Source organism: Hemiscyllium ocellatum, chromosome 12 (genome assembly GCF_020745735.1).
Source record: "Hemiscyllium ocellatum isolate sHemOce1 chromosome 12, sHemOce1.pat.X.cur, whole genome shotgun sequence".
NCBI lineage: Eukaryota > Metazoa > Chordata > Chondrichthyes > Orectolobiformes > Hemiscylliidae > Hemiscyllium > Hemiscyllium ocellatum.
In genome coordinates, this window is record NC_083412.1 from 52,103,982 (window position 1) to 52,245,437 (window position 141,456).

The 141,456-nt window shown below is 40.6% G+C and overlaps 1 protein-coding gene across 1 annotated transcript; it reads left to right on the top strand.

The window, feature by feature from the left end:
• Nucleotides 1–1,940: 1,940 nt before the first annotated feature.
• On the top strand, nucleotides 1,941–113,034 carry tspan7b (tetraspanin 7b). Its single transcript, XM_060833047.1, has 8 exons — nucleotides 1,941–2,072; nucleotides 94,135–94,323; nucleotides 97,887–97,961; nucleotides 98,532–98,627; nucleotides 100,661–100,816; nucleotides 105,298–105,381; nucleotides 108,580–108,664; nucleotides 112,188–113,034. Exons 1-7 carry the CDS (start codon nucleotides 1,992–1,994, stop codon nucleotides 108,646–108,648), a joined length of 750 nt encoding a protein of 249 aa, XP_060689030.1. The 5' UTR covers nucleotides 1,941–1,991; the 3' UTR covers nucleotides 108,649–108,664; nucleotides 112,188–113,034.
• The last annotated feature ends 28,422 nt before the right edge of the window (nucleotides 113,035–141,456 follow it).

Consider the following 141,456-nt stretch of genomic DNA (forward strand, 5'->3'; position numbering starts at 1 on the left):
TCCTGAGCAACAAACAACACCCACCCCCGTCTTCTGCATAAAAAGCCGAGATTTTCCTCGCTACCATCGGTTCTGAGGAAGGGTCGCCGGAGCCGAAACGTTAACTCTCGTTTCTCTGCACAGATGCTGCTAGACCTGATGAGCTTTGCTAACAGCTTCTGTTTTTATTTCTGATTTACAGCATTCGCGGTTCTTTCGGTTTTTTTTAAGGAATGTGAACGAACCGTACAGTTGACACGATAACTAGTTGAGGGGATATCCATTGGCAGAGATGTGTGCGGTGTTGTGCCAGGTGGTAGGCACCATAATTTCCATGTGGCAGATTTCCTGCCAAGGGTTTCGGCATTATCTCAACGGAGCCCTGCAAAACCGCGTTCGTGCGCGGCGATGCAGTCTACTGTAAAAACGGATCCGTTTCAGAAATATCGTGAAATCTACATGCTTTTTCCAACCAAGTTCGGTTTCAACCTCCTTGGCTGAGGATGGGAGTTTAATAAGAATGAAGCAAGGTGTCAAGAGGACTGTTGTTCGGGGTTGGGTGGGTGAGGGATTGTTACTGGGGAGCAGAGCTGAGTATACGCAATGGCAAATAAAGAATGCAACCGAAAAATACTGCAGCAACTCTCAGAAATACACACGTGGGGTTAAAATCATGGACACCCCCGCTGACAATATTAAGATTGACTGAGAAAACTGGATTCGACAAATAACTTGTTTTCAGTTGAATTAATGTCTCGGCATTTCGAACATTTATTGTGGGGAAATTAAATCTCAGCCGTCTGCAGGTGAGGGTCTGGGGACAGAGCACGGGAAGGGCTAGCGCAGTCACGGCAACTCGAGCAGCAAAAGGAGATTGAGCAAGACATTGTCGCGACCACCCTGCTTCATTCAGCATTCCCCGGACTCAGACAGTGCACTCACGTCCAGATCCCCAACCAGCATGTGAGCACAAACCCTCAACTTCATCCCGGGGAGTTTCAGGCCAATGTCTGGAAGTTAAAAACATTATTATTGCTGCTACTATTTGGGATTGAGGCACAGAAAGCCCCATTTTGAAAGGTCTTCGGCTACATTTTGAATCACTCCGAAATAAATCATTGCGTAATTTTCTAAACAGTACCTCGGCACATTTAGCAGCATCTTACTTATGTTCTTCTCTTTCGGCGCCCACCCTTCAAATTTTACTTGTACGTATAAAATGGAGTGTAACAAGCCGATGCGAATTCCACTCTCCTTCACTAGCTCACCCCATCACCTTTATTCATTACCAATAAAGGGTATTGAGAAGACATGATCTCTCAGCCATATACAGGTATATATAATTACAGTTGCGATCTTTTCGATTTAATGGTTTGTTTGTAATCGTGTTAATTTTGATTCAAGTTTATTTAGGATTAATTTTGTTTCGGGTAAAATTAAAATCGATCAATACGATTCTCCGACGTCTGCGCCTATCCAGTTTAAGGGAAAGCTGGAATATGAAATGAGGCTGTGTTTGTCAGGATGAGATGAAGGACAGGATACTCCTGTGGTTATAAATCCCAGTTAGTTGGGCGAGAATTGTCTGTTTCTGTGCTGGAAACGCCAGGCAGCAGCATCCCTGCATCATTCACAATTCTAAAGCTGTCAGGGTTGTCGACTCTTTTTCCATTTCCCCATCAGTAAACCAGGCGCAAAATAGAAGCTGCATCTGCACCAACTTTCACTCTCAATTCGCCTAGGCGCGGCTCAAGTGTTTGGTCTCAACGCGGAGCTTATAGCTAGCGTTCTCTCCTCGCTGAGGCCAGCACCTCCACACAGAGGAGCAGCCGCGTGCGCCTTGGAGCTGACGTTTTGGGCATATGGCGGAGCTGACGTCATGAGAGGTGTTGATTGGTCCGGTGACGCAGCGCCGCCGCTGAATAACTCGAGTGCTGCAGTCTCCTGGCGCTGTGGAGGAGGAGGAGGCGGAGGCAAGGCTGGGGCATTGGAGCGTAAACGCATAGATTATTATGGCATCGCGGCGAATGGAGACTAAACCGGTGATAACGTGTCTCAAAACACTCCTCATCATCTACAGCTTCGTTTTCTGGGTAAGAGTGGTAGATTATTTCGCGTTTTTAATTACTAATTACAAGAGGCCAAGAAAGATAGTATTTGTGTTTTGCTTTGTGGACGAGTGCTTGGTACAAAAATAGAAGATTGAAAAGCAAGAATGCTGGAGCCGCTTGTTGGTTTCTTCACGTTTAACCTTGCCCCCCTCTGTCTGTATGTTTAACACTTGACTAGATTTACAAAATATTAGGCAGACAATGGCAAGATTAGAAAATAAACCATGTCTTTAATACTGACGCACTGTCGGGCGAGAACACTGCAGCAAAGATGAGAGATCATCAGTCTCATAGAGAACCTCTCCTCCCGCCCGGCAACTTTGTGCTGTTTAAATGATTCATCCACGGAGTAAAGCGAAGATATTTCGATTTAATGTTTATTGTATACATTAACATTTTCATTGATCGTGGTCAGCCCTGTCCAGGTTCAAGATTCAAAGCAACTTCCAATGGGTTGCCTTCGCATTCTTTTAGATTTATTTATCTCATTTTTTGTATACAAATATATATTCTACAGTTCGCACATTGAATGAAGCAATCCATACTGCCGCATTGTTGAATAAGTCCTGGTGTATTTTTAAATTAATCTTGTCGTGAGATAATTCTCACAGCGACTTATTTGATTGCAGTATTTTCAACCTGCATGCTACATTTGTAGGTAGATAGTTTTAAAGCAACAGACCTAATTTTTTTTTAGATAGTTATTTTATTTCCCTCAAAGCTGCTTTTCACTGGAGAAACGTTTACTTCATTGCTAAGGATTTATCGTAATCCCACTGAATGTCCCCGGAAAACCGATTTTAATCTTAGTTTAAGACCTGAGCATGCAAATAACAGACCAGTGAATGTTAAATATAGCGTGTTATCATTATGCTTAAAGCCTGCAGTGTCTGCGTTCTATCACGATGTGGGAAGTTATCAAAGCGACCCCATCTTTAGTGAATGTTGTATTTTTAGCTGTGCAAAAGCATAATGATTACAGCATTTGTTGGCCATAAGATTGTAACTTTGCGACAGCCAAGTTCAGTAGTTTCCCTATTTCATTGTTAGATTTCACTGATGCTTTTACTCCCAAATTTGCTTACATATAGGGCAGTTGGAAATGCTTCTGAAAGGATTACAGCAGTGAGAGATTTTAGATTTAGATTTCATGCCAATCTGTTTAGTGTCCTACAGCCATGCGTTCATGTGGAAGAAAAGGAATATACATTTAACTCACTGTGTAAACCATTGTTGGAAATTGTGAACGGGACAGATTTGTAAGTTTTCAGGCCCTCTCATTTACACTAACTTTCATTTATATAACACCTTTGAAACAGTAAAAATATCCCAAAGTACTTCATGAGTATATCAGCAAACAAAATTCAACACTGAACTCCGTAACGAGATATTAGGGCCAAAGACTAAAAGCTTGGTCAAACAGGTTGTTTTTTGCAGAATATCAGAAAGATGAAGAGGGAAGTAAAGAAAGACAGAACTGTTTTGGAAGGGAACTCCAGCAATTTGTAATGAGATGAGTACAGTGATGAAAGCTAGGGTTGCACCATACATTATACTTGGAAGACCACAAAAACCTTGGAAGACTGTAGGGCTCGGAGAAGTTACAGACATAGGGAAGGGTGAGGGTGTAGAATTTGAAGACCCAGGATGAGAATTTTACAAATGAGGTGTCATTAGAGTGTGTCAATGTAAGTTAGCAAGCACAGGGTTGTTGGGTGAATGGGAGCTGGTCCTGGTTAGGAGTTAGGTAGCAGACTTCAGGTGAGCTCAAATTTCCAAATCTGCAAGGTGGTAGTTCAACCAGTGGTTCATTAACAGTAGATATTACCAAGGCTTACAGGATATTTTGACAACAGGTGAACTGGTGCAAGGATGTTGACCAAGATTCTTTTGAGGTGCCGGAAAGATAGGTCAGTCACAGTGTGCACATGCTAATGAAAGCTGACTTCAGAGTGAAATGATTTCTGGTAGTATCTTTGACCAGGTTTTTTGAAAATTAAGGTAACTGCTCCTTTCTTATCTCAATGCCAATTTTTGGCTGATTATGTTGTGAAATTCTTGGAAGCTTCTACAATAGCATGTTAAAGGTACTTTAAACATTTATTCACATGATATGGCAATAGCCAGCTAGACCAGCATTTATAACCCATTCCTCATTTCCTTAGAGGAGATAGTGTGATTGTTGACTGATGCAGTCCACTTTTGGAAGAGGAGGGTTGGTGGTGGTAGGAACACCCATGGTGCTGTTAGGAAAGGAGTTTAACTTAATGATAGTGAAGAAATGATAATATTGTTCCAAGTCAGAATGGTGTGTGGCTTGGAGGGAAATTTTCTGGTGTAGGTGTTCCCATGCACCAGCCATCCTCATCCTTGGAGAGGTTGTGGGTTTGGAAGGAGTTGTTGGAGGAGCATTGGTGAGTTGCTGCATTGCATTTTGTAAATGGTACACACTGCTGCCACAGTGCATCGGTGGTGAAGGGAGTGACTGCTAAAGGTGTTGGTCTGGGCACCAGTCAAGCAGACTGCATTGTCCTGGATGGTGTTGAGCTTCATGGTTGTTTTCAGTTTTGCATCTATTCGGGCATATTGGGATTATTCCATTTACACTCCTGAATTGTGTCTTGTAGATGGTGGACAGGCATTGGGTATAAGAACTGGAGGAGACTATTCAATCCACTGAACCTGGTGTGCTATTCAATATGATCATGGTCTTTACACTGTTCATATAACCCTATCTACCAATGGTGATAAGAATTTGATCAAGCTCTACTGTAAACATACTCAAAGACTGAGCTTCCATAGCAACCTGGGATAAAGAATTCCAAATGTTCACAACCACCTGGGTAAAAGACATTTCTCCTCATCTTGGACCTAGGTGGCAAACTCATATTTTTAATTGTGTCAACTGGTTCTAGACTTCACAATCTGGGGAAAGATATTGCCTGCTGCAAAATCTCGAACATCCGACCTCCTCTTGTATCCAAGGTATTTATGTGGTGTTAAGAGTGATACTGTGAAACTGTGGATGGTCAATTTCAGTTTCCGGTCAATGGTAACCCACAGAATATTGAAGACAGGGAAATTCAGTAATGCTAATGCTACTGAATATCAAGGGAGAATGATTGGTATCACTCGAATTGGAGATGATTGTTGCCTAGCGCGTAAGTTATTTGTCATTTATTAGACCAAGTCTGGATATTTTCCAGATCTTGCTGCATATGGGCACAGGCTGTTTCAGTCTCAAGAGTCAAGAATGGTGCTGAATATTGTGCAACTATCTCCAACTCTGACTTTATGATGGAGGGAAGGTTAGGATGGAGGAATTCATGAAGCAGCTGAAGATGGTTGGGCTTAGACTACCCTGTCAAAGTCCTGCAGTGATGTCTTGGAGCTGAGATAAGACTTTACACATAAGAGCATAAGAAATAGGAACAGGAGTAGGCTATTCAGCCCCTCAAACCTGCTGTGCTATTCAATAGGATCGTGACTAATCTGACATTCCTCACATCCAAATTCCTATCCTTTACCCATAACCCCTGATTCCCCTATTGATCAAGAATCTGTCTAGCTCAGTCCTAAATATACATAAGGACTCTGCCTGCAAAGCTGTCTGTGGCAAGGTATTCCAAAGACCCTCATTTTTCTGAGCGAAGAAATTCTTCCCGTCTCACTCTTAACTTGACACCTCTTAATTCTGAGACTATGATCTCTTGTCCTAGACTCTTCCATGAGGGAACACATCTTCTCAGTTTTGACCCAGTAAAGCCCTTAAGAATCCTATAAGTTTCAATGAGATCACCTCTTATTCTTCTAAATTCAAATGGGGAGAGTCCCAACCTGATGACTGGCCTCCAATAATTACAACAATCTTCCTTTTTGCTGGATATCACTTTTATTAGCAAAGAGCTTTTCATATGATTCCCAATCACTCCAGTTTTGCTAAGGCTTATTGATGCCACACTCTGTTAAATGCTGCCTCACCTCAACTCTTTCAATCAAGTTTGAATCAAGGCTTTAATGATATCAGGAGTTGTGTAGCCCAGATAGACCTAAACTGTGTGTCATTGAGCAGATTACTATGCAACTATAAGTTGTTGCTATATTTTGGATACTCTTCATCAAGTTGGACTTTATTATAACTTATAATTCTTTGCTTTCTTCTCCAAAATTGGATACCTTGTATTGATTGCAGTATTTAGAATTAGGAAAGGTTAACATAACAGGTACTATACCTTTTGGTACAATTTCCATGGTGGTCATTTTGTATTCACTGTAGATGCATAATGTTGACTTAATATAATGTTTTCTGACATTCGTCAAGTCCATGAAAGTAGAAGAAATATGACAATAAAGGAGGTGGTGTTCTTGGGGTTGGTTTGATGTGTTTATGAAGCTTGGCATCTGATCAACCTATTTAAGAACGCTGCAGGGATATTGCAATTACCATTCTGTTTATAAAAGCTGAATTAAATCATGAAGGTCTCATAATCAGGATGGTTTCCTACTCAATTAATGGAGATTGTCAATAACTTGACCAAGTAGGAAAGAATTCAATCAATTCTTTTCTAGCTACAATAAAGACATTGTGTAGGTTTTGGAAATTGTTAGTTGGTAAGAGAATCAGTTTTAGCATGCTTAGTTGATCAGCTGTTTCATAAATTACCATATATGTAGTTTAACATCTATAAATAACCCTTTCACATCAGAGTGCAAACCTTCAAATCTGCTTTACAGTTTCCAGATACAGCAGGTTAAAGCTCTTGAACTAATTTCACATTTTGGCAAGGAAAGCATCTGAGTTCAGCCCTAGGAAATTAATTTCATAAGATAATGATCATTGATGAGACTTTTTGTAAAATCAGTAAATACTCAGTTCAAAACCAAAACGTTGTTTTAAATATATAGCAGGTTTTCCTGTCCTTTGCCATTTTATTTATGCCATTATATAGAGCACATGAGCAAAGCATATTACCTGTATCATGTATAAATCATTGGACAATAAGGCGTATGGCATAATTGACAATTCATGCACAAATTGTACTCATTTTCTAAATTGACTTGAATGATTAAATACCTGTTAGATCCCATCTGCATAATAATAAATATGAAATTGTCTATGAGCCAATGCAGACAGGCAGCATGGTAAAATTATATGTTCATTCTTGCATTATAAAATTTTTTTTGATTATAATTTAAGAGCAGAAACCTATTGCAGTTTTATTAATAAAGCTGTAAATTGATTTATCACAAAAATAAGCCCTTCTCATAAGAATGTTTAGCTTGGTTAAAATAACTGAAACTGACTTTTAAAAAATTATACAGAAATATTTGGCAGTTTTTCTGCCTGTTTGACTAATGTAGTGTTTACAGGATACATGAAAATCCACTAGCCACAATACGACATGACCTTCTCTCACTAGTATCCTTACATACAGAGGAGGAAGGTCACCACTTTGAATGGGACAACCCATCCATTCTAGGACAAGCCAAACAGAGACACGCATGAGAATTCCAAGAAGCATGGCATTTCAACTGGAACTCTATCAACAAACACATCGAGTTAGAACCCATCTCCCACTCCTTGAGAAAAAGAACAGGAAATGAAATCACCGCAGGAAATAATGCCGCCACAGGAAATGACATCACCAACCCAAACAAATAAATAGAAAGCAGGAATTATCAACAGTGCTTCACCTGGAGGCCCACTGAAGATGTTACCTAGTAGGGTGACGCAATGTCTGGAAATGTACCTTCCAGCTCAGCGAGCAAACTTACATCCAGAACCTCAACCTGAGCTACAAATCTTCTCATAACTCACTGTTTTAAACCATCTCTAAAGATTGCAAAAAGTTTATTTGCTCTGAGGGAACTTCTGCTTCAAATTTCTCAATCTTCCTTTTGTCTCTGTTTGGGTGGAAACTAGTGGAAACCCCTCATCACTTATAATAAAATAATAAATGAGCATTTGTTTAAGAAGTCTAAAATTGGTGTATAAACAGAGGAAGAATCCTCCCTGATTCTTATTGACTCCAATTTTGCTCGAACTTCTTGATGCCACACTCGGTCAACTGTCATCTTGATGTAGTCACAGTCACCTCACCTCTGGAATTCAGCTCTTTTGTCCATGTTTGAACCAAAGTTGTAATGAGGTCAGGAGCTGAGTGGCCCTGGTGGAACACAAACTGAGCATTAGTGAACAAGTTATTTCATTGTAAATACCACTTGATAGCACTAGTGACAATCCCTTCTATCAATTTACTGCTGATTGAGAGTAGACTGATCAGACAGTAATTGGCTGGGTTGGATTTGCCCTCCCTTTTGGATACATGGGCACTGGTAAACTTTCCACCTTGTTGGTTGCCTGTTGTAATTGTACTGGAACAGCTTGGTTAGGGGCCTGGCTATTTCTGGAGTTCATGTCTTCAGTACTATTTCTGTAATGTTGTAAAGATCCAGAGCCTTTGCAGAATCCAGTTTCTTTAGTTGTTTCTTGTTACCACATGGAGTGCATTGAATTAGCTGAAGACTGGCATCTGTGATGCTGTGGACCTCAGAAGAAGATGCATATGAATCATCAATTCAGAGTTTCTGGCTGAAGAAAGAAGCAAATACTTCACCTTTGTCTTTTATCCTGATGTTCGGGACTTGCCCATCCTGGGAATGGGATATTTGTGGAACCTCCACCTCCTTAGTTGTTTACTTATCCGCTGCAATTCACAACTGGATGTGGCAAGACTGCAGAGATTCAGTCTTCTTAGCTATGTCTATCACTTGCTGTGTAAGCAAGTAGTCTTGTGCCGTAGCTTCACTGGGTTTAGGTTTACCTGGTGCTACTCCTGGCATGCCCTCCTGCACTTCCCATTGAACCGGGATTGATCCCCTTCCTTAATGATAATGATAGTCGGGGAATCCCTAATCTTTATTTCACACAAAGGGCTCGGCAGGGCCAGCAGGTGTTGTGTGTGCGCATTTAGGCATGATGTAGCGTCATAGAGATGTACAGCATGGAAACAGACCCTTTGGTCCAACCCGTCTATGCCGACCAGATGTCCCAACCCAATCTAGTCCCACCGGCCAGCACCCAGCCCATATCTCTCCAAACCATTCCTATTCATAAACCCATCCGGATGCCTTTTAAATGTTACAATTGTTCCAGCCTCCACCACTTCTTGTGGCAGCTCATTCCATACACGTACCACCCTCTGCGTGAAGACGTTGCCTCTTAGGTCTCTTTTATGTCTTTCCCCTCTCACTTTAAACCTATGCCCTCTAGTTCTGGACTCCCCAACCCCAGGGAAAAGACTTCGTCTATTTATCTTATCCATGCCCCTCATGATTTTATAAACTTCGATAAGGTCACCCCTCAGCCTCCGACACTCCAGGGAAAACAACCCCAGCCTGTTCAGCCTCTCCCTGTACTCAAATCCTCTTACCTGGCAACATCCTTGTAAGTCTTTTCTGAACCCTTTCAAGTTTCACAATGTCTTTCTGATAGGAAGGAGACCAGAATTGCACGCCATATTCCAACAATGGCCTAATCAATGTCCTGCACAGCAGCAACATGACCTCCCAACCTCTGTACTCAATACTCTGACCAATAAAGGAAAGCATACCAAATGCCACCTTCACAATCCTATCTACCTGCTACTTCATTTTCAAGGAGCTATGAACCTGCACTCCTAAGACCTCTTTGTTCAGTAACACTCCCTGGGATCTTATCATTAAGTGTATAAGTCTTGCAAAGATTTGCTCTCCCAAAATGCAGCACCTCACATTTATCTAAATTAAACTCCATCTGCCAAGCCTCAGCCCATTGGCCCACCTGATCAAGATCCTGTAGTAATCTGAGGTAACCTTCTTCACTGTCCACTGCATCTCCAATTTTGGTGTCATCTGCAAGCTTACTTACTATACCTCTTAAGCTCACACCCAAATCATTTTTATAAGTGATGAAAAGTAATGGACCCATCACCAATCCTTATTGCACTCCATTGGTTACAGGCCTCCAGTCTGAAAAGTAACACTCCACCAACACCCTCTGTCTTCTACCCCTGAGCCAGTTCTGTATCCAAATTGGTAGTTCTCCCTGTATTCCATGAGATCTAACCTTGCTAATCAGTCTCCCATGGGGCACTTTGTTGAACGCCTTACTGAAGTCCATATAGATCACATCTACCACTCTGCCCTCATCAATCCTCTCTGTTACTTCTTTGAAAAACTAAATCAAGTTTGTGAGACATGATTTCCCATGCATAGAGCCATGTTGACTATCCCTAATTAGTCCTTGCCTTTCCAGATACATATACGTCCTGTTCCTCCGGATTCCCTCCAACAATTTGCCCACCATCAACGTCAGGCTCACTGGTCTATAGTTCCCTGGCTTGTCCTTACCACCTTTCTTAAACAGTGGCACCACGTTAGCCAACGTTTAGTCTTCTGGCACCTCATTTGTGACTATCAATAATACAAATATCTCAGTAAGAGGCCCAGCAATCACTTCCCTAGATTGCCATAGAGTTCTAGGGTACACCTGATCAGACCCTGGGGATTAATCCACTTTTATGTGTTTCAAGACATCCAGCACTTCCTCCTTTGTAACGTGGACACTTTTCAAGATGTCACCATGTATTTCCTTACATTCTATATCTTCCATATCCTTTTCCACACTAAATCCTGATGCAAAATACTCGTTTAGTATCTCCCCCATCTCCTGCGGCTCCCCACAAAGGCGGCCTTGCTGATCTTTGAGGGGCCCTATTCTCTTCCTAGTTACCCTTTTGTCCTTAAAGTATTTGTAAAAACCCTTTGAATTCTACTTAACTCGATTTGCCAAAGCTATCTCATGCCTCCCTTTTTGCCCTCCTGATTTCCCTCTTAAGTATACTCCTACTTCCTTTATACTCTTCTAAGGATTCACTCGATCTATCCTGTCTATACCTGACATATGCTTCCTTCTTTTTCTTAACCAAACCCTGAATTTCTTTAGTCATCCAGCATTCCCTATACCTACCAGCCTTCCCTTTCGCCCTGACAGGAATATACTTTCTCTGGACTCTCGTTATCTCATTTTTGAAGGCTTCCCATTTTCCAACCGTTCCTTTACCTGCGAACATCTGCCTCCAACCAGCTTTCAAAAGTTCTTGCCTAATACCGTCAAAATTGGCCTTTCTCCAATTTAGAACTTCAACTTTTAGATCTGGTCTATCCTTTTCCATCACTATTTGAAAACGAATAGAATTATGATCTCTGGCCCCAAAGTGCTCCCCCACTGACACCTCAGTCACCTGCCCTGCATTATTTCCCAAGAGTAGGTCAAGTTTTGCACCTTCTCTAGTAGGTACATCCACATACTGAATCAGAAAATTGTCTTGTACACACTTAAGAAATTCCTCTCCATCTAAACCTTTAACACTATGGCAGTCCCAGTCTATGTTTGGAAAGTTAACATCCCAGACCATAACCACCCTATTATTCTTACAGATAACTGAAATCTCCTTACAAATGTTTCTCAATTCCCCGCTGACTATTAGGGGGTCTGTAATACAATCCCAATAAGGTGATCATCCCTTTGTTATTTCTCAGTTCCACCCAAATAACTGCCCTGGATGAATTTCCGGGAATATTCTCCCTCAGTACAGTTGTAATGCTATTCCTTATCAAAAACGCCACTCCCCCTCCTCTCTTGCCTTCCTTTTTGTTCTTCCTGTAGCATTTGTATCCTGGAACATTCAGCTGTCAGTCCTGCCCATCTCTGAGCCATGTTTCTGCAATTGCTATGATATTCCCAGTCCCACGTTGCTAACCATGCCCTGAGTTCATCTGCCTTCCTTGTTAGGCCTCTTGAACTGAAATAAATGCAGTTTAATTTCAGTCCTACCTAGTTCTCTGCTTTGTCCCTGCCTGCCCTAACTGTTTGACTCACTTCTGTACCAGTCTCAGATTGATCTCTTTCCTCACTATTTCCCTGCCCCCCCCCCTTACTAGTTTAAATCCTTCCGAGCAGCTCTAGCAAATCTCCCTGCCAATTTATTAGTCCCCCTCCAATTTAGGTGCAATCCGTCCTTCTTGTACAGGTCACTTCTATCCTAAAGAAGCTTCCAATGATCCAAAAATGTGAGTCCTTCTCCCGTACACCAGCTCCTCAGTCATACATTCATCTGCTCTATCCTCCTATTCCTGCCATCACTAGCTCGTAGCATCAAGATTAAACCAGATATTACTACTCTTGAGGACCTCCTTTTTTTAAATTCCTGCCTAATTCTCTGTAATCTCCCTACAGAATCTAAACCTTTTCTCTTCTTATGTCATTGGTTCCGATGTGTACAATGACTTCCTGCTGGCCCTCTCCCCCGTGAGAACATTCTGCGCCCTCTCTGAGACGTCCTTGATCCTGGCACCAGGGAAGCAACACACCATTCTGCTTTTTTGCTGCTGGCCTCAGAAACGTCTGATTGTACCTCGGACTATCCCCTAACACAATCGATTGCTTGGAACCTGACGTACTCCTCGTTGCATTAGAGCGTGTCTCAATACCAAACACTTGGCTGTTCGTGTAACGTTCCCCTAAGAGTCCATCACCCTCTACTTTTTCCAAAACAGCATACTTGTTTGAAGTGGGGATAGCCATAGAAGATTCCTGCACTAACTGCCTATCTCTCTTACCTTTCCTGGAGTTAACCCATCTATGTGACTGTATCTGTGACTTTTCCCCCTTCCTATAACTGCCATCCATCAGACCCCCTTGCTTTCTTAAATTCCTCATTGCCTCTAACTGTCTCTCCAACCAATCCATTTGATCTGATAGGATTCTCAACCAACAGCATTTATTGCAGGTATAATCCTCAGTAACATGTCAACTCTCCCTAAACTCCCATATCCAACAAGAAGAGCATATCACTCTGCTAGAGGCCAGTTTTGCTTCTTCCAATCTACTGACCCAGAAAAGAACACAATCTTATTCCTTTACAAAACACTGCTCCAGGTTAAATTAATACTTATGGCTTATATTTTAAGTTTGATCAAGAGACATACCTCAATAAAACATATAATCAAGAAAGAACCTGCTGTATTCACTACTGCAGACTTATTGTAAGGTCACACTTAAAATATCCACTTGTCTATTTCTGTGCAGTGACCTCTCTCAGACAGGTTCCTCCAAGATCAGTTGTGAATTTCACTGTTTGTTAATTTTCCCAGAATCACTCTGATGTCTAGCCGTACATGAATTCAACAGCAAAGGCAGTAACTGTGCAGTACTACAGTTATATGGAACATACAGCACAGGAAGCAGCCATTTGGCCAAAAGGTTTATGATCCACACAAGAAAATTTATTACCGTACATGTATACAAAGAATTGGCTGGAATGGGCCAAATTTTGCAAGGAAAATATATGTTTGATCAAGGCACACTTGTTAAGCAAACTGTCCAGCAACTTGTAGCAAGGAAGAGCCATCCCATGAATTGCCATTCATTACAAATTGTTGAATTTCTTGTCCAGGAGCCAATATATGTCAGTGAGCATGGGGATGATAGGCTAATAGTACTGGCTTAATCAGTCTGTTGTTCAGGTGACTGATGGATTCATTAGCTGGGAACACAGTTCAGCATAGACAGTGCAAACAATGTCTTCAGATTTCCAATATTTAATTGAGGGACTTTTCTGCAGTCTGATCATTTAGAAACAATGGAGGAGTTGTGGTGATTAGGCGGAGCTTGGTATCATCACTGTCAATGTGAAAACATTTGGATGATTTTGCATTGGGGCAGCGTGTAAATGGGAAATCATCCCAAGGTAGACCTTTGAGAGACACCAAGGGTAACAATGCAGGAGGCAAAAGAGAAGTCGTTATTATCACCACTGTTCGGCTGTGAATAGATAAATAAGAATGGAACTAGTTGAGAGCAGCTGAGGCCCTGGAGGAGTCAGGTATGTAGTCAGCTGTGCAAAAGGCTGTTCACAGGTCAGGAAAGATAAAGGAAGTTAAATTTGTCGCAGTCATATAGAATGTTATTTGTGATTTGAAGAAGAGCAGTTTCAGTACCTTGTTTGAGAATGATCCTGTCGAAAGAAACATTTAACAGTCTTATGACTGAACATTAAGAAGGTTTATTAATATAACTATCCACCAGGCATGATAAGAGAGACAGACATCAGCTCTAGTTCTGTGTGGCCTGATGCCACTCTGGCATAGTTCCTTGCACATGTGTTCAGTAGCTACATTCAGAGTAATGTTATAATTAACTATTTCATACTCTCCCTCCAAGTTATTTTTCTATGACCCATTTAGTGCTGACCATTTAATGTTTAATCATGAATATATAACTTTTCACTCACACTCTTCCCGCCCCCCCCCCCCCCCCCAAACACTATTCACCCGTCTCATGGAGGGTTAGGCTCCATTGTTGTTGTCTGGGAGGATGAATGCAATGATGAATTGAGATAGGCATTTCTCTGTAGACAAAGACATTTCTGGAACTTAATCAAGAATTAGAAATGTTCTGGATCAGGTTCTATCCAAACTTCCTGCCTAGCACCCATAGACTGGAAGGCCAGTTGAAAGATTTCTGCACGTTTTTCTAAGTCTTTTTCCAAATGTTAATCCTGCAGATGGTCATTTCCCTTGAATCACCTCCTGCAAACTAAAAAGATTTTTTGTTCCGTCTCTCAAGACTGTCTTAACATATAAGCATCACTCGTTAATTGCAGGTGCATCTTTTTCTCAATTAAGAGTTAACCAAGATTTTAGAAATTTGAACAGTTTTGTGAATGAAAGAGGATTGTTTTTTAATCTCCAAGCCCTGATTGTGTAGGGTATCTCCAAATAATTGGGATTTTAATTCATTGGTCTTTTTAAGGCAGTTGGACCTTCCAATTATTGTTTAACTTCAGTCCTTTCAAGCTTGTTTTCATGCTCGACCTTCATCTTCGCCAAAGCCCCCTCTATCTTTAGAACCTCTGTAGTTTGATTCTCCTTGTTTTTGCTCAGAGCAGTTTGAGTGCTTCTCTAAGTTTCTGATGTGTTCAGCTGTAGACTGTTGTTGACTTTCTTGTAGAGTAACAATGTGGGGTTTTTGTGGCACAATGGTAGTGTCCCTGTCTCTGAATCAGCAATCCAGGATAAGGTCCCACTTGTTCTGGAGGCATATCATAACATCTCTGAACAATTTGCTTAGACGTTTCTAGAGTAACAATGATAGAATTTTAAATGTGGGCATGATCTCATCTAAACCTAAGCATGTCCTTTCCTTGGATAAAATTTTGTTGTTGTTATTGAACTATTACTTTTTCAAAAAAGAATGTTTCATTTAAAAGCAGATGCTGGAAATCTGAAAAGAATAGCTGAGAATGCTGGAGAAGCTCAGTAGGTCTGGCAGCATCTGCAGAGAGAGAGAAAAACAGAATTAACATTTCAAGTCTGGTATGACTCTGAAGAACTGGTCTCGAAACATGAAGTCAGAATCTTCCATTGTCCTCCATAGCACCTACATCTTGGTCAGTTGAATCTGAGGTGGTCTGAAACATTGTGAAACATTCTTGCTGTAGGTTACTACTTTAGCAAACTGTCTGAAGATGCCCTATCCCCTTGTAAATACTTCTTGACTACTTAGTCGTCTTAATAATGAATAATGAAGAGATTCATTAGTATATTAATAATGTGGACAGAGTCGGAGTCTTTGGGAAGACTCCAGGATAATTCTCTTTATACCAACAAGAAGTCTGATTTTACTTGTGAAGTTCAACCTATCTGGTGAACTGCACTGCTTGGAGATAGTATTGGATCTTTTAATAGATTCACAGATTTGTATTGTGCAGAAAAGGCTTTCCACGTCTTTTGAATGCAAATCTTTCAACGGAGCTTCAGCCTGTGCCCTTACAACATTGCAGTTTTGTGTGACTCTACTTTCATGTTTCCAAATTGGGAATTATCCATGAGCTGATGCAAATTGTTCAAAAAAAAGAGTCCAATGGTTTCGCCTTGCTATCAATTAGGGTGACTAAACTTTGCCTCGTCTATAATGGGGTTTTGTTTTACATTGAAACAGGAGTTGAAAGTTTTAATTACTACTTCATACCTTGCTGTTTCTTCTGCAGTTCCCTGATTATAAAAGAGACATGACTCAGCAACCAATCATGTGCTTCAATGCTTGATCCTACCTTTGTCTGGCTTGGTACAGAGGCCTGAAGCAGTACAGTGTCTGCAAAACTTTTGGCACAATTGTAACCAATGCAAAGTCTGGTCAGGGCTCTAGTTGGTTTGGTTAAGGTGGTCTTTTCCATCTTAAGAGTATTTGAGGTATGTTTATGGGAAGAAAATGTTTGGATGGTCTTCCCTACAGTGTTGTTCATAGCACAGATCTTGTCTTATGTACAGTTATGCCTTTCTGAAACTCCTTCCGTGTGCCGGAGTATACTACTCACTGTGGCTGACTGATTTTTGTGTTTTTTGTTACATATGTTCTACATTGTGGGCCTTCTGTGCTTTATCAGGTTTAGCACTGGTCTTGCATTTCTGTGATTCAGTGCCAGCGTAGGCTTTGAAGTTCATTGTTTGCTGGTCTCTGGAGCTGCCAAGCTTCTCTTCCCTTATTTTCCCTGCTTCTGAATTCAGATTGTTGGGTTGGCTTTGTGATTTACTTGGAATGTTGTGCTGTTACTGGGTTTCTCTGTGGGCTCTTACCTGCCCCTGAACTGTGCCTCTGATAACCACCTGCCACTATGAAGAAAAGTGTAGTCGATAGTCTGAGTAACTAATTTTGTTATTGTACATTTTGTAACATATGGAGAAAGTGAGGACTGCAGATGCTGGAGACCAGAGTTGGAAAAATGTGATGCTGGAAAAACACAGCAGGCCAGGCAGCATCCGAGGAGCAGGAGAATTGACGTTTCAGGCATTAGCCTTTCTTCAGGAATGAGGCTGGTGTGCCAGGTGGGCTGAGATAAAAGGTGGGGGGGGGGGGGGGGGGGGGGGAGGGAAGTTGGGGGAGGGGTGCTGGGAATATGATAGGTGGAAGGAGGTGAGGGTGAGGGTGATAGGCTGGAGAGAGGGTGGGGGCGGAGAGGTCAGGAAAAAGATTGCAGGTCAAGAGGGTGGTGCTGAATCCGGGGGTTGGGACTGAGATAAGGTGGGGGGAGGGGAAATGAGGAAGCTGGAGAAATCTACATTCATCCATCGTGGTTGAAGGGTTCCTAGGTGAAAGATGAGGCACTCTTCCTCCAGGCTTCGTGTGGCCAGGGTCTGGCGATGGAGGAGGCCAAGGACCTGCATGTCCTTGGCGGAGTGGGACGGGAGTTAAAGTGTTCAGCTAGGGGGCGGTTGGGTTGGTTGGTGCGGGTGTCTGGGAGGTGTTCCCTGAAACGTTCCGCAAGTAGGCGGCCTGTCTCCCCAGTGTAGAGGAGGCCACATCGGGTGCAGCGGATGCAGTAAATGATGTGTGTGGAGGTGCAGGTGAATTTGTGGTGGATATGGAAAGATCCCTTGGGGTCTTGGAGGGAAGTAAGGGGGGAGGTGTGGGCGCAAGCTTTGCACTTGCTGTTGCAGGGGAAGGTGCCGGGAGTGGAGGTTGGGTTGGTGAGGGGTGTGGACCTGACGAGGGAGTTGCGAGGGAGTGGTCTCTCTGGAATGCTGATAGGGGTGGGGAGGGAAATATATCCCTGGTGGTGGGGTCTGTTTGGAGGTGGTGGAAATGACGGAGGATGATACGATGTATCCGGAGGTTGGTGGGGTGGAAGGTGAGGATCAGTGGGGCTCTATCCTGGTGGCAATTGGAGGGGCAGGGTTCAAGGGTGGAGATGCGGGAAGTGGAGGAGATGTGGTGGAGAGCATCGTCGACCATGTCGGAGGGGAAATTGCGGCCTTTGAAGAAGGAGGCCATTTGGGTTGTTCGGTAGTGGAATTCGTCCTCCTGGGAGCAGATGCAGCAGAGGCGAAGGAATTGGGAATATGGGATGGCATTTTTACAGGGTGAAGGGTGGGTGGAGGTGTAATCTAGATAGCTGTGGGAGTTGGTCGGTTTATAGTAAATGTCTGTGAATCGGTCATCCGAGATAGAAATGGAGAGGTCTAGGAAGGGGAGGAAGGAGTCTGAGACAGTCCAGGTAAATTTGAGGTCGGGGTGGAAGATCACTTTGTCACGTTGTAACATATGCTTATTAATGTATGCCAAACAAATTTTATTAACATAACAATTTACAAGGCATGGCAAAAGAAGACATACTCTTCAGACTTGGACATAGGCTTTAATTCAATGTGATCTGATGTCCAGTTGCACATATTCATCAGTTATTTTTACAGTAAAGATATCATTGACCTTTTTTTACTACAGTTCATTGGAAGAATTCTTTACATAATTAAATGTTAAAGGCACTACATAATTGCTAATTGTAATGGCATCATTCATTTATCACATCATTAAAAAAAAATTATGCTCATAATTACTCAGCATAACTTTTGACAGAGAGTTTAATGTGCAGAGGTGGAAACCTAATGACCACTAATCATATTCACTTGGATAGAAGGTGACTAATTGCAAGTGTGAAGTTCCACTCTTTCAGATTGTTGGCTATTTAAAGGGATTTTGAAAATTTCATATTTTAATTTTTTACATTTTTGTACTTTTTCTTGCAGATCCCATTTCTCCATTAAACCAGTCTTTTTTTCTCTCTCTCTCTCTCTCTCTCCCAATTTTCTGTGTCTGATTTAAATTGACCCACTCCAATTCTACCTCATTTTCCATTCATCCTCTGCTTATCTCATCTTCCTTTAATCTCATTGGCTACAGAGATACACAGCTTGTCCAATTGTTGACCAAATCTCGAGACATCCTGGTCTGAATCACAGTGAGCCTATGAGGAAGGGTTATTTGACCTGAAACATTAACTCTGATTTCTCTCTGTTGCCAGACCTGTTGAGCTTTTCCTGATTTTGTTTCTGGCTTACAGCATCCATTGTTCTTTCAGTCTTTATTTAAAGCCTGGCCTTTTGTTCCCCTCACTGGGACATTATCAACTCATACTTCCAACAATTAAAAAAACACAGAAACCAATGTATCTAATGAGCAACATGCTGTACTGCAGTGTTTATGGTCAAAAATTATTTTTATGAACAAATATTTACACATAAGTATTAGCTGATTCATTCATTTGAAAGAGATGCAGCTGAGTCAGTAAGTTCTCCCTTTCATAACTGTAGCAAACAAATTGTTGTTTCTCTTAATTGTGCACAAACTAAGTGTCAAGGTGCCACCACTCTTCCTGCAGTCTATGATAAATTCCAACCACAGACTTGACGGTGAGATATAGAGTCATAGAGATGTACAGCATGGAAACAGACTCCTCGGTCCAACCCGTCCATGCTGACCAGATATCCCAACCCAATCTAGTCCCACCTGCCAACATTTTGCCCATATCCCTCCAAACTCTTCCTATTCATATACCCAACCAGATGCCTTTTAAATGTTGCAATTGTACTAGTCTCTACCACTTCCTCTGACAGCCCATTCCACACACGCACCACCCTCTGCATGAAAACGTTGCCCTTAGGTCTCTTTTACATCTTTCCTCTCTCACCCTAAACCTATGCCCTCCAGTTCTGGACTTCCCCCACCCCAGGGAAAAAACTTTGTCTATTTATCCTATCCATCCCCCTCATGATTTTATAAATCTCTATAAGGTCACCTCTCAGCCTCCAAAGCTCCAGAGAAAACAGTCCTAGCCTATTCAATCTCTCCCTACAGCTCAAATTCTCCAACCCTGGAAATACCCATTCAAGTTTCACAACAGCCTTCCGATAGGAAGGAGACCAGAATTGCACACAATATTATTCCAAAAGTGGACTAATCAATATCCTGTACAGCAGCAACACGACCTCCCAACTCCTGTACTCAATACTCTGACCAATAAAGGAAAGCATACCAAATGCCACCTTCACTATCCTATCTACCTTCAACTCCACTTTCAAGGAGCTATGAACCTGCACTCCAAAATCTCTTTGTTCAGCAACACTCCCGAGGACTGTACCATTAAGTGTATAAGTCCTGCTAAGATATGCTTTCTCAAAATGTAGCCCCTCACATTTATCTAAATTACACTCCATCTGTCACTTCTCAGCCCACTGGCCCATCTGATCAAAATCCTGTTGTAATCCAAGGCAACCTTCTTCACTATCCACTACACCTTTGGTGAAGAGTTTTTCTACTTTACCTATTTATCGTTCATGTTTTGGAATGCAGATAAAGAAGTAGGTTTGACACAGCAATTGAACATTGTTAAAATCTGAAAGAGTAATTACACTTCATAGAGCAGGTAAATGGATGTGCTTTTAATCACATGCTGAGCAAAACGATGCTGACAGTGTGGCTAATAGCTATTCATCGAACAAAAATATTTTTTTCCTGAGATCTTTTGAAGTTTAAAAATAATAATAGACTTCCAGTGTAAAAATTGTATTTGAACTTGGTAAATATCTAATACTGACTACAAGCAGACATAACTTGTGCCAAACAACATTTTGTTAATTCTTTCAATAATTATAAACCTTTTTTCTTAATTTTCCCTCCTACTCAAAGGCGTTGAAGGGACATAATAATATAGTCCAAGTGGCTGTTATTCATGTCTGAGCCCTGGCAGTGAATGTTGGTAAGTGTGTAAAATGTGTTGGGTGGAGGATGTGTTCAGTGGAGGCACGATATCACAGATGATTGCAATTCCCTCTTTGCTGGTTTTCTTCATTCACCCATTTTCCGCAGAGGCCACAGGATAAAGGTCACACGCATGCTAGTGATCAGTTTTTTTTAAACTGAAGGTAAGCTTTTCAACTGTGTCAGCCTGACGTGAACTTTTTCAGTGGTATTGGGGGTTTCAGACAATTGAATCATTGAGAAGGGAGCTTGGAGCCTGTCAGAACTAATCTAATGTTACTTTCTCCCATTATTTGACTTAAAGGCAGAAAAGCCTTGAATGAGCAGTAGGCTCCTCAGAGTTTGTCATTGTGTTGTGCAGTATTTTAACACCAGCAGCTTGTTCATCTGGAAGTGGCAATGAGAGACGTGGTGCTTTTAAGAACCAGGCCTCATTTACATGCTAGTGGGGCCAACCTTCTGATTTAGACAATGAGAAATCAATCAGAGTGGCTGTCCCACCAGTAAAAGCAGGCATTTTAGGGCAACAAAGTGATGGGATAGGTGATCCATCACAGTCAGTGATTTGGGAAGGAAGTGAGGTCACCTGAGTTAGAGAGGCCTGGGAAAACATTCCTGCTCTTTCTGCTTCTCCAAAGGAGATGAATAAACTTAACCCAGAGGGCCCTCTCACCTGATGGCCTGCTTCCCATGAATGTAATGGGGACACCATTCCCTCCCCACCCCCCTTGAAAATCTTCCAAATAGCAGCTGCATTGTAATTACACTATCAGGTGTCCTTGTCACCTCTGCAGACTTTGTGTCACCCTCACTACTCACCTTCCCACCTATTCTTGAGTCATACACAAACTCATCATGAATGAGTTGGATGATGAAATGAATACATTCAAGTACTGTATATTGTAAATAATTATGGCATAGCAGTGATCCTTGACCACTCGTTACAGGTTGCTCTTCTGAAAATGCTCACCTTTTCCCAACTCTGCCTTGGATTATTTCAGCAGTCCTCTATTCATGTTAAATTGTCCAACATTGTGTTCTGGAAGAACATTTGACACATCTCTGAAATTAATAACTTTTCTGGCTGAACTGAGAGTAAAGGCCATTCCTACAGATCGTCAGGGCCAGATGAAATTCCATGGGGTTATCATTCCATGGGGTTTCCAGCTCACACTCCTGCACACCTCTTACTGAGTCTGAAATGCTTATTGCAATTGAATGTAGATTTCTGCCTGGTCACATCTTGCCATGAGGTTCTCTCTGTGCAGATTCCTCAATATTCTCATCCTGATGCTTGTAATATGTTGCATAAGCAGTCAAATCAAATCCATCGCACTGCTCATGACACTGTACAGGTAGTCATGTTCATACACTTGCCTGCCATGTTTTATAAGAAGTCAGATCATTATACTGTACTGTGTGAGATTGCTGCTACCATCCAGTTTAATTGTAGGGATGGACAGGACTGGCTTTGTTTAATGCAGTAGATGAAACCCATTTCTCAAAGTCTAACAAGAGTAGGCTGTTGTCTTAAGTAGGATTTAGCCTGTTGCATGTTAGCAACTGGGTACAACTTACTTATGTTTGATTGTCACTGAATCCATAATGGAAACATTAATATGAGATCTTACTCCTCAGAGATCCGAAGCTGTTCTCCTTCCATGAGTCCATTCGACATAATCATTTTGGTTATGCAATCTTCAATATTATTGGGGAGGTAGTGGCGGTGTCGTGGCAATATCACTGAACTAGCAAACCAGAACTCTGACCATAGTTTTGTGGACATAGATCCAAATCAGACCATGGCAGACGATGAGTGACACTTGAATTCAATAAAACTGGGAATAGACAGCTGGACTAAATGATGACCATGTGACCACTGTTGTTTGTGGTTAAAAACTCATCTGATTCAGTAATGCCTTTTTTGGGGGGAATATCTGATATCCTTACTTGGGATGCCTACATGGGACTGACAGCAGTGTTTTTTAAAATAATTCACGGAATGAGGACTTCATTGGCCAGGACAGTATTTATTGCCAATCTCTAATTGCACAGAGGACAATTAAAAGTTAACTACATTGACATGGGTCTGGAGTCACATGGAGACCAAACAGGTAATATCAGCAGGGTTTCCTTCCTTAAAAGATGTTAGTCAACCAGATAGGTTTTTCGGATGATCGATGTGGTTTAATAGTCATCATTAAACTCTTAATTCCAAGCATTGGAATCCAAGTCCCCAGAACATTACCTGAATGTTTGGATTACTAGTCTACTTACAATGTGATTGACCCATAACTGTCCTCTGCATAATTAAGGATGAGCAATAAATGCTGACCCAGCCAGCAACGCCACATCCCATGAACAAATAACAAATAAATTTGTTTAAATTCTTTACAGTACATGTACATGTGATTTAATTTCTCTTCTCTAGCTGAATGGCCTCTATACCATTCTCCAGCTGTGGTCTAATCAGTTCTTTGTATAGCTGTTGCAATATGTCCTCCCTTTTCTATTCTAACCTTCTAGTCCTAAAGGTGAATGCTTTATTAACTTTTTTATGTTTTTATACCTGGTTCAACATTTTCATAATTTGTATGCATGGGATATTACTTGTCTTTGGACCTCCACTGTTACTTTTCATCATTTAAAAATCCTTAATTTAATGGTTTTCTTTGAAATTGTTCTGTGCCAGTTTTGCCCTCTCACTTAATCGAGCACTGTCTCTTTGTAATTTTATGCTCCCATCTGTACCTACTATGCCACCAATCTCTGTTACATTGGCAAACGTGGATAAATGGTTCTGTTATATTATTTAACTTATGAGTAAATGGTCCAGACCATAGTACTGATCCATAGATGTCAATAATGATCAACTCCTGTTTTCCTATGTTCAACCAGTTTCCTATCAAATGTGTATGCTTTACTTTCTTATATCTACTGACCATACTGTCATGACAGTAATGTTGTAGGAAATGACTTGCAGGCATCAACACTTTTGCAACACAGTGTAACATCCACATTCCATCAACATTTATAAATGTGCTTAGCATCAGCTGAAACTGATACTAAGCATTGATATAGTGATCATGCGAACCTATATCCGGAAATGAACTGAAGTTAGAACTGGAGATCAATTGATGAGGCTGGAACTATTTTATTTGACAGCTTGCTCCATGTGGAATTGTTCTTTGAAATAAAGATTGTCAATACACTGTCTCAGAACAAAAGACTTTTGTAGCTTGAGGATGGCTGCCTTGTGTTTTCTCATTGCTGGAGGACACTAGGTACTTGTAAATAGAACAACAATAGAATACAATATGTCAAATAGAACAACACACCAACTAACCAATGATGCAAATGTAGAAGTCAGACAATAATATAGTCCTTATGTTTTTTAAATGTATTTTATGCCATGAAAAATTCAAATTGCTGGTTAATAAAACAGAAACATTAACTTCCAAAATACAAATGTCTAAAAAGTCCTGAAGAGCAAGTTGGAAATACTTAGCTTTGACAAAGGGTCAGTTAGACTCAAAACGTCAGCTCTTTTCTCTCCTTACAGATGCTACCAGACCTGTTGAGATTTTCCAGCATTTTCTCTTTTGGTTGCAAATACTTATGTGGTGCTAATTTCTATCTGCTCTATTTTAATTTTGTTTCAAGTGGATTAATATTTGCAAACTGTATTGATTGCAGATATGCAGTACAAGTATGCAAAAGTGTAAAATGAATTTTAAATATCAATCTTCACTTTGCAACAAAACTCTTTGCGATAATTTGTTTAACAGTGTTCAGTTGCTGTGTTCAATCACTTATTAACAAAAAAAAAGTGAATTTATATCTGTACTGAATGTTCCATTAATAGTTTCCCAGTGTGTGTTCCCAATACTTACAGGCTTTGGCCTGGCATGAATTGACAGTCCCTTGGGTTTCATCTTTTAAATGGAGACCATGTGCAGAAATACATTCTGGGACTGTAGTCTGTTCCTTGCATTTTAATCAACAAGGATGAGCCTGGTTGCCCATGAACTCCATACCAGTCTGTCCAGGAGATGTAAAGCAATGTAATTGCAATCAGGCATTTAAATGCAAGTTCGGGCCTCTCATGTGATCCAGACCTATGAAGGGCAGAAATCTCATGGTCAAAGCAGGCAACATTGCACCTTAGCAGTGGTTGCTACTGATATTTCTTGGAGATCTTTACCAGGGATCATTGCTGGATGCCCATGAAGATAGGTCAATGACATTATGACCTGAAGATGGAGAAAATTATTGATGAACTGGCTGGAGATGCTTAGGCATAGAACACCGCCTCTGAGGAACTCTTGAGAAATTTTTCTTTCAACTGAGATAACAACCAGAACTATATTCTTTTTGAACTGGTTATAACTAGGAGGAGTGGATGTCACCAGGAAGGAGTTGCTGCCAGGGGAGTGGGGTAAAGGGACTTTCTGGAATGGCAAGAGAAAGGCTTTCAGTGGGTATCCACCCACATACCATTGCTGAGTCCCTTCCTCAAGCTTGGAGTGCCTGTAAATGAATCTCACAAACCACCCTCCTCCCTTCCTTTTCCTTATTGGCCAGGGACAGGGTTTCCTGGTGGCATTGGGAACTGTGGAAGGCCCATCGAAGTCTCATGAAAATAGGTGAGTGATATTATGACTTCACGTTTCAAAGACGCAGTTGGAGGCAGTTCAAAAGAGATTGACTGGGCTGTTTCCTGGGAGTTGTAGGCTGAGGAGTTGATCTTCTGAATGGTGGGGCCATTTGAGGGGCCAAATGACTATTTGTGCTCCTATCCTGGCCTTTGTCAAGTTATACTAGTGACTGGACAGGCCACAGTCCAGAATATTTGAGCCATCAGAGCTCTTTAAAAGCCAACGGGAAACGTTTTCTTTTGCAAAAATATAACAGGAATACTTTTCTTTAAAAAAGTGGTTCTCAGGAACTGAAAGCGTAGATAGCACTGCATAACATCATTACTTGACATTTATTTCACTTTATACACACTTACAGCTTTCTACAATTTAAGAATGAATGTTCTTGTATGGGAAAGTTATTCACGATTCTATTGGTGTTTTGCCAAGTGAAGTAGAACATTTTGTGCAATTGTAATTTTCTTCATATTATATAGCATTTCAGAAGAATTTAATAATCCAAGTGGTGCATGGACACTGTTAAATCTGTATATACAAATAAGAATAGAAATAGTAATGTGTTATAGATATGAAGAAATGATTTGAAATAATCACAAGAATATTTTCAAGCAAATTATTCATTTCTATTTAAACCCATTTGGAAAACTGCACCTTGGCAGTTAACTCATTGATTATGTTGATTGCTGGGGTTCAGTCTGCAACAGTTATTTTAATCAACCTGTTCAGACATTTTATAACACATAGCTGATACATGAACCAGGACCTTGTGGTGTAAAGTTAGGGCTGTACCACTGTGCCACAAGACTCTCTAGTTTATAAAGTAAGCTTTCTGACTGTCACTTGCCATTTTATAAGAGTATTACATGCTTCACAGACACTTTGCCATTTATACTGGCTGGCTGGCTGGCTGTTCAGTTGGCAGAGAAATATTAGAATCACATGAAACTACATGATTGGTTAGTTGATTGTATTTTGCTGTTCCTTCTGATTAAACCATGTTGCATTAAATCAGTCATCTTTTTATGGGATGTGTGTGCAATATTTAGTGTGTTTTGTTTTACAAAATGCAGAAAAATAAGCATCCGAATAATTATTTTAGAATATATCTCAACCATTTATGTGTCCAAGTTCACATGTGAAGCCATATAAAAGACCTGAGGCTTAATTGTAGTGACATATAGTGAAGTGACCCAATAGTAATCCCTAGTCCATGTCATAATTAAAACTAAATAATAGCTTGTATACAAATAAAATTAGCCCTCATAACTCATTAAGGTTGCTAGTGGCAACAGGATTTATGCCAACTTTGTCCTCTAAGCAGTGCAAATTGTGTCATACAATAATTGAAAGGGAACGAGAAATGTGTCCAGAATATTAGGGACTGATTTAACATGGTATTGAATAAGAATATATTTTAAGTGCTGTAATTTATTCAATTTCAGAACACTGGGTAAGTGGCATTGCAATTATTATCAATGCTGTTGTGTGATAATTGGCATATAGAAAAGCGATTGAAGAGCTTGGTTTGAATTTTTTCCAGTGCTGATCAACCTTGATTTTAGTTTCTTACCATGACCTGTTCTTTTTTTTTACTGCTGCCATCACAACACAGTTAATTGACACGCATTTTACAATCTATTCCATTTTGCAGTGTCCCTTTTAATTTAGTAATAATAGAATTTCAGTAAATATCAATAGAATATACAGAAGAGGGCATCTGGTATCTTAATGAATCAACTTTAAATTAAGCTTTAAAACACTGAAATTAGTTTTATACTTACTATTGTAATGAATGTCATTAAAGGACAGCTGCTAAGTACAGGTTCTTGGAATTGGAATTCTCACATTTACTAGCAAAACAAAATACACTGAGGTGGAGAAAATTATCAATTTATTTTATGTACATCTGTGCTGCAGTAGATCCTGGATATTAGACACAAACAGATTACTGTACAGTTATTTTGTGAATTGAAATTATGGATTTGCAACTTAGATCAGGTTTAATCGGTATAAACATTTTGTATGCCAAATGGGAGTTTATAGCACAAAATAGCTTTTTGCACAAATGAACAGTATCCAATCTAAATTCTTTGTAAATGCTTGTAGTTCTCTCTGTTTCTTGTTAAAACAATGATACCATTGCAATTAATTCTGCAGTTAATTAATTTATAGCCATGTTCCTTTCAATTCACAACTGTGTGTGTGTGGGTTGGAAAACAACATATTTTGCAATTTTCCATGTATATTCTTGATCATAAAGCTGTTTAAGTTTTTTATCCATTTCATAACTGCTAAAATCATCTGCTAAATGCCTAATAGTTAAACCCATCAATCATCTGAAACATTCACTCCTTCCTCTACTGATGCACCATGTATCAGAGGCACAGCAGCAACTTGCCCAGGCTTCTTAAACCACATTTCCACAGTTGTGACCTCTACCATCTAAAAGGACGAAAGCAATAGGTACATGGGAGCACCACTACCTGCAAGTTTCTCTTCCAGTCACACACCGTTCTGACTTGGAAATGTATCACCACTTCCTCACCTACTGAGTCAAGGTGCCAGAAACTCCTTCTGACCACACTGCTGTATGTACCACATAGAACTGCAGCAATTCAAGAAGGGGCCTCCCTACCATCTTCCAAAGAAAATTAGGCATGAGCAATAAACAATTTCCTAGCCAAGTGACACTGTTACGAATGAACTAAAAGAAAGCTTTACTTTAAAATGTTTTTAAAAATGCTGAGAGCCTGTTCAATGTCAACAAAATGTCGTGCTAGAAGATCTGATTATTCGTTCACTAACAACCATATATTTGTTCTGTGTAATTATTAAATATCAGTTTGAGGTGGGGTTGATTGGGGGGATGGGGGTGTGTGTGAGAGAGTTGTCCATTAGTAGCCAGCCTAACAGCCAGAATTTGTATTTGCTGTATTTGAGCTATATTGCCTCATAGTGGGACTCCCAGTCATCACTCGAGGAGGTTTTGTCCTTGGGAGCTGCCAGGCGAATCTCATTTACTAGCAACTCCATTCCTCCCAGAGGCACTGGAATGACATGGCTGTGACTTGAGGAAGAAGCCCACACAAGATCATGACTACCCTCACAGTGGTAGATTCTGGGGTTTTGGGGTGGGGAAGTCCATGGAAAAAGGGAAGTGTGGAAGGAAGGCTCTGGTGGCATCTTGAGGTGGATGCCCTCAATCCATATGGAGTGCCTCAAAAGAGGTGTGCCATTTATTACCATCTGGATGGCAAGATGTCACTAGTGGGGTTCCATAGGGTTCGGTCCTTGGACCCCAGCTATTTACAATCTACATTAGCAACTTAGATACAGGGATAGAAGGCTCTCTAGCCAAAGTTGTGAGCGACACAGAAATAGGCAGAATGGTAAATTGCAATGAGGAAATAAGAACTTTAAAAAGGAATGTAGCTAGGTTAGGAGAGTGGGCCACAGTGTGGCAGATGGAGTTTAACGTGGACAAGTGCGAGGTCATGCATTTAGGTTGAAAAACTGGAAAGGTGACCTATTATCTTAATAGGGAGAGATTACTGGATGTTCTGGTGTAGAGGGATCTCATTCATGAGTCCCAGAAAACTAGTATACAGATACAGCAGATAATATAGAAAGTGAATAGAATGTTGGCTTTTATACCTATAGGAACAGAATATAAAGGTAAGGAAGCATTGTTGCAACTATACAGGGCATTGGTGAGACCACACCTGGATTATTGTGCAAGTTTTGGTCCCCTTATTTGAGGAAACATATTGGCATTGGAAGCAGTTCAGAGGAGGCTCACTAGGTTGATCCCAGAGATGAGGGGTTTGTCTTATGAAGAGAGATTGAACAGTTTAGGCATATACTCGTTTGAATTTAGAAAAATGAGGGAGATCAAATTGAGGTATTCAAGATGGTAAAAGGTGTGTATAGACTAGACATAGAGTGGATGCTTCCTACCTATTGTGGAGAACTCTAAGACGAGAGGTCATAGTCTCAGAATAAGGAGTAGCAAACTTAAAACAGAGTTGAGGAGAAACTACTACTCCCAAAGAGTTTTGAATCTGCGGAATTTGCTATGCAGCACGGTGGCACAGTGGTTAGCACGGCTGCCTCACAGCGCCAGAGACCCGGGTTCAATTCCTGCCTCAGGCGACTGACTGTATGGAGTTTGCACATTCTCCCTGTGTCTGTGTGGGTTTCCTCCCACAGTCCAAAGATGTGCAGGTCAGGTGAATTGGCCATGCTAAATTGCCCGTAGTGTCAGATGAAGGGGTAAATGTATGGGTGGGTTGCACTTTGGTGGGTAGGTGTGGACTTGTTGGGCTGAAGGACCTGTTTCCACACTGTAACTAATCTTAAAAAAAAGTGCAGTGGATACTGGGACAGTGAGTAAATTTAAGGAGGAGTTAGACAGATTTTTAAAATTGGTGGTGGGTTGAAGGGTTATAGAGAGAAGGCAGCAAAGTGGGGGTGAGGACACATTAGCCATGATCAAATGAGAGAATAGACATGATGGGCTGAATGGCCTAACTCTGTTCCTATATGTTGTGAACTTGTGTACAATTGAACTTTTCATAAGTTGAATTAGCTCATGATTATTTCTTTACATGCGGTAGCTGGGCAACTCTGATGCCTCCCTACCTACAATTGTAGAGCTAAGTTTCCTCGTTGGGACAATAATTGCACATGTATTCCTCTTCTCGATCAGTGTGAAATTTAAATGTTTAATTTCCATCTAAATGCCTATAAACTGTGATCTAGTATGTAGCTATTCCAAATTATGTTCTAAATATTCTAGTTTTTAAAAAAAGTCTGAATTGCATCTATAGTGTTTTGTAAAATATTTACTTACGTCACTATTGATGATCAAATTTCTCAATATTCTAACAGGTAAACTTCATTATTGAAAAAATGTTTTCCATCAAGTTCTGTTATTGAGCAAGCAACTGCTCAATTTAATTTTAATATGACTTGGATTAAATTAAATGTTGATCTTAGATTTCAATTCTATAACTTTAATGACATATTTGTGAAGAGAAGTCAGAGTTAACGTTTTGGTTTCGGTAACACATCCTCAGAATTGCTTTGCCATCAATTTCTGTTTTTCTTTCTGATTTAAAGCTTTCCATTTTTATCTTGTAACTTTAATGTTGTGTATATAGAAGAAATATGAATAGAAGTGGAGCAATCAATCCTGCAAGCCTGATTTGTCTTTCAATAAGATCATGACTATTTATTCTCATTCCAAATTTACATTTCCATCTACCTCTCATTATCCTGGAATTCGCCTAACCAGGACCTAGCCACCTCTGATTTTAAAATATTCATAGACCACTCTTCCACTGTTCTGAGACAAAGAGTTCCAATCACAAAACTCCCTCAGAAAAATCTCCTCATCTCTGTCCTGAAAGTGGTATACTCCTAAATATATCTCCTTGCTCTAGACTCATCCAAAAGAGGAAACATCCTTTCCACATCCACCTTGTCAAGACCATTCAAAACTTATATGCTCCAGTCATCCCTCACTCGTCTAAGTTCCAGTGGAAACAAGTCTATCCTGTCCAATCTATCCTCATAAGATAATCCTCTCATTTTAGATTTTAATATGGAAGACCACTTCTGAATCACTTTCAATACATTTACACCTTTCTTTAAATAAAGAGGAAATCAAAACTGCACATATTATTTGAGGTGTGGGCTCTCCAATTTGTTGACATTATGGTTCATGGCCCTTTATGTGATTTTTTTTTCCCAATGGTGTAGCACAAAAAGATGCCATTCATTACACTAGTCTTTCCTCCATCACAAGGTCAGAAGTGGGGATGCTTGCTGATGATGTTACAACCAAAGTAATATCCTTCCTTTTATATTCTATTTATTTTATAAGAAATGCATCCTATTAGCCTTATTGCTTACATGCCATGCCTACCGATTGAATTTTTTTTATGGTGCTAGAACAATTAGGTTCCTATCCATCTCAGAATTCCACAGGCATTCTCTGCTTAACTAACATCTGCTTTAGCAAGTTGGAAGGTTCATTTTCAGATATTTCATCACCATTCGAGGTAACATCTTCAGTGAGCTTCTGGATAAAGCACTGGTGATGTAACCCACTTTCTATTAATGTCTGAGGTTCCTTGGGTTGATGATATCATTTTCTGTGGTGACATTATTTCCTATGATGATGTCATTTCCTGTTCTTTTTCTCAGGGGGTTGTAAATGGGATCCAAGTCAATGTGTTTGTTGATAGAGTTCTGGTTGGAATGCCACACTTCTAGGAATTCTTATCCATATCTCCGTTTGATGTCCTTCCTCATCCATTTTTAAGGATACTAGTGAGAGTGGGTCATGTTGTTTTGTGGCCAGTTGATGAAGGACACAACTTTAACTGGAACAACACATCCATCCTAGGTCAAGCCAAACAGAGAGTGAACAACTTCTGCCAGTTTTTTTGCCAGCTCACTCAATCTTTCTATATACAATTCTTTGTAAAACATTGAGACCCGAATGGAGTCCCATATGGATTCAACTTGTCACATTCCACCAATCAGACAAAGATCCACAAAGCAGGAATGGACCTTACTCTATTTTCCACAATAGCCTTGGATATCCAAGTACAGTATATCTGCTGACTCCCCTTTATCATAGCAAATTTTTAAAAAAGTTGGTTAAGCTTGATTTCACCTTCATAAAACCAAGCTGACCTTTCTCAGTTGCACTGATTTCTTAGATTTTTTTCTTTCTGTCATTTTTGACCCTCTTACTCTCTTGGCTTGTCTCTATTCTCTACCATATTCTATACCATATATGTCAGTATATAATCCCTTATCTTCTCAATTCCCTTACTTGCCTCATTCAAAATCCAACACTCCTATCTTTGAACAAATCAAAAGATCTTGTCCTAAGTTGTTGTTTTTTTTTGTAGATATTTTTATTGAAATTTAACATTTTTCCAAATTTACAAAAATAAACAAAACTCTCAAATACAAACATTGATGTACAATTAAATCATATATACAATAGTCATAATTTAACAAAGAAAAGAGAAAGAAAGAAAACAAAAAAGAAAAAAAGAAAGAGAAAAAAAAACTCAACTTTCTACTAATCTAACCTATAACTAACCAGAGTGTATACCTAAGTCTCTTACATGCTCGGAATGTATAAACATCAAATATAATAAAACCCGTATTCGCGCAGGATTCCTCTCCCAAGGGGCCCCGGAGCAGCACGGTCTGAAATCTTCACTAAATAAAAGCCCTTGTTAGGATAGCCGAAATATCTGCATTTATATAATTCAAAAAGGGCTGCCATATTTTATAAAATAATTCAGTCTTTCGGTGCACCATATTTGTGAGGGAGTCAAGGGGGATATATTCCATAATTAATCTGTGCCAATTTGAAAGTCCAGGGGGGCCCTCAGCCACCCAGTTCACCAAAATATTTTTCCTTACACAGAAAGAGAGAATAGAAAATAGTCTCTTCCCATGCATATCCAGAGATGAGAGGTTCGAAAAGCCCAAAAGGAGAGATACAGGGTCCACCCTAATTTCCGTTCCTAAAATTTCTGTCAGGGTATTTGCCACTTTAGTCCAGTGTCTGTGGACTTGTCAGAAAATCCGCAGATAATGTACAAGAGTACCCACCTCTATTTTGCATTTAGGACACATTGGAGGTGCTCCTGCCTTAAATTTTGCCAGTCGAGCTGGAGCTATATGGGCCCTATGAAGTATCTTTAGTTGGATAGCCTGAGTTCTGTGACAGATAGCAATTCTTCTAGCATTTTCCCAAATGTCATTCCACATATCCTCAGAGATTTCTAGCCCCAAGTCCTGCTCCCATGTTTTAAGCAGGTCATCCATGTCTCCTGAGACTCCATCATGTAGCAAATGGTATATAGTACTAACGGAGGATGCCCCCGATGGTCGTAAGACATTACGTTCTCTGTCTGATTTATAAAGACTATCTATTAATGTAGTCTTCCTCTGTATATAATCTCGAACTTGGAAGTATCGAAAGAGATCCCCATTAGGTATTCCGAATTTCAGACGCAGCTGCTCAAAGGACATCAGGGTCCCATCTTTAAATAGGTCCCCTAAGCATGAGATGCCCCTGGATCTCCAGAGTTTAAAGGTGGCATCTGTAATCCCCGGTTGGAATCCCCATGCGCCTACTATTGGTGCATGGGGGGATGTTTTATGTGAGTTATCCTCATTTTGCCGCATTATATTCCAGGCCTTAATTGTGTTTAATATTATGGGATTTTTACAGTGGTCTGTAATGATTTTCCTCTTATCTGAAAATAAAAGGTTAATAAGTAGGTATTTTACTTGGGAGGCTTCGATATCCAGCCAAATTGATTGTGGATCAGATGAAACCCAATCAGCTATGTAACTTAGTAGGGAGCTTAACTGATATTCCCTGAAGTCTGGGAAGTCCAGTCCTCCCCTTGCCTGTGGAAGCTGTAGCTTCTTCAGCTTAATAAGGGGCCGTCTATGGTTCCAAATAAAGGAGCCCAACCAGCCATGTAATTTACGTAGGGCTAGCCTTGGCAGCATCAGCGGGAGCATTCTCATAGGATATAAGAGACGGGGCAGAACATTCATTTTAATTAATGCTATTCTCCCTAGCCAGGAAATCGGAAGGTCTCTCCATCGCTGGAGGTCCTGCCTTATCCTTTCCATTAATTGTACAAAATTAGCCCTATACAGCTGATCAAATACTGGCGTGATAAAAATACCTAAATATAAGAAGCCCTCCAGGGACCAACGGAAGGGAAAAGGGGATCCATCCATTAAGTGGGGTATCATAGCCAGACCACCCATTGGCATGGCTTCCGATTTTGAAAAATTAATTTTATAGCCTGAGAATGCACTAAATGTATTAATAACTTGAATTAGACGAGGCACTGACATTAAAGGATTACTGAGGAATAAGAGAACGTCATCTGCATAGAGGGTAATTTTGTGTTTACCTGTACCAATCCTCGGGGCCGTTATATTAGGATCAGTCCGGATGGCTTCTGCTAATGGTTCGATTATCAGTGTAAACAACAATGGTGAGAGAGGACATCCTTGACGGCAGCCCCTACCCACACTGAAGCCATCTGATCTTAACCCATTAGTAATAACAGCTGCTTTGGGGTCATTATACAATGTTGAAACCCATTTGGTAAACACCTGTCCAACACCAAACCTTTCCAATGTGTAAAATAAATATGACCATTCAACCCTATCAAATGCCTTTTCCGCATCCAATGAAATTACTACTCCTGGTATCTTTCCCTGATGACAGGCTTGGATCATATTCAAGACCCTTCTGATATTATTGGATGACCTGCGGCCCTTAATAAATCCCGTCTGGTCCTCCTTTATAATATATGGCAGTACCCTTTCTAGTCTTAGTGCTAACATTTTTGAGAGAATTTTAAAGTCTACATTTAGTAAGGATATTGGTCTGTAAGATGCACAATCTTCTGGGTCTTTTCCTTTTTTGAGGATAAGAGAAATATTTGCTTCTTTCAGCGTGGGCGGGAGACAGACCTGACTATGCGCAAAATTATACATATCCATAAGTGGGTCAACCAATATTCCTGTAAATTCTTTATAGAATTCAGCTTGAAAACCATCCGGGCCCGGTGCTTTTCCGCTCTGAAGTTGCCTAATTGCCTCAAGTATTTCTTGGACTGTTAAAGGGGTATTTAGGGCCGACACCTGTTCCGGAGTCAGGCCCGGGAAGGTCAAATTTTTAAAAAATGACTGCATCCTCCTAATCCTATCTTCACAATCCTGCGATCTATATAGTTCAGAATAAAATTCTTTAAAGGTCGCATTGATCTTTTTATGATCATGAGTCAGGGTACCTGTACTTTCTTTGATGGTCGGAATAGTTTGAGGGGCTTTCTTTTTCTTTGCAAGAAATGCTAAGTATCTACCTGGTTTGTCGCCATATTCATATAATCTTTGTTTCGCAAATAATATTTCCCTTTTAGCCGTTTGAGTAAGCGCGGTGTTTAAAGCTGTCCTAAGAGCTGTAATCCTCTGCAATTTTGTGATAGAAGGTCTATCAGCGTATGCTGTTTCGGCTGCTTTTAGGCGAGCTTCGAGCAGACGCTGTTGCTCTCCCTTCATTTTCCTCTGGGTCGCTGAATAGGAGATGATCAAACCTCGTGCATAAGCTTTGATGGTCTCCCACATCATTGACGGATTGCTAGCCGTACCAGTATTAATTTCTAAAAAAGTTTTAAGTTCTTGGGAGAAGTACTTTAAAAATTTGCTATCTTTTATCAGGAAGGGGTCCATACGCCAATGCCGAGCAGATGTCCCATTGTTCTTTACCTTAGTTTCCATGTATACAGCGGCATGGTCAGAGATTGCTATAGTATCTATTTTACAGGTTGCTATAGAGTTTAGAAAAATCGATGGGGCAAAAAACATATCAACTCTTGTGTGACATTTATGTGGATTAGAGTAGAAAGAAAAATCTCTACCCTGTGGATGGAGACATCTCCATACATCTACCAATCCTAATTCTTTATTCAGGTCCGCCAGTTGTCTAGATCTGGGAGATACTCCAGCGGCACTCTTGGGAATCCTGTCTATTTCCGGATCCATAATACAATTAAAGTCTCCCCCTATAATTGTATGACGGGCACCAAAGGCCATCAGTTTTGAAAAAGCTTACGTTATGAATTTAAAGGGGTGTGCCGGGGGCAGTACACATTTAAGATCCCATATTCCTCTCCATTTATGAGGGCTTTAATCAAAATATATCGTCCAGATTCGTCTTTTATCTGATTTAGAATTTTCAAAGGGAAGTTCTTCCGGACAAGGATAACGACTCCCCTGCTTTTTGAATTAAAAGAGGAAAAAAAGGCCTGATCAAATCCGCCCTGTCGTAATTTTAAGTGTTCTTTATCCGACAGGTGTGTCTCCTGTAGGAGAGCTATATCAACTCTCTCCTTCTTAAGATTTGATAATATTTTCTTCCTTTTAACTGGCGAATTACTCCCCCTGACATTCCAGGTGCACCACTTAACCGACTGTTCAGCCATAATCATCTGGACAGATCCGAGACCCCTCGGGAGGGGAAACCCTATCTAGAACATCCCGAGCATGGAGCATACAAGATTTACAAAAGTAAATACTCTCTGATACACTCAAAACAATATAACAAAAAACTCTTTCTAAGTATAAAAGATATAAAACATTCCGAATTGGAGATTTTCTCCCTTGTTCCCAGGGAGCGTCACTTCCTCTCCCACAGTCCATCTTACCCTCTTCCAACCAGTGCCCCACCCTTGACCCAGGTGTTCCTCAATAAAATGAGGAGAATTCAAATATAATATAAAGCTAGAGTTAACAGTGAACACCCCACCCACACCCACATCTAAATATATTTGGAAATATTAATACCATATATAACTATAAGATTACAATCTCAACATGTAATACTTAAATATAATACCACAAAATAACAGGGGAAAGAAAAACAACCCCGCTCCTAAAAACAGAAGTTAAATAGAATAAGGTAACCACCTCTCCCCATCAACATTAACCAAACGCCCCAACATATATATATATATATATAATATATATACATACACACATAGGGGGAAAGATAAGAAAAGATGAAGGGATGTAAACCAAAATAATGGGAAAGGCAGACCAGCGTCCACAATCTCTTACAGTTTATTTAAGAGAGTCCAAGAATTCCTTAGCCTTCTCCGGTGATCCGAAGTTATATATGGATCCTTCGTGGCTAAGGCGTAGCGTCGCTGGATATCGTAAGGAGTACTGGATATTTAAGTCCCTTAAACGCTTCTTCGCCTCATCGAATGCCTTCCTCTTTCGGACCAAAGCTGGGGAGAAGTCCTGGAACAGCATGATCCTGGATCCTTTGTGGGTCATAGCTTGGGGATCTTTTCCCAGATTTCTTGAGGCTTCCAGGAGCATCTGCCTCTCCCTATAGCTCTGCAGCTGGAACAGGACCGGGCGTGGGCGCTGGGTTGAGCCGGGCCCACGTACTGTGACCCGGTAGGCCCATTCTACCCTTACCTGGCCTGATCCAGCAGGCAGATTTAAAAGTTGTGGCAGCCAATGCTCTAAGAATGCTGTCAGCTGACCTCCCTCTTCCTGCTCGGGCAGGCCCAACAACCGAATATTTTTTCTATGACATCGATTTTCGAGGTCATCAATGTGGTTTTCTAGGTTCTGGACTCGATTCTCGAGAAAACGGATGTGGTCGGCTGTTGATTTTATCCCAGTCTCTGAGGCTGCGGCCTTCGACTCCACCTCTCTGACTCGGCACTCCAATTCCTGAATGTCTCTGCCCTGCTTCTGCAGCTCGGCTGATAGTGCTTCTCTGCTCTGCCGAGACTCATCGATAAAAGCATCAATCTTCGCCTCCCACCTGGCAAACATCTCCTCAAAGCTCATCTTCATTGGTAAATCTCCTGAAGTAGCTGAAGACACCTTTGTTGCAGATGAAGAGGGAGAGGGTGGGGGAGCCGTCCCTGCTTTCTTAGAGCCGCCTGTTCCCTTCCCTTTACTCATTTTCCAGCTAGTATTAGACTATTTAAATGTACTAATAGGTAACTATTTAAGGTTAACAACTATTATAAATGGTTTTGTGAGTGTGGTGGGGGTGGATAGCCCACTTTTCCCAAGTTTTGGGTAGAGCACTGTGGACTCAGTCTTGCTGGGTCGCCGCCATCTTGGATCCCCCCGTCCTAAGTTGTTTAACAGCCTCCTGGTACAAAGAATTTACACCACATTCCTCTTCCTTTATATATCAGTGTCTGTAATTTAGCCTCCAGCTCATAAACTCTGAGCCAAAGCTGCTCAAACTCCAAATGCTTACTGCAGATACTTTTGCCTGGAATCACAATGGTTTCTCGGAGCTCCCATATTCTATGGCCCTGTCCTGTCATCCTTAACAGGTTTTAAATAATTTTGTTACATAATTAATTACTTGTTTATGTTGCTTTTTAATATATTTCGTTAACTTTGCCATTGATGTGTTTGCTCTATGAAATGCCAGAATGGAATAAACTGATTACTGACCAGATAATCACCAAAAAGCTAGCTCCTTGCCCTAGAGTGGAGCAAGAACCTGGTCCTACAGGGTGCGAAGGGTAGGAAAGCAAAAACAAAAGTACTCTTCTGGAGTATTGTTTCCAGTTCTGATTGCCCTGTTTAGGAAGGATATTATTAACCTGAAGAGGGTTCAGAAGAGATTTACCATTATGTTGCCAGGAATGGAGGGCTTGAGTTATAAGGAGAGGCTGGATAAGCTGGGACTTTTTTTGCTGGAGTCTAGGAGGTTGAGAGGAGACCTTATAGAGGCTACAAAGTGAATGGCAGGTGTCTTTTCTCTAGGATGGTGGATTTCAAGACTTGAGGGCAAATGTTTTAAGGTGAGAGGACAAAGATTTAAAAAAGACGAGGGGCAATTGTACAGAATGGTTTATGTGTCAAATGAACTTCCTGAGGAAGTGGTGGATGCGGGTACAATTACAACATATAACAGACTTTTAGGTAAGTACATGAATAAGAACTGTTTGGAAGGATATGGACCCAGCACAGACTGGTGGGACTAGTTTATTTTGGGATTCTGGTTGGCATGTACTGGTTGAACTGAAGGTTTGTTTCCGTGCTGTATGACTATGAAATAACCACCACTTTCTTCCCACTAGAACAAACTCCCTCCTTACTAAACTCAAAGTTTGCACTTAATGATCTTAACTGCATTTGGCTGTAATAAAAAAAAACCCTGTATTTGCAGCTAGCTGATCTGGGCCTAAAGATACTAGATTCAGCCAGTTAGCTTAGCAAATTAACTCCTCAGCTGTCATAGCACAGGGTATTTAGTCTGTCTGAGCAGCGAAAAAGAAAAGAAACTTGCGCATTAGTCTCCAATTTTTCCTAATTGCAGACTAGATTAGGTTGTTTTAAGAACAAAATATAAGAATGAAATTAACTTTAGAATGAAATTAAGTTTAAGCTCCCCACTCACAAAACACTAATTTCCTTCACTGCATTTATTTGCTTCTCATTTCCAAAATCGCAGTGGAGCGATCCAGGAGTTACACTTGGCTTTGAACTGGAAGTGTGAGTTTTGAGTTTATAGATTAATGATCATTTGGATTTGCTTCAGTTTTGACATTCACACTTCTTAGCAGTCAGTGCAGTAGGACAGAGCTCTGTATAGAAGAAAAGCATTGCACCTAAGAGAAACTGAAAAAGAACACTTTTATCACATAACTAAAAGCTTCTTTATGTGCTAATGAATAATAATGTTTGACTAACTGCTAGCATATGTGAAAAGGCTTGTGGATTCTTTGTTTTGCGTTGACAATTAGAATTGAAGGGATATAAGGATAATTAGCTGCTGAACGAGAAAACGCAATGGCAAAATTGGTGTGTTCCCTTTCCAATTTTAATTTTAAATTGAGAATGTACAATAACTTTGGCTGAAATAGCAAAAGCTTCTGACAGTTTCTGGGTTCCTTGTTCTTACAGTTAAAATATATTTTCTGCAAACGCCTTCCTTTCTAATTTGCTTCTGTGAATCAAACAGATACATGCCATATATATGAGAATTCACTTCCACAATAGGTTTGTGGAAGGACTAGTGCCTCAGTAGAACACAAGGAAAGGAAGAAGAAAAGTCTAACAAAATACACCAAAATTTTTCATTTTAGTAAATAATATAGTATTAATAGTCAGAAGACTTGATATAATTGGGTTTTGTGGAGTAAATATTATTTTGCTCATTTTGGTGGGAAGACTAAAAAAGAAGCATTTATCTGGTGGGCAGCATGGTGGCACAGTGGTTAGCACTGCTGCCTCACAGCGCCTGAGACCCCGATTCAATTCCCGACTCAGGCGACTGACTGTGTGGAGTTTGCACGTTCTCCCCGTGTCTGCGTGGGTTTGCTCCGGTTTCCTCCCACAGTCCAAAGATGTGCGGGTCAGGTGAATTGGCCATGCTAAATTGCCCGTAGTGTTAGGTTAAGGGTATGGGTGGGTTGCGCTTCGGCAGGTCGGTGTGGACATGTTGGGCCGAAGAGCCTGTTTCCACAGTGTAAGTAATCTAATCTAATCTAAATGATGAATGATGCAAAGCTGGAAGATTCAGAGGAATCTGGGTGACCAAGTGCACGAATATATTAAAAATTTACAATACAGATGTAGCAATTAAGAAAGCTAGCAGAATATTGCTGGTTATTGTGAGGGGAATTTAGTATAAAAGTAGAGAGTGGTGTTAATCTCCTAATTTAAGTGAAAGTTTACTAGGTCAATACCTAGAATGGACAGTTTGTCTTATGAGGGAAGGTTGGACAGGTGAAACTTGTATCCAGTGGAGTTTAGAAGAGTAAGAGGTGGTTCAAAGTTCCTGAGGGGTCTGCCAGGTTAGATGAGGAGGGGTTATTTCCTGTTGCGAGAGGATCTAGAACCAAAGGTTGTGTTTAATAATAAAAGGTTCCCAATTTAAGACAGAGAAAAGGAGAGATTCTTCTCACCAAGGCATTAAGATTCCCCCTTCTGTACATGTAACATCATAATTATTGGACTTCAAATTTTATAATTAACAAAATTGCTTAGACAGTTTGACTCAGCTATAAACTTGATGTTTTATTGATTTCACTAATTGTCCCTAATATGGATACCTCTATGATTATTTCAAATAACACAAATGTGTTGTTAAAATAAGTAACCCTAATTCAAATATTTTGACAATTAGACAATAAGGGAAGTTCTAGTTCCAGTATAACCCTTCTGCAATTTGACTACGACTCTGAGTTAATTCAACAAAGGCACCATGACTCGTTCACACCTTAGTGAAATGTGGGAACTGTTTCTATCCCAAACCCTTACAAACACAGACCTCCGATCAATGTCATTAAGATTCCCAATGTGGCTGGTGTGTCTAGTTTTTGATTGTTTGCCCAGATCCAGCTGATCAGTCCTAACCCTTCTCCTGACTGCACTAAACTCCCTTCAATTTCATTCTCTTTTTATGATGATTCATTCTGCAATATTACAACTACATCTCCAATTGCCATCTTGCTCAATATCTTGGTGTCTCGCATCATTCTCCCTTTAGCTTATTATATTCCCTTATTAACACAGGACCACAGATGTACTCAGTTCTCACATTATTTCCATTATCAGAAAGTAGTGGGCCCCCACCCTGTGCCAAGGGATCCCTGGCTTCAAAGTTGATGAGCCTGTAATTGTTTTGCACTTGACAGCAATGAATTGTGCTGAATAATGGCTGTTGTCTGGGTCATCTGTTACAGTTGTGGTGTTCTCAGTTTCTTAATGGAGGGAGAGTGTGGTAATTGATGCGTACCATTGAAAATGATCTTAACTGTTTCAGGCAATGGCAGTGACTTTGCACCATCTGTATGGTCATGTTCCCTTTTTTTAATCTCTAACTGTATCAGTTCTATTGCAGTATTTAAATTTTTATCGTTAGTTTGTGGGATGTCACTGTTATGGTCAGCATTTTTTACCCATCCCAATAGTAAGAGTCAATGATATGGATGTGGATGGAGAATTTCCTTCCCTAAAGTTCATTAGTAAACTGCATTTTTTTTGAATGACAATAGGTTGCAAGATGCCATTATAATATCTTTTAATTCCAGACTCTTATTGAATTCAAATTTCAATCTGCCATGGTAAAATTCAAAGCCATGGCCCCAGAACATTAGCCTAGAGTTTGGCATTAATAGCCCAATGACTGTACCACTCAACAACCTCCTCCCCATGTATTAACCCCTTACTGCATCACCCATTTCTGTGTGTTTTGTGCTGAGCGTTGGCTTTTATTTCACAGGACTTATGTTTGTGAGTTTTGGGATTTTTCATATTGTAGAAATTTTTCAGTTGGATGGAATTCTGATTCCAAAAAGGGCTGACTGTCTCCAGAACTCTCGTCCTCAAAAAATGGTAGAAGCAGAACCTTTTGAATATTTGTAAGACAAAGATATTTAGATTCCTTACAAACAAGAAAGTGAAAGGTTATTGGGCTAGGGGTGAATGTGAATTAACTAGATCAACTGTGATCTTATTGAATGGTAGATCAGATTTGAAGGATCAAACTGTATACATCTGCTGCTATTTTGTGTATGTAACTAAGTACCAATACCCTCAAGTATATGAGACAGTCACAATAATCTTTTAACTAGAAACTGGCAGACTAAGTCTGATGAGGTCTCACAGAATCACATGTAATTCTGCACTTGCAGGAAATTTCCCAGCAACACTGGAGTATGAATATGATATTCTTCTTTTCCAGAACCCAGGAAGTCTATCGAACTTGCCTTGTTTTCTAGGGATAGTGTAAGAAATGACAGCATTCAAAGATAAAGTTTGTTTTATTTTGTCTTTTCCTATAGAATAATTTTCAGAATCACAGATGTAGTCCAAGAATCTTAAGAACAAATTTTCCAGTGCAAGGAATAATGTCTGCAAAGGTTTTTGTCAAAAATTTGCAGTCTTTGTATATGAGTTTTCTAAAAAATTGAACCTGTACCTCTGAATTCTTCCACAAGATTCATTTGTTGCTTTTTCCTAGACTGATTAAAAGGTGCAAGAAGCTCAGTGATAATTTGTTGCTGATGACCTTTCTGCTCTCATTCAATAAATATAGCTTCACCATTCAGCCAGATTTGATTATCAAATTATCTTTCCAACAGAAGACAGTGTGAAAGAATATAAGGAGCTGAGACCAATCAAAAGGGCAATCAAAAGCAAGTGGTAACTCCCAATAAACACCTTGCTCTTAATGAATCTGCCCTGGGACAACTAGTCCTTGCAGTACTGTGAAGATGACATTACTAATCCTCCTCTTGTCCATCTACACTGTTTTGAATGGCAAGACCAAGAAAAACTATGAAATCTGGACAGGATTTGAATCTGTGCATAAATAACAGACTACAAGAGTAGATGCTGCACTGAAACTACCTTCAGTAAAATGGGAAATTTCAGGTCTTATAGTCCTTCCAGACCTTGCCATTCAAGGTGGTGTAGAAAGACAATAGTTTGCCAGCTGACCTTCAACCATGTTTATAGTTTTAAATGTTTTCATTCAATAATTTTTGAAAACAAAGAATGTACTTAGAACAAATGCAGAGATGGGATTTAATGAAAATGCAGATAAATTTCTGTGACATGCTGAGCTGTAACTGTGACCTCAGTAGTCATGAGAGGAAGACTCTGATAGGTTAGAAGCTTAGGACCAAAATGCTGCATATATTATTAATAAATACTTTTAAAGAAGCACCTCAATGTCAAGCCAATTTTATTGAAACAGATGGACCCTTATTAAAACTGTAACTGACAACTTCACTGGAAATAAATCTGTGCCATGTGATCAAGAGTCAATTACAAAGAAGCAACTTGAGTATAATTGGCTGCTGAAACTCAGGAAGACACATTGACTTATTCTTGAAAGTAGATTATTTTTGGTATTTTTATTCATAGTCATGTGTCCATCAGCTAAGTGTCTCAATTCCACATATCTTAAATTTTTCACTTAATCTCCTTAACAAATTGGTGTTAAGTTTACTGTCTGTCAACAAATACTCTTCTTATACAGTATGGAATCATTTTACAGTCTCTCTCCCTTCCTGATGAACTAGATGAGATAATTTCCTACTCCGTCTCATTGGTAAACAATGAATCAGAAGCACGGCATTACAAACAGCTGGTTTAATTTATTTTCTCCAGTATATTGAAAATATTTTCCTGATATTGTTAATTTATTTCACAAAATTTCATATGACATGATTTCTGGCTTTGAGTTTGTATGATTTCTTTTATTTTGTGTTAATTTAGTAATTTTAAAACAACTCAATTACAAAGCCATGTGCCATAGGAGAACTCCACTATTATCCAAATTTGAAACACATAGCAGTATCTACATTTTGTAACTGTATGATTAGGTGTGATCAGGTGAACAAACTTTACAAGGATTGTTTTGAATATATTAAGAAATTCTTAGAACCTGCAGTAAAACACACATTTTAGTAATAAATAAAACACTCTTCAGGTTCAGTTTTTTTTAGTCTTCCCAACTGTGTTGACCTTTAAAAATGGTAGGTGGGACCAGAATTTGTTTATTCATGTCTTTGTTACCAACAGATCCTATTCTTGTCCATTGGGAAAAGAAGCAGGGTAAGGTTCACACAGGAGAGAAACTCTAATTCAGTAGCAGCAGCATCTTTTGAACTTAGTGCTCACTTCAAACAGACCCATTGGCAGCGGAACTGGTATTTAATCATAATCTGTAACCTCATTGCCCAATATAGCCACCATGCTACCATGACCATCAAACTAGGAGGGGGAAATCAACTCTGGCTCACTAAAGAGTGCAGGAAGGAGTGTCAAAAGGAGCACCAGACACACCCCTATAAATGAAGGGCTCTGGCCCGAAACGTCGAATTTCCTGTTCCTTGGATGCTGCCTGACCTGCTGTGCTTTAACCAGCAACACATTTTCAGCTCTGATCTCCAGCATCTGCAGACCTCACTTTTTACACCTATAAAAGAGGTGAGATTCAGGACAACTTGCAAGCCAAGCAGCATGTGATCAACAAATCCAAGCAATTTCTACAATGACTGATTGGATCTGCAGTCCATCCACATCCAGTCATGGTTGGTGGTGAAGAATTAAACAGTTGACTGGAGGAGGTGGCTTCACAAAATGTCCTTGTGTTCAATGATAGGCAAGTCCAGCACATCCAGTACAGAAAAAAACGGAAACATTTGCCACAGCCTTCAGGTAAGACCATAGAGTGGATAATTTATCTTTATTTTCTCTTGCAGTCACAAATATCACAACTGCTGGCCCTCAGCCAATATAATTCATTCCATTGCAAAGGCTACAGGCCCAGACCATTCCGGAATGAACCAGACCCCTAGCCAAGCAGTTCCAACATTGCCATCTATCCAGCAATGGGTGAACTGCCAAGGTGTGAAACGTCCACAAAAAGTCAGACAAATCCAATCTGACCAGTTACTTGGCCATCAGTAAAGTTATGGACGGAACATATCCACAATATTTCATTGAATCCTGACAGAGTGAAGCAGGCCATTTAGCCTAATGAGGCCGCACCAGCCCACCAAAAGCATTCCGCCCAGACCCATACCTGTAACCCTGCATTTCCAATGGCTAATCCACCTGACCTGCACACCTTTGGACTGTGGGACGAAACCAGAGCACCTGAAGGAAACCCACACAGACACACAGCTGCCCAAAGGTGGGATTGAACCCAAGTCCCTGGCACTGTGAGGCAGCATGCTAGCCACTGAGCCAGTGTGCCACCCTATTGAGTGGTATTTACTCAGCAATGCCCTGATCATTAACACTCCGCTTGGATTCCACTGGGACCACTTGGTTTTGGACCTATTACGACTTTTGTTTAAACATGGCAAATAGAGCTAATTATTACCCTTGATAATTGGCCAAGTATGGCATCACAGAGCCTTAGTAAAAAAGGGAGTCAATGGAGATCAGGGGTAACTCTCCATGGGTTGGAATCATGTCTGCCACAAATGAAAATGTTTGTGGTTTTTGGAAGTCTGACATCTCAATCTCAGGATATCGATGCTGGAGTTCCTCAGCACAGTGTTTTAGTTGCAGATTCATCTGCTTCATCATAAAGTGGGGATGTTCACTGATCATTTCACAATGATTGGTACCATTCACAACTCCTGAGATGCTGAAGTAATCCATGTCTAAATGTAGCAGGACCTGGACAATATTCTGCTTTGGCAGGCAACATTCATGCCACCCAAGTGCCAGGCAATGACCACCTCTAACAAAAGAGAATCTAACCAGCTCCACTTGAAGTTCAAAGGCATTACCATCACTACCATTCCGGTGTTACTTTTGACAAGAAACTGAAGCGGACAAGCCAAATATATACAAGTTCAGAGGCTGGGAATTCTGCAGCGAGTAACTCGCACCTTGACTCTCCAAAGCCTATTCACCATCTACACGGCCCAAGTCAGAGTGTGATGGGATACTGCCCACTCATCTGGAAGAATTCAGTATGATGTCACAGGAAGATTCCACTTCTCATTTCTATTAATATCCAGATTTCATACAAAATGCTGTCTCTAAACAAACCTAGTCAAGACAAAGAGTGATTCACATACCAACAATTATCTCTCTGCTTACCAAAATACAATATTTCATATTCATAGTACAAGAGAATATCCAGAAATATCCATATCTCTTGCAGAACAAATGTTGGCTTAGCCAGCGAGCCTACATCTTGTGATATCATTTTTTTTTTAAAATGGCTATTGCACAGGTCTTAACCTACAATGTGGGAGTCAAAAATGTTGAGGCTAGGCATAAACCTTCTGTTTAACTGGATGGTTTTTACATTTTCTGCTCCTTAAACTCAAAAAATGACTGACTGCGCAGTCAGAGTTATTTATGATTTTGATTGACTCATCACCTAGCAACAACGTGAACAGTTTCAATTTAGACATTGACATCACCACCTCCCACACACCACTATAATTGCTATTTATTATAAATGTTTGAATTTAAAAAGCTATAATTTCTTCAGCAGGGCTGAATTCACAGTTTGGCTGCATAAAGGGGCTATTGAATATTTAATGGTGAGAGTTTTCCAATATCAAGTCTGTAGTAAAAGCTATATTAGATTTTTATAAGTTTTGTTTTTCACTTCCACTTTACTCCTGAGACTTCCCTGGAGTGGATACTTGGAGAATCATCATTGTGTTGGAACGATGGGTATGTGGGGCAATATATGAAAGGCTGGGAGACATGGATTGGTATGGGAAGCAAAAGCTATCATGCGGACTACCAGGATGTAGAGGTGAAGGCTAAAAGTCTTCAAATTTTCTAAAGCAAGCAGAGCTGAAAATATGTTGCTGGTTAAAGCACAGCAGGTTAGGCAGCATCCAATTTCCTGTTCCTTGGATGCTGCCTAACCTGCTGTGCTTTAACCAGCAACACATTTTCAGCTCTGATCTCCAGCATCTGCAGACCTCACTTTTTACTTAAAGCAAGCAGAGCCAAGTCCCAGAGAACCGAGGTGTGCATTGTAATGGGTTCACCTTGGATTCATCTCTCACTTCTAAACTGTCTGCATATATGTTGAGTTTTGTTATATTTTCTTGCATTTTGGTAGCTAACAAATACACTCTTTTAACTCAAGATGGCTTGGTTGAATTAGTTTTATATAAACATAAATATATTTGACGGGGTATGGGAGAAGATATCCCATAAACCTTGTTGCGACCAAACAAGAGAGGACTGAGCGAAGAAAGAGTGACAATTTATCCCCCCTCATGAGGAGTATTTGGGCGTTAGCCTATCTGAAACTGGAATGAATTGGGGACCAGTTGTAACAATTTTGATAGGTCTTTCAATTTCAAGGAAAATCAAAAACATCTAGGTTTGGTTGCAAATGCAAGTTTATAATATCTCACTTTTGTAGTTCTTGCCGTTTGAGCTTTCAGCGTTGTGCATTAACACTTTGTTCTGGATCAGTGGTGCTGGAAGAGCACAGCAGTTCAGGCAGCATCCAAGGAGCAGCAAAATCGACGTTTCGGGCAAAAACCCTTCATTAACACTTTGTGTCAGGCTCATTTTATGTGCTGGTCACATTTGATATTAAGCTTTATATGTTCTATCAACATATTTTTCTGAATAGATTTGTTTTTTTTATTCCATTATGCTCCAGTTTCCTTTTTAACTACTTATTTATTCTTATTTATGTATAATGCATGGTGCCTGGAATGTCCTTCATGATACCCAACAGTCTAAGGGTTTCCACATTTGTACTGATAACAAGGCTTTCTATTCAGTGGTTTTTCTCTGGTTATTGCTGATTGCATTTGAAAATTATGGATGTCTATCAACTTCAGTAAAATTGGAACACATCTGGATTAATCTTCATTGTGGGATTTACAAAATGAAGAGGGGATACTGTGAGAAGTATTCTGAGAGCTTGAGACTTGTTAATTAAGAAGAATATCTTAGGATGTTCAGTCTTCTTATTACTTTTAATCTGGTGGGATTGTTGTGAGAGAAGATGTTACTGTTTTTTAAAGTACAGTGGGTGGAGGGAGTGCCATTTGACTGCGAGAAGAACCATCTGTACTAATGACATACAAAAATCATCAGAACATTGGATAAGAGAAAATTACTCAATTTCCAATGAGCTGGACATTTCCAGTTGAAATAATAAAACAGCCATTATATGAGAATATATTTGGCACAAATTTTCCAGCTGAATTTCTGCTCCTTTTACATTGGTAGTTTTGATGCAATCCTAGTGGAATTAGCTCAGCTGCAAAAATGACTGAAAATTTTACACATTAGTGAGTTAAACTTAAAACCATTTGTGTTTCTGTTTTCCATGATTTTTTGCTTACTTTGGATTAAGATTAAATTCACCAGGTCAAGCCCTGCCCACATGCTTATCCCAGGTCAACAGTGCAAGCACATCAACTGCTTTACTTTAGGAAAGCTGTTCAAATTGTGTTTATTTTCTTAAGCGCACAAACACAATTTAGAAGTTTATTCATGTGAAAAACTATTTACTGAGGAACTGACTGTACAACAATGAGAGTAAGCAGACAGTTCATTATAGTTCTTAAGTTATTTTCATTTACGTCAGGCTACTCACTGGATACTTACTAAAAATGCATGGGGTGGAACCTTATAGGGGCCTGAACAAAGTGAGCTACAGTGAGATTTGTGACAGAATAAGTCCAGTGAGGCCTGTCTCGACCTCGGAAGCAATTCGCAGCATCTTAAAGTGAGATTGTCGCTAGGGAACAGCAACTTGCCTATTACCAGGGATTATTGTTTGTTAATGACTTTTTAACTGCACAACTCACCTCATTAATATGCAGCTTCCTACCTTGCCATTCCTGCTGAGTAAACTGGAGAATTATTGATGTGGAAGTGAAAGCAGATGCTTAGTGATTTAAGCTGTCTGCTTGCTCAAACCTCCATATTGGACACTGGGCACCAACATCTTGCGGCACACTCCATGCGCAACAGTCACATGCATCCCATCTCCATGGCCAACAGCATGCAATGTGCCAGCTTTTAAGAACCCTCCTGGCATTTCTCCAGTCCACTCACAAGACACTTCTGCAGATCAATACCACACCTTGGACTGCACCAGCAGCCATCGTTGTGAAGCTGCAGCAAGTACACTGTGCACTCAGAGACAGACACCCAGCTCCTGGAATAACTGAACTGAATTAGCTTTATTATCACGCACTCAACTGAGGATAGTGAAAAGTTTATAAGTCATCACTTACACTCCCATCTTAAGTATGGGTTTTTCAGTTATGGATTAGTGTAACAATGTCAGCAACACACGGTGCAACCTTAACTACTGAGCACCTAGGTACAAATCTTACTTACAGAATGGAGAGATGAAGAAATGTTACAGCTATACACCATATAACCATAGGTCAGAAAAACAAGAAGCTAAGTTAAAAGGACGAACATCACAATCCCTCTGCAAGGGCTGTCTGCAGCAGAACAGTGCAGGGAGCCACCACGTGGTCTGGCTGCACCCACACTCCACACTGGGTCACTGCCCCCATTTCGTACCAGGCTGCTGGTGTCTCCACTGTGGGCCACTGGGCGCTAGCATCCTCACTTTGGGGACCGAGAGTCAGAGGCTGAGAGAAGGGAGGGAAGAGGGAGAAAAAAAGAAAAAAGAACGAGCGGAACAGACAAGTTCTTGTTGGAGTGTCCTACTACTGGACTGGACCAGACTGCACCTTCAGCCTGTTCATATGTTGTCAAAGAGCTCATTTCTTCACTCTGAGCCTTTCTGGATTCTCAGCAGCCCTGCCTTTGCTTGACCTTTTGTACTTTGCCCTCTCAGGCGTAGATACCAACCTCTCAGTACTTTTGATTGTGCATTTATGCTAAATGGCAAAGCAATCAGGAAGTTTGTCATTGTCATCAGCAGGTCCCTGTCAAGTAAAGGGAGATGACCTTTGTGCAGGAGCTCCCAGCACAGCAAGAAGATGATACAATTACAGCAGTGAAGAAGGTCATTGACCCTTTTCCTACATTGCTGGGCATTTCTCCAAGCACTGAGACTGCACTGACTGGGCAGTAACCTAAGACTAGGCTGGCATTCCCTTGTGTCATAGTCTCTACTGCCAGTCCAAGGAAAGTGGATGTCCTATCCTGTCCACCAGGAGCTCCCTGGATCGCTACCTGCAAAGCAAGGCACCAGTTTTCCCTTGTCTTACATGTGGGGGGGCAACTGTCAGGGACCATGCATGTCAAGTCCAGACTAACTGTGCTAGTCTAGTGCACAACACTTTTAAAGATGGTACCTGCGCCAGGAATGCCAGTCTGTTCTGGGACATCCTGGCAGTGGTAGGTTGTTCTGAGAGCAATGTGAGGTAAGAGGAAACAAGAATTGGTCAAGGGGGCGCCATTGGGATGGGTATGTTTGAGGCAGGTTTGGTAAGATTCCGAGAGATCTTGCTCAGTCTCAGGAAACTCGATGAAACTAACACTTAACTGAAAGAAGTAAGATTCAGTCCTTAAGTTCTAAAATAAGTCCATCGTTAACTAATACTAACAAAAATGCGGTAGGTAGCAAGAGGTAAATGATCAAGGAATACTTCTAAATGGCAAAGGTAAAATGTTACATTATTTTGTCCAAATGTGCTGATTCATAGGAGATTTTACATCAGAAATTTAAACTGTGTAATTTGTGCTTTTTGTTCACTATGCTCGTTATAACCTCCTTTGCTCAGACCCGTTTATGCCTTTATTAATTCTCTAATTGTTCCTAATTATTTTATTACTGTTTATTAGTATTCTAATTGTAATCTTTATGGAAATAATCTGGGAAATTACAGGCCAGTGAGCCTTGTATCAATGATAGGGAAATTATTGGAGAAGATTCCTGGGGACAGGATTTACTCACATTTGGAATAATGTGGACTTATCAATCATGGGCAGCATGGCTTTGTATGGGGGTGGTTGTGTTTCATAAATGTAATTGAATGTTTTGGGTAAAGAGGGCAGGATGATGGATGTTTTTGATGTGGACTTCAGCAAGGCCTTCGACAAGGTCCTTCACGGCAGACTGATACAGAAAATGAAGTCATGTGGGATCTGCTGGTAAGATGGATACAGAATTGGCTTGGTTTTAGAGGACAGAGTAGCAGTGGAAGGCTGTTTATCAGATTGGAGGTGTGTGACTGTGGTGTTTAGTGCAGGGATCAGTGCTGGGATTTCTATTGTTTATAATATGTATAAATGAAGGAAATGTAGGTGGTTTGATTAGTAAGTTTGTGGACGGCACAAAGACTACTGCAGGTAGTGAGGAGAATTGCTAGATGATAGTGCAGCATATAGATAGGCTGGAAACTTGGGCAGAGAAATGGCAGCTGAAGTTTAATCTGGATAAGTATGAGGTGGTTTTCCTGGACTGACCTGCTGTGCTTTTCCAGCACTACTCAAATCTTGACCCTAATCTCCAGCATCTGCAGTACCCACTTTCGCCTAATTCATCAGATGGACTGTAATGTATAAAAAATTGGCCAGTCATGTTGCAGCTGAGCAGAATTTTAGTTTGGCTGCATTTGGAAAATTGTGTATAGTTAGGGTCTCCACACTACCAGAAGGATGTGGGGGTGTGGAAGCTTTGGACAGGATACAGAAACAGTTTACCAGGATGTTGCCTGGTTTGGAGGATAATAGCTGTGAGGAGTGATTGGACAAACTTGGTTTGTTTTCACTTGAACATTGAAGAATGAGAGATGGACTGAATGGATAGTCAGAACCTTTTTCCCAGGTCAGAAATGTCAATTACTAAGGACATAAGTTTAAAGTAAAAGAGGGTGAGTAAAAAGGGGGTATTTAAAGGAAATGCAAGAGGCAGGTATTTTACACAGAGGGTGGTAAGTGTCTGGAATGCCCTGCCAGACGACATGATGGAGCCTGATTCAATAGCAACATTTAGAACATAGAACATAGAACAATACAGCGGAGAACTGGCCCTTCGGCCCTCAATGTTGCGCCGACCTGTGAACTATTCTCAGCTCGTCCCCCTACATTATCCCATCATCATCTATGTGCTTATCCAAGGATTGCTTAAACCTCCCTAAAGTGTCTGAGTTAACTACAGTGGCAAGTAGGGCATTCCACACCCTTACCACTCTCTGAATAAAGAACCTGCCTCTGACATCTGTCTTAAATCTATCACCCCTCAATTTGTAATTATGCCCCCTCATACAAGCTGATGTCATCATCCTAAGAAAAGGACTTTAACTGTCTACCCTATCTAACCCTCTGGTCATCTTGTATGTCTCCATCAAATCCCCTCTTAGCCTTCATCTTTCCAATGAGAACAGACCCAAGTCCCTCAGCCTTTCCTCTTAAGAGCTTCCCTCCAGACGAAGCAACATCCTGGTAAATCTCCTCTGCATCTTTTCCAATACTTCCACATCCTCCCCGAAATATAACAAAGTATATTTAAGTGGTATCTTGACAGATGTACGAATAGACAGGGAATAGAGGGATATGAATCACGTGGAAGCATAAGGTTTTAGTTTACAAGGTGTCATGTGTCGGTGCAGTTTTGGCGCAGTTCCTGTGCTGTCCTGTTCTTTGTTCTTAATGAGGTACAGTTGTTAAACTCTGAGATAATACAGAGGAATTCAGCAAACATTCAGAAAAAGCAACCAGATCATGTAGTATTTGTCGCCTACACACAGTTTATTTAGTATGCAATAACACTAAGAGCTATTTGTCATTCTTTTATCACCAGTGACTCTGATCGCAACAGACTCCAGATTTGCATTCACTGGTTATATCTGCTGCAGTGAACGTTGAAGAAATGTATTTCATTAATCTGACCGTATCTACAAATTCCTGACCAAACACACACAATCATAACAAGCAGTTTCTTTGAGGTTTTGATTATTCATATTGTGTTAAAGGGTACTGGGGTTCAGAGGGTAAATCCAAATAAAGAAGTGTTCTCATTAGATAGGAAATGTGGAATGTGACCAGAAGACAGCATTTCATTTGAAAGTGCGGTTGAATGACTGTGTATTGAGTCAACGACAACCAATTTGTTCACACAGGCTTGAAAATGAAACCAGCTTCATAATTAACCTATAGTCAGCAAGTAGGATAACGTTTAAGATGAAAAAGGAATGGGGAGGTGAGGGAAATGAAACAAGGTGAAGATTAAGGTTTTATGTATGAAATAAGGAAAGAAATATTAGAGAATTGTACAACAGATTATGCTTTGTGACATTTTATAAACAAAGTTAATTTTTTAATGGCAAATTTTAACATTTTATATTTTTTTGTATTTGCCCATGCTGGAATAACATACTTAGGTTTCTCTGGTAAAAATAGCACTTGAATATATCATTGTTACAAAAAAGTGAATTAGCTGGAAAGAAACAATATACTTGTTTAATGTTGAGGATTTATACAAAATGTACTCAAGTTCATAACTTTTGTCCAAAGTATTATTATCAAAAGATTAGGCAGCTTATATATTTCAAGGAAATGGCAGAAAAAAAAATCAATAATTCTTGTTCAGCAATCCTGTTTGACAGTAATGGTCAATAGCATGTCATTTTGTCATCTGTCTCTATGGTTCCCTGATAGATTAATTTGTAAGGGCAGTAAAAAGGGTCAAGATTTAATGTCTGATCTTTGCCAAGTCAACAGTTGGAATAATAGTGATCTCAGTGTCACTTCACTATGGAGAGGAAAGTTTAGTTGAATAATCAAAAGAACTGTGGATGCTAGAAATCTGAAACAACAGAAATTGCTGGAAAATCTGAGCAGGTCTGGCAACATCTGTGGGGAGATATTAGAGTTCCTGTTGCAGTTCCAAAGACCCTTCAAAACAAAGTTTAGGTGAAGTTACTGATTGTGTTTGCAGTGAAAGAGGACTGGTTCAGCTATGGTGACCATCATAGCACAATAGACCAGTACTCAATATTCCACGATACCACAAAGTATTACCAATGTCATCAGAATGGCTTGGGCCTGTGGAACCATAGCCCTGCAAGAAGACAGCACTTCCAGAAAAAATCAGAAAATTGAAAGGTAAACAAGGTTAGATCTCATGGAACACAGGGAGAACTAGCCATTTGGATACAGAACTGGCTCAAAGGTAGAAGACAACTGGTGGTGGTGGAGGGTTGTTTTTCAGACTGGAGGCCTGTGACCCAGTGGAGTGTCACAAGGATCAGTGCTGGGCCCTCTACTTTTTGTCATTTACATAAATGATTTGAATGCGAGCATAAGAGGTACAATTAGTAAATTTGCAGATGACACCAAAATTGGAGGTGTAGTGGACAGCGAAGAAGGTTACCTCCGATTACAACAGGGTCTTGACCAGATTTGCCAATGGGCTGAGAAGTGGCAGATGGAATTTAATTCAGATAAATGCGAGGTGCTGCATTTTGGGAAAGCAAATCTTAGCAGGACTTATATACTTAATGGTAAGGTCCTAGGGAGTATTGCTGAACAAAGAGACCTTGGAGTGCAGGTTTATAGCTCCTTGAAAGTGGAGTCGCAGGTAGATAGGATAGTGAGGAAGGCGTTTGGTATGCTTTCCTATATTGGTCAGAGTATTGAGTACAGGAGTTGGGAGGTCATGTTGCGGCTGTACAGGACATTGGTTAGGCCACTGTTGGAATATTGCGTGCAATTCTGGTCTGCTTCCTATCGGGAAGATGTTGTGAAACTTGAAAGAGTTCAGAAAAGATTTACAAGGATGTTGCCAGGGTTGGAGGATCTGAGCTACAGGGAGAGGCTGAACAGTTTGGGGCTGTTTTCCCTGGAGCGTCGGAGGCTGAGGGGTGACCTTATAGAGGTTTACAAAATTATGAGGGGCATGGATAGGGTAAATAAACAAAGTCTTTTCCCTGGGGTCGGGGAGTCCAGAACTAGAGGGCATAGATTTAGGGTGAGAGGGGAAAGATATAAAAGAGACCTAAGAGGCAACTTTTTCACGCAGAGGGAGGTAAGTGTATGGAATGAACTGCCAGAGGAAGTGGTGGAGGCTGGTACAATTATAACATTTTAAGAGGCATTTGGATGGGCATATGAATAGGAAGGGTTTGGAGGGATATGGGCCGGGTGCTGGCAGGTGGGATTAGATTGGGTTGGGATATCTGGTCGGCATGGACGGGTTGGATCAAAGGGTCTGTTTCTATGCTGTACATCTCCATGACTCTAAGTAAACTGTACTGGAACAATAATTCAAATTTCCAATAGAATTAGCATTGTGATAGATCGGTAAAATGATTGTAAGTGTCATAGTCAGTGCTATCAAGCAGTGTCTATCTGCTAATAACCTGCTAACTGATGCTCAGTTGGGATTCTGCCAGGTCTGTTCATCTGTCAATCTCATAGAACATAGAACAGTACAGCACAGTACAGGCCCTTCGGCCCATGATGTTGGGCTAAGCATTTGTTTTAATCTAAGATCAACCTAACCTATGCACCCTTCAATTTATTGCCGTTCATGTGCTTGTCTAGCAGTTGCTTAAATGTCCCTAATGTCTCTGACTACTACCACTGCTGGCAGTGCATTCCACGCACCCACCACTCTCTGCATAAAGGATCTACCTCTGACATCTCCCCTATACCTTCCTCCAATCACGTTAAAATTATGGCCCCTCATGGCAGCCCTGGGAAAAGGTCTCTGGCTACTATCTACTCTATCTGTGCCTTTCATTACTTTGTACATCTCTATCAAGTCACCTCCCTTCCTCCTTTTCTCCTGTGTAAAAAGCCCTAACTCACTCAACCTCTCTTCATAAGACATGTCCTCCAATCCAAATAGCATCCTGGTAAATCTCCTCTGCACCCTCTCTAAAGCATTTATATCCTTCCTATAATGAGACGACCAAAACTGGGCATAATATTTCAAGTGTAGTCTAACCAGGTTTTCATAGAACTGCAGCAAAACCTGGCAGCTCTTAAACTCAATCCCCCTGTTAATGAAATCCAAAACACCATATGTTTTCTTAACAACACTATCAATATGGGTGGCAACTTTGAGGAATCAATATATGTGAACCTCCAGATCCCACAGTTCCTCCACACTGCCAAGAATCCTGTCTTCAACTCTGTATTCAGCATTCAAATTCGACCTTCCAAAGTGAATCACTTCGCATTTATCCAGGTTGAACTCCATCTGCCACTTCTCAGTCCAGCTCTGCATCCTGCCAATGGCTTGTTGTAGCCTGCAACAGCCTTCAACATTATCTACAACACCACCAACCTTTGTGCCATTCGTAAACTTACCAAACCACTCTTCTACTTCTTCATCCAAGTCATTTATAAAAACTACAAAGAGCAGACACCCAAGAACAGATCCCTGTGGGACATCACTGGTCACTGACCTCCAGGCAGAATGCTTTCCATCCACTACCGCTCACTGTCTTTTTTCAGCCAGCTAATTCCGTATCCAGACAGCCAAATTCCCCTGTATCCCATACCTTCTAACTTTCTGAATGAACCTACTGTGTGTGTTACTGAAATCCATATACACCACATCCACTGCTTGAATTTCATCAACTTGTCTCACCACATCCTCAAAGAACTCAATAAGGCTTGTGAGGCATGACATTACAACTTGTTTAATTGGAAATAAAGATGACAAATTCTGGATGTGAAGTGAAAGTGACTGTTTTTCATGTGAAGGCAGCATTTGATTGAATGTGGTATCATGGAACTCTAGCGAAATTAATGTTGGTGAGAATCAGCATGAAGTTCTCCATGAGTTGGAGTCATACCTAGCACAGAAAAGGATGATCGTGGTTGTCAGAGAACGATCCTCTTAGTTCCTAGATAAGGCTGTCGGAGTTCCTTAGGGTAGAGTCCGAGGGCAGCCACCTTCAGCTGCTTTACCAATAGCCTTGTCTGCATCATTCGATGAGGAGTGGGAATGATTGCCTAATGTCCAGTTTGGTTTTCAACTCTTCATATTGTAGCCGCACGCAACAAGACCCTGACAGTTTTTGGGGTTTGGATTGATATGTGGCAAGTAACATTCATGCCACACCATTTCCGTGCAATGGCCATCTTGAAAAAGAGAAAATGACAAAGAAAGACTTGCATTTTTATCATGTCTTTAACACCTAGAGATCATCCCAAAGCATTTTACAAAGGAGAGTTTTTTTTAAGCGTATTTACTGTTACTGAGTAACATGACATCTAATTTGCTGACAGGATGCTCCCTCAACTGTTATCGTTACTAGATCATTGAGATGTTGTTTAAGGGAGAAACATTGGACAGTCTACCTGGATAACTCACCTGCTCTTTCTCAAAATAGTAGCACAGGCCACCTTGGAGGTATAAGAACATAAGGAATCGTAGCAGGAATAGACCATTTAGCCCCTCAAGTCTGCCTTACCATTCAACAATATCATGGTTGATCTGCCACAGGCCTCAAATCCCCTTCCATCTGTGTTCACGTTTCTGGGGATAGGCTAGCCACCAATGTCCACTCCAAACCCACTGACCCCCAGTTACCTTGATTGTACATTCTCACACCCTGCTTCCTGTAAAGTCTCTATTTCATTTTTCCAGTTTCTCCACATCCATGAAAAAATTTCCAATGATGCCAACTTCTAAAAGGAGCCATTGGAAATGTCCATCTTCTTTCTCAACCAAGAATTCTTATCACCATGGTTACAGCGCCCTCAGTTGTGTCCGACCCATCTCCCACACTTTGGCCCTCACTGCCTCCCTTCCCTTCCAAAACATCAATAGGGTCCCTATTGTCCTTACCGACCATCCCATCAGTATCCACATACAGAGGATCATTAGCTGCCATTTGTGCCACCTTCTGCGTGTAGGCCACTATCAGACACCTATTTTCCTCCCTTCCCTTGTCATCCTCCTGCAGTGAGAGCTCCCTCTGGGACATCCTGGTCATAAGAATTAGGACTGAAAAATGTGTTGCTGGAAAAGCACAGCAGGTCAGGCAACATCCAAGGAGCAGGAGAATCGGGCATAAGCCCTTCTTCAGGAATGAGGAGGGTGTGCCAAGCAGGCTAAGATAAAAGGTAGGGAGGAGGGACTTGGGGGAGGGGCGTTGAGAATGCAATAGGTGAAAGGAGGCTAAGGTGAGGGTGATAGGCCAGAGAGGTCGGGAAGATGATTGCAGGTCAAAAAGGCGGTGCTGAGTCCGAGGGTTGGGACTGAGATAAGGTGGGGGGAGGGGAAATGAGGAAGCTGGAGAAATCTGCATTCATCCCTTGTAGTTGGAGGGTTCCTAGGCAGGAGATGAGGCGCTCTTCCTCCAGGCGTCATGTTGCCATGGTCTGGTGATGGAGGAGGCCAAGGACCTGCATGTCCTTGGAGTGGGAGGGGGAGTTAAAGTGTTCAGGTACAGGGCGGTTGGGAAGGTTGGTGCGGGTGTCCCAGAGGTGTTCTCTGAAACGTTCCACAAGTAGGCGGCCTGTCTCCCCAATGTAGAGGAGGCCACCTCGGGTGCAATAAATGATGTGTGTGGAGGTGCAGGTGAATTTGTGACGGATATGGAAGGATCCCTTGGGGCCTTGGAGGGAAGTGAGGGGGGAGGTGTGGGTGCAAGTTTTGCATTTCTTGCAGTTGCAAGGGAAGGTGCCATTTTTTCTGCCGACTATCTGGCAGACCATAATTGAGAGCCAAGGTACCAAACACAATGCCTTAGCTCAGTGCTATCTTCAGGGTCAGATGGACGGCACAACAATGAATCATAGAATCCCCACCATGCAGAGAGAGGCCATTCAGCCCATCAAGTCTGCACCAACCCTCCGAAGGACATCTCACTAAAACCCACCCTATCCCTGTAACCCTATATTTATCATGGCTATCCCATCTTTTACCACCTCATCCTCTGCAAGTATTGAACCTTCAAAGCTATGCAATTCACAGATGCTGGCTGCTTCCAAGACACAAGATATGTGAGCTCAGAAATGAAGCTCAGAGCTATAAGACATATCCTGCACATAAAGCAAGCTGGCAAAGTGAGTTCCTAAGTGAAGTCCTCAAAGGATTGAAATGGATTCTGTGTTGATCTGAAACCAGCCACAGTAATGTGGTGAGGTTGCTGGTCTGTTGATGCCACTTTCATTGGATGCAGGGTGGCGAGGGATGCTGTCCAAAGATCATTCAGGGGCATGTTGGTGAAGGAACATAAAATGGAGGCCTGGAAAAGTGAACTGCATCTGCCAGGTGACTGCTCGGACTTTTAAATTGGGAATTGTCACGATCTAATTATTCAGTAAAGAAGGACAGAATTGCAAGCTGCATGGAAATGAGGCAAGTAGTTAACAAGCAATGCATAGAACTAAAAGTCGATAATTGTTAACAAGCTTCAGAACTTGCCATTGAAGATTTAAAGGCAAAATTCAAACTTCTTTAGAACGTCAAGATCTGATTTTTTTTCCATTCTTGTCATATTTTCCCACTTTGCATTGCATTGTTTATGCTCCTCAAAGGTCAGGAAAAGTCCACCTATGAGTTCCTGTGCAGAACCTGACAATTTGGAGCTGGGATAAATCAGGTCATCTGTTAACCTCTCATCAGCAATGGTTAACATCCAGAAGCTATCACACATTCATTATTCTGATGACCTTCATTGATTTGTATTATCACACCTATGATGACTCACTCAAACCCAATTATACATATTGGGAATAAAATAGTGTTTCTCTCACATTCCACTTTTCAAAGTAATCTGGTTTGACAGTAATAGACTTCAGAAGGCTCTGAGGTAGCATTCACAGAGGGTGATCACTCGTATCATGGATAAAAGGGGGTCAGGTTTGAAGAACATTTGCTGATTACTTGGGACTAATGTGAGACACTGGTACAAATTTCTGCTAGAATTCATTTGTACGTGACTGGCATGGGCACTGGCACCTCCACATCATTTGACTTTGACATTCTTAATTTTCTTGATGCAGATTTGTGCTCAAGGGCTTGGAACAAGATGTTGTGTTTTATGTAAAAGGAGGCAGCTGCTTTGGCAAATGTCTTGGTCTAAAAGATGATTTGATTGAAAAAAAATCAGCATCAAAAGAACTAAAGGGTCAAGACAGTTTGAATATCGAAGGAGTTTTTCATTCAGACTTCAAATCAACATTTTTAATATAATTAAAGAATGTTGGAGTTTGAATATATTTCAAACATTACAGTGCAGAGACATTTCTACCTATCCGACAGAAATGAGCATTTATTGATGTATTTAAATATTGTTTCAAGGCCAATTAGTTCGGTTGGTTACAGTGTGATGCACAACACCAACAGCTTCCAGCTGAAGCAGATTTAGAGACTGCCTCCTTGCCCAGCCCCATACTGAAACCACAGCATAACCCACCTTTCTTCTGAAAGGTGACACCTCCAACAGGGAACTTCTTCCTCAGCACAGTGCTGCAGTGTGAGACATGAGTTTACATTTTGATCTCTCTGGGTATTATGGAGTGACAAGTTTCTAACTCCGAGGTGGAAAGCTACCACTGAGTCATAGCTGAGACTTTAAATATATCAGTATAAAGGTATAATTTTAGTCATCTTGAGTTATTGATGATTCATCCACTAGCTAATTAAGTATGATGACAATCAAATCTAAACTATTTGCATTTGGCTAATTATTTTTTATAATCCTTTGTTTATTGAAGATTTTATTAAGTATGTTAAGATAAATAAAATGATTATTTGAAAAGTTAGCTATAGCTATAGCTCATATGGTTTTAGAGCTGACTTAACTATGTTTACATAGGATTCATGAAAATATTTTAAGAAGTAAAACAGAATATTTTTAGTGTAGTTTCTTTTAATTGTCTCCTGCTACTCTTTAATTTCCTTGTACTTAAAAGAATCAATTTGGACTAAGCTGTAATTTGTCAATCCACATCACTCAAATTCATAAATTTGTCAATTTGCATCACTCAAGATGAGATGGTAGGAAAGGCAAAATGTCTGTTTTGAAATTGTTTTTGTCAGTTTCTGTCACACCAGATAAATTTTTCTGTATTTTAAAGGAATGATGTGAAATTATTAATACAAAAACAAGATTTTGCAAATGAGAGAAATGTGAATAAAACATCAAAAATGTTGCATGTACCAACGTAACCATGGAGAAAAACAATATTAATCTTTCTCTCACTATAAATACTGCCCACCCTGCTTAGTATTTCCAGCATAATGTTTTTAAGTTTCTGGTTGTTCTTGTCTGACTAGATGCAGTTGGGCATGTGTTATCTCTTAGAAGGGTTACAATCAAGACCAAATACAAGTGCTGCTAACATTCTCTTTTTCAATATTTGTTTAGTAGATGTGGGCGTCACTGGGTTGGACAACATTTTATTATCTGTCGCGAAATGTCCTTGAGATAGTGATAAGGAGCCATCTTCTTCAATCTCTCTAGTTTTGGTACATGCACAATGCTGTTAGGAAGGGAATTCCAAGATTTTGAGCCACTGACAGTGAAGGAATAGTGAAATTGTTCCATGTTGGGATATGTGGCTTGGAGAGGAACTTGAAGGTGATGGTGCAAAATTACATTCATGAGGGAAGATATACTGAGCAAACTGATAGTGCTGTGGGCTGAAATGTCTCCAAGTCCAAATGGACTTCATTCTAGAATCTTAAAAGAGGTTGCCAATAAGCTAGTGGATGCATTGGTATTAACTTTCCAAACTTCCCTAGCTTCAGGAAATATTCATTTGGAATGTTGGAAATATAATCTCTCTGGTCAAGAATGGAAAGTTGCAGAAATCAGATAACCATAGGCCAAATAGCTTGTTTCCTTGGACAGGTGTTAGATTTGATCATTAAAGACATTATAGCAGCGCATTTAGAATATCGCAAGGTAATCAGGAATGTCAGCATGTCTATGTCATGAACAGCAAATCAGGTTTAATCAATCTATCACAGTTCTTTAAAGAATTAACATGCACTCTGCATAAAAAAGAGCCTGTAATTGTATTTTCCTTGGATTTCCAAAAGCCATTTGATAATTAAAGGTTATTATAAAAAACAAAAGCTGACTTTGTGAGGCATAACATGGATACAAGGTTGGCTGGATGTCTGGAAACAAATAACCCTTATCTGATTGGCAGGATGTGTCACACAGAGTCCTGTAGGGGGTTGTGCTGGGTTTTCATGTTTTCCAACTTAAGATATGGTAGCTTAATTTGTAACAACAGCAGTTTGGGTCGGAAAATATGTTGTGAACATGACTTAAAGAAGTTGTACAAGAATACAGATAGGTTTAGTGAGTGTGCAAAAATTTGGCAGGTAGAATAAAATGTGGGAAAGTGTGAAGTTGCTTACTTTGGCAAGAATAATTTTTTAAAAAAATTATTACTTTAACAAGAGAATGATGTGGAGATGCCAGTGTTAGACTGGGATGAACACTTCACCTGATGAAGGGACAATGCTCCAAAAGCTTGTGATTTCAAATAAACCTGTTGAGCTATAACCTAGTGTCGTTTGACTTCTGAATTGTCCACTGCAGTCCAACACTGGCACCTTCGTATCTTAAGTAAACCTGTTGGGCTATAACCTGGTGTCATGAGAGTAACAGAGAAATTCCAAGGTATTATTGAATTTAGATGTACTGGTTAATGAGTCAGGAATGTTAGGGTTCAAGTACAAAATCAATAAGGCTAATGTGATTCTATTGTTTATTATGATAGGAATTGAACATAAAAGTAAGGGTATTATGCTTCAATTATATAAGGTTAGCAAGACTGCATCTCAAATACTGTGTATAGTTTTGGTCTCCTTACTTAAGGAAGGATATAAATGCATTAATAGTCATTCAGTGAAGGGTTACTATACTGATACCTGGAATGAATGGGTTGCCATATGAGGAAAGATTGGGTAGACTGCACTCGTTTCCACAGGGGTTTAGAAAAGTGAGGGGTCACTTGTTTGAAGTGTATAAGATCCTGAACAGTCCTGACAAAGTGAATTTGGAAAGGATGTTTCCTAGTCCAGAACTAGGAGGCATTATTTTAAAACCAGTGATTACCCTTTCAGGACAGAGATGAAGAGATTGTTTTCTTCTGAAGGCCATGTGACTTTGGAACAGCTCAAGGGCTGAATTACCTACTCCTCTTCCTAGCTGTTATGTTCTTATGAATGTTGCAAACAGATGGCTAGATTCTCACTTGCTGGAGATGATTGATGGCTGGCAGTTGTGTGGTACAGATGTTACTTGCTACTTGTCAGTCTTAACCTGGGTGTTGTCCAGGTCTTGCTGCATTTGGACATGGAGTTAAATTCTGAAGACGTCCAATAAATGGTGCTGAATACTGAGTGATCATCAACGAGCATCTTCACCTCTGACCTTATTGCAGAAAGAAAGTCATTAATGAAACAGTTGAAGATGGTTGGGCCTAGGACAGTACCCCAAAGAACTTTAGAAGGGCTCTTGTGATACAGTAGTGTTAATAATCTGAGAAGAATATAGTCCCACAAGAAAAGCTGACCTGCCTGAATGTGTAAATACCACCTGCTTTTAAATACCTATTGTCAAAAAAAAACAAAATTCCACTGTAGGGATGGGCAGTAAATGTGGTTTTACTGAGGTTTCCACACATCTAAAGCATAAAAGTTCAAACCAATATCATGCCAAGATGTCCCAATTAAAAATAGCCCCATGCAAATATTTAGAATGGTAAAATCTAGCTTTAAAATTGTAACCCATCAGAATCTGCTGCTGAATGAATTAAATAACTTCAAATTGTTTCACAAAAATGAAAATTATTGATTGTTTTTCTCTGTAAGTGAACAAGTTCCTAGGATGCACCAGTAACATTAACTGGCCAATTACTTTTCTTTGTTCACTAACAATATATTTATCTGTTCATTTCTCAAAATTATTTAAAATACAATTGAAATGGTAGTGGTTGTGTTCGTATCTCTGAACCACAAAGCCTGGGTTCAAGTCCCACCTGCTCCTTAGATGTGGAACAGGAGGATTAGAAAATGTCTACCCTGAGGATCGCTTGCAGCGACAGCTTGAGACTGAAATGATTGACCTCCGGCAGCTACACCCATCTTACTTCTCCGCATTATCGTCTTCCACGTTTGTTTTTTTACCATTATTGTATATCTTTAACAGGTGTATTGTTTCTTCTCTCACACTATCTATCTCATCCTACACTCTTTCGCATCCAACCCTCCCATCCTATTATTGCATGCCTTGCTTCAGACCCCGGTATGTTTATATCACAGGTGCAAACTCTCTTTTTTTTAAAAGACGTGTTTATATAAATCTCAATAAAATGAAACATTTGAATATTATTCAATTGTGTTTAAATAATTTTGAGAAATAAGCAGATAAATTTATTGTTAGAGAACAAAAAAAATAATTGACCAGTTAATGCTACAGGTGCGTCATGGGAATTTGTTCATTTACAGCCAAAAGCATCAATAATTTTATTTTTTGTGAAAGCATTTGAAGTTATTTAATTGATTCAGCAGCAGATTCTGATGGGTTACTATTCTAAAATTGGATTTTATCATTCCATATATTTGCATGGGATTATTTGCAATTGGGACTTCTTGGCATGATTTTGTTTTGAACTCTTATGCTTTAGATGTGGGGAAACCTGAAGAACACACACTTACTGTTCATCCCTCGGATGGAATTTTGTTTATTTTTGAGACTAAGTGTGGAGGTGAACTTAAAACTTAAAGTGCAGGTAATACTTCCACTTTGAGGCCGGTTAGATTTTTCCGTGGGATTACATTCTTCTCCGTTTATTAATTATGCATGAACAGGTACAATGCTAAATGTTATGGGTAGACAGGCAAGAAGTTGCAGGGCAAGTGACTGAGGTGTCAGTGGGGCCAGCAACCATAATTCTAGTAGTTTTTAAATAGTGATGGAAAAAGATAGACCAGATCTAAAAGTTATAGTTCTAAATTGAAGAAAGGCCAATTTTGACGTACTAGGCAAGAACTTTCAAACCTGACTGGGGGCAGATGTTTGCCTGTAAAGGGACGGCTGGAAAATGGGAAGCCTTCAGAAATGAGATAATGAGAGTCCAGAGAAAGTATAATCCTGTTAGGGTAAAAGGAAAAGCTGATAGGTACAGAGAATGCTGGATGACTAAAGAAATTGAGGGTTTGGTTAAGAAAAAGAAGGAAGCATATGTCAGATATAGACAGGAGAGATCGAGTGAATCCTTAGAGTATAAAGGCAGTAGGAGTATACTTCAGAGGGAAGTCAGGAGGGCAAAAAGGGGACACGAGATAGCTTTGGTAAATACAGTTAAGGAGAAACCAAATGGTTTTCACAAATAGATTAAGGACAAAAGGGTAACTAGGGAGAGAATAGGGACCCTTGAAGATCAGCAATGCGGCCTATGTGTGGAGCCGCAGGAGATGGGGGAGATACTGAACAAGTATTTTGCATCAGTGTTTACTGTGGAAAAGGACATGGAAGATATAGGGGAATAGATGATGACATTTTGAAAAATGCCCACATGACAGAGGAGAAAGTGCTGGATGTCTTGAAACATACAAAAGTGGATAAATCCCTATGACCTGATCAAGTGTACCCTAGAACTCTGTGGGAAGCTAGGGAAGTGATTGCTGGGCCTCTAGCTGAGATATTTGTATCATCGATAGTCAAAGGTGAGATTTTTTTTTAGATTACTTAGTGTGGAAACAGGCCCTTCGGCCCAACAAGTCCACACCGACCCGCCGAAGCGCAACCCACCCATACATATACCCCTTACCTAACACTACGGGCAATTTAGCATGGCCAATTCACCTAACCCGCACATCTTTGGACTGTGGGAGGAAACCGGAGCACCCGGAGGAAACCCACGCAGACACGGGGAGAACGTGCAAACTCCACACAGTCAGCCGCCTGAGGCGGGAATTGAACCCAGGTCCCTGGCGCTGTGAGGCAGCAGTGCTAACCACTGCGCCACCGTGCCGCCGTGAGGTGCTGGAAGAATAGAGGTTGGCAAATGTGGTGCCACTGTTTAAGAAAGGGGGGTAAGGACAAGCCAGGGAACTATAGCCCAGTAAGCCTGATGTCAGTGGTGGGTAAATTGTTGGAGAGAATCCTGAGGAACAGGATGTGCATGTATTTGGAAAGGCAAGGACTGATTAGGGATAGTCAACATGGCTCTGTGCGTGGGAAATCATGTCTCACAAACTTGATTGAGTTTTTTGAAGAAGTAACAAAGAAGATTGATGAGGGCAGAGTAGTAGACATGATCAAATGGACTTCAGTAAGATGTTCGATAAGGTTCCACATGGGAGACTGATTAGCAAGGTTAGATCTCGTGGAATACAGGGAGAACTAGCCATTTAGATACAGACCTGGCTCAAAGGTAGAAGACAGAGGGTGGTGGTGAAGGTTTATTTTTCAGACTGGAGGCCTGTGACCAGTGGAGTGCCACAAGGATCAGTGCTGGGTCCACTACTTTTCATCATTTATATAAATGATTTGGATGTGAGCTTAAGAGGTATAGTTAGTAAGTTTGCAGATTACTCTAAAATTGGAGGTATAGTGGACAGTGAAGAGGATTACCTCGGATTACAATGAGATGTTGATCAGATGAGCCAATGGACTGAGGAGTGGCACATGGGGTTTAATTTAGATAAATGTGAGGTGTTGCATTTTGAGAAAGCAAATCTTAGCAGGATTTATACACTTAATGGTAAGGTCCTAGGGAGTGTTGCTGAACAAAGAGACCTTGGAGTGCAGGTTCATAGCTCCTTGAAAGTAGAGTCACAGGTAGATAGGATAGTGAGGAAGGAGTTTGGTATGCTTTTCTTTTTTTGGTCAGAGTATTGAGTACAGGAGTTGGGAGGTCATATTGCGGCTATACAAGACATTAGTTAGGCCACTGTTGGAATATTGTGTGCAATTCTGGTCTCCTTCCTATCAGAAGAATGTTGTGAAACATGAAACTGTTCAGAAAATATTTACAAGGATGTTGCCAGGGTTGGAGGATTTGAGCTATAGGGAGAGATTTAATAGGCTAGGGCTGTTTTCCCTGGAGAATCGGAGGCTGAGAGGTGACCTTATCGAGATTTATAAAACCATGAGGGGCATGGATTGGATAAACAGACAAAGTCTTTTCTGTGAGGTAGGGGAGTCCAGAATGAGAGGGCATAGGTTTAGGGTGAGAGGGGAAAGATAAAAAAGAGACCTAAGGGACAACTTTTTCATGCAGAGAATGGTGCGTTTATGGAATGCGCTGCCAGAGGAAGTGGTAGAGGCTAGTGCAATTCTAATATTTAAAAGGCATCTGGATGGGTTTATGAATAGAAAGTATTTGGAGGGATATGGGCTGGGTGCTAACAGGTGGGACTAGATTGGATTGGGTTATCTGGTGGGCATGGACGAGTTGGACTGAAAGGTCTATTTCCAACTCTAAATTACGCATCCAGCAGTGACATTCTGGGTTCCAATAGTGCCACACTTTAGCAGTGCCTGCCTAAAGGTTCTCCTGAAGGTTGTTGAGGAAAGAAAGGGGGTTTCTTTCTGGCTGCAGAGGTCAGTGATCATAGCAGGCTCAAGAGAACCTGGTTTCTGTGGTGCAAAAGGATGGATGATCTGCTGTGCTCTGCCAGGCTATAGACCACTGTCTCCCCAGTGTTTCATGTCACTACGAGTGTGAGTTAGTATTATAAGGTTTCCGCAGCAGAAGACTGTCACATTAAAGATTAGGTGCCAGATATCTCCATGAGATGCCTTGTACACAATCAATGTCTGTCACTTTGTTGCAGCTACCAATGCAGAGCAGTATACAGTTCCATACCTGGGAGTTGTCCAAAACGTAAGGGTAATTCCCTGCATAGTGGGCGCGCACACCTCTGGGAAGTTTTGCTTGTGGTCACACACAGGCTGGCCATGGAGGGAGTGGAATCTGGCTTGGTCAGCAATCTGCTGGATGATGCAACGAGGCTCTGAGCACCAAATATAGGGAGTCATTGGCCCCTTTGTTCAAGAGGGCATCCAGCATTGGTTGCAAGTTGTACAGCTGCTGGCCTAAGTTGGTCAAGCATCTGTCATGGAAGTGCTGATCTCTGCAGAACCATTGGCAATGGTTCTGTTTTCCATTTGAGATCTTGACATAGTCAATTGGCCCCCTAGTTGACCCTTATCAAGCAACTCATGCATTGGGGGAAAGTCTGGCCTCCTTGACATGATGCAGTATGTCCTCCATGATCCATGACTCATCTACCCCTTCCTCATTCTGTCACACGTAAGATCTTTGTAGCCTTCATTTTTATATTGGTTTCCGTGCATGATCTGTGACTCTTACTGGCCTACATTAACTCCATGATACAGCCCTACAAAGCAATGAAATCGAAAGTCTGCATAATAGTTTTGTCCCCATGCATCTAACTTTCAGATACACAGGCGTCTGATATTTCTGCATAACTGTGCGGAATACAGTTCTTCTCCCCACAACACCACACCCACTGCTGGTGAGTCTTAGGTGCCTGTCTTTTCAGAGTGAAGTGAATCATGGAAGATGGCTGTGATGATGGTGTTTATAACTGGAAGAGCCTATTCACCTTTTTTTCTGCAGTGGGTGCTTCCTTCCACCAAAAGGTTTTAGCTGAATGCCTGTGCAGTTGTATTTTTCAGGTTTTTTTCTGTTTTCTACAGTTAGCTGTGTTTGCACTGTGCAGGAACACGTGCAAACAGATTGCTGGACCTTTCATTTGTATGATACATTCTCCACGCAGCATTCTTTTGTTTGTTGAATTAGGAATGAGATGATGGAAGTAAATTTTTCATTTGATCCATTTAGCCTCTTTACACTTGTCCCACAAAGAGGCCTTCTTTCCTCTGGGGTCTCTTCCAACACTGTTCAATCTTCCCCTATGACTATCAGACCTTTCTTCATCTCCCTGGATCCCCAAGCCTGGTCTAAGCCATATACCACCCAATATTCAATTTACCTGCTTCTTTCTCCCTCTCCAACCACCTTATAACCTCACCCTCAGTATTTCGCTCCCAATATTCCTTGACCTCTCTTTGATACTATCTCTGTGATTATCCCCTTAGCATCCAAGTTTCCTTCTTCCAGGCGTGAGACCCTGACCATGACATCCTTCAGATTCCATCCTCTCCCTTTCCTTTCTTCCTAACTCACTTTGATCTGAAGATTTTGTGTTGAAGCCCCTTTTTAAGTTAAGTCCCGCTTGTCTGCCCTGGTTGGATTCACTGGCATCAGCCAGTGTGGCCACCTCTACTGAGCAACCTTGTTAACCCAGTCATGATTCAACCCTGACACCACAAGTTTCTTTTGCACAAAGAAACAGTTTGGTTATGAAGGAGCCAAGTTTGTGGTCATGAAATTGGAAGAAGAAGACCACACCACAGCTACACGCCTCATAAGTATCTAGTCAGGTTTGACAGTTCTTCAGTTTTTTTTTCTCTAACAAGATTGTAACCTGGAACTTATTTCCAGCAGGTGAGGTGACAATGAGTATTCATGACGTGCTAATGAATGCAAAAGAAGGTGAGGAAAGCTGACTCCCCTCAAAGGTTCTGCGAACATAACACCAAAATCTTAAACCATCGTCAGGAAACAGCATTTTTGACTTCACAAGACCTACCTTTGAAAAAAGAATCTTATCTCTGCACCAATATTTACTCAGCATTAGAAAATGTTTCAAACAGCTGGCAATGTATATTGGCGAGTGTAGAAGAAACTACATGATGTATCCATACACTACTAAACAAATGATATTCTTAATTTCTGTCTACAAAGTTCTATTAATTAAATCTTTGGTGTGCTGTGTAACAATAGAGGTAAGGCTACAGCAGACTGTTCAGACATCACATCAGACTCTCCCAATCATGTTCTAATGGCAAGTTGTGTCAATATGTGAGCAGGTCGAGCTCAGCACTGTCGTCATGAGCAAACAGAAGAAAACAGCGCTGGATGCCAGCCAGCCCACACTGAGCCAGCAGCCAGCTTCCAGTCACTGCACTTACACAGACACTTCACTGAAAAGGAGCACCAGATTCTAAACCCACACCTTTTCACTGACATCATGGAGACACAATGAATTGAAGGAAACTCTCACTATGTATTACTACTCTTAGGGAACTGCATTTGGTTGCATTTCATTTCAGATATAGCATGACATTTCTTGGGCTGGTTTAATCATATACCACAGGAAATCTCTCCTCCATCATGCCCCTGTTAATTCCTTAAATAAACAATTATTCACACCCCTTTGACCTTTTATCTTTCGCTCTGCTCCCAAACCTGTCCCTATCCAATGTCCCAGACCTGTATCCCCAATCTCATAACCCCCCAACCCAATAGCTATTTTAAATATAAAGTTTTAGCAAATAAAATGAATGGAATTCATGATAAATCATCTCATGCAGAAGTCGATACTGGGAAAATGCTTTTTGATGGAATTTATACAAGATTCCAGACAGAAGATTTTTTTTCACTCTTGGGTATTGGGCATTGCTGGCTGGGCAGTTTGTCCCTAGTTACCCTTGAAAAGGTAATGCTGAGCAGCCTCCTTGAACCTGCTATAGGTACAGCCACAATGGCCCAATGGAGGAAATTCCAGGATTTTGACTAAGTGGCAGTGAAGGAATGGCATACATTTCCAAGTCAGAATGGTGAGTGGCCTGAAGAGGAACTTGCAGGTGGTGATGTCAACATGTCCCTGCTGCTTTTGATGATGGTGGTGTGGGATTGGAAGGTGCTGTCTAAGGATCTTTGATGATTTCCTCCAGTGTATCTTGTAAATGCTGCATACTGTTGCTACTGATGGAGCAGTGATGGAGGGATTCGATGTTTGTAGTAATGATGCTAGTTAAATGTGCTGCTTTGCCTTGGGTGGGTATCAAGCTTCTTGAGTGTTGATGGAGCTGCACCCATCCAGGCAAGTGAGTATTCTATCGCCCTCCTCACTTGACCCTAGCAGATATTGGACAGGCTTTGGGAGTCAGAAGGTGCGTTAGTCACTGAGGGGTTCCTAGAATCTGTCCTATGTTTGGAGCCTCTGTATTTATACATTAAGTCCAGTTCTCTTCATGGTCAATGGTAACCCTCAGGATGTTGATTGTGAGTGATTCGATGATAGCAATGCCGTTGAATGTCAATTTGTGATGGTTAGATTGTCTCTTATTGGAAATGGTCATAGCATGGTGAATGTTACTTACCACATGTCTGCCCAAGCCTGGAGATTATCTAGGTTTTGCTGCATTTGGACATGGACATTTTCAGTATCTGAGAAGGTTGCTGCCTGGTTTATCCTATATCATGTTAAAGACTTGATACTTAAAAATTATTCTCAGACTGTGGAAATATACTCGGTATGTCCTGTTGTTATGTAAGGCCTTTGAAGAATGCAAGTTTTTTTTCTTGGTAGAAATGATTCATCAGGAATCTCCTCTGATTCATTTTCAAAATTTTTGTTTCCTGGGTATGGCTGGGTACTTTCCTTTTCCACCTGCCTCTGGCAAAGTTGCACTGTGTGTAACACTGAGTATTTCTAACTGCCATCGTATTTGTATTTGCAGTGTACTTGCTTTCTGCTGCCAGTTGCAGAGAACTAATATTTCTCTGTGTGAAATGCTGATTATTTTCTTGCTATGTCTCCACATTGCATGATGACTGATGTCGCTAATATTTCCTGTGGCGACTCGGAATAAACAGGGATTTAAATGTTTAATGAATGCTGATCTTGATAGCCAATTGCTGTGTTGTCTCTATGTGGAGGTTTGAAGGTCAGTTTCCAAGAAATTACATAACCTGATTGAAGCGTAGATTGTGAGGACAGAATTCTCAGAATTACAAGGTAGGAGTTCCTGTGACATCAAATACAAAACTATGACCAACTTGCCTTTCTGTTTATCTAATTAGCACTCAAATGGTTAGGTTACCCATTGAAATGCCCACTTTTACTTTATTATTCATTCATATGATGTAGATATTGATGATATTGCCCATGAAAATGTAGTACTAAGTCATGTTCTTAAATTGCTGCGGTCCTTGAGGTATAAGTACTCCCACAATGTCATCAGGAGTTTGATCCAGCAACACTGAAGGAATAACAATGTATTTCCAAGTCAGAATGTGTGCCTTGAAGGAGAAATTGCAACTAGTGGTATTCGCTTGAATTTGCAGGCTTTGTCCTTCTAGATGATAGAAGCCACCCCCTCTCCGGCCTATCACCCTCACCCTCACCTCCTTCCACCTGTCGTATTCCCAGCACCCCTCCCCTAAATTCCCTCCCCCCAACCTTTTATCCCAGCCTGCTTGGCACACCAGCCTCATTCCTGAACAAGGGCTTATGCCTGAAACGTCGATTCTCCTGCTCCTCGGATGCTGCCTGGCCTGCTGTGTTTTTCCAGCACCACATTTTTCAACTCTGGTACTCCAGCATCTGCAGTCCTCACTTTCTCCTAGTTATGGGTTTGGAATGTACTACTGAAGGAGCCTTGATGATTTTAATGCAGTACATCTTGTAGATGGTACACTTTGACAACACTGTGCATTGGTGGTAAAAGGAATAAATGTTGAGGGTGGTGGTTAGGGTGCCTCTCAGGCAGGTTGCTTTGTCCTGGCTGGTGTTAATCTTCTTCAGTATCTGTTGGAGCTGCAATCATCCAGGCAACTGGATGAGAGTTCTCCTCACATAGTGGTGGGGAGACGAGATGAGTTACTTGCTGCAGAAATCCTAGCCTCTTGTAGCTACAGGATTTATATGGCTGGTTCATAAGGTGCAAACTAAGAGACAAACAAAGAATGACAGTCAAAGCTTTTGCCCATTACTTACAGAAGTCAACTTGGCACCCTAAAATGGCAGAAAAAAACTGCATCATAGTGTATTCTTAAACTGCAGTTTCAATGTTCGACATGTCAAAATCACTTCTGTCCCTTTCAATGTGAAATTGCTGATAGTGATGTGTTAGCCTTCTTGCCATTTTATATGGACAAAAATAATCTGAAATGTAAAATTTCAAATCAAGAGAAATGGTGTGTGGTGAAAAACAAAAGAATATCTTAATTTTGAATTATCAAAAATTGTTTTGTTTTATTCACAAAAGCTTCAAATTACCCACTCTGGCACTTGGTGACCTCAGAAGTACGTATGTAATATGTTGGTGGAGGCAAATCTCATTCCCTGCAATGCTTGCCACGTGACTTCTTTATTCATTCTGATGAGAGAAACAACCAATCATGTCTCAATCCAGAGAGATCTTTAAGATCAGGTTCAGCTACAATTCCTTCTTTGGATTCTATACTAATAATCTTTTATTATTTAATATTTCCAGTTATGTAAAGGATAGTAAAAACAGATGAATCAATATTATTCTGTAACCTTTGTGTTTTTAATGAGTAAATAGATGTCAGTTACAGTTTTTAATTAAACGCTAGCATTCTGGGCAGAAATGTTTTGAAGACTTAAATTTACAATCAGGCTATGCCTGTCTAAAAGTTTACTCTCTGCAAGTAATGTGCTTAGGATTCAATTAGGTGTCGTAATTAGATTATATTTTCATTAATATTTCAAGATCCTTCTTAGTCCACCATTTTCACCAGTAGTTCAAGAATCACAAAACTTTAAGATATAATTGAAAAGTCATCATTTAACAGGCAAATAAGCAGAAGAAACATGACAGTTGTCTGCAGTGAACCCATATCAATGATATAAGCGAAAGTGAGGATTGCAGATGCTGGAGATTAGAGTCGAGAGCATGGTGCTGGAAAAGCGCAGCAGATTAGGCAGCATCTGAGGAGCAGGAGAATCAACATTTTGGGCAAAAGCCCTTCATTAGGAATGAGGTTGTGAGCCAAAGGGGTAGTGAGATAAATGGGAGCGGGTGAGGCTGGGGGGAAGGGAGCTGACAGTGCAATAGGTAAATGGAGGTGGGGGTAATGTGAGAGGAGAACTTTTTCAAGGTAGGCATCCTTGGAAGTGGCTTAACAGTGAGGTTAAAATCAACTAGGAGACAGTGAGGACTGCAGATTAGAGGTGACAGTGTGGTGCTGGAAAAGAACAGCAGGTCAGGCAGCATCCAAGTTGAGAGGAGGAGAACTTCTTCAAGGTAGGCATCTCCTCCTCTCAACTACCTATCACACTTCACCTATCACCTTCTGCCCAGCCCCACCCCCATCCCATTTATCTCACCACTCCTCAGCTCACAGTCTCATTCCTGATTAAGGGCTTTTGCCCGAAACATCAACTCTCCTGCTCCTCTGTCTGACCTGCTGTGCTTTTCCAGCACCACACTCTCTGCCACATATCAATGTATGATGCGTGGTTATTGTAATTCATAGAATCTTAGAATTATTGAATCACTACAGTGTGGAATCAGGCCATTTGGACCAACAAGTCCACACCAACCCTCTGAAGAGTAACCTACCCTACTTCTCTAAATTTCCCCTGACTAATGTACCTCACCTACACATCCCTGAACTCTATGGCTAATTTAGCATGGCTAATTTACCTAAGCTGCACATCTTTGAACTGTGGGAGGAAACCAGGGCACCCAGAGAAAACCTATGCAGATACAGGGAGAACATGCAAATTCCACAGACAGTTTTTTTCATTTTGCAATCATCAGGACAGTTTGTAAGAATACCAAAGCAGAGGGAAGCCATTATTTACATCCATGAGAGAATGATGTTGATTGGCTGGTACGTTGATTCGGATTGGTAGAGTGAATTCCATATAGGATGCACCATTGGTAATGAACATTTAACTGTGAGATTTTGTATAAATTTTAAATAAGACAGATTGACTGATTGGTCAAAGCAACATGATGAGGATCGAGTTAGAGTGCCCAGCATGTCTTGTTGTGTATATTCATTCTTTAATTACACAGAACAGGTGGTATGTATTAATTTTTATAGTTTCCAGTACATGCAGATGCACTACTCTGTGACAATCTGCAACAAACTTTATGAAAATCTTAAATTGGTTGTTAGCATAATTCTTCATGCACTCAATTGTTTAGCAATTACCGCCCGATCACAGAATCCCATCTAATATTACTGCAGCATCAGTCCTTATTTGACATTGCTAGCCTACTTAACAAAGATGCCGCAGACATCTGCAATGTAACTGATTTGATAACAATTTATATGCATAATTGTGAATCAGCATTCATTGAATATATTAACTCTGTAACTTGTATAGTTGCGTTCAGTTTTAAAAACACCAAATATGCCCAAATAGATAGTGTTCCCAGTTCCCTCCTGGACTCAGCTCTCACAAACATCTTTGTTGGCTTTCATGAGAAACTAGTCATCAATCGAATCATACCCAAACTGCCACCCCATGTATGTTTCCAATATATACGTGAAACATTTGCAAAGTTGAATTATTTGAATTTGCAGCTGCATGCTACAATTTCCTTACATGTCTTAATGGCTCTATCCTAAGCACAAATTCACCTCTTTGAAATAATGCTTCACTATTTGTCCACCAGCTTCTAATTTGACAGCACACTATATTCACAGTCCGAGGTGCTTTAATCTGATCAACGAATTTTTAGAACATTATACTGTTGTGTGTAAATCACAAGTTACCTTTTTAATTCAGCTATTTATTCAGAAATTCCACGGACAATCAAGTACTGAAACAATGATTTAAACTTTATTGCATGTAGTACCCAAAATAAGTCCCCTCATGCAAGCAAGTCAAGCATCACAACTCAACTTGGCTATTGCCTGATTAATGGTAGAATCTCGCTACAGTTTCAACCAATAGTATCGTTTCTGATATCCAAGGTTCAATCCCTGTGCAGTGTTGTTCTTTGAAGTTCTGCTGTTGGAGAGTTCTGATATTAGATTCTTATACAATTTCTCATCCTTCGGGTCTATACTGTGACATTATTGATCTTTTTGATTCTTTCTTCCAAAATATTGATTTCTAGAAAACTTGAGTCCGCAGCTTGCTTCTTATCAGAGGTAGCTTCTTTGTTCCTTTTTACATTTGACATTGACTATCTGAAGACACAGCTTCCCTGTGATTAACTTCTTAAATTCTTCTGCGGGGCAATCATTTGTGGCATAAAGCAGCCAGTTATCAAGCAGACATCAAAGTAGTTTTGTTCATGTAGGTTTGACTCCTCCTTCTCCCAAACATGGCTAATTGCTTTCAACTCCTATATATGCCTGTCTTTTTTCCCTTAATAATTTATTGCGGCCGGAGTCATTGCTGCTTCTTTCAATTTGTGAACAGTTATTAAAGGTCTGAAATGTTTAATATTACAATGCCAATTATGATTATGTCCAATGTTGTCAGTGGTGTCTCTGCACACTCTCATATGGAGAATACTGGGGAAGGATTTGTAGCCTGTTGAATAGCATCATGAACACTCTCAGTGCCCAACAAGTCCTTGTGTGGAACATGTACCTGGGATTGTGTCCCAGAGGTATGAATGGTATCATTGCATCACAGAATTCCCAAAGTATTTACAAGTTGTTATTGTGTATTTATTACTTTTTTTTTGTGTAAAGTGACACACATTGATTATCGGTGCCGATATTATGACAAGGGAGGAGCCGTGAGACCTTGAAAGTGAATTGGCTTATTGTTGGGAGCAACACTCTACCTACCCACTTCTACGGAAGGGAGTTCCAAGCAGGAAAGCCCATGGGTCACCTCTCTTAAATGGTCAGTTAAAGCAGGTAACAGTCTCTTACCGCCTTAGCTGCAAGTTAGCTAGCTCCAAGTGGCCTGCCAATATGCAGTTGACACAGCTCATTAAATGGTGCAGGCTTCATGTCATCTTGGAGCATTGGAAGGGGGTCCTTCAATCTGCAATAATTTCAGCATGATCGAGAGCTGAAACATGGAAGAGGAAAGAGACCACCAACAGTCACAATTTCAACTTCAATGGCCTCCCTCTTCCCACAGCCCCTTTCCTTAAAACTGACCCCCAACAACAACAACACCACCAATATTGACCTGTTCCCTGGGTTGCTCATTGATCCTGTGCCTCCAAGGGGTGATGTCTCAGCTGCAGGCATGGCCTGTTGTGCTGCACATGCTTGAGCTGCCAATCTCTAATTGGTCCCCATTTCTAGATAGACAAGAAATCATATCCCATGGCCCTTCAATGGGAATTCTGTTTAAATTACTTGAGTATTTCCTAATCAGTCTATTCAAAGATGTTATTACATGCCTTTGGAGTAGGTGGAACTTGAACCCAGGCCTCCTGACTCAGAGGTAGGGACACTACCACGGCACTATGAGTTATTTTTAAATACTTTAATGGGAGAAGATCCAGTGGATCCTCTGTCTGAGAGTGAGTGCAGGTGTCTCAATGCCTTTTTTAGGCAGTACATGAGACAAACCCATACAATTCCACCTAATGTGTGGCTGCAGCATGTGCTAAGAAGGAAAAGAATATTTAACAAATGACAGAATATGAGGCTATTAAAAGATTAATTGCTTAGTAAGGATATAATAGTTTTATATTTTACCTTTTACATTACAGTAGATGGTGAACTGTTGCATTGAACATGAATCCTTCCTAACCTTCTGACATTGACAGAAGAGACTGTTAGGAAGGCACTGTTTCGAGTGTGTGGCAGATATTTTCCATATACTTGCTTCAAATTCTAGACACTGTAGAAGAAACGATAACAGACCATTTTTTAAACTACTGAATAGACAAGGGGATAAAACAAAGAGCACACAAAAAACATTGCCATTTTTGCATTGATTTCAGCCAAAGTAAAAGATCTATTTGTAGCCATTGAGTAATTGGTAACAGAATTTTCCATCTACTGATAAAGACAATTAACCCTCTTGAAATTCTACCTATGTTTCTGTATTAGTACTGCCCACTTGTACCTACTCTAGTTCAGCAATTCCATGTGACAATAATTTGAATGGTACCAATCTGTTCATTCTCAAGCACTATCTGATTTGAAATTTCATACATAAGTTAGCCTCAAGATGAAGATCATTGTACAGTTTGTAAATCATATCTATTTGGTGCAGCCTGATATCTGTCACTTGCATCCTGACATAGATTTGAGAAATTCAAAATATGAAAATTAGCTCTTTTTAGCAAAACTAAGGATTGCAATTTATTAATAAATATCAGCTGATTAGTATTTAAATATCACTATTTATTTTAATCTTTCATTTATAGACACAATATTTTAGAATGTGAGGAACTTGTGTGTGAGTATAGTCTGGTGTCTCACCAGACTTTAACACAGAATGGTAAGATGTTAGTACACACTGGTACTTTCCTGATCATCTATATCTCTGCCATTATCAGTAGATAAACTGGCATAATTCTTGTGTGTTTAGAAAATCTGTTGCAGTAAAATATTGGCACATATTGACTAATTTAACATGAGAAAGAAATAATTACTTTCTTCCTTCTGCTCCAAATAGAATAGTCCTTCAGCAAAGACCTGGGCTGGTTTGGACCATTGAAAGATGGAAACACATGCCCACAAGCCTTGCTCTCACCTGAACACCAAAAGAGCATTTGGTTTGAATTGACATGTCAGAGGGAAGTGAATTTGCAGCTGACCACAGGACCTTGGGATTATACTAGTTGAAGTTGATGAGGGTTTCTGCACCTCCCATTCACAATTCAATGACCCTGCTGCAAATGTGTGCATTTCAGTCAAAGAAATTGGGTTGGATTTGGTTCTGATGTCACTTGGGGTCAATAGTTTGCTGCCACCATCACCAAACCTCACATGAAGTTTCAATGTACCAGAAGATACACAATCACTACAGAGTCAGCCCTAGAAGAGGTCAGGTCTTCAGGAAAGCTAGGGGTGGGGGGAGCAGAGAAAAAGTCCTTCAAATGGCAAAGATTTTAATGTGGGAATGACACAGAAATGTACCAGTTCTTACAAATGTCAGAATGGAGTTAGTAAACTGCTAGAAATACTTTTGAACATATTGTGGTAAACTGTCTGATTTTGTAATGATGAAAAGCAACTGCACATTAATGACTATGTTAATTCTATTCTAGAATTTGCCATTTATCTTAAAGAAAATTCTGTTTTTCAAAAAATATCACATTATTTCCTGTCCTTAATGATTGTGATAAGAGCTTATCAGCAATCATACAATCTTAGAATAGAATCATCTAATCAAAGTGTGTGGAAAGAGGCCATTTGGCCCATCTAATCTGCACCAACACTCCAAGCATCCCTCCCGGACTCAGCCCCCTACTTATCCCTGTAACTTCACATTTCTCATGGTTAATCTACTTGGCCTACATATCCCAGGACACTAGACAATTTACCATGGCCAATCCAGCTAACTAAAGGTCAAGGAAACAAGGATCATGCAGGGCTCTTGAGTGTTATAAAGTAGCCAGGAAGAATTAAAGAATGGACTTAGGAGAGCTTGAAAGGGGCATAAAAAAGCCTTGGTGGGAGGATTAAGAAAAATCCCAAGGCGTTCTACATTATTGTGAGAAACAAGAGGATGGCCAGAGTGAAGGTAGAGCTGATCAGGGATAGTGGAGGGAACTTGTGCCTGGAGTCACAGGAGGTAGGGGAGGTCCTTAATGAATACTTTGCTTCAGTATTCCCCAGTGAGAGTGACCTTGTCATTTGTGAGGACAGTAAGAAACAGGCTGATATGCTTGAACAGGTTGATGTTAAGACGGAAGATGTGCTGGAAATTTTGAAAAACATGAGGGTAAATAACTTCCCGGGCTAGGTGGGATATACCAAAGGTTACTACAGAAAGTGAGGGCAGAGATTACTCTGCCTTTGGCAATGATCTTTGCATTCTCACTGTCCACTGGAGTAATACCAGATGACGATATTAGAAAGGGAATGGGGATAATCCTGGGAATTACAGACCAGTCAGTTTTACTTCAGTGGTCGGCAAATTATTGGAGAGGCTTCTGAGAGACAGGAATTATGATTATTTGGAAAACCCTAGTTTGATTAGAGGTAGTCAGCATGGCTTTGTGAGGGGCAGGTCTTTTGAGGATGTGACAAAACACATTGAAGGTAGAGCCATGGATGTGGTGTATATGGAATTTAACAGGGTATTTGTTAAGGTTCCCCATGATAGGGTCATTCAGAAAGTAAGGAGCCATGAGATACAGGGACATTTGGCTGTCTGGATACAGAATTAGCTAGCCCATAGCAGACAGAGGGTGGTAATAGATGGAAAGCACTCAGCCTGGAGCTCTGTGACCAGTGGTGTTCTACAGGGTTCTGTTCTGGGATCTCTGCTGTTTGTGATATTTTTATAAATGATTTGGATGAGGAAGTGGAAGAGTGGATGAGTACGTTTTCTGATGACATGAAGGTTGATGGAGTGGTAGATAGTGTGGAGGGCTGTTGTAGGTTGCAACAGGACACTGACAGGACGTAGAGCTGAGCTGAGAAATGGCAGATGGAGTTCAACCTGGAAAAGTGTAAAATGATTCTTTTTGGAAGGTCAAATGTGAATGCAGATGACTGGGTTAAAGGCAGAATTCATGGCAGTGTGAAGGAACAGAGGGATCTTGGGGTCCATGTCCATAGATCCTCAAAGTTGTCACCCAAGCTGATAGGGCTGTTAAGAAGGCGTATGGAGTATTGGCTTTCATTAGGATGGAGATTAAGTTTGAGTTGCGAGATTATGCCTCAGCTCAATCAAGCCTTGGTTAGACCACACTTAGAATATTATGTTCAGTTCTGGTCACGTCATCATAGGAAGGCTGTGGAAGCTTCAGAGATGGTGCAGAGGAGATTCACCAAGATGCTGCTTCGATTCAGGGAAGCGTCATATGAGGAAAGGTTGAGGGAGCTAGGGCTTTCCTCATTTGGAGCAAAAAAGGATGAGAGATCAAAGAAGTAACAAAACGGATTGATGAAAGCAGAGCAGCAGACATGATTGAAATGGACTTCAGTAAGGCAGTCTACAAGGTTCCCATGGTAGACTGGTTAGCAAGATTAGATTGCATGGAATACTGGGAGAACTAGCCATTTGGACACACAACTGGCTCAAAGATAGAAGGCAGAGGGTGGCGGTGGAGGGTTGCCTTTCAGACTGGAGGCCTGTGACCAGTGGTGTGCCACAAGGATCGATGCTGGGTCCACTGCTTTTTGTCATTTACATAAATGATTTGGATGTGAACGTAGGAGGAATAGTTGGTAAGTTTGCAGATGACACCAAAATTGGAGGTGTAGTGGACAGTGAAGATTACCTCAAATTACAACGGGATCTTAATCTGATGGGCCAATGATCTGTGGAGTGGCAGTTGGAGTTGAATTTCGATAAATGTCAGGTGCCGCATTTTTTTTAGATTCCCTACAGTGTGGAAACTGGCCCTTTGGCCTAACAAGTCCACACCAACCCTCCGAAAAGTAACCCACCCAGACTTATTTTCCTACATAATGCACCTAACACTATGGGCAATTTAGCATGGCCAATTCTCCTGGAATGTGGGAGGAAACCGGAGCAGCAAGAGGAAACTGGAGCACCCAGATGAAACCCATGCAGACACAGGGAGAATGTACAAACTCCACACAGACAGTCCCCGAGGCTGGAATTGACCCTGGGACCCTGGCGCTGTGAGGTATCATGCCACCTTTTTGGAAAGGCAAATCAGAGCAGGGTTTACACACTTAATGGTAAGGTCCTAGGGAGTTGCTGAACAGACATCTTGGAGTGCAGGTTCATAGTTCCTTGAAAATGGAGTCCATGTAGATAGGATAGTGAAGAAGGCGTTTGATTTGCTTTCCTTTATTGGTGAGTGTATTGAGTGAGGAGTTGGGAGGTCATGTTGCGGCTGTACAGGACATTGATTAGGCCACTTTTGGAATATTACGTGCAATTCTGGTCTCCTTCTTATCAGAAGGATGTTGTTAAAACTTGAAAGGGTTCAGAAAATATTTACAAGGATTTTGCCGGGCTGAGAGGATTTGAGCTATAGGGAGAGGCTGAACAGGCTGGGGCTGTTTTCCCTAGAGTGTCGGAGGCTGAGGGGTGTCCTTATAGAGGTTTATAAAATTAGAAGGCATGGAGAGGGTAAATAGGCAAAGTCTTTTTCCCTGAGGTGTCCAGAACCAGAGGGCATAGTTTTAGGGTGAACGGGGAAAGATTTAAAAGAGATCTAAGGAGCAACTTTTACATGCAGAAGGTGATGCATATATGAAATGAGCTGCCAGAGGAAATGGTGGAGGCTAATTACAGTATTTAAAAGGTATCTGGATGGGTATACGAATAGTAAGGGGTTAGAGGGATGTGGACCAAGTGCTGTCAAATGGGACTAGATTAGGTTAAAATATCTGATCAGCATGGTAGAGTTGGACCGAAGGGCCTGTTTCTGTGCTGTACATCTTTATGCCTCTATGACTTGGTAGAGGTGTACAAGATGATGAAAGCCATAGATAGAATGGGTAGCCAGAGACTTTTTCCCAGGGTGGAAATATCTAACACAAGGGGGCATAGTTTTAATGTGATTTGAGGAAGATTTTGGGGGAGATGTCAGAGATATGTTCTTTGCACAGAGTGATGGGTGTGTGGAATGCCTTGCCAGCAGTAGTAGTAGAATCAGAGATATTAGGGACATTTAAGAGACTCTTTTGGATAGACACATGGGTGATAGTAAAATGTAGGACATGTAGGTTAGTTTGATCTTAAAGCAGGACAAAAGGCCTGCACATCAAGAGCCGAAAGGCCTGTACTGTGCTGTACTATTCTGTGTCCTATGTTTAACTTGCACATCTTTGGACTGTGGGAGGAAACCAGAACACTCAGCAGAACCCCACGCAAACACTGGGAGAATGTGCAAACTCTGCACAGTTAACCGAGACTGGAATCAAACCCAGGTCCCTAGTGCGGTGAGGCAGCAGTGCTAACCACTGAGTACTACGAGTTGGTACAATGTAGTTTTGTTTGATTTTCAAGTTTTAAAGTTTATAATCTCCAATGTTTATTATATGCAGTAAAGGCGACACTGAAAGGTGAGCTTATTCTACTAGCAGACTTAACAAGTCATTATTACATCAGAATTGCAGGTACACTGAACTTTTGCTGAAATCCAATTCAGTCAGAGATGTTACCTGAGGGTAGGCTTCACAAGTGGGTTCTACACAAAATTCTTGTCCTGTTTAGTGGCTGCTTCCATCATGAAACAACACACCACATATTGTTGCTGCAAGTGAATTCCATCAGATGCAAATAGGACCTCTCCCAGATAAGATGATCCTTCCCGAATTGTTCAGGAAAACAACAGAATATTATCAGAAAACCTCAAGGGGTTAGTTATAATTTGACTTTCATTTTAAAGAGACTATCGCGGATTCTGCATGCTCACTTGAAAAACCAAGTAATTGTAAATCATTGCTTACCACATGGGATTAGTTCATTCTGTACAAGTAGAGAATAATATCTGAATCGGTTGTGAGAAAGTTCATTGTTTTCTCCTGGACTTATTAATAGTGGTGGAACACAAAGTCTTACTAGACCTAACTGTTTGGATGAGGGAATAAGTTTTCTTAAACATTCAAAACTCTAAAGAAATTGACCCTTAATTTAGAGCTCTATTCGTGGTTCTGGAATAAATCAAATAAAGGAAGACCAAGTAACTTTTAATCTCAACTGTAAATTCCTGACATATGTGCAAGCACACTACAGTACACATTTGCTTAATTGCCTTTGTATAAATATTTGATTTTTCTTAGCATTAATTTTTACTTGTGGGATGTTTATTTCTCCCATTTTAGTGTTGCTTGTTCTGGAACCAGAGCCTCTTGCTGTTTTCAGCAGACTCACTGAAATATGCTGCCAAGTGATTTTAACCATGGGGTAATCGCATTATTGTGATTCAATCCTCACCTCACATGCACACATACGCATCCACCTCAGGAGCAGCGAGGATCACTGAATAACAGTATTTTTGGAAGGGCAATCCATTTTATGTGCCCTGCCAATTTTTTAATCTCAAAATGACTGAGGCTTGTTGTAGAACCTCTATCTGGCTAGCTGGAATCAGTTAAAATGATCCTGGTTAGCGGGGCTCATTTAGTTACAAACACATTAATCCCAAAGAAAAGTGGGAAATCTGAAATAAAAGAATCTGAAAATGCTGGAAATATTTTGCAGCAGCTCCAGCAGCATCAATGGAGAGAAAATGGCCACAACCTGAAACGTTACCTCTGCCTCTCTCTTCACAGATGCCATTGGATCCACTGACTACTTCCAACATTTTCTGTTTTTTATTAAATTTGATATCACTTCTGTACGTTCAAATTGGATGTCGAGAAATTACTCTTTTTAAAAGCAACTTAGACTAGAGTTTTAAAACGTATTCTTGGTTTTTGGGATACTTAGTTAATTATACATCAAAAATTCACTGATTTGCTTGTTTTAAATACAAGTCATAGAATCATAGAGATGTACAGCATAGAAACAGATCCTTCAGTCCAACTCATCCATGCTGACCAGATAGCCTAAATAAATCTAGTTCCATTTGCAGCACTTGGCCCATATCCCTTTAAACCCTTCCTATTCATATACCCATCCAGGTGCCTTTTAAATATTGTAATTGTTTCAATCTCCACCACTTCCTCATTCCATACATGCACCACCCTCTGCATGAAAACGTTGCCCCTTAGGTCCCTTTTAAATTTTTCCTCTCTCACCTTAAACTTACGCCCTCTAGTTTTTGACTCCCCTTGGTTTTATCCTATCCATGCCATTCTTGATTTTATAAACATTTATAACGTCACCCCTCAGCCTCTGACAATTGGAAAATTGCCCCAGAATTCAGCCTCTCCCTAAAGCTCAAATCTTCCAACCTTGGCAACATCCTTGTAAATCTTTTCTGAACCCTTTCAGATTTCACAACATCCTTCCTACATGAGACCAGAATTGCACAGTTTTCCAAGTGCAAATGTTTACTGTAAATTTGAATTAAGTTCATGCAGGTCATGTAATGTATGGTTTTGAATATCTGCACATTGGACAATAGTGTAATTAAAATCTGAATAAGCCCAGTGCCATACAAGTGACAGAAGCTATCTGTAAGATTCTGGTATGCCAATGTGCTAAAAACACAAAACAGAACTTCGTCAGGAACTAATTGCAGTGGAACAATCTGCAAATGCGCTGCTATTTTGAGAAGCCTGGTTTAAATGGCCTTAAAAGGGGAAATTTCTAAAGACTTCCAAAGAGTAGCTCATAATATTTCTCCACTGTTCTTTCAAGTGACACTTGAACCAGAATAACATCTATCACCAGTGACATGCCACCAATCCAAACTGTTGTGGTTCTGTTTACCGAGCTGGGAATTTGTGTTGCAGACGTTTTGTCCCCTGTCTAGGTGACATGCTCTGTGCTTGGGAGCCTCCTGTGAAGCGCTTCTGTGATCTTTCCTCCAGCATTTGTAGTGGTTTGAATCTGCCGCTTCCGGTTGTCAGTTCCAGCTGTCCGCTGCAGTGGTCGGTATATTGGGTCCAAGTCGATGTGCTTATTGATCGAATCTGTGGATAAGTGCCATGCCTCTAGGAATTCCCTGGCTGTTCTGTTTGGCTTGTCCTATAATAGTAGTGCTGTCCCAGTCAAATTCATGTTGCTTGTCATCTGCGTGTGTGGCTACTAAGGATAGCTGGTCATGTCGTTTCATAGCTAGTTGGTGTTCATGGATGTGGATCGTTAGCTGTCTTCCTGTTTGTCCTATGTAGTGTTTTGTGCAGTCCTTGCATGGGATTTTGTACACTACATTGGTTTTGCTCATGCTGGGTATCGGGTCCTTCGTTCTGGTGAGTTGTTGTCTGAGAGTGGCTGTTGGTTTGTGTGCTGTTATGAGTCCTAGTGGTCGCAATAGTCTGGCTGTCAGTTCGGAAATGCTCCTGATGTATGTAGCACAAAACACTACATACATCACAAAACAGGAAGACAGCTAACGGTCCGCATCCATGAACACCAACTAGCTACGAAACGACATGACCAGCTATCCTTAGTAGCCACACACTCAGATGACAAGCAACATGAATTCGACTGGGATAGCACTACTATTATAGGAAAAGCCAAACAGAGAACAGCCAGGGAATTCCTAGAGGCATGGCACTCATCCACAGATTCAATCAATAAGCACATCGACCTGGACCCAATATACTGGCCACTGCGGAGGACAGCTGGAACTGACGACCAGAAGCGGCAGAGACAAATCACTATAAATGCTGGAGGAAAGATCACAGAAGCACTTCACAGGAGGCTCCCAAGCACTGAGGATGTCACCTAGACAGGGGACGAAACATCTGCAACACAAATTCCCAGCTCGGCGAACAGAACCACAACAACGAGCACCCGAGCTACAAATCTTCTCTCAAACTTTGAACCAATCCAAACTCTTCCTCCAGTACATCAGGTTGTAACCCTGCAGCTCACAGTGTTACTTTGCTGTCTGAACCTCTGAGTTAGTAGATCATGTACTGTTTCACTTAGTAAAACAGCCTCAGGCATGTAAAATCAGGTGTGTGTGTGTGTGTGTGTGTGTATATATATATATATATATATATATATATATATATATATATATAAATATAATATATATATATATATATATACACATACAGAAAATCAATTTAAACAAATTTTTGACAGACCTCAGATGTATCAGCACAGCTGTGACACTGGTCAGAACAAAATGACAGCATTGCACATTGAGGCAACTTTCTTCATCAAAACACAGCCATATCAGGTTTGGGTGAGTGCAGGAAGGTTGTTGGGGTGGGGGTGGGGCAGGGGGAGCTGTTACAACATGCCATCTTGCTAATGCCGGCAGGTAAGATGCAAAATGACTGTCCCATCTAGAAGCCACTAAGCCAATTAAGAAGCCAACTAAGTTCTTTTTCTGGTTGGTAAGATGTAACTGGTACGGCACCACAGAGGTTACTTCCAAAGTTGAGGGGTTGAGATTAAGCAGTTTAAGCTTTTACTATCTGGAGTTTAGAGAAATAAGAGACTAATTGAGGTATATAACATCCTAATGAGCACTAAAAAAAATCTAGAAAGGATATTTCCTCATGTGAAGCAATCTAGAACGAGTTCTAGTTAAACTAACTAGAACATAGTTTTAGTTTAAGAGGTAGAACATAGAACATAGAAAAATACAGCGCAGTACAGGCCCTTCAGCCCTCGATGTTGCACCGACCGAAGCCTACCTAACCTACACTAGCCCAATAACCTCCATATGCTTATCCAATGCCCTCTTTAAATGACCATAAAGAGGGAGAGTCCACCACTGCTACTGGCAGGGCATTCCATGAACTCACAACCCGCTGAGTAAAGAATCTACCCCTAACATCTGTCCTATACCTACCACCCCTTAATTTAAAGCTGTGTCCCCTAGTAACAGCTGACTCCATTAGCGGAAAAAGGTTCTCACTGTCAACCCTATCTAAACCCCTAATCATCTTGTACACCTCTATCAAATCTCCCCTAAACCTTCTCTTCTCCAATGAGAACAGCCCTAGGTGCCTCAGCCTTTCCTCATACGATCTTCCTACCATGCCAGGCAACATCCTGGTAAACCTCCTCTGCACTCGTTTCAATGCCTCCACATCCTTCATATAGTATGGCGACCAAAACTGCACACAATACTCCAGATGAGGCCGCACCAGAGTCTTATACAACTGCAACATGACCTCAGGACTCCGGAACTCAATTCCTCTACCAATAAAGCCCAGCACAACATATGCCTTCTTTACAGCACTATTTACCTGGGTGGCAATTTTCAGAGATCTGTGTACATGGACACTAAGATCCCTCTGCTCATCCACACTACCAAGTAGCCTACCATTAGCCCAGTAATCCATCTTCTTGTTACTACTACCAAAGTGAATGACTTCACACTTAGCTACATTGAACTCCATTTGCCACCTTTCTGCCCAGCTCTGCAACTTATCTATATCCCGCTGTAACCTGCCACATCCTTCTTCGCTGTCCACAACTCCACCAACTTTCGTGTCATCCGCAAACTTGCTCACCCAGCCTTCAAGCCCCTCCTCTAGGTCATTTATAAAAATGACAAACAGCAATGGTCCCAAAACAGATCCTTGTGGAACACCACTAGTAACTGCACTAGATTTAAATCAGAAATGAGTCGAAATTACTTTTTGCAAAGGGTTGTGAAACTGTGGAGTGCACTAGCCCAGAGTGCAATGGATGCTAGGACACTGAATAAGTTTAAGAAGGAGATAGACAGATCTTTAATTAACAGTAAGTTGAAAGGTTATAGGGAGAGGGTGAAATTCTGTACTTGAGGTCAAGGTGATCTTTTTGAATGGAGGAGCATTCAATAGAATCAAAGGGCCAAATTGCTCACTGTTGCTCCTAATTCTTATGTCCTGACCCACTGTTGCTGGCATTTTACATTAATGGTGCCAGGAAAATCTAGCAGGTGAGGAGACTACCAGCTGAATCCTGGCTGCCTCCCGGCTTCTCTCTAATTCAGGCACTCTTTGGCCAATGGAGGTGTTCCCTCACAACAAATAAAGTTACCTGCCCTCACCAACCCCCTTTCTGGGGCCTTTCTGATTATCTTCAGAGACCATAGACCCCACTTATCAACTTTTAAGAGTGCCACTGTCAATCCATTGCATGCTTTTCTTCTCTGAGCAGTCCCAGCAATGGCCACTTCTCCTGATGGCGCAACTGAGTCACCATGGCAATCTCCCTGGCAGCAACCAGTTGATTGAGCGCAACTGACAAAATGCTTCTCTGAGTTGCCACCATCACCCCCGCCCACCTTTAGCCCCTATTGTGAGGACTGAATTCAGCCCATTAACTCTGCATTGAGAGGTATAACGTTCAAAATTTCTTTTTTAACTTCATCCTAAATTCTTTAATACCCTCTCTTATTTCAGTGCCAGCTATGCTACTGTGGTGGAATGTTCCTTTCCTGCAGAAATAATATGTAGATTATTATGCCTCTTATCCGTATGTACTTACAATTTGTAGCTTTTCATCAGCATAAAAATTATTTCCATTTCTGATAACTACTTGACCTTGGGAGTTTGCTGTTGCTTCCAAGGCTTTCAGATATTCAAGGCATGTGAAATATTACAAGGGCACTTGTATACTATCTTGTCTATACCCACACATTTCAGTTTCCTATCCAGTTCCCATGCAGGGTTATCTGCTGAAAACAGACTGAACAGTCCAGACACTGATTAGCTATTTCCAAATGTTGTGGCTTACCATTATGCTATCATGTTTGTTAGTTGAAAAATATCTTTTCCCATAAGACAATGTACTCAGTAATCATTTTTTCTTGAAAAACAAAATACAGCATAATAAACTAACAGAATTCCATCACCATCAAACATATAGCTAAATCTCTACTGCTACCACAATTAACTGTTCATTCTACTCTATTGCCTTCATTCAGTTGTTATCCAATATTACAAAAATGTGTTTGTAGTACTCTAATTTTTTTGTTTATGCATCTCCATGCAGATTACTTTTCCATCCCAGTAAAAGAAAAAAGATTTCAAAAAATTAAAAGTCTATTCTACAGTATCAAGTGCTAGCTATTATTGTGAAGTTATCTCAAATTTCAGTTTTTTTTAATTCTAGGAGCTGCAAGAACATTTCAATTTAAAATCAGATTAGATTGAGAATTATATACTTTTCCAATGTTAGATGTGTTGAAGCATTCACGAGGTGTAAAGTAATTACAAATGAGCTCCATTAGATGGTGCCAAAGTATAGAAAATTCACTGAGCTGGCCAGTGGATCCCTTTAAACCTTCAATTAATGCTCACACTAATATTGTTTGAAATAGCAGCAGACTGTACAAAATCAAAAGGTTTGCTTTATTTCATCAATGAAATAGGATTGATGTGTTTAGTCACATGCCAAATTTTTAACGACAACAGAAACTGTTGGAGAAACTTATAAAGGCAATAGAACTGTAGGTCTATGAGAGAAAGCAGAATTATTGCTTTTATTCCAGAAATCCTGCACTAAAAAAGTTGGCTGTGTTTGCTCTCCACAGATGATGCCAGATTTGCTGATGTTTGACAGCAATTTCTGTTTTTGTTTCGGATTTCCATCATCTACAGTTCTTTGGTTTTTGTCTGGTGCATCTCAGGCTTGTTTTCTTTATATGGTATAAAATGCAGCACAGGAAAGCCATGTTTAGTAGATGCCAGCAAGAATTGGATCTCTTTAATAGAAAGACAATTTAAATTCAGAAAGCGTCATTCTTTTAGAGCATTCTCGGGAGTTCCACTGATGCACGCTATTGGGACATTCAGATCCTACTGTTGTCCAGTACATGCAAATTAAAAAGCTAGCTGCTAATGCCATTCCACCAGACCATGTCCTTTTAAACTGTCATCTAATGGTGAGCAAACTGTAAGATGCATTGTGTTCTTCCCTAACTTTTCAATATTGGTTGAAAATGATCTTTGAAACTACTGCAGGGTTTATTGTCAATTTCCAATTCCGCATTTTGTGAGATCTCGACCTTGGAAGTGTCTTTTCATGCTTAGACACCAATGTTCAACATATTCATATGTTCTACCTTGTGCAGTACCGAGAAAAAAACTTACACCAGAAATTTGTTGTTCCTAAACACTCAAAGATAATTGGTTTATTTAAAGTCACACATACCTGGGCCACTACCAGAGTTGTGCTAAATAAGCAATATTGTCAGAATATTATTTCAAAAGTATTGCAATATTTTGTTTAAAAATGTGCAGATGGGTTATGTTAACATTTTTAATTTTAGCATTGATAGATGGAATAATTGATTACTCTGAAACAATGCAATGCTTTCATAAAGGAATATTTAATCAAAGCTGCATTGTCAGAGTTTGGGTGAGAAGTGTCAGATTATTGTTTTTTCACTTTTCGAGTTACACAAAGAGCCAGTATCTCTGTGGTACTGGTCAGGCACTTATATTAGACAATCAGATCTTTGAAGGAACTATTGCTTACCAGTCAGTCCCATTACTCCAGTGGCTTGTTATTGAAAAAATGTAAAACAAGGATTGCAATTCAGAATATTTGGGGTTCAATCCTTGTTTATTGTTGAGATAACTATTGTCCAAGAGGGTAATGGCCATACTTCCACTTGAAGGTGAAATTAATGCTATTTTAAAACTTTTTTTTTCTTTTGATGTGGACATTATTGGCTAGGTCTTATTGCCCATCTCTAATTGGCCAGAGGACAGTTGAGAATAAATCTGCTGTAGAACTAGAGTCAGATTAGACCAGACTAGGTAAAGATGGCAAACTTACTTCTCCAACAGATATTAGTGAACCTGATTGGTATTTAAGACAGTTAACAGTAGTTATGTGTCACCATAAAACCAATGAGATTTGATCTCAGCCCTGAGAAAGTTAGTTTGGGGATTCTGAGTTGCTGGTCCAATGATGTTGCCATGATGCCATCACCTCCCCCATTACAAATGTTGTAGCTGTTATGTCTAAACTGAGGGAGCATGGAATAACAGCAACCTGACTGAAAACACCAAACTGCAAGTCGACCAAACCTGCACCCTCAGCACACTCTTCTTCAATGGTGGAACCTGGGTAATATATACTAGGCAGGAGTAAAAAGGCTGACTGGTTTCCATCTTCACAGTGTCAGACATATCCTTAACATCTCTTGGCAGGGCAAGGTCCCCAGTTTGGAGGTCCTGAAATGAGCTGATTCCCGCAGCATATACTCATTGCTAAGCGAATGTCATCTGCACCAACTCAATCGCATTCACTGGATGGATAATGGCCAAATACTCAATTATTCTTTGTACAATGAATAAGCCACTGAGACAAAACCTCTTGGCATCCACATCTCTACTGCAAGACTACTTGCAAGTGAGATATGACAATAGTGGGCATGGACACTGACAATTGAGAGACATTAGCTGACAGCTGTGACCTTTGAAGGTTGACTATTTGAAACAGTGTTGGCAAAGACAAACAGGAACAAGAAACTCAGCTGATCAAGAAGACAGCCCAGAGAAAACAGGTGACACTGTGCACCTACTCAGTTCATTGTCTCCTACTACAACAGATGTAGCCAAAACTGCTATGTCAGGCTGGAGTCCTGACACATCATCTGGCGATTGTTTCACCCAGCATTTATCAGCGTAATGTAAACCATTATCTTGTGTGGTATTGGCTGTGACTTTTACAAAGGTCATTACAAGGGCATACAAGTTATCTGGAGCAGCCTTAAAGGGAGGAGTCATCCTGCATCACTGCTGTTCATCTGTGAAACTTATACAAATACATTCATTCTTTACATTTAAAGATATAAACTAACTGCCATCAGACTCTTTTATTTGCGGACGTGTCTAACATATTACACCTTCATGTGATCACATTTGCTGAACACAAGGAAAAAGCATTCCAAACGTTTTCTAGCAAAGTGCTTGCACTGCTAACCTTTCTGTTGCAAGAAACACCATCATTTCAAAATATGACATCAACGTCAATGTATTATTTTGTATTTTCTTTTTGTTTAAAGTTCAAAGAGTTTAGTTGTTACTTGATATTTCTTAGTCCCATCTGGTCTGATCATCAGTCACTAATTCTCACTTTTATTCCACTGACCTGAGATTGTAGGTGCAAACTACACTCTTCATGAAGGTATGAGGGTGAATTAACATTAATCAAGATTTCAGCCAATGTACATTCATCATTGACTCATTGGAATAATTTAGAATTGATTACTTCATTTAGTAAAAGGAAAAAGCAAAGCACTGCATGAAATGTACATGAGACTTGAGCAAAATGCACTACTCTCAACCTCTGGATCAATAAATCAACAAAAATGAGGACAAAATTACCAGAATCATATTCCCTTGTTTTTCACGGTTTAAATGGCCCTGAGGCTCCATTCAGTCTCCATTTGTACATATCTATGTATCATAGCAACCCATTTCTTCAGCCAAAAGCTGCTATAAGGTGTATCATTCTTGCATTATTCAAAGAATGTTGCTTGTATTCTGCAAATTTAACATCACTGCAGTCTTTGCTTAAGTAGAAATGCACTACAAAATAAGCATAGGGAAATTGCAGGGAGAAAGTTAGGACTGCAGATGCTGGAGATCAGAGTGCAAGGAGCAGGATGCTGCCTGACCTACTGTGCTTTTCCAGCACCACATTCTCGATAGAGAAATTGCACACTGTTGGCAGGCAGCCAATAAGCATGAAAGCAGCCAGTATATGATCACACCAAAAAGCCATGTTCTAATGCTAAAAACCAATTTTGGTAGCCCAGTGTAGCATTATTCACAAATTAATATTTTTTTAAAAAGCCAAAATATGTCATCAGATTTCCTCTATCAATAATTAAACATTATACCGGCAATTCGAGGCTGTAATGTGACTCAATGTTTCATAATTCACTTGTATTCTGAATGCTGGGATCACTGCTTCCAAATGGCATTTTCCTACTCTTTCATTAGGAGGGAGAAACATCTGTCTGAACACAAATTATCATTTCTGTTAGTACATAAAAGGCCAGTTATTTCTTCACCACTTAAATTAGGTTGCCCCAGACAACCTCAGCTTTGTGTGGGTGTGGTTGCATGTTGTACCATCCACAGGACATATAATTTGGAGCATTCGAGTTGCATTATGGCTTGACTCTCCCTAAGTATTGTTTTATTCTCACATAAATGGAGTTTCAGATTTTTTTCTGTTCCCTTCCAGAATGTTATATCCTTAAGAAGTGGAAGGTAGTCCTTTTTTAAAGTGGTTGTTGACAGATGTTTTTTTTTGCAGATCACAGGTGTTGTCCTATTGGCTGTTGGAGTATGGGGTAAACTCACCTTAGGTACTTATATCTCACTCGTCGCTGAGAATTCCACAAATGCCCCTTACGTACTCATTGGGACTGGCACTACCATTGTTGTCTTTGGCCTCTTTGGTTGTTTTGCAACATGTCGTGGAAGTCCATGGATGTTGAAACTCGTAAGTGACACACAGTTTTGCTGCATTGAACATGAGCATTGTACATACCTCGAAGCACTTTCATTGAACAGACAATTATTGGAGCTGTATTTGATAAAATCAGTTTTGCAATTCTGTTCATCTGCTAATTTAATGTAATTTGAAACCAGTCATTCATGCACCTTGTCAAGTCTGACACTCCAGTGAAAATGGTGGGGGCTGGTGAGAATTGAAATGTGAGAGTGTATATAGATTGGAGTTGTGTAATTGTTGCATTTTCTTTTCCAATAAAACATAGTGCAGTGGCAGATTGTAGCACACTGACCTGCACATATTCTCATGGGATTGCAACTACAAGCAGGCTAGAAGATGACAGGATGACTCTTTTCAAGAAGCAATTCCTTAATTTTACTGAACACAAACTATGTTCTCAGGAAGAGGTTGAGAGGAAAAACACTACCAGTCCAAACTATTATAAAGAAAAACTGCCAATGCAACTACAAACAAATACATAAACTTGGAAATTCAGGAACATCTGTAGGTTCTCTGAGCCAGGCTCTTGTATTTTACAAATTTGTCTTTTCCTTTTACAGATGCACATGAACATGTTTCCAAAATTATGAATTTATGGAGCATAAAGGCCTTTATCCCTAAGGTAGAGTCATACAGGTGTACAGCACAGAAACAGACCCTTAGGTCCAACTCGTCCATGCTGACCAGATATCCTAACCTAATCGAGTCTCATTTGCTAGTACTTGGCCCATATCCCATATTCATATACCCATTGTTTTAAATGCTGTAATTGTACCAGCCTCCAGCACTTCCATGGCAGCTCATTCCATACACGCACCATCCGCTGTGTGAAAACATTGCTGCTTAGGTGTCTTTTAAATCTTTCCCTTCTCGCCCTAAACCTATGCCTTCTAGTTCTGGACTCCTCCACCCCAGGGAAAATATCGTACATTTACCCTATGCATGCCCCTCATGATTATATAAACTTCTCTCAGGTCACCCCTTAGCCTCTGACGCTCCAAGGAAAACAGCCCCAGCCTCCCCCTAGAGCTCAAACCCTCCAACCCTGGCAACATTCTTGTAAATCTTTCCAGAACCCTTTCAAGTTTCACAACATCCCTCTGATAAGAAGGAGACCAGAATTGCACACAATATTTCAAAAGTGGCCTAACCGATGTCCTGTACAGCTGCAACATGACCTCCCAACTCCTGTACTCAATACTCTGACCAATAAAGGAAAGTAAACTAAGTGCTATCTTCACTACCTTGTCCACCTAAACTCCACTTTCAAGGTACTATGAACCTGCACTCCAAGATCTTTTTGTTCAGCAGAGAGCAGAGAAAAGTAGGTGCAAGGCATCTTTTCAGTGAAAAATCAAGACCATAAGACCATAAAATATAGAAGTGAAAGTAAGGCCATTCGGCCCATCGTGTCCACTCCGCCATTTAATCATGGCTGATGGGCATTTCAACTCCACTTACCAGCATTCTCCCCATAGCCCTTAATTCCTTGTGACACCAAGGATTTATCAATATCTGCCTTGAAGACATTTAGCGTCCCGGCCTCCACTGCACTCTGTGGCAATGAATTCCACAGGCCCCCCACTCTCTGGCTGAAGAAATGTCTCCGCATTTCTGTTCTGAATTGACCCCCTCTAATTCTAAGGCTGTGCCCACGGGTCCTAGTCTCCCCGCCTAACGGAAACAATTTCCTAGCGTCCACCTTTTCCGAGCCATGTATTATCTTGTAAGTTTCTATTAAATCTCCCCTTAATCTTCTAAACTCCAATGAATACAATCCCAGGATCCTCAACCATTCCAGGGATCATCCGTGTGAATCTCCGCTGGACACGTTCCAGTGCCAGTATGTCCTTCCTGAGATGTGGGGACCAAAATTGGACACAGTATTCTAAATGGGGCCTAACCAGAGCTTTATAAAATCTCAGGAGCACAATGGTGCTTTTATATTCCAACCCTCTTGAGATAAATGACAACATTGCATTCGCTTTCTTAATCACGGACTCAACCTGCATGTTTACCTTTAGAGAATCCTCGAATAGCACTCCCAGATCCCTTTGTACTTTGGCTTTACAAATTTTCTCAACGTTTAGAAAGTAGTCTATGCTTTTATTCGTTTTTCCAAAGTGCAAGACCTCGCATTTGCTCACGTTGAATTCCACCAGCCATTTCCTGGACCACTCTCCCAAACTGTCTAGATCCTTCTGCAGCCTCCCCACTTCTTCAGTACTACCTGCCTGTCCACCTAACTTCGTATCATCGGCAAACTTCACTAGAATACCCCCAGTTCCTTCATCCAGATCATTAATATATAATGTGAACAGCTGAGGCCCCAACACTGAACCCTGCGGGACACCGCTTCTCACCGACTGCCATTCCAAAAAAGAACCTGTTATCCCAACTTTCTGCCTTCCGTCAGACAGCCAATCCTCAATCCATACCTGTAGCACACCTCGAACACCATGGGCCCTCACCTTGCTCAGCAGCCTCCCATGTGGCATCTTATCAAAGGCCTTTTGGAAGTCTAGATAGACCACATCCACTGGGTTTCCCTGGTCTAACCTACTTGTCACCTCTTCAAAGAATTCCAAAAGGCTTGTCAGACACAACCTCCCCTTACTAAATCCATGTTGACTTGTTCTAATCAGACTCTACTCTTCCAAGAATTTAGAAACCTCATCCTTAATGATGGATTCTAGAATTTTTCCAACAACTGAGATTAGGCTAATTGGCCTATAATTTTCCATCTTTTGTTTTGATCCTTTCTTGAACAAGGGGGTTACAACAGTGATCTTCCAATCATTCAGGACTTTCCCTGACTCCAGTGACTTTTGAAAGATCTCAACCAATGCCTCCACTATTTCCTCAGCCACCTCTCTCAGAACTCTAGGATGTATCCCACCAGGGCCAGGAGATTTATCAATTTTAAGACCTTTTAACTTTTCTAGCACTTTCTCTTTTGTAATGGCAACCATACTCAACTCAGCCCCCTGACTCCCTTTAATTGTTGGGATATTACTCATGTCGTCAAGACTGACGCAAAGTACTTGTTAATTTCTCCTGGTATTTCCTTATCTACCATCACTAGGCTTCCAGCATCAGTTTGAAGTGGCCCAATGTCTAATTTTGCCTGTTGTTTGTTTCTTATGTATTGAAAGAAACTTTTACTATCATTTCCAATATTACTGGCTAGCCTACCTTCATATTTGATCCTCTCCTTCCTTATTTCTCTCTTTGTTATCCTCTGTTTGTTTTTGTAGCCTTCCCAATCTTCTGATTTCCCACTGCTCTTGGCCACTTTATAGGATCTCTCTTTTTCTTTAATACATTTCCTGACTTTCTTTGTCAGCCATGGCTGTCTAATCCCTCCTGAAAGCCTTGATGTTTATCTTTCTGATTTCTGTTTGTAACTCCTGAGTTCAGGTGCTACCACATTTTATTTTTGAGTACGTAGTTTAGCAGAAGCAGGAATTCCTTTCAACGTACTTTTGGGTTTACCTTGTTAATGATGTTTAATGTCAATAACATCTAGACCATTGCTTCTCTGTTTGCAGTATGCCATGTTCCTCTCCTTGGTATTCTTGGCAGAGTTGGTGGCTGGCATTTCAGGATTTGTGTTCCGACATGAGGTAAGTTTGTGTGTAATCTTACTTGAATTAGAATCTAAGATCATGAATCCTTTATCTTGTTCTTGTATTTTCATCTGTATTGCAAATATTTGTGTTATCTTAATTATCTAATTTATTTGCAATGTATTTGCTGCAAAACAAGCATGAGACATATATGAAACAATAATTTAAAAGAGAATGTTTCAGTTTCACCCTCTTTATGAAATGACAGACATCATTACGTGAAACTGCAGACATTTTACACACTGCACCCACCCCCCCAATCCCATCCCATCCCATCCCCAGTCACCATTTCACCATCAGGAGCAGTCCCTTCTGCCAATTATATTATGGAATTCCTCCTTCTCAATTCTTCTGTGTTACTTTCTCTGCCTATCTTAAGTCCTTTTCATAACTTCTTTAACTGGGTTTTAGGTTGCATCTTTTAACCCCTCTTCCTTCCTATTCAATTTGTTGATCCAGCTGTATGTGCTTTGGAACATTTTAGACTATTATAAGTGCAATTTGTTCAGTACAATACGAACAATAGCATTTTTGTACAAATAATAAATATTGTTCTGTTTTTCTCAGATCAAGGACATCTTTTTCAAGACTTACACAGATGCTGTTCATAATTACAATGGAAAAGACGAGCAAAGTCATGCAGTGGATGACGTACAGAATAGTGTAAGTCATTTAAAACTACTGTGTCGAGTGTAATTAGTTCTCTTCCTATGAGTTCGGCAAGGATTATTACAAAAATATTGGCTGTAATAGACAAAAAGCATATCTGTAAATGTTGAAACCAGATCTGAAAGCTTGTCTACATGTAGTTACACTTTGTTTACTGGTATATCCCTTCACTGCTCTTTCATTTCAGTACTGTATTTACTTATATCAGATAAATCCCTGTCCTAGAGATTTTGAAAAAGTTGAATATAAGCTGAATAAGTAATAGGGCAAAAAAAAAATGGGTACCCAGGATTAGGCAAGGGAAAGAGTGGGGGAGGAGAGTTGAAAGATCAGTTTTGAGTGGAATGTAGCACTACAATCAGGACTGGGGAAGAGATAGGCCATATTGGGATTGAAGGCTTCCTTGTGGGAAATGGGAAGGGAATATGGACCAGGTTATATACTGAAAAAGAATTACTAAGTATTACAAATAGACTCAAGCTGCAGGTTAAAAAAATTATAAACCATCAGCATACAACCTTACTAATTAAACCTCTAATCCTCTTGTAAACTTCCCCTTACACACACCAACACACCATAGATAGGAAAATACATAGATTATGGCCAGAAGGGAAATTTGGAAAAAAGGTTCCATGATTCCTGTTCATAAGAGTTTCTTGTGTGATACTGCACTGGTGAAAACTCTAATTCACAGTTGTTCTTCTCTAGATGCTTTCACTGGGTTGCAAGAGGAATAGAGTGGCTAGTGAACTTGTAATAAAATGTTTTTTTTAACTTACCAATTAAAAACCATAGCCTACAGCAACGGCTGAAGGAAAGATGAACTGCTTTTCTCCAGGTTTAAAATGGCTTCCTGCACAGAATGGTGGAGACCAGACAGCTTCTCTGTATCTTGTTCCTAGTTCCAAGCTGCTCAATTACTCAAGAAACTATCACAAGGTTGTTGGTAGGTAGAAGGCCTTTATCATCAATAACTGGTCACTGGTCCATAGACCAATGAACTCCTTGCCAACCAGAGCTCCATCTATACACAATCCATCAGCTTGAGTTAGTCTGCTGTAACTGCCAGCTGTACAAATAGCTTTCAGAATGAATGTATAATTACTTGCTTTCAAACTACACAGCAATCCTTTGTTTTACAAACCATTCTTTTCTCATTTCAATCCACAATGAAAACAGAAATAAAAAGACACTGGTCTTCACACTCTAATGCTGGTGTAAGTCAAAACAAAATGTCAATGTTTTGGCATTTAATCACTGATTTGTTTACATTGGTTTGACTACATAAGCACTTTGAACAATTCCATTTAAATAGCCTCTAGGTTACCCATTGCTGCTGTGGATGCCAGGAGTAAAGAGGTGTCCCCTTCATCCAGTTTTTCTAGTGCACAAGTAACAATTTATACATTGGATGATGTATTTCTATAAATTATGTCATTACAAAATGTTTATGTATATTGGATATCGCATATCTTGCCACTTTGGTAGGAAACTGGATAGATTCAAGAAAGATCAGCATATGGCAGAACTCTGCTGTGCCAATTCTGCTGAAAACAATGGTCACGAGAGAGTCAGAAATCTCAAACTAACTTTCATTTTGAATGATTGAATATTTGGCAATGTTTATATAAATGAGGTTCAAGTATTCCTGAGACTCTCCCCTGCCAATCTATGGTACAATGATTCATTTCAGGTTGGCTGTACAGAAGCTCAGCCATTCCCTATAGTTGGTGCCAGAATCAAATTCCCAATGGGATGCAGCAACACCTGAGGTCAATAGGATTTGTGGGCAGCTTTCTTTGAGGTTTGCATTGATTATCTGTATTTTATCACTGATAGGAAAATCAAAGACTCCGTTAATTAAACAATAATTAACATAATGTTTAATGTTTTATGAATCCAGATTTTATTTGCTTTTTCCCTATCCTTTTCTCCTCTTTATTTCTCTCTCATTGTTTTTACTTTATTTCTTTCTCTTGCTCTAAGCAAAATCACACTTATACAAGTCAAATGTCTCTCTTTTGCAGCTGCGCTGCTGTGGTGTGCAGAACTACACAAACTGGATCACCAGCACCTACTGGCCTGAGCACAGCTTTCCTCGGAGTTGTTGTATAAACAGCAGTGACTGTAACCCAGAGGATTTACGGAACATGACTATTGCTGCCACTAAAGTCTACCAACAGGTATAGACACATGGGGAGTTTGAGAAGTCTTACTGCACTTGCAACTTGAATTTTGTGCAGAATTTACTTTTAGTTTTAAATACACAAAGGAAATGAAACATAATAAAGAAATAAATTTTCACTAAAGATTATGCTCATTTTCAGATAACCTAACTCACTTCACAATCAATAAATGATATTAAAAGTACAGTCACAGTAATGCAGCTTTATAGAGCATGTAAACTACAGATAATGTTCCATAAAAAACAATTCATCTGTAACTTTTTGAGCAAAGAATTTTAACATACTGAGAGAACTTCCTGCTCCTCCAAACTTGAAATTTTAAGTGTCCAATTGAAAAGGCAGGAAGAACTCCTGTCTGACATTTCAGGATTTTCCGGTTCAAGTAAGTGGCCAGAAAGGAAGACCACTTAGCCAAGACACAGAGACAATGCTGTCTTATGCCCATTAATTTTAATGTAGAAAATATTCATGAATGATCCTGCCCACTTTCCTTCCTCCACCCTACTGTGGCAATCCATGAACTGTCACAGAAAAATCTAATCAATTATCTTAAAGATAGATTAGATTAGATTAGACTTACAGTGTGGAAACAGGCCCTTCGGCCCAACAAGTCCACACCGACCCGCCGAAGCGCAACCCACCCATACCCCTACATTTACCCCTTACCTAACACTACGGGCAATTTAGCTTGGCCAATTCACCTGACCCGCACCTCTTTGGACTGTGGGAGGAAACCGGAGCACCCGGAGGAAACCCACGCAGACACGGGGAGAACGTGCAAACTCCACACAGTCAGTCGCCTGAGTCGGGAATTGAACACAGGTCTACAGGCGCTGTGAGGCACTGTAGGGACTGTTAGAAATGCTCAGTGCTCTAGTTTTAGAGTTGGGGAACTACTGCTCAGTGAGAGGATTAAAGCAATGAACTCAGGAAAGCTAACAGAATGTTGTTTTTGTTTTATTGCAAGGGAAACTGAATGCATAACTGGGGAGGTAATGCTTCAGTTGTTCATGAGACCGCATCTGGAGTACTATGTACAGTAATGGTCCCTGTATTTATAAAGGCTGTTAATGCTTTGGAAGTAGTTCAGACAAGATTTACTAAACCAATACCTGGAATGAGCAGAAAATACAATGAGGAAAGGCTAGACAGGCTATCCCTGTATTCTCTGGCATTTAGAACAGTCAGAGGTAATTTAATTGAAACATAAGATCCTGACGGGGCTTGATCAGGTGGATGTGGAAAGGATGTTTCTCCTTCTGGGAGAACTTAAAACTAAGGGGTCATAGTTTAAAAATAAGGATGCACCCAATTAATACAGAGATGAGGGAAAATAAGTCCCTTGAAAGGGTTGAGAGTCTTTGGAATTCCCTTCCTCAAAAGGCAGGGGATGCTGAATCTTTAAATATTTTTAAGGCTGAGTTAGATAGAATATTGATGACCAAGGGAATGAAAGGATATTGGGGATATACAAGAATATAGAGTTGAGGTTAAAATCCGATCAGCCACGAGCTTATGAAATGGCAGAGCAGGGTTGAAGGCTGAATGGCCAACTTTTGTTCCGCATTCAAATATTTGTAAATGGCCAGAGAATGTAAATTCTAATGAAGAGAAACGTTATCACAGCTTATATTGTGCAATTTGCTATGTTTGCCTGTTTTTATTCTGCCCGTTCACTCCCATCTATTCACAGCAGCAGTCTAAATTTGTGTTCTAAGTCAGTTAGTGGTGCTTAATAATGCAGTTTTTAGACTCAGAAGTGAGTGCAGTACTAATAAACAAAATCCTGAAAAATTAATGATTATTAGATTTTATTTTGGTTCATGGGATTTGGAAATCATTGGCCAGGCCAGTACTTATTGCCCGTCCATAATTGCCCTTGAGAAGGTGATAGGGAGCTTCCTCCCTGAACAGCTGCAGCCCTTCTGGTGTAGGAATACCCTCAGTGCAGTTAGGGAGGGAATTCCAGGATTTTCACCCACTGATTTGATTCAGTGGATTTAAGTGCTATTGCTATACAGGTGGTTGTGCTATAATGTGTGTTTCGTTAATGCAAATTCACTAGAATGCGATTGACGAATTGAGGACACCTGTTTCTATAGCACAGACTTTTAAAGTGTGTATTGGTTATAAAATTAATCTGGCCCCATTAGTGTTGGTGGTGCTGATATTATGCAATTTTCTTAACATGGGATTGCACAAGAATGGAACTACCGCCTTATGGCAGAACCGAATATATAAATACATTGCTTCTTAGCAAGTTTTGAGAATATGTGTAGCTCAGGTTGAGGTCCTGGATGTAAATTTGCTCGCTGAGCTGGAAGGTTCATTTCTAAACATTTTGTCACCCTACTAGGTAACATCTTCAGTGGGCCTCCAGGCAAAGTACTGCTGCTGGCTCCTGCTTTCTATTGATATGTTTGGGTTTCTTTGAGTTAGTGATATCATTTCGTCACCACAGGAAATGACATCACTACATGAAATGACATCACCAACCCAAAGAAACCCAAACACCTTTGCGAGCAAACCTACATCCAGAACATTGTTTCTTATGCCATCCAACACCATCCCTTTCCCTTTGGAGGACTAACATCTGTGATCTTACTTCCAATGACTAATATTTCTCAGAACCTTTACTATAAAAAGGTAAGTCCCTTGTTGCTGCTGTCCTGATGTTATAGTTAATCACAGTTTTAGTGTTTATAAACATTGATGCAAGAAATTTGTTTTCTTTGAATGAAGACTTTGCTCAGACTGCCTGTTAAGAGTAGACAACTACTTGGAGTAAATTGTAAACCAAAACATATTTTTGTGAAACAAGAACATACATTTCTATAGTGAAGCAAAGCCACCATGAATTACCCAGGAAGTGTAGCAGACAAAATTTGACACTAAGCCAATTTGACAGGTGAACAAAAAGAGGCTGCAGAACAGAGAGGTTGACAAATATTGAAACAGAAAATAGGAGAGGAGTAAGGAATTCAGCTCTTGAAACTTGTTCAGCTTTTCAATATGATCACAGCTGATGATTCAGTGTATTGGCCTCAACACCTTTCTGTGGCAGAGAATTCCACAGGTTCACCACACTCTGGGTGAAGACCTTTCTCTTCATCTCATTTCTAAATGGCCAATCCTGTATCCTTAGACTGTGACCTCTGTTTCTGGGCTCCCCAGTCATCAGGAGCATTCATCCTCCATCTACCCTTCTAGCTCTGTTAGAATTGTATAGCTTTCAATGAGATTTCCCTACCTCCTCCTCCTAAATTCCAGTGAATATAATCTGAACTGATCCAGTCTCTCTCTTCACATCAGTCCTGCCATCCCAGGAATCAGTCTGGTAAACCTTCTGTTCCTCCATAACCAGAACATCTTTCCTCAGACAAGGAGACCAAAAATGCATATGATACTCGAGGTGTGGTCTTACCAAGGGCCCGTACAATTGCAGCAAGACATCCCCTGCTCCTGGACATGAATCTTTCACCATTAAGTCCAACATACCATTTGGCTCCTTTAACTGCTGCTGCAGCTGCCTGCTTACTTTCAGCAAAAAGGATTGACCCCTCCCCTTGCAAAATCTATCATCATTCAGATAATAATCCTGTTTTTGCTGCCAAAGTGGATAACTTCAGATTTATCCATATTATTCATGATTTGCCTTGCATTTAGCCAGCCAATAAACTTAACCAAATCACACTGAAGCATTTCTGTATCTTCCTCAAAACTCACTCTCCCATCCAGCTTTGTGACATCTGCACACTTGGAGATATTACATTTAGTTTCCTCAACTAAGTCATTAATATATATATTATGAATAGTTGAGATCCAAGCACTTATCCCTGAGGCACCCCAGTAGTCACTGGCAGACACTTGGAAAAAGACTCATTTATTCCAACTTTGTTGTGGTTCTGTTCGCCGAGCTGGAAGTTTTTGCTGCAAACGTTTCGTTCCCTGGCTAGGGAACATCATCAGCGCTGCTTCACAGGAGGCTCCAATAGCACTGATGATGTTCCCTAGCCAGGGAACGAAACGTTTGCAGCAAAAACTTCCAGCTCAGTGAACAGAACCACAACAATGGACACCCGAGCTACAAATCTTCAACCAGACTTTATTCCAACTTTGTTTGCTGTATACCAACGAGTTCTCTATTGATGTCAGTACCATGTGATTTAATTTTACATGCAAATCACTTATGTTGGACTTCTGAAAGTCCAAGTAAACCACATCCTTTGGCTCCTCTCTTTGGCGAGAGAATACCAGACGATGATTGCAAAGTATGAGTAATTGCTGGCATCAGTAGAAACATCATCCACAAAGAGTCAGTGTCTTTAAGGGAGAAAGCCAAAAGGAAGGAATGTGACATGTATTTGCGAAAGGATGGTCAGAATTCAAGTAGATCATCACATATAGGGCTGATAAATGTATGTTAGTAAGAATTACATAGAAAATGCCATTAACTTGTTGACTGTTTTTATTTGTAGGGCTGTTATGAATTGGTGACCAGCTTCATGGAGACAAACATGGGAATTATTGCTGGCGTTGCATTTGGAATTGCCTTCCTACAGGTACAATCATCACTAGGGTCATTTTCTGATATCGCACACCTGATGCAGAACTTTATCTGCTGGGATTCATAATGGGAACTCTGACCTGTTGTTGGTAATGTCATTATCTAACCCCTTATTTCTATAATTAAGGGAAATGATCCTTCTTCAGGTTTTGGATGATGGTCAAAATGGTTGACACTGTCATCCGGATCCATCAGTTTGAATGATAGTAATGAAATCTGCTGTCATATTTAGCTGGTGTATCCCTTGCTTTGTTTTAACAGTGCCCTCTTTCCAAGGTAAGGACAGGGAAATGCTGTCTTGTAATGGTGTTGCAGAGAGACTTGAAGTGATGTAATTAGGCTCACCCATTGCCAATCTATGAGACCAGATTCAAATAGAATTCTGTTACATTTTGCCAGTCTGTACTTCATGTAAATAACAGCAAATTACTGCGGATGCTGGAATCTGAAACCAAAAGAGAAAATGCTGGATAATCTCAGCAGGTCTTGCAGCATCTGTGTAAGGAGAAAAAAAGAGCTGACGTTTCGAGTCTAACTGATCCTTTGTCAAAGCTAAAAAAAGGGAGAAATAGGGAGGTATTTATACTAGGCTGAGAGAAGGTGAGGTAAAAACAATGACTGCAGATGCTGGAAACCAGATTCTGGATCAGTGGTGCTGGAAGAGCACAGCAGTTCAGGCAGCATCCAACAAGCAGCGAAATCGACGTTTCGGGCAAAAGCCCTTCATCAGGAATAAAGTCATGGCTCCAGAAGCAAAGGTAGCAATAAAGAGGTGATAATGACAGTGCATAGAGAGATTATCGGGAGATTAGGAGCTGTGAATGACCAAGGCTGAAGCCAGTGCTGTGTGACAAAAATGGGGAGGGGATGGGTGAAGCAGAGGCAAAATGGAAAACGGGGGAGAAGGGTAGCAAAGAGGGAAGAGGAGAGGAAAAAGGTGATGAGAGAGTGGGGAGTGCGAGAAAGAGAGACAATCAAGAAATAAGAGGTACAGAACCATGAAAAAGAATTTTAAAAAATAAAATTAATGAAATAAAATTACGGAGCAGAATGAAAACAGAGGGGTTGAGATGGGATAATCATCTGAAGCTGTTGAATTCAATGTTGAGACCGGCAGGCTGTAACGTGCCTAGTCGGAAGGTGAGATGCTGTTCCTCCAGTTTGTGTTGAGCTTCACTGGAACGTTGCAGCAGGCCAAGGACAGACATGTGGGCATGGGAGCAGGACTGTGTTTTGAAGTGGCAAGCCACGGGATGGTCCAGGACCTGATTGCGTAAAGACCGAAGATGCTCAGCAAAGCGATCACCCAGTCGGCATTTTGTCTCTCTGATATAGAGGAGATCACATTGGGAGCAACGAATGCAATAGACCAAATTGAACGTGGTATAAGTGAAATGCTTCGTAATCTTAAATTGAGTGTTTGAGGCCTCGGATGGTGAGCAGGGAAGAGGTAAAGGGGCAGGTGTTGCACCTTCTGCGATTGCAGGGGAAGGTGCTGTGTGTGTTGGGAGAGGTGTTAGGGGTGATGGACAACCTAGTCCACTCCTCCCGGAGGGAACGATCTCTGCGGAATGCAGACAGGGGAAGGGAAGGGAAGATGTGTTTAGTCGTGGCGTCGTGTTGGAGTTGGCAAAAATGGCGGAGAATTATTCTTTGCATGTGAAGGCTGGTGGGGTGAAAGGTGAGAAGAAGAGTGACCCTATCCTTGCGCTGGGAGGGGAGGGGAGTGAGAGGGGGTGAGGGTTGTGGCACGGGAGATGAACCGCACGCTGTCGAGAGCCCTGTCAACAACTGTAGGTGGGAAGCCACGGTTGGAGAAGAAGGAGCACATATTAAGAGCACCATTTTGAAAAGCGGCCTCATCGGAACAAATGCAGTGGAGGCGAAGGAGCTGAGGGAAAGGGATAGAGTCCTTACAGGACGTAGGGTGAGAAGAGCTGTAGTCCAGATAGCTGTGGGAGTCAGTGGGCTTGTAATGGATATTAGTGGATAGATTTTTGCCGGAAATGGAGACAGAAAGGTCAAGGAAAGGAAGGCAAATGTTGGAGATGGACCAGGTGAAGTTGATGGAGGGATGGAAACTGGAGGCAAAGTTTATGAATTTTCCAGGTCAGGACGAGAGCATGAAGCTGCACTGAAATAGTCATCGATGTACCGATAAAACAGTTGTGGGAGGGGACCCGGGTAGGCCTGGAACAAGAAATGTTCCACATACCCCATGAAAAAGCAGGTATTGCTAGGACCCATGAGGGTAACCATTGCTACACCTTTGATTTGGAGAAAATGGGATGAGTTGAAGGAGCAGTTGTTGAGAGAGAGAACGAGTTCAGCCAGGTGGAGGAGAGTGGTGGTGGATGGAGATTGTTCAGGCCTCTTTGAGAAAGAAGCGAAGAGCTTTCAAGCCACCTTGGTGTGGGATGGAGGTGTAAAGAGATTGCACATCCATAGTGAATAGAAGGTGGTTAGGGTCTGCGAATTGAAAGCTGTCAATGTGCCACAGGGCATCAGAGGAATCCCAGATGTAGGTAGGGAGGGAGTGAAGGGTTTATGCCCGAAACGTCGATTCTCCTGCTCCTTGGATGCTGCCTGACCTGCAACGTTTTCCAACAACACATTTTTCAGCTCTGATACCCCAGCATCTGCAGTCCTCACTTTCTCTGGGGAGGGAGTGAACCAGAGGAGTAAGGATGGAGTCAAGATAGGAGGAAATAAGTTCATGCATGCTGACACAATGGCCCTGCTGAGAGAGTCTTTCTTGTGGATTTTGGGGAGTAGGTAGAAACGGGCTGTCCGGGGTTCGGAGACTGAGGTTGGAAGCTGTGGTGGGGGCGGTGGGGGGGGGGGGAGGGGGGAAGAGGGGAGAGGCATTCACAGTTCCTAATCTCCCTATAATCTCTCTATGTACTGTCATTATCAACTCTTTATTGCTACCTTTGCTTCTAAAGCCATGACTCACCTTCTCTCAGCCCAGTATAAATACCTCCCCATTTCTCCCTTTTTTTAAGCTTTGACAAAGGGTCAGTGAGACTCAAAACGTCTTTCCTTACAGATGCTGCAAGACCTGCTGAGATTTTCCAACATTTTCTCTTTTGGTTGTACTTGATGTAAACACTGACACACAAGTTAAAAACCAGCTCAAAATTCTATCCCATTTTTATCATGAAATGACACAGTTTTTATTTTCCTTTTCCAGTTAATCGGAATGTTGCTGGCATGTTGTTTGTCTCGATTCATCACTGCAAACCAGTATGAAATGGTGTAATACAGGGTTGAAGAAGGTAAGTTGTGCTTGTGAATATAATTGTTAACTTTGCTCCACAGTATGCAGAACAAATACCATTTTCAGAAAATGTATGCAGCAGAAGTGGTCAAAATGGTTTCAAAATTAGCAGCTAATTTACAATTGCATACTAAACTAAAATCAAATCAGGCATTTTTGATCTAGAGTTGTCTTAGCAAAATTTTTACTAATTTCATTTGTATAGTTTTATTTTGAATTTGAGGAGGGAGAAAAGGCGAATTTGGATTTTCTGGATTAATTCTAATTACATTTAAAACCGTTAGTACTATCTCACTATTCTGTTGCCCCAAAACTGATTTCAAAAGAATGAAAATTTAGGAGAGAAAATTGTGCTTAGGGCATTGGAAGAGACATTTAGGAAGTATTCAAAATCTTGTTCTGAATAGATCAAATTATATTGTTTGATGAAACTTGTCCTTGATTGTCTTTTGAATGATAGTTGTTGGAATCTTTCCCAGATGTAGGTTTGTGGCATCACACATTATTTTTTTAGTGACATTAGGAGGATTGTCAGCTCTGACAAGTGAAACTGTGTTGCTGGTTAAAGCACAGCAGGTCAGGCAGCATCCAAGGAATAGGAAACTCGACGTTTCGGGCATAAGCCCTTCATCAGTCATTCCTGATGAAGGGCTTATGCCCGAAACGTCGAATTTCCTATTCCTTGGATGCTGCCTGACCTGCTGTGCTTTAACCAGCAACACATTTTCAACTGTGATCTCCAGCATCTGCAGACCTCATTTTTTACAGCTCTGACAAGTGTCTGAGATTGGAACTCTCTGGGCAGTGAAGAGAGAAATGTTAATTTGAAACATTAATTAGAAATGAAGATGACAAAATGACAGAAAGAAAGAGAGAAGAAACCTAATGTTAACCAGCAATCCAGACAAGTTATTACAAAGGTAATAAAAAGACAAAACTAAAGGCTCTGTACCTGAATGTGCAAAGCATTCATAACAAAGTAAACAAATCGATCATATTTATTGAAGTAAATTCACCCTTAGAGATGTGGTTGTAGGATAACAAGTTTTAAGCCCATTATGCTGTGAATGACCAATGCTGAAGCCAGTGCCATGTGACAAAGTATGTGAAGGTTGGTGGGGGGGGGGGGGAGTTGGGAATAGGTGAAGCAGAGGCAAAATGGAAAAGAGGGGAGAAGGGTAGCATGGGGGAAGAGAAGAGGAAAAAGGTGATGAGAGAGTGGGGAGTGAGAGAAAGAGAGACAATCAAGAAATAAGAGGTACAGAACAGTGAAAAAATAAGGAAAGATAAATGAAATAAAATTAAAGTAAAATTAATAATTGTGGGTGGCACAGTGGTTAGCACTGCTGCCTCACAGTGCCAGAGACCCGGGTTCAATTCCCGCCTCAGGCGACTGACTGTGTGGAGTTTGCACGTTCTCCCTGTGTCTGCGTGAGTTTCCTCCGGGTGCTCCGGTTTCCTCCCACAGTCACAAAGATGTGCAGGTCAGGTGAATTGGCCATGGTAAATTGCCCGTGGTGTTAGGTGAAGGGATAAATGTAGGGGAATGGGTGAGTTTCGCTTCGGCGGGTCGGTGTGGAATTGTTGGGTCGAAGGCCTGTTTCCTCACTGTAAGTAATCTAATCTAAAATTTACTTATTTATGAGAAGTGTCTGATATTCGAGAAGAACAGGGAGCTAGGTAGAGGTGGAGAGAGAGCACTTTTAATCAAGGATGGTGTGAGTACAATAGTTAGATGAATTTGTTCCTCAATAATCCTCAACACTGGTGCCTCAAAGTTGTGTATTCAGCCCCCACTGTACTCCTTATGCACCCATGACTGTGTGGCCAAATTCTGTCCCAACTCCCATTACAAACTTGGTGATGATACCACATTAGTGGGTCGGATCTCAAACAACAGTGAGACAGAACAGGAAGGAGATATACAGCTTAGTGGCATGGTGTACAGACAATAGTCTCTCCCTTTAATGTCAGCAAAATGTAGGAGCTGGGCATCGACTTCAGAAAACTGAGTGGAGAACATATCCATGTCTGTAACGATGATGCTGAGGCAGAGGTGGTTGAGAGCTTCACGCTCCTCGGAGTAAATATCACCAATGACCTATCCTAACGCATCAATGTACAGACAAGAAAGCATATCAATACCTCTGTTTCCTCAGAAGGTGAAGGAAATTCAACATGTCCACAATGACTCTTACCAGTTTTTATCAATGCGCCACAGAAAGCATCCTATCCGGTTGTATCACAACTTAGTATGGCAACTGCTGTTCCTAAGATCACAACAAACCATAGAGAGGTGCGGACACAGCTCAGACCATCACATAAAACAGCCTTCCATCCATTGACTCAGTCTACACTTCCTGCAGCCTTGGGAAAGCAGACAATATAATTAAAGACCCCTCCCACCTGGTTATATGCTCTTCCACCCTCTTTCATCAAGCAAAAGGATTAAAAATTTGAAAATACATACCAATCGATTTAAGGATAGCTTCTTCCCCATTGTTATCAGACTTATGAGCAAATGTCTCATGTATTAGAATTGATCTTACTCCTCACCTTCCCTGTAACTGTGACACTATATTCTGCATTCTGTTTTATTATCCTGATGTATTTCTGTAAGGTATGATTTGTCTGGTTAGTATGCAAAAATGTACTTTTCACTTTATGTTGATACGTGTGACGATAAAGCAAATTAAAAATAAAAATCATTTGGGTGGAGATGAGGATTAGTGGAGACAAGAAGTCATTAATGGGAGTAGTCTATAGGCCCTCTAACAGTAAATACAGTGTAGGAAATTCACCCTTTCAGGACAGAGATGAAGAGAATTCTGAAGTTTGTATGACTTTGGAATTTTTGGCTTCAGAAGGCTGTGGTGGTGGGGTCATTTAATACTTTTAAGGCAGAGGTAGATTGATTCCATTCATAACAAAAATCCATGGTTACTGGGAGTTAATGGAAATGTTGGAATTTGAAACGTAAACAGCCACAACCTTATTGAATGCTGAATCAGGCATGGGGACAGAATGACCTATTTCTGTCCTAGTTTCTATGTGACTCCAAAACCCTAAGATACAACATAACAATTTTGATGCTGTATCTCATAAGGAAGTATTACATCGTGTGGTATTGGGCCGTGTAGACCAAGAGTTGATCCTTGATCTGTGCCAGGTTTACAGTTTTCACTGGGATTTACAGTAAGTGCTATCAATTAGGTTTGCTGTCTCAGTTCTGCAAATAGGGAAAATTGTTCAGGCTTCCTGGGAGTTAGTTAGGTACATAATTGTGTTTGATGCGATAGTCTGAGGGTTAAATTATTATCTGACATTCACTGCCTACAATTGCATCAAATATATGATAAACTGGGAAAGTTATCAGACTGTCCTTCCCATCTGTCAAATGCTGTACTGCTTTCCTTAAGATACGAATAAGGGAAGTCGGGAAATCTGAAAATGTATTTATATGACTATTCTCTAAAAGATTTTTTTTGGACAATTTTGTGATGGTTTGTTTTCTTTTACAGGAATATGGTCTAATTGGACAGTTTCTAATGTAGGATTTGTAGAAGATCAGGCCACCATCCTCTGAATTCGAATACACTACCCTTTCTGTTCTTGGTAGTGCACCATTTCTTGTCATACAGTTGTGCAATAAAGGGGTAGTTTCCCTTTTTCATATTGAACATCAAGGCTTTTAAGATGCTGATGACTGCAGTAGTTTTGCTACTTGGTCAGTTTAATGGATATCATGACATGTTACAACATGTACCATAACTGCATTGATGTGGCTCTGCATGTAGTGATCTATGAGGTTTTTTGGGGGGGAGGGATTAGAGGCTGTTTAGCAGTGTCACTGGAATTTTTACATCTTTTTATTTATAGTGATAAGTATTGATGACTATTTAATATAGATATTATAGTTTTTAATTTGTTTCATACACTGTTATTCTGCCTATGGGCTTAGAAATGAAATAAATGGATATCTAGGGGAAAAAAATAGAAGTACAATAGTAATGTATTACTTGAAGGGAGAATGAAGATTGTTTCCCTGAACCTAAACTACAATTGAAGTTTTTTAATTATAGTGTCATTAAACATTGCTGCTTATGCCACTAAATGTAGCATCCTATCACATATAAAATGCAGTTATAATTGTATTGTTTGTTACGTGAAATAATATTGCTTCTGTTTTTGAGTATTTATATGTTAATATTTCTGTTGTAATGTATGTAGAAGGATGTTAATCAGCCATTATGTTTCCTGTTAATTTAACAAGGGATGAATCTATGTTACGCAAGTCTGATGAACATTTCCAAAACAATCTGTAGCTGAAATTAATGCATTTTAGAACAGCCACCAATTAGCATGCCAACATGACTGCAACATTGTGAGCTTATGTGAATTCTGCATTAATAAATACTGTTAATTACAATTCTTTTCAAGTCTCCCTCTTTCATTGCTATGCTGTGATTTTGGTGATGCAAATATCAAAATGCTTCATAATTATATTCCTGTAGATTCGATTTGCTTGTCTTTTTTCCTGTCACTCTATATGGGCTTTGCCCTTTGGCCAAATTGTACAAATGCGGCATGTCTTCTGAAAAGTTAACATCAAGTCCTAATTTAATACAATAGAATATGTGGTCATTCTTTAAAATTGTTGAGACAAAATGATCTGGAAGTTTACATCCAAGCCTTAACTCGTGATTAATTCGGAAGGATTTAGTGGCAGAATTGTTGAAATTCTTCCGTGTGTGTAGGTAAGCCTTGAAGGGTTCTCCCTTCCTGATGAAGAGCTTATGATTGAAATATCATTCTCCTGCTTCTCGGATGCTGCTTGACAGGCTGTGCTTTTCCAGCACCACACTTTTTAACTTTGAAGGGTTCTCCATCTGGATGAGGGCCATGAAGTATTTTTGTCTTCATATCCATACAAGGCTCAAACAAGCTTACCCGCTGGACCTGTTGCCCACCACTGATCTCCCCGTGGCCAAAATGTGGCCCAATGGCAAGTGGCCAGAGCCTGAAATGGTTTAAGGTGGACTCATACAGTTCGGTGCATACAAGGTGGGAAAGACACCCATAGAATTTAATAGCTGTCCCATTACCCAACTGGGAAAGCCATTTACAACAGATGTTTAAATTCTGGAAGAATAGCAGCCCATTGTTCAATTAAGCCATTTGAAGTTCAGATGATGTGCTGCTTATCAATGCTGAGGAAGAGTAGGGAAAGGTATAAATCTGGTGTACGACTACAAGCTGGGATTTCTTAAAAGATTTCTCACCCTGTTAAAGTTTCTCAGTTGTTTGTCAGCTCATCTTTCTGAAGTTTATTCCAAGAACATCGTGAATTGGATTTTTTTACTGAAATCTCCAATACAAGTATTATTAGGCTTTTTTTCTGTCTTTACAATATTCCAAAGCAAGATACAAACAATAATACAAACTTTGTAAATAAGCATCCATCTGTCTCAGGAGACAGCAGACCATGTCTGGGTGTGTGTCAATTGAAAATTGCTTGGTGTGCCTGCAAAGATAGTCTCTTCCTCAGCTGGTAGAGATGAAAATGGTTGACCCATGAGTAAATAATGGTATTTCCTTCCACTAGATGTCCTTTTTTTTTGCCGTTTGGTCATTTCTTTATTCCTCTGCTTTTCCTACACTTTTTCTGACTGCTTGTCTTCAATTAGTCTGCTCAGCAGCAAGGACTGCTTGGGGATCAACTATGATCCCAATCAACTTGAGGTTTGGCAAGTGTCCTTGTAGCAGAGGCAAGAGTGCCTGTTAATGTTGTGCTGATAGCAAGCTCACTATACAGCATTTCATTCGGAATGTGGCCATTACCCATTCTGCTTACAAGGCCCACTGACAGAGTCACTGGTGGCTCTAAAGGGCAAACCTGTTGGCAATCCTGACATGCTCAATATTCAATACTAGAAATGCTGAGTGTTCAATTGAGGCAGCAGAGACAGAAACTATCAAGCCACTCCTCCTAGCTCACATAGGGTGATCTGTATATCCCCAATATACAGGAAGATGCTAATATCACAATCCTGGTTCAGAGAGAGCTTTGTATTTTTGGTTATTTTATTATTCGTCTTTAGTCACCTCCAACTTTAACATGACAGCTGCAGCTTTGGCACCTGGTGTTGAGTTTTGGCATGGAGAGCCCATTTATTCGTGGATGTTAGTGTGTTGTAAGTGAAACTGTCAATTGCAAGAGTGTGGTCGATGTTGATAGAATGTGATGTCTCTGCATGCTGGTCCATGACTTTAATAGCTGAAAATGTGTTGCTGGAAAAGCACAGCAGATCAGGCAGCATCCAAGGAACAGGAAAATCGACGTTTCGGGCATAAGCCCTTCATCTCCCTGATGAAGGGCTTATGCCCGAAACGTCAACTTTCCTGTTCCTTGGATGCTGCCTGACCTGCTGTGCTTTTCCAGCAACACATTTTCAGCTCTGATACTCCAGCATCTGCAGACCTCACTTTCTCCCCCATGACTTTAATATCCAAACTCCTTAAAGACACAGGAGAACTGATCTACATGATGCTGCAAAAGAACTTCAGTTTGAGCATGTCACCATCAGTCAACAACTCACTGACTAAGATATTACACACTTTGGTCTTGCTTGACACAGTCCTGCCAGCAGCGCTGTAATGCAGGTTGCAGTGATGTATTTTGCATCAGTATTTACTGTGGAAAAGGACATGGAAGACATAGAATGTAGGGAACTAGATTGTGACATCTTCAAAAATGTCCATATTACAGAGGAGGAAGTGCTGGATGTCTTGAAATGCATAAAGGTGAATAAATCCCCAGGACCCGATCAGGTGTACCCGAGAACTCTGTGGAAAGCAAGAGAAGTGATAGCTGGGCCTCTTGCTGAGATATTTGTATCATCAATAGTCACAGGTGAGGTGCCGGAAGACTGGAGGTTGGCTAACGTGATGCCACTATTTAAGAAGGGTGGTAAGGACAAGTCAGGGAACTATAGACCAGTAAGCCTGACATCGGTGGTGGGCAAGTTGGGGGAGGGAATCTTGAGGGACAGGATGTACATGTATTTGAAAAGGCAAGGACTGATTAGGGATAGTCAACATGGCTTTGTGCATGGGAAATCATGTCTCACAAACTTGACTAAGTTTTTTGAAGAAGTAACAAAGAGGATTGATGAGGGCAGAGTGGTAGATGTGATCTATCTGGACTCCAGTAAGGTGTTTGACAAGGTTCCCCATGGGAGACTGGTTAGCAAGGTTAGATCTCATGGAATGCAGGGAGAACTAGCCATTTGGATACAGAACTGGCTCAAAGGTAGAAGATGGAGGGTGATAGTAGAGGGTTGTTTTTCAGACCAGAGGCCTGTGACCAATGGAATGCCACAAGGACTGGTGCTGGGTCCTCTACTTTTTGTCATTTATATAAATTATTTGGATGTGAGCATAAGAGATATAGTTAGTAAGTTTGCAGATTATACAAAAATTGGAGGTGTAGTGGACAGCGAAGAGGATTGCCTCAGATTACAACAGGACCTTGATCAGATGGGCCAATGGGCTGAGAAGTGGCAGATGGAGTTTAATTCAGATAAATGTGAGGTGCTGCATTTTGGGAAAGCAAATTGTAGCAGGACTTATACACTTAATGGTAAGGTCCTAGGGAATGTTGCTGAACAAAGAAACCTTGGAGGATAGATTCATAGCTCCTTGAATGTGGAGTTGCAGGAAGATAGGATAGTGAAGAAGGTGTTTGGTATGCTTTCCTTTATTGGTCAGAATATTGAGTACAGGAGTTGGGAGGTCATGTTATGTCTATACAGGACATGGGTTAGGCCATTGTTGGAATATTGCGTGCAATTCTTGTCTCCTTCCTATCGGAAAGATGTTGTGAAACTTGAAAGAGTTCAGAAAAGATTAACAAGTATGTTGCCAGGGTTGGAGGAGTTGAGCTATAGGGAGAGGCTGAACAGGCTGGGGCTGTTTTCCCTGGAGCATCGGAGGCTGAGGGATGACCTTATATAGGTTTACAAAATTATGAGGGGCATGGATAGGATAAATAGGCAAAGTATTTTCCCTGGGGTTGGGGAGTCCAGAACTAGAGGGCATAGGTTTAGGGTGAGAGGGGAAAGATGTGAAAAAGACCTAAGGGGCAACTTTTTCACACAGAGGGTGGTACGTGTATGGAATGAGCTGCTAGATGATGTGGTGGAGGTTGGTACAATTGCAACATTTAATAGGCATTTGGATGGGTATATGAATAGGAAGGGTTTGGAGGGATATGGGCCGGGTGCTGGCAGGTGGGACTAAATTGGGTTGCAAAATCTGGTCGGCATGGACGGGTTGGACCAAAGGGTCTGTTGCTATGCTGTACATCTCTATGACTCTATGATTGTAATAAGGAAAGCCAGCTGCACCTTAGATTATGTGTTTCCCAATTGGGATTATTAACCTGGTCCAAACAGAGCCCTGGCTGACATAAAAAAGTTGTGTGATTTGGGGTTTGTCCTCATTTCCCTGTAAACTGGTTAAACGGTAGGGTTTGGGGCCTGGTTTTGCTGCTCCTCTCCCTTGTAAAATTGCTGTCTCTTGTATACAGCTGTAAATATTAACTGTTTTTTGTAAACTCTTTTGTAATTGTTTAATCAAATAAAAAAAAAGGTTGAGTAGTTCTCACACCTGCATGCACACAACATGGGTGCTGGGGAAAAAAACATAAGTACTACTGGAGTTAGGCAGTAGTGTGGGGGTAATTTTTTTTTAATTTTAAAAAATAAACAGGAGTGCCAGAGTTTCTGTTACTCAGAGCTGACTCTGAGGAAGCTAAGCTGAACCACTGTCAAGTACTATGCACATGTAAATAAAGGGTGACTTGGTGATGGGTTGTCACCCTCTGTGGAATTATTTCAATGATAGTTTTAGAAGAAAAAGATTTAAAAAAACAAAAACGAAGAATAAAAGGTTGAGTAGTTCTCACACCTGCACACACACACACACAGCATGGATGCTGGGGAAAAACATAAGGACTATGTAGTTAGGCAGTAGTATGGGAAAGGAAACTAAAAGTAAAAAAGGTTGAGTAATGGAGTGCATTATTTGCTCCTCCAACTCTATTTCTTCTTAATCCCTGCCCTCCTCTTCACTGTTTGATCACACAGCATTGCCCTTTGATGTGAAGGGCACTGCTTGTCATTGGCCACTTGGGTGTTTCTTTTCCTGGTGGTGAAAATCTTTTTTAAAATGTTGAGTGGAAGAAAAAGAGAAAAAAAAAATTGAGTGTCAGAGATACTAACACTCTGGTGCCTGACTCTTTATGAGGTAGCACTGTAGTTAAAGGATTGGTCCAATGTAAGTGAAGGGTGACTTGGTGATGGGATTCTGGCCTCTGTAGGATTATTTTCACTTGTAAACAGCCTCATTTCTTCTCCTGCTTTTGGTGAATCAATGTCAGAGAAATGCCAGAGTCCTGGTTTACTCCACCGCTGACAGTGAAAGAATCTGATTTTGCCCCAGTGTAACTGCTGAAACTCTGCTTTTTCACCTAGGAGGGAAGACTATTTTCCAGAACACATTGAAGAGTTGTCTCTGCGAGTTAAGATCAAAGGCTTCGGTGGCATCTCTGAAGACAATATAGAGTGACCTGCACTATTCACGACCATTACTTCCAATAACTACCAAAATGAGAAAATGTCAACTATTGATCTTTCAACTCTGTGGCTACACGGAGACTCAAGAGAGCTGAGGGACACCAAAGTTTGCAACTTTTGAATTTTGAATGCTTCTCTATTCGTAAATACTATTTAATTTTTTTTCTCTAAATAGTTTTGTAGCAAAAGATTGCATTTGAAAACTTTCCTAGATGATAGCTGAGACAGACAGTGAGGTCCAAAATGTTAAGAGGGAAAAGCTGGAATCAGTATTGCAATTGAATAAAGGTAACTACACAGATCTGAGGGAGGTGCTGGCCAGAGTTGATTGGAAGAGGAGTCTAGCAGGGAAGATGATGAAGCAGCAATGGTAGGAGTTTCTGGGATAATTCAACAGGCACAGCAGAAATTCATCTCAAGGAAGAAGGAACATAGCAAGAGGAGGATGAGCCATCTATGGCTGGAAAGAGGAAATTGGGGCAGCAGAAAAGCAAAATAAAAAGCATGCAATATAATGAAGATTAGTGGGATGCCAGAGGACTCGGAAGCCTTTAAAGACCAGGAGAGGATAACTAAAAAAGCAAAGATGGGGGTGGGGAGATAAAATGACAGGGTAAGCTAGCTAATAGTGTAAAAGATTGCAGGAGCTTTTTTTAGATATATAAAAAAGGTAAAAGAAGGAAAGGTGGACATTGGACTACTGAAAAGTGAGGTTGGAGAACTGGTAATGGGGAACAAAGAAATGGAGGAAAATTGAATGGGTAGTTTGTATCAGTTTTCACAGTGAGAGACACCAGCAGTATACCAGAAGTCCAAGAGAGTCGGGGACAGAGATAAGTGTAGTGGTCATCACTAAGCGGGTATAGGGAAGCTGAATGATCTGAAGATGGATTACCTAGACCAGAATAACCATACCCGAGTTTTGAAGGTGATAGCTAAGGAGATTGTGAGAGACATTAGTAATCTTTTAGGAATCACTGGGATTGGGGAGGGTTCCAGAGGACTGGAAAATAGCTAATGTCACACCCTGTTTCAGAAGGAAAGGAGGCAGAAGACAGGAAAATTATGGGTCAGTTAGCCAGACCTCAGATTAGATTAGATTAGATTCCCTACAGTATGGAAACAGGCCCTTCGGCCCAACAAGTCCACACCGACCCTCCGAAGAGCAACCCACCCAGTCCCATTCCCCTACAGCTGTCAATGTGCCACAGGACATCAGAGGAATCCCAGATGTAGTTAGGGAGGGAGTGAAGGGCTCATGCCCGAAACGTCGACTCTCCTGCTCCTTGGATGCTGCCTGACCTGCTGCGCTTTTCCAGCAACACATTTTCAGCACCTAGTACTACAGGCAATTTAGCATGGCCAATTCACCTAAACTGCACATCTTTGGATGTTGGTAAGATTTTAGAGTCCATTATTTAGAATGAAATTGTGGAGTACTAGGAAGTGCTTGGTAAAATAAAACTGAGTCAGCACACCTTCGTCAGGAGGAGGCCATGCCTGACAAATCTGTTAGAATTATTTGAGGAGGTAATCAGCATTTTAGACAAAGGAGAGCCAATAGACATAATCTATTTGGATTTCCAGAAGGTTTTTGACAAAGTGCTGCCCAAGAAGCTGCTAAATATGCTTCTCAATCCCATATAATCTATGATTGAGTGGCAGAGCAGACTCGGTGGGCTGAATGGCCTAATTCTGCTCCTGTATCTTCGGTCTCATGGTCTACATCTGGAGGCAGAATGGCATTAACTTGATGCTAAAATCAGACTCTACCAGGGCACAGTCCTTACCACTCTGCTGCAAGGTGCAAAAACCTGGGTCTACTATAAGTATCACATCAAAGCTCTGGAATGCTTCTGGTAACCATCTGAAGTCCATCATAAGAATTTGATGGCAGGACAAAATCACAGACAATGAAGTCCTTCTTTATGCTAGGCTTGACAGCACAAAGAGGATCCTTCAGAATAATTAACTTAGATGGATAGGCTGTGTCTCCTGCATACATGAAGACAGAATTCCCAAGCAGATCATCTATGAGCAGTGTCAATATAGTCTTTACATATGATACAAGGGTACCCTGAACAAAAGTCTTCTTCATTGCAGACAACCTGCCTCAGGAAAACACACCAGCTGACCACGTCGAAGCAGGCACTTCAATTTGGCTCAGCACGTTTCAAGTTGCGCTTTGGCGGGTTGGTGTGGACTTGTTGGGCCGAAGGGCCTGTTTCCACACTGTACGTAATCTAATCTAATCTAATCTAATCTAAAAGGCCATCGAGAACAACCTCACAATAATTGACGTACCCAGAGGTGACACAACCACAGATGTTAGCCCAGACACTGACAGCAACAAACTCGGATCTATGAATAACTTTGCCTGAAAATTTTGATTTTGACTAACATTTTATCATTCCACCAGAATTTCTTGACCAATTAGATCTGGTTTACCCCAAGCAATTCTAAGAGGTGCTGGAAGTTCCCAAATTTACTTGACTAATGAACCAGAATAATCCTTGCATATAATAATTCAGAAACAAAGCAACCTCTAAAGAGTACAGATTTATTACAGTTTATTACAATACAGATTTCCAACTTAATAGATTTGGTTAGTTATTTTTTCCTAAATGCGGATTTCACATATTTGAGATTTTGAAATTAGTGTATCAGTAAGCTGATTAATCTAATCAAGTTATTTGTTTGCTCCATTTTCCCATCATCATTTGTCTGTTAAAATCTTATTTAATTGCAATAAGAGACTCAGGCATTCTGGTTTTAATCAAAACTGACACTGACATTCCTGCAAACAGAATAATTACCCTTGTAAAGTGGCTAGCACTTAATCCCTTCTTCAATGTTTCTCTCCTTTATGTTACAAGTTGCAGCTTTTCCACAATGCCCACTAAAATAGATACTACTTATACTGTAAACCTACATATTACAATTTGCTGTTCAAAAAAGGAATAAGTATCTTGCTTAAGATTGTTGTCTACGGGGGGATCCAAGATGGCGGCGACCCAGCAAGACTGAGTCCACAGTGCTCTACCCAAAACTTGGGCAAAGTGGGCTATCCACCCCCACCACACTCACTAAACCATTTATAATAGTTGTTAACCTTAAATAGTTACCTATTAGTACATTTAAATAGTCTAATACTAGCTGGAAAATGAGTAAAGGGAAGGGAACAGGCGGCTCTAAGAAAGCAGGGACCCCTCCCCCACCCTCTCCCTCTTCAGCTGCAACAAAGGTGTCTTCAGCTACTTCAGGAGATTTACCAATGAAGATGAGCTTTGAGGAGATGTTTGCCAGGTGGGAGGCGAAGATTGATGCTTTTATCGATGAGTCTCGGCAGAGCAGAGAAGCACTATCAGCCGAGCTGCAGAAGCAGGGCAGAGACATTCAGGAATTGGAGTGCCGAGTCAGAGAGGTGGAGTTGAAGGCCGCAGCCTCAGAGACTGCGATAAAATCGGCAGCCAACCACATCCGTTTTCTCGAGAATCGAGTCCAGAACCTAGAAAACCACATTGATGACCTCGAAAATCGATGTCGTAGAAAAAATATTCGGTTGTTGGGCCTGCCCGAGCAGGAAGAGGGAGGTCAGCTGACAGCATTCTTAGCGCATTGGCTGCCACAACTTTTAAATCTGCATAATGGATCAGGCCAGGTAAGGGTGGAATGGGCCTACCGGGTCACAGTACGTGGGCCCGGCTCAACCCAGCGCCCACGCCCGGTCCTGTTCCAGCTGCAGAGCTATAGGGAGAGGCAGATGCTCCTGGAAGCCTCAAGAAACCTGGGAAAAGATCCCCAAGCTATGACCCACAAAGGATCCAGGATCATGCTGTTCCAGGACTTCTCCCCAGCTTTGGTCCGAAAGAGGAAGGCATTCGATGAGGCGAAGAAGCGTTTAAGGGACTTAAATATTCAGTACTCCTTACGATATCCAGCAACGCTACGCCTTAGCCACGAAGGATCCATATATAACTTCGGATCACCGGAGAAGGCTAAGGAATTCTTGGACTCTCTTAAATAAACTGTAAGAGATTGTGGACGCTGGTCTGCCTTTCCCATTATTTTGGTTTACATCCCTTCATCTTTTCTTATCTTTCCCCCTATGTGTGTGTATATATATTATATATATATATATATATATATATATATATGTTGGGGCGTTTGGTTAATGTTGATGGGGAGAGGTGGTTACCTTATTCTATTTTACTTCTGTTTTTAGGAGCGGGGTTGTTTTTCTTTCCCCTGTTATTTTGTGGTATTATATTTAAGTATTACATGTTGAGATTGTAATCTTATAGTTATATATGGTATTAATATTTCCAAATATATTTAGATGTGGGTGTGGGTGGGGGTGGGGTGTTCACTGTTAACTCTAGCTTTATATTATATTTGAATTCTCCTCATTTTATTGAGGAACACCTGGATCAAGGGTGGGGCACTGGTTGGAAGAGGGTAAGATGGACTGTGGGAGAGGAAGTGACGCTCCCTGGGAACAAGGGAAAAAATCTCCAATTCGGAATGTTTTATATCTTTTATACTTAGAAAGAGTTTTTCGTTATATTGTTTTGAGTGTATCAGAGAGTCTTTACTTTTGTAAATCTTGTATGCTCCATGCTCGGGATGTTCTAGATAGGGTTTCCCCTCCCGAGGGGTCTCGGATCTGTCCAGACGATTATGGCTGAACAGTCGGTTAAGTGGTGCACCTGGAATGTCAGGGGGAGTAATTCGCCAGTTAAAAGGAAGAAAATATTATCAAATCTTAAGAAGGAGAGAGTTGATATAGCTCTCCTACAGGAGACACACCTGTCGGATAAAGAACACTTAAAATTACGACAGGGCGGATTTGATCAGGCCTTTTTTTCCTCTTTTAATTCAAAAAGCAGGGGAGTCGTTATCCTTGTCCGGAAGAACTTCCCTTTGAAAATTCTAAATCAGATAAAAGACGAATCTGGACGATATATTTTGATTAAAGCCCTCATAAATGGAGAGGAATATGGGATCTTAAATGTGTACTGCCCCCCGGCACACCCCTTTAAATTCATAACGGAAACTTTTTCAAAACTGATGGCCTTTGGTGCCCGTCATACAATTATAGGGGGAGACTTTAATTGTATTATGGATCCGGAAATAGACAGGATTCCCAAGAGTGCCGCTGGAGTATCTCCCAGATCTAGAAAACTGGCGGACCTGAATAAAGAATTAGGATTGGTAGATGTATGGAGATGTCTCCATCCACAGGGTAGAGATTTTTCTTTCTACTCTAATCCACATAAATGTCACACAAGAATTGATATGTTTTTTGCCCCATCGATCTTTCTAAATTCTATAGCAACCTGTAAAATAGGTACTATAGCAATCTCTGACCATGCCGCTGTATACATGGAAACTAAGGTAAAGAACAATGGGACATCCGCTCGGCATTGGCGTATGGACCCCTTCCTGATAAAAGATAGCAAATTTTTTAACTACTTCTCCGAAGAACTTAAAACTTTCTTAGAAATTAATACTGGTACGGCTAGCAATCCGTCAATGATGTGGGAGACCATCAAAGCTTATGCATGAGGTTTGATCATCTCCTATTCAGCGACCCAGAGGAAAATGAAGGGAGAGCAACAGCGTCTGCTCGAAGCTCGCCTAAAAGCAGCCGAAACAGCATACGCTGATAGACCTTCTATCACAAAATTGCAGAGGATTACAGCTCTTAGGACAGCTTTAAACACCGCGCTTACTCAAACGGCTAAAAGGGAAATATTATTTGCGAAACAAAGATTATATGAATATGGCGACAAACCGGGTAGATACTTAGCATTTCTTGCAAAGAAAAAGAAAGCCCCTCAAACTATTCCGACCATCAAGGAAAGTACAGGTACCCTGACTCATGATCATAAAAAGGTCAATGCAACCTTTAAAGAATTTTATTCTGAACTATATAGATCGCAGGATTGTGAAGATAGGTTTAGGAGGATGCAGTCATTTTTTAAAAATTTGACCTTCCCGGGCCTGACTCCGGAACAGGTGTCGGCCCTAAATACCCCTTTAACAGTCCAAGAAATACTTGAGGCAATTAGGCAACTTCAGAGCGGAAAAGCACCGGGCCCGGATGGTTTTCAAGCTGAATTCTATAAAGAATTTACAGGAATATTGGTTGACCCACTTATGGATATGTATAATTTTGCGCATAGTCAGGTCTGTCTCCCGCCCACGCTGAAAGAAGCAAATATTTCTCTTATCCTCAAAAAAGGAAAAGACCCAGAAGATTGTGCATCTTACAGACCAATATCCTTACTAAATGTAGACTTTAAAATTCTCTCAAAAATGTTAGCACTAAGACTAGAAAGGGTACTGCCATATATTATAAAGGAGGACCAGACGGGATTTATTAAGGGCCGCAGATCATCCAATAATATCAGAAGGGTCTTGAATATGATCCAAGCCTGTCATCAGGGAAAGATACCAGGAGTAGTAATTTCATTGGATGCAGAAAAGGCATTTGATAGGGTTGAATGGTCATATTTATTTTACACATTGGAAAGGTTTGGCGTTGGACAGGTGTTTACCAAATGGGTTTCAACATTGTATAGTGATCCCAAAGCAGCTGTTGTTACTAATGGGTTAAGATCGGATGGCTTCAGTGTGGGTAGGGGCTGCCGTCAAGGATGTCCTCTCTCACCATTGTTGTTTACACTGATAATCGAACCATTAGCAGAAGCCATCCGGACTGATCCTAATATAACGGCCCCGAGGATTGGTACAGGTAAACACAAAATTACCCTCTATGCAGATGACGTTCTCTTATTCCTCAGTAATCCTTTAATGTCAGTGCCTCGTCTAATTCAAGTTATTAATACATTTAGTGCATTCTCAGGCTATAAAATTAATTTTTCAAAATCGGAAGCCATGCCAATGGGTGGTCTGGCTATGATACCCCACTTAATGGACGGATCCCCTTTTCCCTTACGTTGGTCCCTGGAGGGCTTCTTATATTTAGGTATTTTTATCACGCCAGTATTTGATCAGCTGTATAGGGCTAATTTTGTACAATTAATGGAAAGGATAAGGCAGGACTTCCAGCGATGGAGAGACCTTCCGACTTCCTGGCTAGGGAGAATAGCATTAATTAAAATGAATGTTCTGCCCCGTGTCTTATATCCTATGAGAATGCTCCCGCTGATGCTGCCAAGGCTAGCCCTACGTAAATTATATGGCTGGTTGGGCTCCTTTATTTGGAACCATAGACGGCCCCTTATTAAGCTGAAGAAGCTACAGCTTCCACAGGCAAGGGGAGGACTGGACTTCCCAGACTTTAGGAAATATCAGTTAAGCTCCCTACTAAGTTACATAGCTGATTGGGTTTCATCTGATCCACAATCAATTTGGCTGGATATCGAAGCCTCCCAAGTAAAATACCCACTTATTAACCTTTTATTTTTAGATAAGAGGAAAATCATTACAGACCACTGTAAAAATCCCATAATATTAAACACAATTAAGGCCTGGAATATAATGCGGCAAAATGAGGGTAACTCACATAAAACATCCCCCCATGCACCAATAGTAGGCGCATGTGGATTCCAACCGGGGATTACAGATGCCACCTTTAAACTCTGGAGATCCAGGGGCATCTCATGCTTAGGGGACCTATTTAAAGATGGGATCCTGATGTCCTTTGAGCAGCTGCGTCTGAAATTCGGAATACCTAATGGGGATCTCTTTCGATACTTCCAAGTTCGAGATTATATACAGAGGAAGACTACATTAATAGATAGTCTTTATAAATCAGACAGAGAACGTAATGTCTTACGACCAGCGGGGGCATCCTCCGTTAGTACTATATACCATTTGCTACATGATGGAGTCTCAGGAGACATGGATGACCTGCTTAAAACATGGGAGCAGGACTTGGGACTAGAAATCTCTGAGGATATGTGGAATGACATTTGGGAAAATGCTAGAAGAATTGCTATCTGTAACAGAACTCAGGCTATCCAACTAAAGATACTTCATAGGGCCCATATAGCTCCGGCTCGACTGGCAAAATTTAAGGCAGGAGCATCTCCAATGTGTCCCAAATGCAAAATAGAGGTGGGTACTCTTGCACATTGTCTGTGGACTTGTCAGAAAATCCACAGATACTGGACTAAAGTGGCAAATACCCTGACAGAAATTTTAGGAACGGAAATTAGGGTGGACCCTGTATCTCTCCTTTTGGGCTTTTCGAACCTCTCATCTCTGGATATGCATGGGAAGAGACTATTTTCTATTCTCTCTTTCTGTGTAAGGAAAAATATTTTGCTGAACTGGGTGGCTGAGGGCCCCCCTGGACTTTCAAATTGGCACAGATTAATTATGGAATATATCCCCCTTGACTTCCTCACAAATATGGTGCACCGAAAGACTGAATTATTTTATAAAATATGGCAGCCCTTTTTGAATTATATAAATGCAGATATTTCGGCTATCCTAACAAGGGCTTTTATTTAGTGAAGATTTCAGACCGGGCTGCTCCGGGGCCCCTTGGGGAGAGGAATCCTGCGCGAATACGGGTTTTATTATATTTGATGTTTATACATTCCGAGCATGTAAGAGACTTAGGTATACACTCTGGTTAGTTATAGGTTAGATTAGTAGAAAGTTGAGATTTTTTTTCTTTCTTTTTTCGTTTCTTTTTTTTCTCTTTTTGTTTTCTTTCTTTCTCTTTTCTTTGTTAAATTATGACTATTGTATATATGATTTAATTGTACATCAATGTTTGTATTTGAGAGTTTTGTTTATTTTTGTAAATTTGCAAAAATGTTAAATTTCAATAAAAATATCTACAAAAAAAAGATTGTTGTCTACTAAACTCACCAGACAACAATCAAGAATACAGTGAATCACAGAGATTCAAACACGAAACAATGGTGGGCCATGAGCCAATTCAGTTAAGAACTAATACATCATTAGGCCTCATTAGAAGGTGGGATACAGGAAGAATCAGGCTCCTGAACACTCATGATTCCAACCTACTGGCTATTCCTTGCTGGTTTTACAACGTTAAGTTACAAAATCAGCTCTTCATTTTTAAGCCATTGTTGGCATTTATAACAAATAAATACGTTATAATCACTATAGCTTCTTAAATTTTTTTCAAATATTTGGTTGAGATATTGGAACAGTGGTGATGTGAGGAATCTGAATGGCAAGATGAAAATTTTCGAATCTAGATGTTGTTGCATAAAGGCAGCAGACAAGATGGGAGACTACCCTGAAGGGGTAGTCAAGAGTAAATGTAACAAACAAACAAACAAGCTGACATTGGCCTCCTTGACTCCTGATCCTGGTTAAAAACTCACTGCCTTTAAGATTCAGCAAATAGCTAAGCTGAGGAGGTGGACAGAGCAGAAAATTGTCAGTCTGTGTGTCAAAAATATACATTTCATTTCAAGGTCAAACAAGACACTAAGATTTCAAATAGTTGAGTTGAACACAAGATAGTGAGCAGGAAGCAAAACAGAATTGATAGTGTGGGAACAGTTTTTGTGTTTGGAGCCAAATTTATTACATCAGTTTTCCCAGGGTTCACTAGAGGAAATTGATTTGACCAACTTAAATACATGAATATAAAAAGATTTTTAGTTTAAACAACATCAAATAGTGATAGCCAATTCATTGTCAACCTATTCCACCATGAACAATCGGCTGATTTAGTGACAAATTAATACTTGTATGTACTTACCATCTAACAAACAGTAGAGGGAAGTACAACACTTCTTTGCAGTGCAACATGGAGTAAATATACACGTCAAGAAAGAATACCTTTAGATATCCCCAGATCTGCGTTATTCTCAACTTAAATGACCCTGAATAAGAGTATTCAGTCCTTTCCTTTTCATGAATGATGTGTTCGAGAAGTAGAATGGTTCTTGTACTGTATTAGATGTGGCTGCCTATACGGCTGATGTCACATGACTATAGCAAGCAGGAAAGACATTTGTACACATTTACAAATCAACCAAATAACCCCCTTTTCATTAACAAAAACTAAATATGGTTGCACTATCATTTGTCACCGAGTGATACCAAGTTGCATATTACACAAACAACAGTTCTCATATATCTAAACTGGCTCCAACTGTCATGCATGACACACAAGGTCTTTAAAGTTTGGGCTTTCTGAGGTCCATGCAGGCTGGAGGCTTTTCCTCCAACATTAGTTGGAATGTGGTGTTCTCTGGTTTTGTTCCAATGTTTCTCAGTTGCCTCTACTGATTAATAATGCTGTCCCCTCTTTTATTTTCTATCCCTTGCTGTTTGTCTGTTCATAAAGTAACGTGCCTAGTGAAACACTGATAACCACTTCTGAACTGATGATTAGTGTGAATTAATGTTGTTAATTTAAGCTTCTGACTTGCTTCCATTGAGATCTTTGACTTTAGTGTTGTGTCTGGTATCTAGAATTCCCAGACTACATTCCTGCTATAGCATTGGGCTCTCAGACTAACTTGACCTCGCATGGTGGGCATTGTTCTGTCAAGACAGACTTTGCATTTGAATATTTTACTTTTCAGTCGCCATCTAATGTAACTTTACGTAAGTCTGTGAAACTCACTATTGCCAGAAGTACCAGTGTCTATCATTAAATACTTATGTGCAAACTGGTTTCACTTCTTGAAGTTAAAAGTCTGTAATTTTTTCCATATGGATATGTTTTCTTTTGTTTTATCTGATGGCATCCACAATATTTACATCTTGATTTTCACTCCTGAACTTCCTGTTGGCCCTTCTCTGGATACTTACTCATTTTTCTCCACATTGCTTTTGAAATATTTAAGCTGCTTTTCAACAAAAATGTTGTAAACTTGTAATTTTGCCATTGCAAGTGGGGAAAAAAAAATCACCAGTCCTATTTCTTATTAAATTTCATTCTGAATGAAGAGGAAAGTTTACAACCATTATGTGACTCACCCAGTGATTCAACTGCAAACCACATTTTAATTTACATTTTATTTTCAGACACTTACATGTTTTTAACAGTTCTGAACATTTCTGTGTTTATCTTTTAATAGCTGCAATTCTGTTCAGAACTCAATCTCAGCTCCACTTTTGGATAACATGTTAGGTGTTCAAGGAATACAATGGTGCTTGTACCCTGGTTTTATTAGAACTGGTTGTCAGATACCTCTCTACAATGACCTTCTCAGCAAAATGGGAAGGAAATTTGTACATTATTGCATTTTGACAATTTACACAAAAATAGCTTTCTCTCTCTTTTTCCCAAACGTAAGGCTAGGATTAGGAAATTAAGTGGAACGTGTTCCTGTTTTTTGATTTACAGGTTTAAGCCCCAGCTCAAATTTGAGCATAGAAACTAAAAAGTGACCCTTCTATATTATGAAATTGTGTTATTGGACAAAGCGGTGTTATTCTTCTTATGAAGTACTAGACTAGGACACCAATTTGGTTGTTTCAGTAGTTCACACAAATGGTAAAGATCCCATTTAAATTTAATGCCACTCAGCATTAGAATTTGTTTTAAAAACATCGAGGAGAAATGTTCATAATAAAACACTTAGCATAATTGGAAGAGATTGACTGTAAACAATAAAACTGTCTGCACTGAAAACAACATAGAGCACAAGCAAAATACTTGGTAAAAGTAACCTAAGTATTGAAAGTAGATATTAAATATTAAAAACATTTCTGCCTCACCAGTTCCAAAGAAGTGTCAACTGAAAACATTAACTCTCTTTCCTCCTCCATGGATCTGCTAAATTTCTCCAGTATTAGCTGTTTTTATTTGAAATCACCAGCTTCTGCAGTATTTTGCTCTGATGAAATATAGGTTCCCTGATTTATATGCTAAAGGTGTGTGCACTACATCAAACTGAGTAATCAAGGTGGAAGTTAAGATTAAAATGTACTTTTCTAAAAATAAACCCATTGTTGATTCCCTTCTCACTCCTTTGTGAAGCCTATTCTATCAATTGAAAACTCTGTAAAGCACATCAATGTAAATGACCAGATAACAACAAAAAAAAACCTTCCCCATCTTTAGTTTTCTTTGGTCCAAATGTAAACTTAATTTTAAATGTTGCACTACCTGTGTGAAGCTATCCACAATATCTGGAATCAATCATATCGATTGACAGAGATGTATTCATTTGATGGTATTTGAAGCATCTTGTGTGATTTTGATCATTTGTTTCCATTTTAAGGAATAGTTATTTTGGCTTTATTCATACTGATGCTCCAGCAAAATGTTGCACCATGTTTTTAAAAGCGAATAAATAATTTCTAAGTGAATTGGACATATTGAAATCTACTTATTTCTACTTGCAATAGACTCAGTGAGTTACTCTACAGAGTTAATCAAAATGTTACCTATGTAAGGTAAATCATTTATAAGGATCTACCAACTTGAAAACTATTTTAATTTTGAATCAAAAAGGAAAATTGGAGACGAAGGCCGGCAATTGATTTTTAAAAATATTTTAGAAATGTCTTCACCAAATGTGGTATTGTCTCCATATTGGGAATTACAGAGAAAATAGCTATCTAGGAAAGACAAATATAGACTGTTTTTATAATTTCAGTGATAATGCTGATGTCTTTTGCAATACTTCAGCCAGGGTGCTACACACATCATCTGTTTCCTGCAGTTTCTATAACAACTGATCTACTTTAAAATAAATAGAAGTACATGGGCAAGCTTCTGACTGTTCATTCTCTGTTCATGGTTAGGTGGTTACAGTACCCTCCCCAAAGGTTAGTGTCCTATCCAAATGCTGAAAAAAATTTATTCAAGTCAGTAGTCACAAAAATCACTTCAGCTTGAATGGGGTAGTCGTAGCACATATTTAGTAATTTAGCTATTAGAGTAATGGGCAATTATATGTTTAATTATAGCAGATGTGTTCAGACAAACATATTCAGCCAACATGTATATTTAATTTCGGACTTAAACACCAGTGAGTGGAACTGCATAAGTTCTAACTAGGTACAACAGTTGCTTTCAGATAGATAGATACTGTGTAGAGAAAAAATTACCAAGTACTGGAATTATTTAATCATAGAAATTATTTAAAAATGCTCATAGCAATCTTCCATGAAGCTACAATAATTTATAATATTCATAATGCTGGAGCTCTATGGAAAAAAATCACAATAATAGAAATAAAAGTTGCATTAAAATAAATGAGTCTGAACTCTTGCAATGGATGATAAGACAATATTTAACTAAAGCAGAGAAGGAAGGAACCTTGGAGTGCAGATCAGGGGTCCTTGAAAATGGAGTTGCAGGTTGACAGGGTAATAGAGAAAGCATTTGGTATGTTTGCCTTCAATGGTCAGCGCACCACTGAGTATAGGAGTTGGGAGGTCACGTTGCGACTGCACAAGACATTGGTTAGGCCACTTTTGGAGTGATGCATTCAATTCTGGTCTTCCTGCTCTCGGAAGGGCTCAGAAAAGATTTACAGGATGTTGCAAGGGTTGAGGGGTTTGAGCTATAGGAAGAGGCTGAAGCAGGTGGGACTGTTTTCCCTGGAGAGTCAGAGGCTTAGAGGCGACCTTATAGATGTTTATAAAATGAAGGGGCCTGGATAGTCAAGGCTTTTTCCCAGGGTAGAGCAGTCCAAAACTTGAGGCCATAGCTGAAAGGGGAAAGGTTTAAAACAGACTTTAGGGGCAACTTTTTCATGCAGAGGGTGGTGCCATGTATGGAATGAGCTGCCAGGGCAAGTAGAGGAGGCTGGTACAATTACAACATTTTAAAGGCATCTGAATGGGTATATGAATAGGAAGGGTTTAGAAGGATATGGGCCAAATGCTAGCAAATGGGTCTAGATTAATTTAGGATATTTGGTTGGCATGGACAGGTTGGACCAAAGTGAGTGTTTCCAGACAATCTCGTGAATCAATATGCCTCCAGCACAAATGTTGGATCTGGTGGAAGGAATGAAGTGGGATATGTGAAATATATTGCAGTAGAACACATAACTTTAACTCTGAAGTTATGCATTCTAATGCAACAATAAAGAAAAATCAAAGGCGAGAAATATCAACCAGAATAGAACCAATTTCAGTGATTTGAGAAGAGACCTCGTACAGATACAGTGAAAACAAAGATTTACCAGGGAAACAGTAATTGTACAATGATGGGCTTTTAGGAATAAAAACCAAAGTATATTCCCACAAGGAGGCAAGTTGGGGCATCTCCCTGAGCTCCCTGGATAACAAAGGAAATCGATAGTCAAATAAAAAAAGCAAGGTCCATGACGAATGTCAGTTATAGAATATGACAGAAAACCAGGCAGAGTACAGCGGATCCAGGGAAATTTGGAAATAATGCAAGAAAGGGCAAGAGAAAGTTTGAGAGAGGATTAATAATTAACATAACAGAAAACTCCAGAATCTTTTACAAACATGTAAAAAGTAAAGGATACTGAATAGAACTGTGGAGCCAATTAAGAACAAAAATTAGGAAATTCTATAGTTGAAACAGAGAAAATGACCATGGTACTGAATAAATATTTTGCATCTGTTTTCACAAATGGTGAGGAAGAAGTTAACATTGCAGCAAAAGGAGAAGGGAGTACAGATAGTGAATAGGATAAAAATTGACATATCCCAAAATTAACAAGTTACCCGATCCAGATGGAACACATTCTAAGCTTCTGGTGGAAGCTAGACTGAAGATAACAGAGGCTCTTACCAAATTGCTTCAATATTCCTTGGATATGAAGAGGTACAGAGGGATGGAAGTTTGCAAATGCTACATCCATGTTCAAAGAATGGGAGCAGGCAATAAATCTGGTATCTACAAGCCAATCAATCTAAACTTAGTGGAGGAAAATCAGTAGATATTCAATCTTCATTCACATTTGAAGAGCAAGTGTTAATAACTGAAGCTAATGCAAATTTAAAAAAGGAAAAGGAATGCCATGTCTGGGTAATCCAATTGAGTTCTTCAATGAGGTCCAGATAGGATAAATGAGAGTACTACAGTAGATGTTATATAGACTTTGAGAGTGCATTTGCTGAAGTACCATGCGACATGCTTATTCTGAAATAGAAACACGTGGTTTAAAAGAGACAATGATGTTGGAGAGAAGTTTGAGTGAGGGGAAGGGTCAGTATAAGGACCATTACTATTTTTTTGCTACATTAATTATCTGAATGTGTATAGTTGGGGGTACAATTTTGGGATTTTTTTTATAATAAGAAAACTTAGCAATGTAAACAGTAAGAAGGAGTAGCAAATATCAGGACATAGACTGATGAAATGGGCACTTTAGGAACCCTGACAAGGCCTTGGAGTGGGAGTGGAGAAGGTTTACAGGATGATACCAGAGATGTAATTATGTGAAAGATTGGGGACTGTTTTTCTTGGAACAGTGAAGGCTAATGAGGGAACAAATTCAAAATTACGAGGTGATTTGGTTGATGAAGTAGAGAGACTGTGTTCCCTCTGGCAAGTGGGTCAATAACAGAGGGCCACAGATTTAAAATAATTGGCAAAAGATCTAGAGAAAAATGGAGAAGTAATTATTTTACAGAGGGTTAGGAGATGGGGAATTCATACCTGAAAAATGGAGTAATTAAATCCTACATGGTCTTTCGAAAGGCTACCTGCATGCACTTGAAGAAAGTTAATATGTAGGATTACTGGGAAAAGCCTGCGATGTAGGAGTAAATGGAACAGCTCTTTCCAAGGACCAAACTTAGATATGAAGAGTTAAATCACCCTGTACTGTGAGATTTTATGGCTGTAAAATGTAATTTGCGGCATTAACATTTTAAACTGTACATGTGCCATACTTGTTTCCAAATGGTGCAAAAACAGTTGCCTCTTTTTTGTGGAACAAGCTGTGTATTACCTGGAGATGGTGAAGACTGCAGATGCTCCAGAAACAGCATGATTGGCAGGAGACAAGCACACTGCTTGTCCTTAATTTCATGAGGAGACTGTGCTATTCATCACCAGTGAATTTTGACTGAAACCATCCCCATCTTTCTTTCCAACTTCTAAGGCATTCAGTGGTGCATTTGAGAATCTTAGAAAATGTTTTCTACCCTGTTGTGGCATTAACGTTTGATTTCGGCTCAAAATACTTTCACTTATGGCATGGATTCCAGCTAGAACGTACCTCCCCCTTCACAAAGTACAAACAGCCTGAAGCAGTGGAGGCTAGTTTTGATGGGGTGCATACATCACATGAATTGGGCCCTCAGCTGGGGCATGCAGCCTCTCTACATCACACTTAATGCTGGGCTGCAGTAAATTAGCAGGCAGCATAAAGTTGATGGCACTGCAATCCATCTATCACGTTACAGGTAATATCATATTTTATCTTTTATGATTCTAAATTCCTCAACCCATTTAGTACCTGTGGATACTAAATCAATGTGGATTTCAACAGTTTCCTCATTTCCCCTTCACCAATCTTATCCCAGTTCCAACCTTCCAACTCGGCACCGCTCTCATGACTTGTCCATCTTCCTTCCCACCTATGCACTCCACCCTCTTCTCCAACCTATCACCATTACCCCCTGCCTTCATCCACCTATGGTGCACTCAGCTACCTTCCCCCCAGCCCCACCTCTCTCCCATTTATCTCTCCACCCCCGAGGCTCACAGCCTCATTCTCAATTAAGGGCTTTTGAGTAAGATTCTGCCTGACTTGCTGTGCTTTTCCAGCACCACACTCTCGACTTTAATCTCCAGCATCTGCAGTCCTTACTGTCGCCTATTTAGTATCTGCCCCATTGTTATAAATTGGGCCCTAATACAGGAGGCATAATGTTACATTGGGGCAAATAATAAATGTGTACATTTTGTGTGCTGTATTCCCTCAGTACTTATTCTGAGTGGTCTATAACATGGAAGAGTACTGCTTGCCTTAAATGTATGGAATTTCAATCAATTGCACACTAGTGGACAGTAAAACTGCATCAAAGCGTAACGCTACAGTTTCAGCTGAGAACAAGGAAATTAGAAAAAAAAATAAAATGTCTCTTCTGCAGTAGAACCTTAAAATTTGTAAGAGGAAATTATTTAACCAAAGAAGGTGTGGAATAAACTTCCAGATAGAAGAGTGATGGAACAAAACCCTGAAATTGTTTCCACATTACTAAAATGCTTTGTTGTGGCGTAGGATGAGATGTAGCAACCCCACAGCATGAATGAATGAAAATGTCGACCCATCCCAAATTATCTTGTGAACTTATGAATGTACTATTAGCATCAAGAAATTCTCATGGCATTGTCTGTTAATTGGAGTGAAGGTGGCGTTTGGTATGTTTTCCTTTATTGGTCAGAGTATTGAGTACAGGAGTTGGGAGGTCATGTTGCAGCTGTACAAGACTTGGTTAGGCCACTTTTGAAATGTTGCGTGCAATCGTGGTCTCCTTCCTATTGGAAAGATGTTGTGAAACTTGAAAGGGTTCAGAAAAGATTTACAAGGATGTTACCAGGTTTAGAAGATTTGAGCTATAGGGAGAGGTTGAATAGGCTGGGGCTATTTTCCCTGGAGAGTTGGAGGCTGAGGGGGGATCTTACAGAGGTTTACAAAATCATGAGGGGCATGGATAGGGTAAGTTGACAAGGTCTTTTCTCTGGGGTGGGAGTGTCTAGAACTAGAGGGCATAGGTTTAGGGTGTGAGGGAAAAGATATAAAAGAGACGTAAGGGGCAACGCAGAGGGTGGTACGTGTATGGAATGAGCTGCCAGAGGAGGTGGTGGAGGCTAGTACAATTGCAACATTTAAAAGGCATCTGAATGGGTATGTAGATAGGAAGGGTTTGGAGGGATATGGGCCGGGTGCTGGCAGGTGAGACTAGATTGGGGTGGGATATCTGGTCGACATGGATGGGTTGGACCAAAGGGTTTGTTTCCATGCTGTCCATCTCTATAACTCTATTACTCTGAGTTTCGCACAATCTGAATTTGCATAAATGGTAGTACCATGTCTTTTGACACAACCTCTAAATGCTTTATGCTCTCTGTTCAACAATTTATATTAAAACAATTACCTCAATCAGTTCCAAGCAAGACACAATTGACAAAGTTATGTCAAAGTGACACCTACTTCCTGCACACCAAAGAACAGCATTTAGAAGTCAAACGTGTTTCAGCTTGCCATCAGTTTATGCTAAATCTATGAACGGTTGCTTGAACTGATTGCTAAAAAAGGAAGCTAGCTGGGAATTTCTGCAAAATGTAGCACTACAGCCTATGTTATCTCTACTGGAAATAAGTTAACGCAATATAATGAGCTTACATAGAATTACATTTATTTTGGCAGATCTTTGGGATTTTTTTCCTTCTCAGTAGCATAACACCAGTTTGAATGGTCACAAATACAACAGTCAGTTGTTTCACAATATTGATCCTTCTGGTTACCATGACCATGGAAAGGCTTTAAAAATGAACAACACTGCTGGCAGCCAAGCGACAGGGTTTTTTTGTAGTCTTAAGTATGCCCTAGTTTAGCAAGGGCTCACAAGGAATTATTGTCTTGGTAGGCCATTAATGTGTTTTCAGTGGAACTGAAACATCAGCTCCATATTAACCACTGTTCCCACCTGAATCTTGCTTTGTCCTATAAAAAGATAATAGTTCTGAAAAGATTAATGATGAAGACTGCATTAAGCTCTACCCAGTCAAAGGCTATCATAAGGATTTGTTCAGATTTCCTCCTGACAGCATAGGAACTTGAAGGGGGTAGAACTATTATTCAGTCTTCCAATAATCTTAGTAGAAATATCTATTTTTCTCCTTATGTAACTTGCACCCAATTTCTATAATGCAGAGCAAGCAGTTAATAAAGTACACAGCATTCTAAGTTTCATAAATAGGAGCATAGAGTCAAGAGCAGGGAGGTTTTGACGAACTTTTATGGCCCACTGGTCAGACCTCAGTCTGGGGACTTCTGGGAGCCATAATGTAGTAAGAGTAAAAATGCATTGGAAAGAGTGCAGAAGAGGTTGGCAAGAATGATTCTGTGGATGAAAAATTCCAGGTCTGAAGATAAATTGGAAAAGTTGGGTCTATTCTCCATGGAGAGGAGAGGTCAAAAAGGAGATTTGATAGTTTCCAAAATCATGAGGTGTCTGGACAGAGTATAGAGGAAGAAACTGTTTCCACTGTAAAAGAATCAAGGTCCTGAGGGGACAGTTTGAAAGTGTTTTGTGAAGGAAGCAAAAAAACAAAATGAGAGCGAACCTTTTCATACAGCGTGTAACTGGGGAATGGAATACATTGCCCATACAGTGTGTAGTTGGGGTATGGACTACGTTGCCCAGAGGTGTGGTGGCGGCACATTTGAGACGTTCTAGAGGGTATTGGATGCTTACTAAAATAGAAACAATGTGCAGGCTTACAGGGAAACTGCAGAAGATTGGCATTAAATCAAGATGTTCAAAGAGACAGTGCTGACACACCATCTGTAAATCATCTTAGTTTACTCTTGATCATTAGTAAAGTGAGTGAGGCCTCTTCGATAATGCAATCATGCAGCACTTACAAAGGAATAACTTACTCATTGACACTCAGTTTGGATAACAACAGGGCCACTCAGCCCCAGACTTCAATACAGCTTTGGTCCAAGCATGGTCAAAAAAGCTGAACTCAAGATGGGAAGTGACAGTGACTGCTCTCGACACCGATGGTTGGCATAGACATGGTGAACTGAAAGGCCTGTTTCTATGCTGTAAGACTCTATGGCTGCAAGGCTGCACTTGACATAGATCATGACATCAAGAAGCTGGAGTAAAACTGGAGTCAGTGGGAATAAGGGGGGAGTATAATCTATGCAGATTGGAGTCATAGCTGGCACAAAGGAAGAGGGTTGTGATAGTTGAAGGTCAGTTATCTCAGATCTAGTACCTCACTGAAGGAACTCCCCAGGCTAGTGTGCTTGGCCCAACCATCCTCAGTCTACTTCATTAATAATCTTCCCTCCATCATTAGAACTAAGGATATTCACTAATGGCTGCACAATTCAGAATCTAACCAGTAAGTGGACATTCAATGGTATTGCCAAAATTAAATCCCCTACTAATCCCCTAACATACTGGACATACTATTTAACAGAAACTGAATTGGACTAGCCACATAAATACTGTGGTTAGAAAGCAGGTCAGAGGCAATGAATTTTGCAGCAAACAACTTACCTCCCATTTCCCTAATGCCTGTTTACCATCTATGAGACACATGTCAGAGTAACCGAATACTCTCCACTTGCCTGGAATGAATGCAGCTTCAACAGCACAAGATGGGCAACAAAGCCCAGGACAAAACTGCCCCATTTAACTAGCAGCCTATCCACCAACTTTCATATTTACTTTGCACTAGTGGTGAAGGCAGCAACAGCAGGGCGTACCATCAACAAGACACACTGCAGCTACTTACCTAGCATCCTTTGACAGCACCTTCCAAACCCACACCCTCTTACCAACTAGAAGGACAGGATTAGCAGATATATGGGAACACAACCATCCGCAGGTTTCCCTCCAAGCCATACACCATCTGTTGCCATTCCTTCATTGTCAAAATCTGGGTCAAAATCCTCTCTTCCTAACAGTGCTATGGGATTCTTCATACTGCAAGAGCAGCTATTATTCAAGAAGGCAGTTCAGCACGACCATCTCTAGGACAATAAGGGATGGGCAATAAATGCTAGCCAGCCAGAGATGCCTATGAACAAATAAAAAAAACCTTTGATACAGGCAAGAGCTGTGCTGTTAGAAAGTTGACACTTTTGCAATTTTTCAGATTCTTATTGAATATTGAAGTGCTGGTGTAGCAGTCTTAGGGTTATATGTAGGACAAGAATCTAAAATTACTTGTTTGGTTTCTTTAAAATGATTCAGCTGAGCATTAATGACCACCTAGAGAATTTGCTGACTGCTCATGCATCTTTATGAGGAAAGCAGCAAGTTGCATTGGCCTGAGGAAGAATCATGGCGATTCCCAAGAGGCAAGAAAGGTCCTGGGAACACACTGGTTACTCAAAAGTGCATGGGAAAGTCTGCTGTTATCACATTGAAGTATAGGCTGCAGTGACATGAAGTCAGCAGTAGAGGCAGCAGATCTTTGCAAACTCAAGAAAATCACAGCAAAGTTACAGGCCAACAGGCCATGCCCGGAAACTACACAATTCTAATCATTATAGCTCGAAAGCTTTAGCTAATTGAAGAATTTTTGAATATGACTTTCACCTTCAAATAGATGATAGGAGCCAGGAGACCCAGAAAACAAAAGATAATACTGCAGATGATGAAAATATGAAAGTTAAGCATGAAGTGCTGGAAATATTCAGCAGGACAGGACTTTTACAAAAACGTTAGGGGCTGGGATAGTGTTGTAGATCAAAGAGACCTAGGGATTCAGGTACATAATTCTTTGTCTACTTGTGACACAAATTTCAAAGTGGTGAAGGCGACATTTAGCACTCTTACTTTCATTGCTCACACATTTGAATACAGCAGTTGGGATGTCATGTTGAGGTCAGTTCTGGTCACCCTGCTATAGGAAGATATTAATAAACTGGAGATGGTTCAGAAAAGATTTACCAGGATGTTGCCAGGAATGGAGGATTCAAGACTCTTTTCACTGAAAGAAAGTGAGGACTGTAGATGCTGGAGATCAGAGTTAAAAAATGTGGTGTTGAAAAAGCACAGCAGGTCAGGCAGCATCTGAGTAGCAGGAGAATCGACGTTTCAGGCATAAGCCCTTCTCTGAAATGATTCTTACGCTCCTCGGATGCTGCCTGACCTGCTGTGCTTTACCAGCACCACACTTTTCAACTCTTGTCACTAAAGCTTTGGAGGTTGAGGGATGACCTTTGAGGTTTGTAAAATCGAGGGGCACAGATAAGGTCAATAGCAAAGGTCATTTCTCTAGGTTGGGGGAGTTCAAAACGAGGGGGCATATTTTTGAGGTGAGAGTAGAAGGATTTTAAAAGACCTAAGGGACAATTTTTTCACAAGTAGGGTGTTCAAAGTTTGTGCGAAGATTTGTAGCTTGGGTGCTTGTTGTAGTGGTTCTGTTCGCTGAGCTGGAGGTTTTTGTTGCAAACGTTTCGTCCCCTGGCTAGGAGACATCATCAGTGCTGTGGAGCCTCCTGCGAAGCGCTTCTTTGATGTTTCTTCAATGCCGGAATAATGCCGGAAGAAACATCAAAGAAGCGCTTCGCAGGAGGCTCCACAGCACTGATGATGTCTCCTAGCCAGGGGACGAAACGTTTGCAACAAAAACTTCCAGCTCGGCGAACAGAACCACTACAACAAGTAGGGTGGTTCATATGTGGAACGAACTGCCGGAGGAAGGGGTAGATGCAGGAACAGTTACAACATTTAAAACACCTTTGGATAAGTACAAAAATAGGAAATATTGAGAGGGATATGGGCAAATGCAGGCAAATGGGACTAGTTTAGTTTGGGCAGTGATGAGTTGGACTGAAGGTGCTGTTTCCATGCTATATGACTATGACTCAATGAAGTAAACAGAAAGAGACTATTTTAAGAATAAGTCATGGCATAGCAACACAGTTAGGTGTAAAACTCCTTCATGCCACATGTGCAACAAGCAAATCCACTTGAAGCGGTTTCAGATTTGGAGCAGTAGCTGGAGTTAGTAGAGTTTCCACGTGGCTAAAATCTTTGTAACTGTTCATTCTGTAAGATGGTCACACCACAGGTAAAAGACAGAAAAGAAATGGGTGACCACCTGACAGAGTAAAAGCGCAAGGGAGGTTGCATAGGAATCCACTGGGGCAGTTGGCTTTTCCAAGTAATGCTGGAACAACACAGCAAACCAAGTAGCACCAGGAGGTACATTACAGGTGTAACCCTTTTCGACCTTCTCATGCTGCCTGGCTTGCTGCGTTCTTCCAGCCTCCTGCCTGTCTACTTTGGATTCCAGCATCTGCAGTATTTTTTGTCTCTTTCCAAGGAATGCAGCAAGGGCCAAATCTGTGGCACCAGGAGTGGCTCAGCTTGGAGGGGTGGGAAAGAGTGGGAAAGCAATAGGAGACTGTATTGAAGGGGAGCAGATAGATGTTTCTGGACTACAGGTGGGACACTAGGATAGTATGTTGCCTCCCAGGTGCCAGGATCAGGGATATCATTGAATGATTGAAGGATATTCTAAAGATGGAAGGAG

Coding starts and splice junctions, on each gene's coding strand:
- tspan7b (XM_060833047.1), top strand. CDS start 1,992: ATGGCATCGCGGCGAATGGAGACTAAACCGGTGATAACGTGTCTCAAA. Junction 2,073..94,134: donor TCTACAGCTTCGTTTTCTGG/GTAAGAGTGGTA, acceptor TTTTTTTTGCAG/ATCACAGGTGTTGTCCTATT. Junction 105,382..108,579: donor TTGGAATTGCCTTCCTACAG/GTACAATCATCA, acceptor TTCCTTTTCCAG/TTAATCGGAATGTTGCTGGC.